Source organism: Amblyomma americanum, chromosome 7 (assembly GCF_052857255.1).
Source record: "Amblyomma americanum isolate KBUSLIRL-KWMA chromosome 7, ASM5285725v1, whole genome shotgun sequence".
NCBI lineage: Eukaryota > Metazoa > Arthropoda > Arachnida > Ixodida > Ixodidae > Amblyomma > Amblyomma americanum.
Genome location: NC_135503.1, coordinates 8,386,164 through 8,508,059, shown reverse-complemented (window position 1 = coordinate 8,508,059; position 121,896 = coordinate 8,386,164). Strand labels below are relative to the sequence as shown.

At 48.1% G+C, this 121,896-nt stretch overlaps 2 protein-coding genes and 1 pseudogene across 5 annotated transcripts; all 3 read right to left on the bottom strand.

Moving 5' to 3' along the window:
• Positions 1–12,070: 12,070 nt before the first annotated feature.
• Positions 12,071–15,994, bottom strand: LOC144096933 (N(6)-adenosine-methyltransferase MT-A70-like protein; annotated as a pseudogene). The gene is made up of 2 exons (XR_013306874.1): positions 15,742–15,994; positions 12,071–12,307 (listed from the first exon to the last, which is right to left on the bottom strand). The product of XR_013306874.1 is annotated as a N(6)-adenosine-methyltransferase MT-A70-like protein (transcript).
• Positions 15,995–20,938: 4,944 nt separating this feature from the next.
• LOC144098375 (N(6)-adenosine-methyltransferase catalytic subunit METTL3-like) lies at positions 20,939–40,362 on the bottom strand. Its single transcript, XM_077630966.1, has 6 exons — positions 39,818–40,362; positions 38,959–39,210; positions 37,446–37,643; positions 35,127–35,309; positions 27,405–27,658; positions 20,939–21,269 (listed from the first exon to the last, which is right to left on the bottom strand). Exons 1-6 carry the CDS (start codon positions 40,082–40,084, stop codon positions 20,954–20,956), a joined length of 1,470 nt encoding a protein of 489 aa, XP_077487092.1. The 5' UTR covers positions 40,085–40,362; the 3' UTR covers positions 20,939–20,953.
• A 6,334-nt stretch (positions 40,363–46,696) lies between these two features.
• how (protein held out wings) lies at positions 46,697–64,378 on the bottom strand. Of its 3 annotated transcripts, none has more exons than XM_077630963.1 (9): positions 64,146–64,377; positions 61,826–61,959; positions 60,259–60,375; positions 57,693–57,836; positions 57,518–57,608; positions 55,104–55,154; positions 54,709–55,023; positions 52,288–52,376; positions 46,697–50,227 (listed from the first exon to the last, which is right to left on the bottom strand). In XM_077630963.1, the coding sequence occupies exons 1-8, from the start codon at positions 64,270–64,272 to the stop codon at positions 52,306–52,308; spliced, it is 1,050 nt and encodes a 349-aa protein (XP_077487089.1). In that variant the 5' UTR covers positions 64,273–64,377; the 3' UTR covers positions 46,697–50,227; positions 52,288–52,305. The 3 variants fall into 3 exon arrangements, with proteins under 3 accessions (XP_077487089.1, XP_077487091.1, XP_077487090.1); XM_077630965.1 differs by lacking the exon at positions 64,146–64,377 and adding an exon at positions 63,653–63,672; XM_077630964.1 differs by lacking the exon at positions 55,104–55,154 and having other exon boundaries at positions 64,146–64,378.
• Between the last annotated feature and the right edge of the window lie 57,518 nt (positions 64,379–121,896).

Below are 121,896 nucleotides of genomic sequence, written 5' to 3'. Positions count from 1 at the left end.
AAGGATTTGCTACTTGGACAACATTTGTACGGCATGTATGTGACGAGCATGGTAGCTCGGAGGGGAACCATATATCTGGTGTGCTGCCCCAGAGGAGTGCGTAGATGCGCATGTGTGCGCGTGTCAGAACAGGCGAGTTACACTAGAAACAGAACTGGTGACGCATGTAGCCAGAAAGGAAAAGAAATCGCTGCCCCACGCAGATTGTCCAAAAAGGGATAAGCCACAGTACACACCGTCAGGGACACGGATGAAGATCAGCAGAGTCAGCCGAGGGAGCTCGCTGATTTTAAAGGCCTGCACGGAACGCGCAACACACATCACGCCAATTAGGAGGCTGTTCTCAGCAGAGCGAAGTCGGTCTTTAGGAGGAGAAGTTAAGAACAAGAGGCCTCGTCCGTGCCACTAGAGTACCATGGGTGAGGAGGAAGCCAATCGTAAAATAAACCCTTGAGCGATGCTCAGTGGAATATTTGAATGCGCTAGTAGCCAAACGTTCGTTGTATCCGAGGTTGACACACTAAAGTCCGTTATAGCCGAGGTGGTTTGTTTCATCCTAGGTCAACACAAGAAAGTCCGTTATATCCTAGGTAGCACACAACGGTTCGGTGTATCCGAGGCTAACACACTAAAGTTCGATATATCCAAGGTGGCATGCCACTAAGGTTTGTTATATTAAGGTAGTATACAAGTTCGCCTGCAGCACGATGGGCCACCTGCCTCTGGCTTCTGACAGACGGCGGTCGCCATTTCTGCTAGCAGAGACCCTTCTAATGCTAATGCATTAATAAATGAATATGGCGTATTGCCGAACAGGAATATATGAAAAAAATAAAAAAGCCTTAAAGAGATAGGGTCAGGAAGAATTGGAGGAAATGGAAGAATAGGATCTATATACCACCAGCGGCAGGCCCCGGTAATGGGGAACGGGCCGGCCGCCAGGGGCTTCTACCGAAATCCTTTTTTTCTTCTCCTTCTTCATTTGAAGACTATGATGCTCGAAAGGAAATAAAAGTCCAGACTCTCGGAGGGTTCGCCACAGGCCAATTCGCCTTAGCTGGCGGCGTAGCCAAACACCTTTTTCGGCGGTGTTTTATGTTGCTGCGGTGCGACTAGACGAGACAGGGAGGCTTGATATACGAGCGTGATGTCAGCGTTGTTCTGACGGTAGACCACGGTTCAGCAAAGTAACGGTAAACATTCTGCTACTGAAGGGACATCCCAAAAAAGGGGGCGGATATTAAAAATTTCAAGTTGTGTGAACCCAAGCCAACTACAAATTCAGATTAATGCTTCTTATTTCCAATTCCTGCTGCGGCATAAAAACTAACGAAAAGTTAACTTGGAGCTGAAACCTCGCTGAACGTGTACATTATCTGCAGCTTCCCCCGCCATACATTTGCGCCCACTAGTTGAGACAAAGGCAGTCATGCTACGCAGCAGGCAGGTTGTTTCAATCACGAAACGAACCGCCCTGGTTAGCGTTAGTTACACCTTTTCCCCACTTTTTCCAAGAAAGCGGAAATAAAACTATGGGGTGGAAAGGTAGGCAGTGTTGAAACATAGTATTAACTAACACGTGATTCCTTTGCAGTAGTACTTGCAGACTCGCTTCTAGTCTGCAGAAGTCTGCACGTATAGACACCCTTCTAGGAGTATACATTGTGGGCGACTCCTTCGTACGAGCATTTAGAGGGTTAGAACCAAATAAGCCAATGATATTCCTACGGCGTCCCCGATCAGTTCAGAACATCCTGGCTAGAGAAGAATACTTTCAAGCATTCTGGTACAAGAAATATATCCACTAATAAATGTCGGCATTGTACTATCGCGATGTAAAGAAACGCGAACATGGCGCCTACGCGACCTGATGTTCGAATTTCATTTGATCGCGCTTTTACCTGGGTGGTAAAAAAAGACGTTAGAGTAATCATATAAAATGCATCACGGACGACTCTACCGTCTTTTTGCTACCACCGAAGTAAAAGCGTGATGGAAAGACAGAGACATGCGAACAGCGGACCACCTAGGCTCCGCTCTGTTCGCGTTGCTTTTCATCACCTCTGTACATATAAAATGCCGAATTTTGTAGCCACATAACCGTGCGCGAAGTTATTTTCAGCAGCCAAGGTCAGTGTGATGCTCTGACGCTCTTTTTTATACGTGCGTCAATGACAGCTAAACTGCATGCCGCGGCAACCTACAGAAAGCACATATACAAGAAGCACTTGCTCTGACCTCTTTATTTTTTTTGTTGCTGGGCCCCGAACCTATGCAATAAACCCATTTTAGGATACCACCCCGATGTTACACGAACACTCACGGGAGTTGCTTTTTAGCACCTAAGTGAAGGATACTCATCGCATGACGTGCGGCAATTTTAGGATTTTCAGCGGATATCCGTTGGATCCAAAAGGAAGGGGCAGCGTACTATCGGGGACGCAACAACAGAAACCTTTCTACAAATAGGCCAGAACTGCCTATCCAGTAAAAAGATATCAAAACGAAATGCTCACAATTGAGAATAGTACAGCTGGGGGCCAAATGGAAACACAGCACGGTTCAAAGTCAATATCCTTCTGGCTTCAGTTGTGTTCCTAAATCTTAAACAGGCTTATTTTTTACCCTATTTTACCCAATAAAATCTCGTTATAACGAAATAATGGACAAAACAAAGAAGTAGCTATTCCCTTTCAAAGCCCCCATGTATCCGACGTCTCAGTTTTATGAAGTAACGTTCTCCAACAAAGGGATATAACGAACCGTAAATAAGCCTTGCCAGCCTTCTCGCTCCAAGTATGTCGATTTGTACACTTCCGTACCCATTCGATGCGGCAAACTGAAATTACCGCGCATAACCTGCTCTGTCGAGCACCGCAAAAAACTCGCCTATTCCCGCCTCAAGCGGTGGCCACATGCATGACAAGTTTCCTGGAAGATTTCATCGGTGCAGGCGCAACGAGGTTCTGACGCCGGCGGTCCGCTGCGCCTCGAGAGTTGGCAAGGTCGTCGGGGTTCCCTCGTTTTACAGCCTCCTTGCTGCCCGCTGTGCCGTGTACAGTTTAGTTTAGGCTTTCGCGTGGTTTCATCGTTTGTAGCGTTATGGGTATCATAATGATGCGTTATGCGGGGAAGCAAACCGAAACGGACAGTCGCGACGGAATTCGCGCAACGCGCCATTTTTCACCGCGGTCCGCATCGGCTTCAGCGCCCAGGAAACGCGGCTAAATACTCTGGATAGGTCTCGCCCTGTCACCTATGACATTTTTCCTACAAGACTCGTTGTCTAGGCGCCGCGAAAAAAGAAACATGCACACGTTTGGTGAGGCTGACACTTGGTTGGCGTACATATATTCAGCCTCATAATAAGCTCTCAGTCACACATCTCCAAACCGCGCTGGAGGAGTCTGGCATGTGTGTGCAAGGCTAACTCAATGCAGATCGGCCGCAGACTAAATGCCAGGCTATGTTATCCTTGTTCTGCTCGGTGACAAGAAGTTTGCTTACATGGTACAGGTGTGGATAAGGTCACCTATGGCTGTAACGAAGCAATGGCTATAACGAAGAAATAGCGAGACCCATTCGACTTTATTATAACGAGGCTCAGGTGTAATACCATTAAAAATGGAGTACACTGTATGTTCTATTTATTTTTTTTCATTTGACCTTTGAGCGATTTTCACCCTGTGTAAGGCGTCGAAACACAGCCAAATTGAGTAAAGTGCGGCACCTGCCCTCAAGTGAACTACAATACACACACCTACATGCACAGCCCTTGTTTGTCCTCATTTTTTACACGCCGAATCTAGTGCACAAGCGTTGCGCAAGGCTGCTACTAGTACACTGCTGACTCTCACGATGCTGCAAACATGTACTGAGAAACTGTGTGTGTTTATGGTGAAGGAGGATGTGTAGCTGGAATGCCACAGGTGTGCTAGTAAATGGGCACATTCTGTTCAACAGCAAAACACTGGGACCTCGTTGCATTGCTGTGCACTGGCTTGCCTTTTCTGCTCCTCTTCGGATGAAAGGGCCCCTGCCAAGGCAGTTGCTTACAGTAAAGAAATGGTGCCAGGCCACCAGCTTATTCGTAATAATAATAATGTCAGGATGATATCGTTCTTGCAAGATTTTGTAGGTTTGTCCCTGCAAGTGAATGTATCATAATTTTCCCTGCCTGTACACCTGCAGTTGAAACTTGCAGCTGTTTGAATGTGCAGTTATAAGGAGACTTGTCTAGGGCACTCAATCGGTGCTATCCTGAGTGAAGGAAGCAAGATTTTAAAGCAAGTATCGGAAGCGGCACAGGCACAAGCATCATGCTCCCTACAGAGCAGCTGTGCTAGGATGTAGACTTATCTGGTGTTGCACAACACAGTTTCAGTGTACTATGCAAGCCTGCTCACAACTGAACAAGGGTCCTCATACACTGCACACACAAAAGTTTTAAAAGCAGATGACATGCTTTAGTTCCTCTCACTAGCGATCATGTGATGCATGGCTCATCAAAGAGGGCGATGGGTCACCCACAATGCTGCAGGTGGCACGGTGCAGTGACCTTCCTTGCACAATATGCTTTGGTGAGGGATGATGCCAACCCAGTGGCGACAAAAGTGGGGTGGGAAGCGAAGGAGGTGGGTTTGGTGAAGGGGAAGGCTCATGGTTATGCAGGCTTACGTGGAAGGCAGTTCTATAGAGTGATATGTGCTTACATCCCTTATTTAACGCAGACTTTCCAGGACCCCAATGCCTTAAAAAGTACAATGGTATGAGTGCTATTTTTTTTAATTCGTTAAAAACCACAATGAAGGCCATGATGGAGAAGCTGAAAACTACTGCTTGCATCTGGATGCTACAAACACAACTCAGGACAATGAACACTGACACTGTCACCAAGAGCCAGGCTATGTCCATCGCAGGACAAAGGCCTCTCACGATGGACTCCAATTGGCTCTCCACCAGCTTCAGCCACCCTTCTTTGTCTCCTCTCTTGACATGCCTCTCTGTTACCCCAAGCTATGTTTTCATTTTCCTGGTCACGCTATGTTATCTTGTTACCTCTGTTATTCCAGCAGACTGCTGATTACCTGTTCTCTACATTGCACGTCCTGCCCAAGTTCATTTTCTCCTCAAGGCCAACTTGAGTTGGCCTTGTGGCCTGAACGGGCGAGCTTTTATTCCTGAACTTGTCACAGTTGGTCTAACGCAATGTAATCCCTTATACACCCATCTCTTTGCACTGCAATGAGTCTGATGACAAACAATGGCAGGTGACTGACCATGATCATGAGACCTTATTGACTTCAAAAAGCTAATTGCATACATGCAATGACCAAAAAATAAAGCTGGACGAGAAAGTGTTGTGAGGAAGAAATATACAATTTCGATCTTAAACCACACCTGTCATGTTTTATGCGCATTTAGATGCTTTATAACAACATACACCTTGGTATTTCCCATGCTATAACATGACTTTGATGGCATTTATGATTTATGAAAATTTTGCATGGTAGCACTGCTACGGAGGCCATTTTCTTAGCTCCGCTTGGTTGCACTAGCTCGCCCAATGGCCTCAGCCCAACATGACCAAATAGTCCATCTCAGTGCTGATAAAGTTTGCCAGAGGATCGCCCTCTTTTCGTGTTTTACACACAATGGGTGAAAAGACAAAGACTGTCTTCTATAGCTTACACCATAATCTCAGAGCAACGCATCTAAACACTTAGCTGCCATGCTGTCATGCCCCTCATTTCTTTGATTTGACCGTTCTGGCTTTGCTGTTACAACTTAGTTTTGACACTCTGGTTTTTAACACTCACACATCTAAATTTGTACATCCCTTGACATTACAGGAATGCCAGGAAGAGTTAGCGGCCTCATGTCAGAAAATGAACTTGCGTCACCATCATTATAATCAGCCTAACTACGGCCTTCCCATGTCTCTCCAATTAACCCTGTCCATTGCCAGCTGCACCCACTGTATGCCAGCAAACTTCTTAATCTCATCCGCCCACCTAACTTTCTGCCGCCCCCTGCTACGCTTGCCTTCTCTTGAAATTTACTCCGTTACCCTTAAAAACTAGCGGTTATCTTGCCTTTGCATTGCATGCCCTGCCCAAACCCATTTCTTGCTCTTGATTTCGATTAGGATGTCATTAACCTGCGTTTGTTCCTTCACCCACTCTGCCCACTTCCGGTCTCTTAATGTTACATCTATCATTTTTCCTTCCATACCTCGCTGCATTGTCCTTAACTTAAGCTGAACCGTTTTCGTTAGCCTCCAGGTTTCTGCCCTGTAGGCGAGTACAGGTAAGAGACAGCTGTTCTATACATTTCTCTTGAGGGATATTGGTAAACTGCTATTCATGACCTGAGAGAACCTGCCATATGCACTCCATCCCATTCTTATTCTTCTAGTTATTTCCCCCTCAAGATCCGAATCAGCGGATCTGGATCCGGATCCGGATTCCTTTACCACTTCCAGCACCTCACTATCAAATGTGAACTGCTGTTCTCTTGCTAGACTACTGAACATTACTTTGGTTTTCTGCATGTTAATTTTTACGCCCACCGTTCTGCTCTGCCTGTAACTCATTGATCATGCTTTGCAGTTCATCTCCTGAGTGACTCAGCAAGGCAATGCCATCAGCGAATCGCAGATTATTTAGGTATTCAACATTAACTCCTATCCCCAACTGTTCCCAATTCAGGCCTCGGAATACCTCCTGTAAACAGGCGGCGAATAGCATTGGCGAGATCGTGCCTCCCTGCCTGACGCCCTTCCTTATTAGAATTTTACTGCTGACCTTATGGAGGACTATGGCAGCTGTGCAGTTGCTATAGATATCTTCCAGTGTTTTCACATAAGGCTCTTCTACACCCTGATTCCACAATGCCTGCATGACTGCTGAGATTTCTACGGAGTCAAATGCTTTCTTGTGATCAATGAACGCTATAATAGGGGTCGGTTATATTCAGCGCATTTCTCTATCACCAGACTGACAGTGTGAATATGATCTATTGTCGAGTATCCTTTACGAAAGCCTGTCTGATCATTTGGTTGATTGAAGTCTAAGGTTGTCTTGATTTTATTTGCAATTACCTTATTTGCAATTACCTTTGCAATTACCTTGTAGGCAACGGACAGTAAGCTGATCGGTCTGTTTTTCTGAATGTAATGTCTCTGCTAACAGTAACCAGGGCAATGGGGTTTGCTTCTTATACCCGTGCCACATAGACAAACTTAATGCCATTAAATGCTTACTGCCTTAAGTTTAAATGCCATTCGTGTGGTGCCACTCTTAAACTTAATGGCATTAGCCTTAATGCCATTCGCAACCTACTGAGTTCGCCAAAACACATTCACCCGAACAATGCTTACTCTTGTTCCCATGCCACGCGCAGAAAGACATGCAATTTTTTTTATTAATAATTTCCTATCCAGTAGCAAATAGTTTATTCATAATTTTCAGTCAGAGAAGGCACCTCTACAGCATTTTCGATGCGAAGGACACCATTTTTTCTCAGCACTTCAGAAGCGATATCACTTCTTACAGGAAAGCTTGCGAGTTTTTCCTACTTCTTCCTCCTAGTTTTTCCTACACCTACTTTTTTGACTTGTTAAGCAAGAACAGAGGTGCTTTCTGCAAAATAAATTTTATATTACATTTGAATAACATTCCCAGGACATTGTGCTCATTACCACTGTTTATATTCAGATGAAATTTTCGATGGCTTTGTAGGCATTACCGTCATCGTGACTTTGGTATAATGACATTAAATGTAGACATGTAGGACAGATTCCGAAAATAATGACATTAGCATACTTAAGGCCTTAAGCATTCACTGTAATTTCTTGTGCATGTGTGGCACAGGAATTAGCTGTGTAATTGAGCACTTATGGCATCTCTTAGGCTATAAATCTGCATAAGATAAGAAACCTTGTCCTTGCCTTTCAAGACCGTTTGGTTGTTAGGGTTGTCCCAAGGGCTGCACTACACAGCTGAGAAGCAAACCACGTTGCCTGGTCACTTTTGGCAAAGACGATTACCTGTTCAGCCTATGCATACTTTTTGGTCAGCCTGTAATTTTTGTGAGAAACTTGGACGAGAGTATGCACAATTAATAACCGAGTTACACACATTCACTTTGGAACCAGATGAATTTGCACATATGGTCCTTGCAACACATGAACAAGGACATCTGATGATCCTCCTTGTTTCTCGAAACCAAAAGCTGGCAGAGGGCAGCACATGTCACTGAAAGTTTGTTCTTTTTTTGACTGTAGGAGCTAGCACAAGTACCATGACCTCACTACCTGTGTGTGTGCATGTTATGTGTTGTACAGGCTTCAAGACTTATAGAGGTGAATGAATATTCGAAATTTCACATACGAGTCGATTTTGTTTGGTATTCAGTCAACATTTCGTTCCAGAAATTGATATTTGAGAATTTCTGAACGTTCGAAAATTTCAAAATATTCTCCAGCGATCAAACACCGTGCCAACTTTAATAAATTCCACCGTGGCAAAATGGCAATATCTGAGCAAATTATCCAAAGATCGAGATAAAATGGCCAGAAAAACAGTACAAAAGCACCGTACCTCTTCGTTTTCTTTGGCCTAGACCTTGATCATGCAAAATTCCGCAAGTGGGCTTTCTCATGTATGACACCTGATGAAAACAAAACTGCCGACCAGCCGCTTCGAACAATCACAACGCAAAAACGATTTTTTAAATCCTTAAGTAATGTGTTACATACCCAAAGCCTAAACCAATGGGACTCGTTCCAATGCCTTCACTCTACCAGCATGATCTCCGCTACCTCGTTTTGGTCAACTATGTTGTCCGGGAGAGCCAACTTGCAAATTTTTGCATGGGACTCCCGAAGGGGCGAGTCGAGGTGCCGCAGCAGGGCAAGTGATCGTGTAAAAATCCCGCCTATTGCATGACGAACTGTAACCTGTGTACCTTAAGTGCGCGTGACAACGATCCGAGGGCCTCTGTTGGTAGGCAAAAAATATTCTGGCCACGTGGTTTCGGTTTCTGAGCTTCGCCGCTAGCTTGTCGCGACGGTAGCTGTAGGCCTGCGCTTTCGCTGGTTGTCTGAACCTTGCTGCGCGCCGCTTTCGGATGCTCGCTGGTGCGTCGCTGGTCATCTATTTTTCCTTTTTAGAAGCAGCCTCGCTGTTCCGCAATGGCAATGTGTGTTCCCCTCGCTTATATTCGCGTTGTTCTTCGAGCATGCCGAAACTGTGTGCTTGTCGCCGATTTTGGTTACGTGAATGAGAATGGTTATGTGAACGAAGACTCGGTGTCCGAAGGTTGTCACACACAGTATGGAGAGGTAAGCAGAAAAAAAACCCATACTTATGGCCTCGAGCGGGACTCTAACCCACCAGCCTCTACCAGCCTCTTGCGCTGTACTCTGGAAGTTGTTGTCTTCATCTGCATTAATCCGTGTGCAATGCAGTCCAAACACAAGAGCACGCAGCCACTTGCACGTGCCAGCCTAAGTTTGAACGCATGAATGGTTTGAAGCCTCGCTTGATGGCACTTGATCAAACATTTGAGCCAATTTGACAACCCATTTGAATGAATTGGGTAATACCTCAAATGATTCAATGAAATGAAAAACATGACAAGCAGCCTTCGTCCCCATGTGTTAAACTGACAGCCTCTCACGGTGTTGCACTAGCTGGCGCAGATGCGCACAGAGGACGCCACAAATCTCTTGTGCACACGCTAGTTTGCGTGACTGTGCAAAAAGGGCGCCCTGAGTCAGTGTGCTCATGAAAACGGATTCCACATATGCAAACGCATTCCCCTCTGCATCATTCGCATTTATCGCCCGTGAATTTTTTTTTTTACACGATAGCGTCAAGTGCCCCTTGTTGCAGAAAAGCCAGCGTCGTTGACCGTGGGCGAAATATTTACTAAAAATCCACAGAGCAGCAACTTACAAGGCGGGTGTGCCACATAGGTCACATGACCTTGGGATATCACAACCTGCCCACTGTATTGTGAGCAAACTGCCCACCATGGCAGGTGGCAGCTAAATTAAAGACTGGTCGTGAGAGGTTGCTCGGGAAGAGTAGCCTGGGTCTCACAAGCACCACCAGTAGTTGTGTTCGAAATACAGTAGAATCTCGGTGACGTGAATTTGGTTGACACGAATTTTGCGGTGATACGAATTAGCAAAATTTCCCGGCCAGAGTGCACTGTGTACAATGCGCGGAATTTCGGATGTTCCAAACTCTTTCCCTCGTCTCTACGGATGATACGAACGCGCAAGCCGTGACCGCACCCTCGAGCGCTAATCGCGCGCTGTGAGCGGCCTGCACATCGCGGACGCCCCGATCGCTAATCGCGCGGTATGCACCGCATGCAGTGAGCTGCAGTGCGCTGCCCGTACATCACCGACGTCGCAATCGCTAATCGAACGCAGTGGGCGGCGGTGCGCGGCCCGCACATTGCTGACGTTGCGACCGCTAATCGCGCAGTACGCACTGCGCGCGGTGAGCTGTGGCCGCACAGCAGTGAATAAATGCCTTTGCAGCTATAAACAAATCTGTGTGAATGCATTTTCATGCTTCTGCATACGAATTTTGTTCTTTCGAATGATACGAAATTTCGGATGATACGAATTTTTTCACGACCCCGAGATTCTACTGTAGCCACCTGCTGGGGCAGTGGCACATCGCTTTACTGCTGCACCAGGAGTGGCACAAGGATTCCCAGCCCTCTCTCAATGTAGAGAATGACCAATACTGCATTTACGGGAATTAACCCATTAACGCTTTCGCATCATAACTTCAAGGCGGAGCTCAATTGTCCCCTCCAGTTTTTTATTTGCCAATTATGAATCAATTAATGGTTTTCATATTGTTACTCATTTTGAATGACCACATAGCAGGTTGCACACTGTTATGCTGTCTATTCAAGTACTACACATTTCTGTGCAGACTGCTTTTAATATGATGCCGAGTCAGTCGGTTTGTTTATTTCAGTTGCAAAGACCATTGTTACGTTTGGAGACGCCAACATGCCAAGAATATTCAAGCCACTGAAAAGCATCAATCGACAAAGGCTTCAACGGGCCGTCGACGTGGCTGCAGCGCCACGAATGCAGGTGATGGCGTCTACAACTTGACAGGAATTAGGTAACGGTGTGCAGGTTCACTATCACACAATTGCATAAGCAAATATTAGAAACTTAGTTTTGCACGGCTGCACCACAGCAACCTGTCAATGAAGGGCAGCAGTCGTTCCTTTTAAAATGAATGTGGACGAGTTGACCATAAGCTGGGTTGACGCATCATGCCTGCGTGAAAGTGTTGCAAAAGGCTGTTTTTTTCTCTTTTACTGCATGGCACTGAGCCGAAAGGCTGCGTATCATCTGAGTGTAGAACTATTAAATTAATGGATGCACTTTCACTCATTGAGCTCAGCAGGTGACACACATCATATTGAGACGGACTGTAAAATGAGACAGACTGTAAAGCCACGGGCTCTTAAAAAGTGATGCATCAATAGAACGCAGTGATTCTTAGCGTACACGGGCCAATTACACAGTGAAATTCAATGCCTATGGCATTTGCACTCAAAACACAAAAACTTTGCCTTCAATGTGAATGCCACATGTAGTGATTGCATACAGCCAAGAAAGGCAAATTTCATGCTTACTTGCATTTCTTATGTTACTGCTGAAGTGATGCCGGAACAACTTTGAATAAACACATTGGCATTGTATCAGATGGCAAAACATGTTAATACGGCAAGCTACGTGCAACTCTTATAAAATTGCTGCTGAGTGACTAAGGAACAAGTGCCAGCAAAACTTCCGCCATCAGTCAGCTAACAGTTCATGATAGCATTAACAGCACACAAAGAGCAAAGATGAAAGTAAAGAATGCAGGAGAGTGCTGTTAATGTACCATGATAACCAACTGTCACCTTGCCCAACCGTTAATTCTGCAGATAACAGTTACCTCTGTGTGACATACCTGCAGCTCCCAATGCAAGGGCAAGAACATAAGGAGCTACTACATCAGCCAAAGAAACTCACTCATTTTGATGGAGGGGCCAGTCCAGCATACCTAATAGAAGCAGCTTTTATTGGCGGGGTATGGGCGTCACTACAGGTGGTGGAGGGTAATGATGGTACGCACTAGTAGGAATTCCTTCGTACATGATGCCGGGCTCGGGCACACCCATGGGTTCCCCATACCCAACCATACTGTCCATCATGGGCCTGTTTAAGTGCGGATCAGTCGCCCACGCATTCACTGCCATGGAAGGTGGGGCTCTGGAAAATACAAGCAGCCAACAACTAGGTCACTACAAAGAGCAAGCCAAATGTACCTATCTGAGCAACCTGACAATGCTGTTCGAGGACAGATGCCTCATGAGAGAGGTAATGATAAAATGCTTCAGGGTTCCTGTGAAACATTTAACCTGTGCACTTTTTTGCTTTAGTGCCCGAATTATGAAGGATAAAAAGAAATCACCATTTCTACATTGTGCAAGCTAATGTACCCACATTCAAAAGGGCTGCTAGCATGTTAGAATTTGGTATGTTCCCATAGAAACAACTAGCATTTGGTCCACTTTGTGCACCTAGTCCGAATTGTGTGAAAGACCGATGCAAAGATGAGTTTTTGTCCAACGAATGTCTTCCTATTTCAAGCACAAAAGTTGCCAGGAAATTACATACAAGGAATTGTTGGACGCTGGCTAGACGGATGGATGGAATAAACTTTAATGTCCAACGAATAAGGTCCCACATTCATGCCCCCTTTTTCTTCACACCGCTTGCTCACGGACACTAAACATTCTGATCGCAAAGTGCTGGCTACTGACATAAAACTTTGTACATCAGCTCCATGTAGTAATGAGTACTTGGTGTGCTAACCTTATGTCACAACTTCGACACTCTGGGAATTAAAGGGTTAAGAGGCAGAAAAATTCATTGCTTTTCTTCAACCTGTCTTTTAATTATTTCAAGCTTTCAGAACGTATAGCTTTGAATAAAAAAGCTGTGAATATAATGTTTAGGAACAGGCACACTTAAGGATAGTCATCAACAAGCGGTGTCACATGTGTACTACCACCAGATATTTTGGCAAAATGCATTACTGTGCAGAGTCTCTTTGAAACTTCAAACTACGTCTACAGCTTAACCACAAGAACCAATTACACACAGCTAAGTCCCCTAACTTTCTGCTGCGGAAATTTTAAATTCTGCAACCTGAGAGCGAAAAATCCGCAAAAATTCTGTGGGAGGCATCAAATAAAACTCCAGAATACACCACAACATTCAGAACTAAGGTATGAATACAGTCTAAACCCCCCGCTCTTCCCCACAGCTTTTTAAGGTAGCTAAAGCAACCTTCACCACTGACTTAACAGCCACTAGGAAAAGCCAGCTTTTTAATGACCTTGGGCAAAATGCGCAGTGAGCAAGTGCACAAGAGAAGGTGAATATGGATACTGAAAGAATGTGCTGTGGGTTGTTGAGAAAGAGAAGGCACTGAAAGAGTTGAATGGAGTGCGGAAAGCAAAGGAAGGCAAACAGGTGTAGGACTGGGCAGATCGAAACACAGAGTAGTGGCGGAACAGCAATGGTGATGACTGCTGCTGCGTGGTAGGCTGTGTGCATTAAACTATCGGAAACTGGCTTTTCTTGATCACACGTGCTGTCTGCATTCTTTTCTTTTTAGGGGAGGGGCTTCGGCTATGGTTGGCCTGAAGAAATTGAGACTATATTACAATTGTAATATTTCTTTTAAAATTCGCCTCAGTTCTCAAATGCCTCCCTCACATTATATATATTCCATCATACTGTCGCTTCAACTAATTTCCATCACAAGAATAGCATCAAAAAAGAGAATATGGCTCCTCGCACACAATTCTGTGAAAACTTATAATAAACTGCACATCTCCAACCAAAAAAAAAACTTTAAATTTAAACCCAATGTTTCGAAGCCGGCTCGGCTCCTTCATCAGGGATGACTGAGGGCAGTAGCTAGCATATTTAAGTATGGTGGGGAGGAGGGGGTCAAAGGAACGAAAGCTCTGATGCGAAAGGCGTGGGGGAGCGGGAGGGAAGGGGGGGGGGGGGGGGTGTTAAGGCTGTGAGTTACGTTGTCACACCACTGTGGGGAGGGCGGTCAATGGCGACCTTTTTTTAGTTGAGTTGCAGAGCGAAGTCCCTGGGCATATACTGGGGGCAGGGCTTCCTTTTGTGTGGTTGATGTTTGTTCGGGGTGGTTTGGATGTGCCAGGATTCAAGAAGGAGCCTTTTGCGGTAATTTGTTTCAGTTTCGAGGATGCTGGTTTCTTTGAAGTTGATTCTGTGGTCCGAGTCCTCAGAATGTTTGGCTACAGGATTGCGCTCTCTTGTGAAGTAAATGAAAAAAAAGTTGCCATTGACCGCCTCCCCACATTGCGACAACGTGACTCACAGTCTTAACCCCCCCCACTTCGTGTCCCCTCCTCCACGCCTTTCGCATTGCAGCTTTCGTTCCTTTGACCCCCCTCCTCCCCTCCATACTTCAAGACGGTAGCTACTGCCCTCAGTCACCCCTGATGAAGAAGCCTGAGCCGGCTTCAAAACGTTGGGTTTAAAATTAAAGTTTTTTTTGGTTGGAGATGTGCAGTTTATTATAAGTCTTCAAACCCAACCAGACAGGCAAATCTGTCGAAATGTTTAGTTTTCAATTCTGTGAAAAATGCTTAAATCCGTGATTTTTTCGCAGAATCGCGGAAATGCACAGCTATGCCACAGGTAAACTCAAACTACGGTGTGAATGCAACAGGCAACAGGCAAATTGCGTGTCTCAGAAAAGCAAGGTGCATTACTTCGTCCTCGTCACGGGGCATTTTGTAAATCGACCTTTGGATAACTTTGGGCATTTCTTCCAGTCCCTTGAACTTCGAATTAATGAGGTTTTACTAGCATGTTATTTTTTGGTTGCCAGTCTTGTCATTTTATGGATTTCATTTTGTGTGACCACATTACAGGTTGGGTACTGGTATGCTGCCTCATCAAGTAGTATACACTTCGGTGCACATCATGTTTTTTTATGCCTAGTTTAGTTTTGTTTATTTCAGTTGCAAAGGACCTTACACTATTTTGAAACAAAATAAATAAATAAATAAGAGATATGTTTGCTTGTTTATCATTTTCTAAATTATTTTTTTTGGTACTGAACAGATATCTCATATTCGATTCAATATTCGAAGGCATTTTTTCTTCGTCCTCATATTCGTTTCGTATTAGGAAATTTCAATATTTGCAACGCCGGTATTAAAAAGCACTCCTGTTGTGAAATGACACTTACTGAAGTAGCAATATCTTAAGAGATTTTTGTATATGTCTGTTAAAGACTTTTGTATCAGCAGTTAAGGCCGAGTCTCGTGAAAACATTCAGTGTTCAAATGATGGAACAGGGGCAGATGTCTACTGCAGTAAGTAGAGATTGCAAAACATTATGCACAGAGTGGACGTGTGAGTGAGCTACATCAAAGGAACCTGTGCACAGACGGAGTTGTTATAAGGGTCTCAGAGTTGTGACTATGCCCAGTTACTTCTTGCAGTGCGGTGCCTGCTCTTCTGGTGTTAGGCAGTTGTTATAGTTCTAGGTAATGCTACGCGCTGCAGATGCAAGGTTCACAATATGCACAGAGATAAGCTGACACTCATGCAACGAAAAATTGAAGCATGAAAGGCAGTCTCACTGAGGCTTCTTCATGCAGTCACCGTCTGGATAAAGTTTGCGGAACTCGTTGATGAGTTCAGGGTCTGTCAGCCGAACACCTTCCACCTGGTTGCCCAGGGTGATCCAGTTGGGTTGGACATTATGTGGTCGTCCAAACAGTTTCAATCTTGCGTGTGCCTGGAGAAAGGCGCTCTATGATGCCGTAGATTTCGTCAGGTTTGTGACTCGTTGCACGCACCTCAGCCACTTATCACGTCGCAGTCCAGGCCCCCGGTTTATTCTCCTGCAATTGCACCAAACAAACAGCTTTCCTGCCTCCAGCAATTCAAGCGGTGTAAAATGGAGTTTCCCAGTTGGGATTATTCAGGTCATGCCTTTTGCACTGTACTCTCCAATTTAAGATGATACTGAAATTCATTATGATAAGCTAAACAAATCTAATACAGTAGACTCCCTACAGGACGAACTTGGAGGGACTTTGAAAATTTGTTTGAATTAATAGAACTGCACCCAAAAAAGACGTTAGCAAGCTAGGTGTGGTCCAAATAAATGTTACATGAAAACAATGAATAAAATGCCCTTACAGTGAGACGATACTTGCGAATAGAACATTTATTGCGTTATTAGGCTGTTAACTTTCCGGTGTTTATTTCTGAGAAAAATCAGAAGATGCTTTTCAAAAAGCGTTTATTTTGTTTTGGGAAATCAGTGTTGGTCAGTTGTACAGCGCAAACTCTAAAAGCAGTGATTACAGGTGAAAAAAAAAAAGCTCAGTTTAGAAAGGGGGAATAGACGCAGAGCTGAATTTTTTTACCACAATCCTACACATGCTGCACAGATGTTGACTGTATTATGAGGCTTGCTGACCTAGTTGACTAGATTGCGGTTAGCATGCTTTTGTTCAGCGCTTGTTCATCATTAGTACTCGGCCCTAGAAAAAACAGGGTAGTCACATGCATAAATTTTCCAAAACAAAAGAGGGACGACCACAGCACTGTCCCCATGCAAGTTTTGGCCTCCGGCTAAAGGTTCTCCAGGCTGGAGTTGTCCCGCACTACAAGTCTGAAGGTTCGACGAAAGTTCGCCTGGTCAGGCATTGTATTAAAGAAAAAGGAATGCGGTCCACTGACCATGTCATGAAATTCAAAGACGTTTCGGAACCTCATACAGGTTCCTTGATCACTGGGCGGGACAAGAAATTGTCGGGACTTATATACGTAACACGTGGCGCAAAGAGCGTGCGTAGATGGGTGGCATGGTTCCTTGCACCCGGTTCATGGTAGCTGGTGTCGATTGGATGATTAGAGATTCCATCAGCTGCCGAGGATGACACGTTCCTTTCCTTCGCGATGACAGTGGGCGTGGTCCCAGTCAATCGCATGAGTATGCTCTTGCACATGCTCGGCAATGGCGTTCGTTGTGTGATTATTATTCTTACGTCACGTTTGTGGTCGTTAAGCCTTCTGAGGAAATTTCCTGTTTCTCCAACGTAAACCTTGGGGCAATCAGCACATGGGATCTGGTAGATGACACCTGGAAATGCTTCAATAGGCAATTTGTCTTTCAAGTTCACGAGCTGGTTACGGAGCTTGTTGGTCGGGAGGTGGGCAATGCACATGTCATATTTTGAAAACCCGTGCGATAGTGCCTCGCTGATTCCCTGCACGTAAGGAATGGCAGCACGTGCCTGGAATGTCTTGTTGCTTTGTGTTTCCGGCTGTAAGATCCGCTTCTGAATATTGTAGACAAAGAGACTAGGGTAACCGTTATTAGTCAGTTCTCGGTGAATCGTCCTCAGCTCGTTTTGCAATGAATTTTCATCTGAGCATATGCGTACGGCACGTGTTATTAAGGACGATACCACCAACGTCTTGTGGCCAGCCAGATGACAAGGCATAAAATTGAGGTAGCAACCTGTATGCGTAGGCTTCCTATAGACCGAGAAGGTGAGGGCGCCCTCATCCCTGCGAACCAGTACATCCAGGAATGGCAAAGAGCCGTCTTTCTCAAGTTCAAGGGTGAACTGCATATGCGCATTCTGGGCATTTAGGCTGTCCAGGAAGCGCGAGACTTGTTTCTTCAAAATGCAGAAGCAATTGCCTACGTAGCGGTAGAAGACTTTGGGTACAGGATTGAAGGTGGCTAGTACTTTTTCTTCCAGGGCTTCCATTACTAAATTGGCCATTGTAACTGATATTGACGGCCCCATTGCCGTGCCTTGTGTCTGCTGATAGCAACTGCCGTCGTAGGAAAAATAAGTGTTGCCAAGGCAAAATCTCAGCAGCTCACAAAGTTCCGGAACGTCGAAGGGTGTGCGGCCAGGGAGACCAGTGTCAGCTTCCAGGGCTTTTTCACATGTAGCTACTGCTAAATCCACTGGTACGCTGGTAAAAAGCGATGTCACGTCAAACGAAACCATAATGTCGTCTTCACTCAGCGAGATGCCATGTAACTTAGATGCAAACGTGGACGAATTTCCGACATGCGTTGATGTCTTACCGGCTAGAGGACTCAAGACCTGGTGAAGATAGCCTGATAGTCCATAAAGTGGCGATCTGGTAAAGTGGACAATAGGCCGAAGTGGTAGCCCAGGCTTGTGGACTTTAGGCAGGCTGTAAATTGCAGGAGCTGACCCGTTTGTGCAGAGCAGCTGGTAATAAAGGCTCTTTTGGTGCGGAGGAACCAATCTGAACAGTCTGGCCAGCAGATGTTGCAGCTTGGTCTGTAGTCTGCTTGTTGGGTCACGGGCTAGAGGAGTGTAAGTCCGATGGTCTCCGAGAAGGGCCAACAATTTCTTGTTGTAGTCGCTCCTGTCAAGCAAGACTGTGGCGTTGCCTTTGTCGGAAGGAGGGATGGCGATGCTACTGTTACTCCGCAGGCTGCGAATGGCTTGGTTTTCTGCTACCCACGACCGCGTTCTTGCACTGTGTTTCCGCAAACCGGAGAGCACACCAATGGCACGGGTGCGTGCCTCTTCTCGAACGGCAGAGGGAAGTTGACTAACCGCTCTTTCGACCGCGCACACAACTTCGCTTGGCCTCGGTGATGTTTGTGTTGAAATTCAAACCACGGGACAGCACCACAGCCTCCTTCTCCGTCGGCGCATAGGAGGAAAGGTTGATGACGTCTTGTGTGCCTTGGGACACTTCTGGATGGAGTGCCTGCAGTTTCCTATCTTGTGACAATCCATAACGACGTTCCCTCATAGTAGCGGTAAAGTTCGCGTGCAACTGCACTTCTGGGAAGTCTTTCGGCATCAGATGCTCCAGCTGCCGATGAGCAAAGAACGTTTGTGTTTCCAAAGTCCGTAGCTTTTGACGGCACTCCAGAACACGCGCCTGCAGTAGCTTCCGCTCGGCCTGTCGAATAATCTGGTGGCCCTAAGACGTGGCGACCGGTCTTCCTAGCCGCAGACTTCCCGAAAAGATAGCTTTAAAATGACGAAGCATACTTTGTCACACTCTTCTTCAAAGCACTCGCCAACTGTTAACGAATGGCAGCCTTCAAAGGGGCTCTGTGAAACGAGAAATATAATTTGGTAAGTTTTGCTGACTATAGGTTGCGCTACCACTTCGTACATCCAGCACCGGATGACTCCCACTCGCACGTTTCACGATGTTTCAAAAATTCATCGCCTTGGAAATGACGCTTCATACTTTCAGAATCTGTTAACGATGAACATGTTTGTTCTTCACGAAGGGGCGACGTCATAGGTGCACTGCGAAATCAGAAAATTGCTTTCAAAACGTTTGCTTCCACGTATTCCTATGGGTGCTAAGCCTACTTTTCACGCCAGGCAAGTCAGGCTGCTCGCGGTGGCAGCATCTAGCGGTGGCTGCGGAATCTACGGAGCGCATGGATTTCAATAACACGTAATTAGGAAAATAAACACGTAATTAGGAAAATGTATGACTCTTCATTAGCTTTTAAAACTGCAGAAATTTTTAGTTTACTGTAACAGTTAGCATCATGATCAAAGTTCTTATTCAAAGTTATCACGCAAATACGAAAATTACAAGGACATCAATAGCCACTTTGACTGATCTTGATTATTGAAAGCCTGGCCTAAGCGGCGTTTCCCAACAACTCGGATATTGGGTAGTTCAACTTGCCACATCATTTGTGGCTTTCGTTTGTCCTTTTCGTTCCTTTTTAGCTACCTGCTTTTACTTCTTTTTTGAACCAAAGCAATACCCTTCTTTAATTTTGGGTGCAGAATAATTGTTGTCGCTATGAAGGCAGCTGAAATACACATTTTTGTATTGATTTCTGCTTTCATCCTCTATTATTCTACCCACATGGTGCTGTCGCGACCGCAGCATGGCCCAAACACATATCATAATTTCTGCGGTCATAGTTTTATTCTTGCCTGGATCGTGTGTATTTCTATGCGTAAAGTTTACTATCTGTGATTTCGCAACATGTTTATTTGGCTTGTTTGATGCATCAAATGCAGCAACTCTTGCTCAGATATGTAGATTTATTAGAGACATATATCACGAGGCTCTGTTATCTTGTTGCGAGGTTTTGTGTATACATGCAGTGAACTTTGTTTCCAGCGGCACTTTTTCCTCTTTATCAAGCTGTATCTTCGCATTTCTAATAGATATTTTGCAGAACTCCTGCTTTTTATATGCGCTCTCTGGTGCAACTATAATTTTGGCGCAGTTACAATACTCCCAGTGACAGCTGCACCTGTGCAATACATTGGAACGAAGGACAGCGTCATTGAGCTTTTTCCCTGGCCATTGCATATGTGTAAAAATGCAAACAAGATTCTTGAATGAGAGATTCGATAAAATATTTGTCCTCAAGTTGTTCATTTCATGGCCTTTGTGTTTTTCATATCAGTGGCATGCACTACTTTACTGGTTTCAAACTGATATAATTCTAAAGTTCATGTGACATTTTCTTTACTTACTAAATAGATAAAACATGGAAGAATTGATATCAGTTAGTTCTGCCACAATTTTTGGGACATACGAATATATTCTTTTATGTAAAAATACATATTTTACTTGTCTTGACTGAGCGTAATGTTCAAGAATTCGTTTGCAGCATTTAATACACAATAGCATCAGCAATGCAGTTATTATTAATTTGACCCATCAACAAATTTTATTAGGAGGAGGCCGCGCTGCAACGTGAGCCTCCCCTCGAACAAAATTTCTCGCTACGCCACTGGTGACAATGGTATGAGGTGATTGCTGGTTGACACTCCACCTATGCGTCTAAATCGCTTTTGGCACGACCTGGGAACTTTTGTCCAAGAGAGTACATGCAGATAAACAAACTGAGATAAACCCTTTGCCTGCAGCGAGGGAGGAACGTACCTTGGGGTTTCCTTTGACTCCAACAAGACAGTGCTCCTTGCCATGGTTGAGCCAGTGCCCTGTGCGACCTGTCCGGATAATACGCTGCAGTTGGTTGGTCTTGACCCAGATGAGTTCATCGCACCGCTCGTATCCCCAAAGCTTCAGGCACTCCCGGCCAAGCTCCATGGCCCTCCCCGTTACCCAAAGGAAGATGAGCCCATCGTCCGTCAGGCTGCACACACACGTTCAAGTCAAGCATTCACTCGCAACCCAACACAAAGCCACGGACCCAAGAACATGATCTGCAGCAACATTAAACGGACAACGAGGACAACTCTATCCAGTTTTTGTTCTGAGTAAATTTGATTGTTTGGCCTTTTCTGGCTCTGTTGATGTTTGTTCAGTGGCAAAAGACATATTTGAGGCCGAGAATTTTCCAGTTGAAACTGTAATACTTATTCCCTACACTCATTGCAAACCTGTGATGCCGCTGATGATGTCGAGAAGGTTATGGACTTCATGATCAATGACTAGAAGTGGGTGGTAGTGTGGTCTATCCTCAGAGACTTGCGTAACGAAAAAGTACTCGACGTCATCGCAGCTCGCTTGTGAGAACGGCCCATAGCGCTGATACTGGCAATTAATTTTTAAAATCTTTTCTAGCCTATAAAAGCCCCATGTTTCGGAACGTGATAATCAACTGATATACGCACAGCTCAAATTTGTCTTCAGTGTGACTTTAATGGGGTGACATGCATACTGCTCATAAGGCTATGCAGCATTTCTCACTTATGGTCCACATAGAGAGCCACCAACAGAGAGAAGGTGGAGGTAGCATTATTTACTCTTAAGAAAGCAAGACCATGCCAAAATAGAGCGCCTGTGTGACCTCAATACCATACTGTGCCCAGTTACACTGTTGAGGCAGTTAACAACAGGAAAAATGGGCAGCTTGACTGACAGTGTTCATTTACCATTGGATAAATTCACTTGTGTGAGTGTGAGCTTGCAAGGATGCATGTGAAGCTTTCGTGACAAACCTGGACGACAAGAAGTTTTAAACTTCTGACTCCAAAATTTTCCACTACAGAATGCATTTTATGTCTGAATGCAGTAAAGGTCTACTTATGCCACTAAAACTCCTAGTCAAACCTCTATAATTTGAACTCGGAAAGAAAAAAATTGGAGCGGACAATTAAGCTCCACCTTGAGAGTACAACACAATAGCTTTAATGGGTTAATGCCCATATATGCAGAATTGGTCACTCTCTATATAATATTCATAGATCCCTGGAAGTCATCATACCGCTCCTAGTGCAGTCGTGCAGCGGTTAAGCAATGCGCTTCTGCCCTGTGATGGCAAGTGCTGCCACCGATGGGGCTCGTGCGACCCAGGTTGCTCTTCCCACGCAGCCTGGGTCGCACGAGCCCCACTGGTGCAACCTCATGAGCAACCTATCACGACCAAACATTAATTTAAATGCCACATGCCATAATGCGCAGTTTGCTCACAATCCGGTGGGCAGGTCGTGATGATGCCACAAGGTTACGTGACTTAAGTGGCCCACCTGCCTCCTAGGTTGCTTCTCAGGAAATTTTTCATGGATTTTTTGCTCACGGTTAGTGATGCCGGATTTTCTGAGACACGAGCTCCTACACTTAATTCTTAATTCGATTAGTTAGAATAATGCAGAATCAAAACTAACGGAAGCCCAATCCGAACATGAGGCCAATGCACTGCATTGCATGGGAAACCACATTATAGATGTGACTGAAGCAACCTCACAAGAGCAAATGCCCAGGACAAGAATGGAGTGGGGGAATAGGGAAAGGAACTGAGCAACCAACATTATGACAGACGCCCCCGACAGGGCACGATGGTAATAAGGCAACATGCGTGATGGATGCCAGAGATGCAAGAACACAGCCGGTGGTGTGCGCTGACGGGAGATGGTCACAAGCGACAATGGTAGGCCACGCGTGCATATGGCCCCAATAGCATTACAACATACACGAACTGAAGGCAGTTATATGATCGGTAGCCAAAATTACTTGCGCGCAGCCGGTTGTTGCTGCGCTGCTGAGCTTCGTTGCCTACATGGTCCGTTCAAATGAACCACTGCAAACACTAATGCATACACTCGTGAATTACTAAGAGTTTTTGTCCCCTGAAATAAATGTGATGGGAATGAAAAGTGTTTAAATAAACTGGAAATTCGAAGTAAGTGAGCTTGACTAATGAGATTTCACCGCACCTGTGGAACAAAAGCTGTCTAAGTATTCGCTCATCTCTAAGGATAAATCTCGAACCTAAGGTTATTATACTCCGACATATCATCCTTTTAGTCTATAAACCCTTCACATGTTCTTTACTTCCTCAGCAGGAAGGTAGATAGCAAACAGTTGTGAGGCTTGGGTGGCAAAGACTTTGGTTAGGAATGAAGAGATTTATTCAACGCAACAAGATTACAATGTGGAACATATCAATGAGATGATCACTATCAAAGTGGGTGAGGGAGAATTGACTGCAGCTGGACAACAACAATGCACACTGGCACACAGTATACAGTAGACTCCCTTTGAGATGAACTTGAAGGGACCAGAAATATCGTGTTAATGGAAGTGCCCCCAAGAAAGATATGTGAGTATGCTATGCATGTACAAATGTGTTACATGAAAACAATGAAAAAAAGATCTTGCAGTGAGAGGATAATTGCATAGGAACATATATGACATCATGCATGAAGTGAGCTGAACAGTGAGGGCATGAAACAAAGCCACATTATTGTACCTGAAAACAGTATTTGTCTATAGTTCTCTTCTCTTCAATGTCTATTTTTCACTATCTCTTTTTGACAGCAACTGCTATTTGTCTTTATTTTGTTTCAGACTTAATTTTTGAGGCTCTGAGCGTTCTGAAGGTGCCCAGCTGTGCCCCTCTCTCGTATCTCGCTCCTTCTGTAGTGTAGCTGATATCAACTCCAGGAGCAGGTGCACTTTGTTCCTTTCCATCCGTCGCAGGCAGTGCCCACGCGGTGCCGATATCTGGCCATCTCTACGCCGTGATAACGTACTGCGACGCCGTGTCCTAAAAATTCAGCTCCTAGCTCTTTGAACCCTAAGCCAACGAGCAAATCTACTTGGCACCTCTTAAATCCGCTGGTGACAATGCATGGAATGTGACGCACGCACGATGCTGAGATCTGGCATCTCCGTGCCGCACACAGACAGGAGTGAAGGTGCACTGCCTTTTCCGCATTGGCAAGAAAGCTACCCCGCAAGGAAGCGTGCCCCCGCAAGACAGATTCTCTGTAAGTTGTGCAGACGCTGTCTTGTGAGGTTGTGTGTTCTTGTGGGGAGGAATTTTATGTACTTTTTCTTTGCTCGACAGTGCCACGCAGACACCCCGTGAGTGCCGTTGTTCAGGGTCGCCGGGGTTTGCGGTTGCCGTGAAAGTTCGTCTAACCGAATCACAGGCGAAATAGTTCATATTAAGCGGATTTATTTTTATACTGACTCCTCCCAATGGGCTTACATTGTTCACCTTATCCAAGAAATCGTCTTAACCAAGCTCGTCTTAAAAGGAGTCTACTGTAGTTGAATATATGCACAGAGTGCGGTAGGTAGCATGGACCCTCATGCAGTTAAACACACTCTTAGATATCTTCCCCTGCAACTAGGTTGCAAGCCCTATTGACTGTCAGCTGATGTTGCCTCAAGGCAGGCACCAGGAGGGCATGGCTGACATGAGGCACAGATGCATACTTCACCTCCAACTCCATGAAACAGCACAGGCAGATGAAAGTAAAATGATTAGAGCTGCTAACTTCACGCTCACATTCTGCATCTTAGTTCCTCTGAAGGAGAGTTCATGGCAACCTCTGTACCTGTGCTGCATGGCCATCCCATAAGCACTTGAACCACCCATATATAAAATTGCCAGATCCCTGATGCTACATGAGCGGGTTCCACGGCCACTGGATGAACTGCCAGTAACTTAACAAAGTACTGTGAAACTCACCCGAGACTACTGCAACGGTCAGGGGAAAATAGCGTCCTCAAATTAACCTCCAGCTTTATACCTCTGCATCCATTTTTGAGCGGATGATTAGATTAAACTGCCATTACATGTGGTGGTTTGACACCCTACTAAATAAGCACCAGCAGCAAAGAACAACGAAAACAATTAGCATGCGCTTTGCTGCAGCTAAGTCGTCATACCAAATCAAATTCATAACTGTTAAATTTGCAGGCATGTTAGAACCTAAGAAAGTATGGTATTGCATGGCATGTGGGGTTTAACATTCCAAAGTGACATGATCTATAAAGGATGCCATAGTGGAGGGCTCTGGAATTGGGATACTTCAATGTGCACTGGCATCGCATAGTGCACAGGCACATTGCATTTTGCCTCCACTGAAGTGCGGCCACCGTGGCACCCGCATCCTTGGGCCGATAGCATTTATTACCTAATTCTAATTTTTTTTACCAATATGATACTTTCAAATAAAATTAGAAGAAAATATGTGCACCACACAATTGCTGCAACTTTCGATGCCAAAAGAGACACATTTTGACTGTGCACCTTAATTCTGTGAGTAAGCTATTCCTGAACTTAAGGTAGTGGCAGCAGCACTAAAGCACATTTGGCGCATCAAAAGGGCAGCATGGCATCGTCTCAGCATGATTGAGACTGGGACATTTAGTAGTTGCAGAGCAAAGTTTACTCTCTCGCTACTGCCTGTTAGTGTGTCTGACGGTGGCCAAACACGTACCCAAGTTTGGCAGGGTTCAAGAACGGCATTTTGAACTGCCCGCATTAGCAATACTGTGTAGCTCCGACTGAAGTCCCTTGAAAGATGTGTGTTCAGCCCTTTTGCTTTGATGTGGCACCTTCATCTGTTGACAGATTGCTTGGGGTGCTTTTAGCTTCTGCAGAGCACTCTTTTGCGGAGAGTAACTTTCCTTCCCTGTTTTTCCATGCAGTGAGACAAAACCTTCCTTTCTTCCTGTTAACGGTTTTTAGGTCCCATGTGACAAAAGGTGCTCTTCAAGACTTGAACAGAAGCTGCAGCCAGCTTCCAGAGGCTAACATATAGAGACCCTACCTATTCCCCATAGCATGTGTTACACAGTGGCAGTCAGTGCCGAGCAAATTTCTGTGGTGTCTATGGCAGTTTAATTCACAACCACAGGTGAAAAAAGGCCTCCAACTTTGGGAGCAACCAGGGAGCCAGATTTCAAGGCAGCCTATGGCAAAGGCATAGCTGAGAGCTACAAAGTAGGCTGAAGTCTTTTTCCGTCCTGAAAGAGGCTGTTGTGCTGCACAGAATAATATACGTGTGTGCCTCCACCTTACTACCTCCTCAGAAGTTTGGACACACCTTCCCTGCTTAACTGCCAAAAAAAATCAGCCGATGCTTGCGCTTCTCGGAAATGCGATTTCTGAGCGCAGCTGCTGCAGTACTTGAACAGGAGGCGACCACATAAGGTACATACAGTGCCGAACTAAAGTCCCTAGATGCTAGGGACCATAACCGAATGAAGGTGGCTCTGAGTTTCTGCTTCGGTAGCTTGCACACAATCCGCTGCCACTGAGCCTCGCCTTGGGCAAACAGAAGGCAGCATGCTCTACTTACTTACTATAGGTTGAGATCGACAGAAGATGACTTCGCCTGTACCGCTAATGTATCACGGGTGATGATGTAAATCTAATTAAAAATAAAAGAAAGCGGCATAGTTCCAAAAAAATAAATCAATTTTGACAAAGATGAAAGGGAGAAAAGGTTCAGGAGGTGAAAGCAGGAAAGAAAGTAAAGTTAGGCTCTTTAAAAAACTACATGGGTGTCCAATAAAGTGTGGCGCCATCTCTGACTGAGCGGCAGCCACAACCGGCACTCCTCGCGATGCACTCGTTGCATACATTACCGATGACATCATTGGCAAGCAGACGACAGTGTGCTATTCTTGTGCCGCGGGTCGTTGCCACGCTACCTGCCTTCACGCTACCGTCGTACCCTCCTCCTTCGCTTTCCTCCTCGCATTCTTTTCATTATCACCCTCTTTCACCCTTCCTCGTGCTCCGCGCTTGGTTATGCCCAATGACGGCAAGGCACGCCACTCAAACCGGGAGCGGGCACCTAAGCTGCATTCTAAAAGGATTAATGGTTATGCCATCAGCCTAAAGGCAGTTTGCAAGTACTGTACTTCACGAGTCCTACCTTCCTCTGTGCTCTTCAGAACTTCAATTAATATGCTCAATGGGAAGGACAACACTTCCACTGTACACCAACGGCACAAATGAGGAGGCAGCACCAATGGAGAGAAGAGGCTGGACGTACAACCCGAAAAATGAGGCAGAGCTCACCTGGGCACGTTGAGCTGTCGCATCTCGTCATCGGACATGGTACCGTAGGGGAGCTCCATGTGGATGTCCCAGGGCGGGTCAGCCATCACCACAGAGAACTTTCCCAGGATGCTCATGTCAAAGTACCGCAGGTCACACTGGATCCACTGTGGAGGGTGCAGCACGGTTGGTCCTGTGCCCCTAAGCAGTGCCGGAGGAGAGGAGCCTCCAGCAGGCGTTTGCGGTGGCCGGCTCACTGGCACCGAGCTGTCCACCTGGGAGGCACCACAACAAGCTGAAGCTGGCCTACATCAATTCATTACTGCATTCTAACGACAAAAAGGCAATTTCCACTGAAAACGGAGCTTTTTATAAACACGTTGTCTCATATACCATGAACAATCTAACAAAACATGCTTTCATGCACTATCACCACGGCTGCCACAGTTAGGGATTCATGACTTGTTGTAAAGGACGGAGTTACTAAATGTTTCATTCAGATGCTGTCAATAACGAAGCTTTTTCAACTGACACGATGGCAAGTGTGCATGCCATGATTTCAGATGTGGGCTAATTAAATGCGAAAAAAAAAAGGCAAGGTCAGCACCTAAAGGTGATCACTTTCAACATAAGCTTATTTCTTTGCCATTTTTGCTACACTGCATTTGTGAAGAATATTTTCCGGAAATTTCACTACAGAAGACCTCCATGAGGTGCTCCATCATCGTTTTTGATTATCGAAAATAGCAAAATATTCCAGAATCCACTGGTATTCTATGCAACAGCCAGCCATGCTGGCCACATAGTTCAGGTACCTAATATCTCAGGCCATGGGTTAGCGACCAGAAACTCTGGTCATATTACAGGGAAATTGCACAGCCTCATTGCACTCCATGTTTTTTTTTCCTACTGTCTTGCTGGCTGCAGAAGAACACATAGAAATCTTTTTTTTTTTTTATCTTGTATACAGCAGCCAGTGAAGTGGACATCAGTTACTATTAAAGCTAGGCAAGGAACAAATGCACAGCGTCTTCTGAGAAATTATTATGTTGAGAGCAAGGAAAACACAAAGCAACTCCATTTTGATTGTGGTGAAATGCAGAAAAATTGGAGGACGCTTAAGCTTCGTCTTTAAGAGTGAGACACTGCGTTGCCGGAGTACAGGAACACCATCCTCCATTCCTGCCACTTGGCCCGCTGGACAATTTAAGGAAAGGACGCTTGTCTCACATATCTCTGCAGAGGGGGACACTGGAACCAGGCTCTAAGGGAAGGAAAATGAAATTAACAATTGCTTTTAAGGAAAGGAAATGACGCCTGTCTCACATTTCTGGCTGGACACCTTGCGCCCTAAGGGAAGGAAAAATCGATCAATCGATCGATCAATCAATCCTTAATGCTGTCGCATTAAAATCCCCTTCCCTTACGGCGCGGTTCAGGAGTCCACCCAGATGCGCCATTTTTCGCTCACGGCCAAAGACGCCGACGACACCGGCTTTTCTGCGACACGAGCTCCTTAACGCTGCCACTTAAAATGCGCGTGTTCTGTGCAAGGTCAGCGCACACTGAAGAACACTAGCCTAAGTTAATCTGGAGTCCTCCAGTACGGCATCCCTCATAACCCCCCGTGGCGCTTCGATAAATTGAATCGCAAATTATATTACTATCGTTACAAAATAAAGCCTGCATAAATTGCTGCTGTTCAAGACCAAGTCACACACCAGCACAACTGCCTGGCCCGTTTCATGCACACCACCACAAGGAAAAGACGGCGTTATCAAGAGCCTGGAAGCCAAGTATCTCCCGGACACGCCAACGGAAACCCACCCGCCGGAGAAGGGGGCTGCCCAACGTGTGGCTCGACTGAGGCATTACCATGTCAGAGGTACGGGTAGCGCTGCACGTGCTCAGCACTCGCTGAGCAGCCGGCGCCGATCTCGTTACCAACAAGATGCTATGCAACCTCGACAATGCATCGATCGAGGCCTTAACCTGTTACTTCAACGAATGCTGGACAAGCTCCCCCGCCAGTGGAAAATAGCAAGAACGATCCTGATCCTGAAACAGGGCAAACCACCGGACATCGGCAACCTGCGTCCCATCTCGTTCACATCCTGCGTGGGCAAGATGCTGGAAGCACATGGCGGCCAACCGGTGGCAGGATTACCTGGAGAAGGACGGCCTCTATCCAGACACTATGATCGGTTTCCAGTACAGACTCAGCACACAAGGTGCCACGGTGCAACTCAAACAAGAAATCATCGACAACAAGACACAAGAAAGCAAAGTAATTCTGGGGCTCAATTTACAAAGCGCATTCAACAAAGTCAAACACTCAGCCATATTAGTGCAAGTATCAAGACCCAACATTGGGGTAACGAGCTACAATTAGTACATCCAAGACTTCTTGACCAATCGCACGAAGGAACTGCACGCCGGAGACCTCAAGCTCCCCGAATGCAAGCTCGGCAGCACAGGTACCCCGCAGGGTTCGGTCATCTCGCCGTTGCTCTTCAACCTCGTCATGACCGGGATAGCGGGGGCAGTAGTGGGGACCGGCGTCCAGCATATGATCTACGCCGACGGCATTACCGTGTGCGTGGGCGGCGGCACTGACACCAGCATCAAGCAACAGCTGCAAGCAGTGGTTACCCCATCGAAGCGCATTGACGGCACTGGCCTAGTGTGCTCGCCCTCCAAATTCAACTGTTCGTCCTCACACCGTTACGACCGGGATGGAAACGCGCTCGCCTTCGGGAGTGCGATCACATCAAAATCGTGACTGCATCGGGGCAATGCATCCCTGAAGTTCCCACGATCAGGGTCCTGGGCCTGCTGCTAAACAACAGTGGCCGCAACGACGAGACCATCAACAAGCTTACCACCAAGGCAATGGATGCCATTTGGATCGTACACCGAGTCTCGACACGACGGGCGGGCATGTGTGAAGACAGCCTCATGCGCCTCGTCCAGTCGTTCGTGATCAGTCACATCGCCTACGTTGTGGCCTACCTCAACTGGCAGGTCACTGACAGGAACAAGATCAACACGCTGATCAGACAAGACAGCGCTGGGCTTAATAGAGACCATGAGTACGGATCGGCTCCTGTAGCTCGGCATTCATAACACCCTACAAGAAATAGCCGAGACGCAGCTCACCGTGCAAATGAAGCGCCTCTCTACCACCAAGACGGGCCGCAGGACTATACTGACGTCCCTGGGTTACAACCCCTGAGCTCCCAGTCGGCAACCGTGCGAGATCAGCGAGGAGGTGTGGGCCCACATCCACGTGGACCTCAGCCCGAAGAACGTGCACCCCGAGTACAACCAAGAACGGCGGCGGGCACGGGCCAAGGCCCTCACCGAGCAACGCGCCCTAGACCCGCACGCCCGATATGTGGACGCAGTGGAATACAAATGAGAAGGCTTCGCAGCAGTGGTCGTTACGGCGGCTACCGGCACCAAGACAACGGCAGTGAGCATGCGATGCACAGGCACCACAGACGCCGAGGAGGTTGCCATCGCTCTTGCGATCTCTGAGGCCGAGCGTCGCACCGTGCTCAGCGACTCGAGGAACGCCATGCGCAACTTTGCCAAGGGACGAGTGTTTGCGCCAGTGGCCGCGATCATCGGCAAGCTCCAGCTCCAAGACCGTGGCAGCCCCATCTGTATCAAGTGGTTCCCGGAACACGCGGGAGAGTGTGCATTTTCACCGAACCACAACGAGACGATGCATTTGGCGGCGCGAGTGCTTACCGTCCGCACCCCCGAGAGTGACGGTTCCGTGTGGTGGTTCGAAACCAAGAACAGAGTGACCAGTTATGGCGAGGGTACCAAGTGTTACCGCCTAGCCCGACGGACAATGCTGCCTCCCCACCCGGGACTCAGTCGGGAGGAGGCCGCCATCCTAAGGCAGATACAGAGTGGGTCACTCGTCGCCCCGGCAGTGCTGCACGTGCTTCACCCAAAACTCTATCTGAGTGGTGTGTGCAGTGTTTGTGCAGTGGGTCCGGTGGACCAATGGCACAATTTGTGGGACTGTGCCAGGTTCCCGACCAAAGCTACCTACAGGACAATACCCACCCGAACTTCAAAGTGCAGTGCAGTCTACATACAAGCACACTCAACTATGGGCCGTCCAGCAGGCTCAGGGTGTGCTCAAAAAGCACAAGCCTCAAGACCCACCACAAACGGGCCGAAATGGGGTAGTGCAGAGCAGGGCATAACCTCGGGTGAACGCTTGGCCAATGTCACGACGCGTTAATTAGGTGGTTGCCGGCATTTTAATAAAGTTATTCCTATCCTATCCTTTTTTTTTTTTCAGCATCCAGACATTCTTTGCTGCACGCGAAGGAAATAAGGAAGGAAAGACGGGCTTGTGGCAGCGGTGCTGAATGCACTCGCTGGCACATGCGATAATGGTTAAGTACAGAAAGATGCTCTTGCAATATGTAACCGTGATGAAATGATTATGTGTTATGCGGATGCGCGCTGATATGGTTCTGCCCATAGAAGAAGAAGAGATGCCATTCACTTGCAGGTGACTTCATCACTCTGTTCTCGAACTGCTCAATATTGCATTCTCTGTCAGGTGGATCAATGCGTCTCGCTTTCGCACTTCGGGTTCTTAGTGTCTGAGACAAGCGGCTTGTGCTTATTGGTGTTCTTTTCCAGAAAGCTAAGGCGACGGTACATGTGGAGCATTCACAGCCTGCCTCGGCTGCACTGAATCAAGTGTTTTTAACACCAATTCTCGGCAAACAATAGAAAAATCGTTTCTAAACTGCAATGAATTTGAAGCAGAACATGATGATATAAAAAAATTTAACATGAAGCAGAATTTATTCAAAACATTCAAAAAATTTCTTCAGAACACTCGGGGGAAAAAAACAAAATGTGTGTGATGGGACATAGTAGTATTGGTTGTATAGTACTTACATTTCGGTTTTGCACATATCGCCTCCAATTTTGTCTTTGAATTGAATTTTGCTGTAGCTTCTGCGTAGGAAGAAGCGTTTGGAGCATGGAAGCCTTCTTGAGGATGTAGGTGGGTGAAAGAGCGTAGGGAGATGTATTTTTATCAGTGGGTGCCCGAAGGTACATCCACTGGGGGGGCGTCTCCATGGGTGGTGGTGGGTAGTGGGTGTAGGCCTTCTGGGGGATGGTGTGTGGCAGGGTGGTTTCTGGAGGCCTTCTGGAGAGAGAAGGCCTCCAAAAACCTATGGTGGAGGTGAGAGGGTGATGGGTGAAGGCTCACAGTTGGGCAATGCGTTTTTAACAGTAGATGCCTGGAAGGGGCCAAATTGGGGCTGCTTCCAAAGGTTGGAGGGTGATGGTGTGTGGTTGGTGGTGGGCGAAGCTTCTGGAAGGTTGAGGTGGGTGGGGGTGAATGTAAGATGATGGTGATTGAACGCTTGTTGGGATACGCATTTTTATCAGTGAGTGCCTGGATATGCGCTCAGTGGAGTGTGCTTCAAGGGTGGAGGCTTCACACACAAATGCATGCATGTGCACACACACACACACGCATGTACCACGGATTATTTTAGGAAAGGAGGCTTTACTGCTAACGCAGTAAAAAACACCTACATATGCTAACCCTGAGAGGGCAGAGAACCTTCTATTGCTGACGCCTTAGGCTACTTGGCCATCTTTTTTTGCTTCATTTTTAGCTTCATTCCATCGTTGTTGCATGGAATAACAGCAGGCTACTTCAACCTTCTCATGCCTTACTTGACGGCACACGGCCTCACGTCACCATCAGTCTGTTACTATGCCCGCACATCAACATTCGGGAGCCGCACATGTCAAGAAAGGGAAACCAGACATGCGATTGAACTTGTGAAATGCGTTTATCCATCATGCGATTTTTTTTACACGCTAAACAGTCGTATGAACACAAAAAGTTCATACGGAATCCCGAAGTCTTTCGTTACATGCAGAAATCTTATTGTGTAGGGCGTGATCTCAATGTTCTGAAGTATGTGCCAAAAGAACACAGCATCATGACACAACACAAAGCATTATTCAATAATTTCTTGTTGCTTGCATCAAGAAAGGCAAGTTATGGTGGCTGCAGGTTTATGGGCAAAGGAAGTAATGGCCAATCAGAACCTATGTCATCTGCCTTCTGGAGAGGCTGTATAGGTAGTCTAAGGAAAGGACAAGGGTAAGAAAACCGAATGCATCAGCATAAAACGTTCTCACGCCCATGTCCAGAAAAGACAGATGAGCATTTAGTCGCCTATAAAGCACAGCTGCCAGGAAGGGCTAGTTTGTAGTTTTAAAAAATGAAAACCCTGAAACAAGTTCGTGGCAAGAAGTGCACGACAGCTTCACCTGACCTAATCAAGGGAGCAAGAAATTTTGTAGACGCATAGGCTTCCTTTGAGAGAGAAGTCATAAAAATTTATGCAGCGCATGCACCTTTTTTCCAAGCAGAATGCGGCACTTGCAACAGTGTTGCAACGAAGATGTTGGAAATTTGTGCCCGTGCAGATAGGAAGTGCTTCCAACCCATCCAAGCCTGCTTTTTTTTATCATATGCATTTTTTTCAGAGCAAAAGACGGCGACGTCATCAGCATAGGCCAAAAATTTAATTTCACAATGCACTAGCGAGAAGCCATGATTTGGTGTGTTTCTGAATATAAAAAGCTATGTGGGGCTGATGGTAGAGAGGGGGTAGGTAGCTGGTTTCTTGACACTCACAAAGTGAACAAGGGTGAGGAAAGCCGCAGTGTGCTTGCAAATGTTTCAACAAGAGGGCTTGTCTTCTTCATATGGTCTGGGTATACAAAGCGAATTACAAAGGTGATGTTGAACAGGTGATTTAAGGAAACTATGTCTGGTAAGCTCTTGCTTGTTGGGGAGAACTAGTGTTCCTACGAGGCTCTAGTTGGTGGGGGGAGAGGGGAATGGGTGGGTGAAGGGTGTGCTTGCACATTCTTTCTTACACACATGGTAGAGGGTTGGGGCGGAGGGGACGAGGGGTGTGGGAGGTCTGTGCAAAAGATAACATTTTGGAGGTGTGCCAGTGGGGACTGCAAGTCGGTTTTGAGGTGGCAGAAAGGAGCCTTTCTGTAACTGCCACAATACAGGAACGTTTACCCTCTCAGTAGACTGCGGTAAGGTCAAGGACGCATGTGGTGGTCCTGACAAAGCCCACGGGTCTACTCCGCGCAGAAGAAATTCCCAACTGACACAAGCCACATGGTGAACTATTACTCGCGTGATGGTGTCTGCGAAACTGCTGAAGTTGGAGGGTTTTGGAGATGCAAAATCCCCCAGCATTTCGTTTTATGTCCCTCGCCAGATGGATTATAGCGTATACATAGCCGATTTACATTAATTTTGAGTTCGTTCGACTTTGCATCATAAAACTTTTTTGTGTTTTTTTTTATTTTCTGTACCAATTCCACACAAAAAGCGAACTGCATAACAAGGCTGGATAAAACCACATCTATGTTCAGAATTTTTTTTTGTTCCTGAACCCGTTTGAACCAGTTCGAACCGGAACGGAATGCTGCTCCAGAGCCGAGCCCGGAACTGGACCCGAACTGCATGAACCAGAAGCAGAACCGACCCCGAAAAAATTACGGTTCGACACCCTGTTCACAGGGAAGTAGGCGAATTCAATGTGGCAGTTTATGCCTACTAATGTCTTGCCATCATTACAAGGAAAAAACACACAACCAAAATTTGATGACTGTGCCCTTATAAGTGAGCGCTGCCGGAACACCTACCTCATAGTGCACATATTTACAGCTGTCCATATGGAAGCAAGTGTTCAGGAAGGAACAATCGCCCAAGGACTCGTCCGTGTGCTTTTGGATGATCTTGTTGAAATGCAGCTTGCCGCAGGCCACACCTGTGCTGGAGCTGCGGCTGCACTCCTGTTTGGTCCCATGCGGGCAGAACTCCTGAACCTGTTGCAAAAAGGCAAAGAGCACACTATCATGTTCAGCATATTTTGTAAAACTGTTACCAGAACTGCTGAGAGAACCACAATGAAAGGTAACATGAACAAATTCTGGCCAGCCCTAGCTCCTAGCTTTCTTGAAAGCTCAGATGATTAAGATAACCACCCATATTCACTGTTCTCTTATTCCTACTGATGCCTGGAAAAAATAAAAATCAAAGAGAATGTGGCTGCTAACAGACCATTGTGCGAAATAAGCTCAAATCCGCGATATTTTACGGAATCACAGAACAGCGGATAGCTAGGAGCTCATGCCATAAGCTAGATGGCCGAAAAGCAAATTATGTGGCCTGGAGACTTTTGACAAAGGGTGTACATACAACTGAGTGCTGCTGGTTTATGTACTGGTGAAAAGATTCTACTAAAACTGGGCATATAGCACATTTCGTAGCAAATTATAGCAACACACTGATACGCACATGCCCGCACGCACGCACACACGTGCTACGCAATTAAACGCACCTTAGATTGCACCTCACAGCTAAAGCGGTGAATTGTTCGAGCTCATATTTCGCACAGAAATGGAATTTGGTGAGCAGAATTGTTTTACACCACATTTGTTTGGAGTACTTGCCTGAATCAATCAGAAGTCGGATATTAGCATCGTCTGCGGTGACGACGAAATGAAACACGCCGCTCTGTCAGCAATTGCACCAGTGGCGCCATCTTGTTGGTCGACCGTGGAGATAAGAAAAAGGAGGGGTCATTTGCGGGAGGTCTGAAGACTTTCAGCAACTGCTTTATCGGTGATCACAAAAAGCTTAGGTTGGCCAAAACTGCACAAAGTTTGAAGAGTTTCGTGGCACAGCATCCTCAAACCTCCTGCAAAACACTCCCACCTCCTTTGCCTAATCTCCATGGTCGACCAACGAAAATGGCGCCACCGGTGCAATTGCTGAGAGAGCGGCCTGTTTCGTTTCGTTTCATCGTCGCTGCAGACGATGCTAATATCCGAGTTCTTCTTATTGATCCGGGTAAGTACGCCAAACAAGTTTTGTATAAACAATTCTGCTGACCAAATGCCATTTCTGTGCGAAATCTGAGCTCGAACAATTCACTGCTTTAGCTGTAAGGAGCATTCTATGGCGCGCATTTAATTGCGGAACAGTCTGTATATCATGAAATACTGCTGTGTTATAATCAATTACAAAGTCTTTCATTATGGTCGCGCTAATATCTTGACACTAGCTTTGAAATATGAAACATTCACAAATCTGCTTCTGTAGCTTTGAAAAAGCAAGAAAATGCTACATCAGTTTATCAGAAAATAATTAGAGCGAGAGAGATATGGCCATGAAAAGAACCAGTTATGCTTTATGCATGACTGATCTCACGAAACAGCTCACAACCTGTCATACATTTCCACTAAACAAGTTAACCTGAAGGGTGGTGCAGATCACCAGAGGAGAAAAGAAATGAATCACAGACACTCAACTTAGCATCCACCACAGGCATATTTTCATTCATGAAGGTTGTTGTCAGCCCGATTTTCCAGTGACGTGTTTTCAATCAGTTTTTTCAATGCAACCCCGCACTTCATGTCACACACAATTTTGAGAAATAAAGCTAATCAATGTATGTGCAAATACTGCAGGGAATCTTCCTTAGGACGCAGCCATTTCCAGCTAAGAAAAAAATGGCATTGAATTCATAAATCCCAAGGCTTGCATGTTTAATGCGAAACAGTTATTCCAGAAAAGGAAGAGTCTATAACTAGGTACTATGGACATCATAATACTTACTTGCAAAGAATTGTGAAGAAAATTACAAACTCTGCTTTGTTCCTTTTGGACTGCCTTCGGAGTCAGTTATGCCTACATAGTTGCTTAGCAGCTCTGTCACTTTAAACACAAGACATGGCATGTATTTCATTCACCAGAGCTATGCTATTTCTTTGCTAACATGCAATTAATATTATTGTTTTCAGCACGTCTGCATTTTCTCCATTTGTGCAAGAAGTTTTCCAGACTTTGCTATAACACTACACTGGCCATGTCTAAGTTTACATCACTGTTTGTCAAGGTGCAAATAAACCTTTATTTAGAGAAAAATTTACTACAATGGGAAAATCTCTAAAGCTGACCTGTGCACCCCCTTGGGAACGAAAGCGCTCTACAAGTGAGCGCTCCTTGGCTGTGGGTTTGCTCAGCAACTCAAGAATCTCTTCACCCAGCTGCTTGGTTTCTTTCTCCCTTGCTGATGGAAGTGACAGTAGTGACTCAATTGGGTCTGGTGCAGTACGCTTCTGCCCCCGCTTCTCACGCATTTCGCTGCCTTCACCCTGCCAGAATCAAGACAAGAAGAAGTAAGAGTAATTCAATTGGTACAGCCAAACAATAGAACTGGGCTTCTCCCTCCGAGACAGACCCTTCCACATGAGGAAGTGCCTAATCTGAACCCACGGAGCCAACCGCCTTTGGCGAAGGAGCCAAATTCAGTTATGACACGCCAGGAAAGTCCTTGCCACAGCTGACTGAAGTTTTGCTGTTTCCTGCTAGGGCTCTTTCCCAGCTAGGCAGATTTTTGTCATAGTTGTTAGCACTCAAAGAATGAGACAAGCATGAAGAGTAACTCCAAATGCATTATGACTTCATTCTAGGCCACACTTCCATACAATGCCAGTGAGAACCCCTTTGAGCATTAGGTCATTGATATTCCCATATAAAGCTTAATTTAATCTTTAATAATGAATGCCCAGGTATGTGCTATCGGGGACAGAAGTCTCCAGGATGCACGAGCCACAACCGAAAACTATAACTTTCTGATTCATTGGCTGCGCTAGACCACACTTGCAGCGGTGAAAGTAGGGCTTCCGAGCATTCAGGTGTGGCAGTGAAACCTGACACCTATGCTTCAAAAACTTTTTTCTCGAGCCCTGGATCCGTCATGAGCAATGTGCAAAATGCAATGCATCAACTAGGCTTTATTTGTTGTTCAAGGCAACTTTGGCCAAAGATTCCCCTGCATATGGTTAGCTATCCACTGCCAGGGAAAATAAGTACTGAAATCAGAAAGCAAATATGCAAACCAAGAGTGTTGCCTGGGCAGGCAAGGTCATGCACTATGCACTTGAACCGAACAAGCTGTCATGGCTCTAAAGCAATGGCTCACTTTCACCACTGCTGTGTTCAGTTCAGAACTATCCAAACCAAAGCATGCACAAAGGACCACGGAACAGAAGCATTTATATAATAAACTCCCGTGTCTGAATGCAATGTCATTTGGATAATATGGAACAGCAGAAATGATCTGCAGCTATGGTTAGATGATGAAGCCTTAATAAAATATGGTGTTAAATGCAAATTCCAACAGAAATTCACTGGTGGAAGTACCAGTGAATAAATACAGGAGGTATTCTTGAATTGATTACTACCCAATTGCCATAATGTCAACTCACCTACACATTTGCCTCATGACATGCAAAGCGATGCAGCCATCTCATTCATGCGATAAACAATGCAGAATGTAAGAACAGTTGTTCATGGACCAGCAGAATCACGACGCCTAATAACACAGTGGCCATGGCATAGGCAAAAAGGTCTTGTGCTTGCTCCAAGTTCCAAAGCGCGACACTAACACAGTGGAAGACCGCTCACCTGTGCATCCACAAAGGCTTGCAGACGGGTGTGCTCGGCTGAAGTCACCTGAAGACAGGGGGTCCCCTCAGCAGTAATGTCTTCGCGCAGTGCGATGAGTTCCTGTGCTGCCAGCTTGTGCAACAAGTCCTCGAGGGAATTATGGTCAACATCCCGACCTAACGAACGACTCACAATTGTTTGCAATCGACGAGAGTCTGCCGGCAAATCTAATGCAACATCGAGCAGGCAGCGCAGTAGACGACGCTCGACCTATGTTGACGCAGCAGATGGGAAGAGAAAAGAAAGAGAAAAAACGCTCAGGCAAATCAATAATATTGTGGGGCCTCACTGCTGACGACTTGGGAAGAGTCAATTGAGAAGATTTAATTATATCCACAAAATGTTTACATACCTAAAATACCACATCATCTTTTATGAAACCATTATTACATGTTACATCCTGTTCCAAAAGGGCGGATATTGGCTTATGTTGATGACACTCAAGGGATGTTAATGAGGACACATCCAGGCTAGTTAATGATTGAATTATACTACTGTTGACTATAGCGCGCACAGCAGATATAGCGGTTCAATTCACGGGCTGTTAAGCAAAGAATTTGCACACTCTGAACCAACTGCTCGTTCTCCGAACTTGTCAGGAATTCATGATCCATAGTTACCAACACATGTGACATTTGCACGCGATCGAGTTATTGTGAAACTACAGACACTGAGAGCCCTTCATGCTCAGCAGGGCACTTTAGTTAGTTTATTTGGCTACAGGTGCTACAACAGCGCGAACATGTGATGCAGATTTGGCTGATGAAAACTGCATAAGCATTACCGGATCGCTGAAAGGCAGAACTAGTTTGCCTACCTCGTCAACGTCAGTGGGTGCAGCTGCGGCGGTATCGGTGCTGGCGCCTTGTGTACCGCTTGACTGATGGCCTGCTTGCGGAGACCCCACAGGTTGGTTTATCATAGAGCTTACCGGTCCGCTACTGTCTTCGCCGGCGCTCGTCACAGGTTCTATTGAGATGCCTTGAACGATCTCTTGGCGTTCTTTCTTACGACGCTGAAGACGTTCACGCAGGCTTGACTGCCGCGACTTGAACTCTTGCATGTCTTTCCATGCGTCCGACATGGTGCTATTTGTAAAGCCCAAACTAGACAAACTTTATTACGGTTTACAACTCACGCGCCAAAGAAACAACGAAATCACGAGCGCTCGCTCAAAACTTTGCTAGGTATAAGGTAGCTTTCATCAAATACTTGGTGCAGTTGCAGTTACCCAACTACAATGTTTTGATGGAAGGCTTATTTCTTTTCTATAAACAGCCGCCGAAATCAAGAACCAACCCATTTGACAACATAAACCCCGGCATCAACAAATAATCGATGGACACCGCCATGTTGATTACCACTTTTGCTTTATGATGATGATAAAACTTGAAACAACTTTCAAAATCGTATCTTTGGCAATATAAAAAGTGAGCGCATCAAAGATTGTAAAATCAAGAATTCTTACTGTGTCAAATTTTTGAAATATTTTAATGAAGACAATAGCAACATTGACCTCCACTAGGGGTCTGAATGGCGCATCGGGCGCCGAAAGTTAGGATGCCTCGAACATAGCCTCCTATATGAGGCTATGGCCGTATCCATCCACCCATCCATCCATCTATGTTTGTCATGATCATCATCATCGTCTGCTTTTATCAAATAATTTTTTTCCTCTCAATGCCTCCCTGTGACTTTGTCCTGTCTTATTATTTTGAAACCTAGTAATGAACGATGCAAATATGACATGTCTTTTAATCCTAGCGGTTAATATTCTGTTTGCGCGCATGCATGCGTGAGACTTTCTGGCAACTTTACTAAGGCAATGGACGAATGATGAGTACTCTAACGTAGACAAATGACAAAACAACTACATCCTTGAAGTAATATAACCGTCGCCACCTTGCTCAACAGGTTACTTGTAGCGCTACGCTGCCCGTAGATGCCCTTCCTTAGCGGCATAAGGCATGAACTAGAAGGTGCGCGCTGGAGCAGTGCGAAGTGTGCAGGTCTGTAGTTCCGTAGGTCTTGACCGGAAGTATGCGGCCGTCTCAACCCGGAACTCGGCCTTTGACAGTTTCAGTTTTCGTTTTACCCTTGGCATTACGTCTTTTTGCTGTTCTCGTCTTCTTCCCCGACAATACTTACCTGCTGCGCCGTCAACTGCATGAGAAGACCAGCAAAGTCTTCGGGAAATATGTTTAAAAAAAAAAGGGGGGGGGGGGGGGGGCACTGCAATGAGACGACACTAGCAGACAGGACGTCGCTACACAGTACGTACGGAACCTCGTCTGCACAGCTCTTACGTTGTCCCATTGCGCTAGCGTAGCTAACTCTGCTATTTATTGTTATACACGTTCCCGCACTCTAAGCCCAAGTTAAATCATCAGTTGTGAATTAAGAAAGACTAGGGAAACCTTCACCAGGCAGCCGATCACTTTGCAGTGAACACTTTACCGATTGTTTCGACCGAACTGGAGCGAGGGTGCGGCTTCTATCTGGTGAGTTGCCTACGGTGTTCTGGTTCACATCAACGCCTCCGAAAGGCATGGTACTGCTTTTCGAACGGAGTGTATCAAGTACTGCTCCGTACTGTACCAAATTGTGCCTGAATAGGCTTTTATTCGTGAAATACCGCTTGTCCTCCGTTGCTCTTTCTCGTCCACGGTTTTCTGTTGCGCTGCGCATGTCGAAAAAGGCACGCAATGCAGTATTCGTCTTTCCCATTCGTTTCTCTCGCGATGTGCAGCTGTCAAACGTGGCTGTGCTATGGAGTTAGGCTAAAAGCACGTCTGGAAAGTTAATGACGCCCTGAAGCGATAGACATCACCCGCCATCGACCGCCTGCAACTCGAAAGTGAAACTGCAGCAGCTATACAGTGTTGTGCGTTTTTATCGTGAAGACTAAAAAGTTTCCCCGCCTCAACCGCTGGCTTATATGCTTTTTCGCTGAAGGGCGGCAGTGGCGCCATCTGTTTTGGGCAGTGGAAACCGTCACGACAAGGCCGCCGAGGCGAGCCAATACTAGTCTAGGTGGTATTGGGCGAGCATTGCAAACAATATTCTTTTAAAGGTAAAGCCCCGTTAAATCATTTGTTTTGATATTTTTCCGCTTAATTAGTCGAAAATGTTGTAAGCGCTTCAGTAGAAGCAGACGAAATGACAGGAACGGCATATTCAAACGGCCCGCGCTCCTTGCAACGCTCTTCTCGACGGCCTTGTCGTGACGCTTTGCGCTACCGCAAACAGATGGCGCCACTGCCGCCCTTCGGGTCTACGTACACAGGGGGCTTCGGCAGGGATGTCCATTGTCTCCCCTCCTCTACCTCCTGTATGTGGCCGGACTGGAAAAGGCACTCCTGCAGGCAAACCTGGGATTCGGCCTTAAGTACAGCACCACAGGAATTGACAACTCCAGCCGACTGCCGGGTCTTGCCTTTGCTGATGATTTGGTAATCATGGGAGAAAACACAGAGGATGTGCAAAAAATGCTAGACATTTGTGCCGCGGAGCTGCGAAGCCTTGGCCTCAAGTTCAACCAGCGAAAATGCAGGGTTGTTCAGCTGGCAGGCGAGGCGAATGATCAGCTATCGCTGACGTTGAATGAAGAGACCCTGACAGTCGACAGATCGTATAAATACCTGGGCATAAATTTGTGTGCTGAGACTGACATGTTCAGACTGCACGAGGCTAAGGTCCGTCAATCTGCACTTCGAGCGCAATGCATCCTCCGACGTCGGTGCCTGTGGGGGTGCCACCAGTACACCATGGTCCGCGACCTCTGGAAGCTCGCGCACGTGCCAGGACTCACATTCGCCAACGCGGTGGTCTGCCTCCCATCAGCCACCAGAAATTGGTTAGAGCGCAGACAAACAGAGGTCGGCCGCACTGCAGTCGGATGTCATGGACGGGTGGCCAATGCAGCCATTCAAGGCGACCTGGGATGGTCTAGTTTTGAGGCAAGGGAGGCATGCAGCAAGCTGGAGTACCGCGGTCGACTGCAGTTCATGAGCCACAACCGATGGGCAAGGCGGGTCTTTGAATACCTCGCTGCGACATGCCTACGCACTACATGGGTGAAGCGCCTCCACAAGATAGAAGGCAAGTATGGACTTTTCCAGACACCCATAAGTGCCGAATCGGCAACGGCATGGAAACAGGAGGAAAGGAGACGGGTCCAGGAAAAAGAGAATCGCCAATGGCTGCAGGCGCTCGCGGAAAAACCGACACTGGCAGTGTACCGCGAGTGCAAAAACAGCATCGGACCTGAAAAGATGTTTGACAACGGCCTGGGTAGCGCATTGCTGTTTGAGGCCCGTGCCGGAGCGCTGCGAACACTGGTGTACCGCCGTCACTTCGACGCAACACCAGAAGCACAGGCAGCAATATGCCGAGCGTGTGGCGACGCGGAGGAAACCATCGAGCACCTGGTGATGTCGTGCCAGAGACTCCATCCAATGCCGACAGAGGGCACCACATTCCCACAGGCGCTCGGGTTTCACGGTCCTGCAGTGGACGACGAAGGAGACAGCTCCAAGGTCAAAAGCGAGGGGGTGCTGCGAACCAAGCGTCGACTAACTCTTTGGTGGAGCACTGTGTTTAAAAGCGCGAAGCCGCAGAGTCGGAAGTGAACGAGGTCGACGAGCGAACCCCCCCCATCCACCTCCTGACTTTAGCCTTTGCGTGTTTTTTTTTCTTCTTTTTCCTTTTTTTGTGCGTTTTATTTTTATTTCTCTCCTGGTGTGCTTCCATCTTCTTGTTTTTTTGTTTTTTTTTGGGCCGGGTGCCCAACCTAGTGGTGCCCACCCGTTACAAAGGGCAAGGCCTCAGGTATCTATCTATCTATCTAGCGAAGAAGCGTCGTCTGCGGGTTTTGGTTGCCGATCTCTACGTAGACGATTATGTTTTCGCATCATGCACGGCTCAACTAAGTAAGTACCGTTGTCAAACTTCCTACGATACAAAAGTTACCATAATACGCAAGCTCTGTGTGCAGTTTCATCGCAAATGAGCCAGCGGTTGAGGCGGGGAAACTTTTGAAAGTCTTCACGATAAAAACGCACAATACTGTATAATGAGCGGCCCTTCGATGGACGAGTAGATTTCTGCCATCGTTCGCCTTCTCTTCGCTATGTACACGAAAATTCAGTTTTAAGATGCCCCTATAGACTCATCATTCCACTTGTGCTCCATATTTGGAAGACAAGAAACAGATAAGAACGCAGTTTTATATGGGCGTACCCCTTTGCCGCGGCAGGGCGAGACCTAGCTGTGCATGCCCTAACTAGAACCCAGAACAAACAATTTTCACAGCTCAAAGTGATGGTAGCGAGAACTATACGGTGCTGCAGTCGAGTCACAGTGGGAGAGAGGTGATCCGACGGCGGCGCGCATTTTCTTAACTCACTGCAGCCTCTTACTGTGCTGTAGTTCCACGCGCCTCCGCTTCATGGGAAAACCTGGCGCTGCTGTTCTCCGCCTGGCGCTCGGGTGCGGATCGTCCGCTACTCGATCGGCGCGGTTGAATTTGGCTTTTCGATCACCTCAATTTTGGCTCACAACGTAACTTTTTGTGTTATCACTAGGCACTGCCGCTGAAGCAGATATTCACAATTTGGCAATGAAACGCTAAAGGTAAGAGACAGCAGCTACTTTTGGTTTTGTTTCAATCAGTTCTAGCGCAGTGCAGTTCGCAACAGACCTTTTCATTTTTTACAAAGCACCTGTATAGTCAAGTGGTCACTGAAAAATGTTGCCTTCAAGGGTGGTTCAGATTTTACGTCAGTCGAGATCGCTTTATCAGATTTTCCAATGAGAACTGTGATTATATGCTCCGAAAAGCAGTGCGCAAAAACGATAAGAAATACAGCGGTGGCCAAGAGGTTGAGCACCCGCCCCGCATGCGGGAGGTGCGGGGTTCGATCCACAGTGCCGCCGGACACCCACAGGTGATACAATGGGTACAAGCTTTCCCCTGCCATGACCTCAGGCTGGTGCTCCGTTTTGAGGGGTGAAATCAGGCTTGGGAAATGGGTCTTTGACCCCACCTTGAGTAATAGAAAAATACCTTGTGCCATGGTGCTCTTCAGCCATAAATGCTCTTGCGCCATAAAAATCCATAATCACCATCAAACCACTATAGTGTTGTCACTTGTTTTGTCGTCCCAGGTTTATACCACTGCTTTGAGTAACTGACCTTCCCACACAGATATATAATTAAATTATACACGTTATATTTCCTTATATGTAAATGGCATATTGGTGAATTTCATATAACTCAGTGACTATACACTGTGTAATGGTTAGTTTATATTTTTGAAGATACACGTCCAAAGCCAGCTAAAAAACTTCCTGTATTCCAGGTCTGCAAAGTTTTAGAAAAGATTGAAATGAAGGATTGGACACACTGTACAACAATTAACAAAACCTTCCCCAAAATGTCCTTGAAGATATTTATAGTTGTGAGTGAAACTGCCAAAAACAGCAATGTGTCTGATGAGGGGTCCCTTTAGATAAACAGCGTTTACTACACCAGCAGCAGTGTGCAACATGCTTTCAAGGCTTCTAAATATTCATACAGTGTACAATAGTTGGACAGATTTTATATCAGTGAAATTCGTATTAGTTAGTAGACAAGTTTGTGCAGAATGCAGCATTTGAACCTCCAAAGTTTACAAAAATATTTCTGCATAGGCGTTTGTGAAAATAACATAGCACGCTCTGTGGCAGTCAGACTTGAGGAATTTATTTCCAAGCCTCACCTTGCAGCATATTTCATCGTTCACAACCCAGGTTGACAGAAGCAGCAATGCCGACATGGGAGACCACCCCTTTGCAACAAAATTTTTGTAGTTTTAAATATTTTTAGATAAAAATTTTTGGAAACCCTTTCTTTTCAATAGTCAGGCAACAAAAAAAAAAACATCATGTAAATCAAAGATATAGGCCAGATGTCCAATGCATTATCTGAAATCACCTGTGTTGTAGGCTTTGGTCAAGACTGGGGTCCAACAGCTAGTCCTTGAAAGAATTAGAAAGTAGTGCTTCAAATTTTTCGAGTTCTGTCTCACAAGAGCCACTCCACTGCGGTTGTACCTCGACTATAGCCGGATACAGCTCCGTCCACATTCGGGACCACCACACTGAATTCCTCCGTGACAAAAAAAAGTCTCTTACCTAAACAAGCTAACCACCAGACTAAAGTATACAAGAATTTTGATGCCTCAGGCTAGTTTAACAGAAACATCAAAAAGCAGATTCCGTTCACAGTTGCGAATGGTAAGTGGAGTAACACAGGACGCTGCAGACCCCAGCCCATTGTTAGCAACTGCCATTTTTTTTTAAATTGTATCGTACTATACTACAGCTTCTCTGTCCAATGGCATGAGGCAATGTTCCAAGTCAGGTACCCAACCATTCAACAGATAAGGTGGTCACAAGTCGCCCATCCATTTACAGATTCTAGTCCAAAGGAATTTACCATGCTTACTGAAGGACAGCCTATCCTGAACTACAGCAGATTTTGACTTACCATGCTGCTCTCTCTAAGCCTTCCCTTCCAACAAAACTATCCAATTTTGCCAAGCCCACAATCAACTCCACAGTACAGAAACTGTTGAGGCAGGCAGCGTAATATACAACCTTCCAGACACAGGTGTCTTGGAGCCAAAGTTTGCCAATTACAAGACGCAAGAAAGAGGGGGAAAATGAGAATTCTTGCTTTATTGCTATGAGACAATGTAATTAAGTACACAGTAATGAAAAATACAAAAACATTTGGGTAGGCGTTCATTCTCAAAACTGTTGTGCTCAAAGCCACTAGAAAGTGGAGCTGCAAATTGTGGAGTGTGCAAATTCAAGCACAAAGGCTGCAGTAGCGTCTGGGCTGAAGGCACTCTTGAAGTGTCATGTATACGTTTTTATTAAGTACTCAGTAATGACAAAAAGGAAAAAAATGCTTAGTACTCATTCAGGCCGCATAACTGCCATTTTGTGAATGCAGGGCGAATCGAATGTCTGGTGGCACCACCGAACATATACAAATGTGGAACAAATAGTACGATGGCTGCTTTGGCACTTGCAGAAATTTTGCACACGCAGACTAAGTGCATTGTCAGGTGGTCCACTTCCGAAACTTGGCACACTTTACGCTTGTGCACATGTAAAGAAAATAAGCTGCCCACGCTAGTCTGAAAACGAGATTCATTCCTCGTAGCAGTACTAAGCCATAAGGAAGCCATTGCACAGCACATGTTCAGGAGAGAAAGAAGTCTACACAGACAAAAACGCAACAAGAACGAAAAATACTACAATCTCAAAAATGTCTGGACAATGCCCATGCCACCAAGAAAATCAAATAAACATGGACAATTAAGTAGTCTTGCTAGTTATGAACAAAAGAGCCATGAATGCGCATTGCAAAAAGGCATCAATGTAAGGAAGCAGTGCTTGCCAAAAGGGGAGGGGCTTTCCTAACCTGCACACAAATATGCAGAGATCTGTGCCATGCATGAATGATAAGAGAATGGCAGGCGGCTACAAGAGCCCCTTTCACTGGAGTCGCAAGTGTACTCGATGCCCCTGCTAAGTGAAACTGCAGAAGGAACGACGGGAACCCTAAAGCTGCACCAAAGGCCACTCCTTATGTAGTATGAACATGAGGGAACATGTAAAAGTATTCCCAAAGCTGGTTGGAGAGGTAGAATTTTTTTTCTTACAAGCAGCTCAATGAACATGACAGCTGTGCAAATTTTTTGCTTCAACAAGAGCTGCTGGTAGAAACCTGAAGAGCCATAGCTGCAAGGGACACAAGTGGAACGAAAGCTCAGCTGCCACGCCATGGGGAGGCACTTTCCTTGGAAAGCAAACAACTCTCAGCACTCCACATCCTGGTCACAACCTCAGAGTCATAGCTTCAGATGAACTCGCCTTTTTGCACTTTGCGCCACTGTCTCAGATACGAGAACAGCTGCCAAAAAAAAGTACAAGGAAGGAGAATTGAACAACAACGAAAATCAAAATTAAAATGGGCACATTATTTACAGAAATAACTTAAGTAGCATGGTGAAAATGCACGGGCACGCATGGTAGGCCACTGTGTGCCGAGAGAAGAATATTGAGGGGCTGGACCTCACCCGCAGAGTAAAATTAAAAAGAAAGCAACAAAACCGTTGAGTAGACTGTGCCCCCTGACAAATATCAAGAGTGACATGATATGCAATGAAGCTCAAACGCACACACACATACATGGAACTACAGGAAATATAACAGACATGATAGCCTTGCCACAAACTCGCTCCCAGCTTGTGAGCCAGCAGTAACACTAAACAGTCAGAACCTTACTACAGAGGCGATCTTCTGACCAACCTAAAGAAAAATTTGCTGCAACACAGGAGCACCAAACATAAAATAAGTCAATCATTAAGGCACTGAGATTCTTCACTAACAATAAAACAAGCTATTGCACAAACGTCTGAAAGATTCTCCTAAAAGTAGAGGCTGTCGGCTCGTCTGCATGTGATCACGCTCCAGTTGCAGATTAACGTACAATAAAAGCAAAAACAAAGAAGGCACTACAGCTATGTCATTCTTGCAATCAATTCAGTCTCAACAGCGCTCCAACTGCAGTCTTCGCTCTACAAGGTATTGTACCGACAAACAAAATGCCTCTGCACTCCTTTTTCCAGTCCATCTTGAATAGTGCCCTTACCCTTATGCAACACCCCTTCCAAAAGAGAGCCCTTCAGGGCAACTCTGGCATTTTTTTTTAGCTTCACACTTTCACCTGAATGTTCATTTGAGGTTATCCAGAGTCTTCCAATCCCTTGTGCCAAATTTTTCAGTGAGGTGGCGTTTTGTTTGTGGGAATTCATTTAAAATTTTCTCACTTCAATTGGGGAGGTTTCTACGGGAAACCATGCGTGTGCCGTCACGAGCTGCATGCCTGCCAATCAAGTTGAGCTAATCAACGTGCACATGAATAATTTATCATGACATCATCCTTTGCTCTTCCTGTTTTTCCTATATTATAAAATTTTCCTCATTTTGAAAAACCATTCATTGAAACTTGGGCCAGGAGGTCCATGAAAATGCAAGAGTCGAAGCGTTCAAAAATCCTCCTGAGTTGTCCTTCAGGGAAATAAAACTCAACTGCAGTCCAAACCTAATGAGCGATGCTGCTCAACATAACCAAGCCTAAACTGCAAATGTTGAACAACCGAGAAAGGCACAGTGCGTGAAAGTTTGAATTCACGAAAATTTGTTTGCAGGACCCGGTCTGTTACCGGAAAACAATGTAGCCTCAGCCACTTTTCATCACATAAACAGACCAAAGAGTATTGTGGGGTGTAGGCCAGCTACCCGGACCAAAAGTGACAGTTTGTGACTGTGTCTTGATTTGAGTGTGCTTCGAGAAAAAGAAATGAAAATGCCTAACGTTCAGAGGCAAGACCTTGGTGAACATAAACCTGACCACAGCCCGCCCCCACCACTAAACCACTGGATCTGCAAGTGGCAGCAGTCAAAATATCAGTTTTGTGCCCTCTTTAGGAGCACAGGGGGAAGACATGAATGGCTATTGTGCACAGAGTAGCAAGAAGCTCGTGCATGTCCTGGCTGTTAACTTACTACCAGTAAGCAGCTACAGCTTGCCTGAAAAAAGCAGCGTGCACAGTGTGTTCTACTCAACGTAATTGAAAAAATTGCCGCTTCAAAAAAATTTCGGCACTATTGTAGCTGTACAGCATGTTGCACAGTTGTAGCTATGCCAACATTGCTTCACACTGATTACAACTACACAGTATGCAGAACTGTGTGTTGCAATTTGTAGCAAAATCTTGCTGGCCTAGCAGAAGTGAAAAGCGTTAAGTCACCCGTGAGGAGCTGCCGACGCATTTGTGCGTGCTCATTCAAACATGTGCAGCAATAAGGGGTCACAAGACAAGCCAGCACTCTGTACTTGAGTGCAAGCCTTGTGCAGCACAGTCACACCTAAAGGACCAGTTCCATCACATGTCACAAACTGGCAAGAACAGAGCTAACAATCTGGTAGAAGGGACAAAAAAAAAAAAACGTGCCAAGAAGCGGTCATCAACAGAAGGTAGTCGGACGTCTGTTTACCACCGCAGCCGCCGTTAGTCCGAGCACAGCCGAGCTTTTCCAAGGGGTGTCAGTGGGTGGGGGGTTAGTGGTCTTCGTTTGGCGGACGGAAGATTGTGGTGGATGGAGTCTGGGTTAACAGAAAAAAAAAAAAGCAGAGAAAGAGAGAAAGGAAAAAAAAAAGGAAAGAAAAGACTGTTAGTAGTAGTTCTTGTACAGCACATATTAAATAATGTTGAAGAAACAAACCACACACACACACAGGTTCATCGGTTCTAGAGTTGGCAGACAGGAACTCGAATGCTACAAAGCTTCCTCTCCTGGCAAATTCAAGGAACCCTAGCGCTCAGATGTCTAGGGTCTCTTTATGTTGCTTTATCAGGAACCCTTGCCCTCAAGTGATGTGATACATTGCAAACTCCACCCTTACCATAGATTTTAATGCTCGAATGCCTAACTGGTATGCAGAAGAAATATGATCAGTAGCATTAAAATTGCTGAGTAGGTCAGAAGCATTTCTATTACGAACTATTAAGCAAAATGGTGAAATGCTATCCTTTCCAAACATCAATAAATTCCTTTTTGCCCATTTCCCAGCAGCAGTTTGCTAACCTGTCAATCTCAAGCGTAAATATTTGGCTCGGATCCAAAATAATACAAATGCCCAAGATGCATAAGGTTTGGAGCCGAACAGATGTCATTCTTTAAACAGGACCAGCAGTCCCATTCCAACCATAGTACAAGTAGACAATCTGCAAGTCATTAGCGGCTCATTTACGGGTAACCAATGCAAATATTTTCCCTACTACCACCAGGCTTTTGGCAGCAACATTGGAAGTATTATTCACAGAAAGGAGTCTGATGCGAATGTCTACTGCTAAATACTAATGGAAAAAATCTTCAGTCACTAAGGGATGCGCTATACTGTAATTAAGTACACTCGCGAAATAGTGGGGCATGCTACTGTCTGCAATGGCGGTAGCTCTTCCAGCAGGAGACCCCACAGTTTTGGCACAAATAAGCAAGAGCGGGTGAAGTATTAAAAACAATAAAGTACTACAAGTGAGGCAGAAAGGGCTTCCATTGAGAGAACAGGATTATAACGCAAAAGAGTGGTTCTAGTGCTAGTGCATTAGTGCTTATTGCAACAAGCCAGACTGAGAGTTGAGAGAATATGATGCGACAGTATAAGTTAGTGACCAATCTAATTGTACAGCAGAAGCACAGCTGCACAAAAAGAAATGCCTTAGGTGCATAGAAGTGAAATGCATTCACCAGCCCCTTGGCAGGTGGAGGCCGGTAGAGTCAGTAAAAAGCAGTGCACACAAACTACATATGCAATGTGAAAAGTTATTAAGTGTTTGATGGAAACTGCAATTTCATGGGTGGGACACAGGAAAAAAAAAGTCACAGAAGCTTACTTTGCAGCTTTTGAAGTCTATTTTATTCATTTTTCAAATATATAATATATATAATATAATATAAATAATATCTTAACGAACCATATGTACAAATCTTCAATCGAAACGAAAAAAATAAAGACACACTGCTCAATGCTAGTTTGGAAAAAAGTTCACAGGGCGCCTTGAGCAAGTACATGTCAAGAGCAGCAGCAAGTTGAGCAATGTGCACTACTAGCGTGTCCGTTTCAAACCAAAAGGAAAGGGCCGAGGACAGGACTACATATACATATGTATAAAAAACAAAAACGGACGTACAAAAGTCAAATTCACCATTGCCATCCAACATCCTAAAATGGCACTTCAACTTTGAGGCCCACTTCTTTAAGACAGCCGTAATCACTACGCACAACATTACAAGAGTACGAAGATCAAAAAGCATAGAAAGTTGGCAGCCGAAATAAGTCAGGCCACGAAGAAATAGTCAACAATGGCCTGACAAGAACTTTGAGATGCGCTGCAGATGAAGTCTGTGCTCAAGTGGTTCGTCCATACAAAGCTAGAGAGCAGTTAAGTTGCAAGTGAGAGGCCAGGTAAAGCACCAGTCTAGCCTTGTGCTGTCGACCAAGTTGTCCAAATGCTGGCCTAGACGGCAGCACATCAAGGTTCGCATAAATGCCACAAAAATTGTGGCATTAGTTTGGTTTTAAGGAAAAAAAAGAGAAATGGTGGGGCGGGGCACAAACACAGGGCACGTGAGTACAACGATAGCAATAGCAATGTCACCAACCTTGGGGTTAGGCCCTCATTATAGGGACCCAATCCGCTGGTAGGGGTGTTCGCGAATCGCCAAATGACGGCGCTGTTTCGCTGCGGCACCTAAGGAGTGGCAGTCAGGAAATCAGGCAGGGTTAAAAACAGACATGCTGACGTGGCACCAAGCAAATCGCAGGGCACATCTGGTGGAGCGCCACCTCAGGAGCAGTTTTAAGGGTGTAAAATTATGTGTGTATATATATATATATATAAAGAGAAAAGCACAACTAGATAGCCCCAGGCACCCACATCCTTCATTCAACGCTCAACTCTACCGTAACATTCACCAATAATGAAGTTGACATCAAATCTCACCACATATACAAGGCTCAAACCTGCATGCGAAGTCTATCCTTATGCTGAAAAAACAACCCACAAGCACTACAAGAAAATGAGCAGTTGCTTGCAGCAGAGCTCAGCTTAGACAGCTCGCGCATGCCTCTTGCTCGGCACTGCCTACAGTGCAATAAAGCTGTCCCCACAGCACTTTGAAAAAGAAGCCTGGCAGTCCCCTGGGTATGCTCACACGGGTTTTCTAACTTGACTAGAACAACTGCTTACGCCAGAACGATGCTAAGGTTGAGGCCGAACAACCCTGCTGACGCAGCTGAGACCCTCCCCTCCAGACTGGCTGATTTACAAAAGCTCCTGAGGGACACGCCACTTGCACTGTGCGCACAGGGGATCCAACTCCACAAGTTGCCCAAAGCTGGCAGGCCTCTGTCCAGTGCCTGTACTTTACACCGTAGCTTTGCAACAGGCCTGAGGTATATTGGAACGACATGGATTGAACCTTGCTAAGAAACCATGGCATGTGAAGACTTGGACAGACATTGGGGAAAAAAACTCAACGGCAAATACGACGCTCACAGGTATCTAGACAGAGGCACTGCACTGTAAATCAATGAGAAGCAAAGCTAAAAAAAAAATGCTTTGAATAAATTAAGAGAACGACAGCAACAACAAAAATATGACAGAAACCCCCTGAGCACATGCACGTGTATGTACATCAATGCTTGTCTATTGCAACAAAAAACAGGATTCTCATTGTATGTACACTGACAACACACGCACATATGTATAGTATCTACAAGTCCGCGTGTGCGCAGGAAAATTGTGTGCCCCGCTAGGCAGGGGTGGCGAGTGTTGCTCTCAGCAAAAGAAATATCCTAGCAGAACACAGGGCAGCTTGTATACAAAGCAAATAAAGGACGAAAGGCAATGCATACATCTGCGGTGGAAAAGAAAGCAAAGACAAACCACTTTTCCTGGTCCCTGCACCACAAGAACTCCAATATATGTACATGCTTCCCAGAGACACACTGACAAAGTAGCCTGAACAACTGACGCTGGTGTGAAGCTGGATGCAAGGGACTGGTTGATACAAGCATAATTGAGAAATGCCCCTGCGTGCGTACCGTAACTGACCAAAAAAAAGAAAGGAAAAGGGTACGGTGGAATGTCCATCCCTGATATTTCTATGCAGCAAGCAAAAGCTAAACTTCCTATGCTCTTGAACACCTGACAAGCCTTCGCTAGGCGAAGAAAATGGAATGATTTTCCCTGGAAGTCTCATCGCTCTGCCGATTTCCATGTTGAATTTTAGAATGGCTGATGCTACATTTGACTTGAGGCTCAAGAGGGCAGAAAACTGACTGCAAGGCCCCCAGTTAAAAAATGCATGTCTGCAGCCCTACCAGTCCTACAGTGGGTGTCAACAGCAATAAAGCTGGGTATGGCTGAAGAAGCCATGTGCTGCAGGCTTGCCGGATGTGCACCAAAATGGCTACATATGAAGGGTGCCAGTCAGTGGCGGCGTTCAGGAAAAAATTGACCAGCCAATATAACAAAGTGTGCCAAAGGTAACCTGGGAGGCATGCTCCAGCCAGCAAGCAGTGTAGTACTACAATTTAACTTGTGACAAAGCTGCATCCCCTAAGAGGAGTTTCACAGAACCGTAGACAAAGAAGGATTTTGACAGTCCACAGTGTGCCGATCTAAAAGCGCTTTTAAATTCAACATGCTTTCGACCTTCCACTTCGGGAAATTCAAATATGCTCAAGTAGAAAAATAAGGCAAAAGGCGAAGCAAGGAACAAGAAAAGGACGAATCTAATGAAGCTAGCAAAGCTAACCCCATGGACAGCCCTTGGCACATACACCATCAATGCACACACCGGTAGCCCAAACAGCATCGCCACCAGGAATGAGGGTGTGCCGCCATTGAAGAAGAGCAAAGCTGGACCCCAGCACAAACAAGGAAGCAAGCTGGGACCAGGCAGACAGGGTGGTCCTGATCAGCTCAACCCGCAAGACGGACCAAAAAAGAGCAAGGCACTACAGGCTAGAGGGGAAGGAGGAAATTCTGGCGCACACTCATCGTCCAAACAACCCACCGGCTGGGGAGTGGTCGGGGGCATACTCGGCGAGCAGAGGGGACGTGAGAGCAGCGTATTGGTGATAGTCAGGGTACGCTGCATAGAGCAGGCCCGCCTCTGTTGGGGCAATGAGGGGTGGTGGAGGACCCGAGCCGTTCAGCAGGGCACTGGGGGGTCCCACAGGGAGGCCGCGCGGAGACAATATCAGCGGTGCTCCGAGTGGTGTTGAAGGGGCTCGCAGTGGAGAGGCCAGAGCCACAGGTGGTGGAGGGGCAGCTGCCATCAACCGCTGAGCGTCGGCAGCCGAAAGTGCAAGTCCCATGGCTGTGGGTGCTGCGTGCATGATGGGAAAAGAAAGACGGCCCACTGTCAAGTACAAAATGCATGAGCTGCAAGGGTTGGTGGGCGTTTACCTGCAAGACTGAATGCGGCCTTAGCAAAGGGGCTGTTCTCAAAAGCGAGACCTGGGTGAGAGAGGCACCACACGCCCTTCCTTGGTACATAGGCACTGGCATAGGGTCTATTATAGCACAAGAACAACAGGCGCATGCAACAGGTGCGACCACTGAGAGGAAATGCCAGCTGTCAAACACAGAGAAGGCAATGAGAGAAAATAAAGGGCACACTACACTTCAGCAATGCACTTCAAGCAAGGCACATACCACACACATCCACACTCAAGCATAAGTACTATTTGAATTTTACATGCAAACTTCCCTATCCTCCACCCACCTCCCAGACTTGTCTAAACTCCCCAACCTTTAATGTAATAGCATTAAGGGTCCCGTGTTGGCATCATTGGCCGTAAGCAAAAAATCTCCAGAGAAGCAACCAAGCCGCACATAGGCCACCTAGGTAACATGACCTTGTAACATCACAACCCAACAATCAGATTGTGAGCTAATTAAATTACCCTCTGTAGCAGGCAGCAGTTAAATGATTGGTTTTTTTTTCTGGCGGCGGGGAGGGGGGCAATGGAGCCAATACTACAGAGGTGAAACACTCCCTTTCGTACTACACACGAATGAATATAGTCCCAGGTACCATTTAACAGTTTACACTGAAAACAGTGCACTAGTACATATTTTTTCTGCACAACAGCATACAGCCAAAGAAAATAAGGAAGAGGACGAACACAGCGCTACTGACAACTGTTTATTCAGAGACGCACACACAGCTTAAATACTCTCAGACCAGCGCAGGCGCACACCGTGCAAGGGAAAAAAAATATCACATCTTTATCCAAAAACTTTGAAAGGAACGCCTTTTGTGCATTATACAAAATGACTGAAGTATCGCTGACACATTCTGACCCAGCTCTTTAAATATAGCATGCCTCTATCGTTTCACGGGTTGTTTTCAACTTGCTTCTGCTCGGAATCCTCACTCGCGAAAACACCGGTGTGCAATCCTTGCAAGTTGCGCAGTGCTCGACAAGGTTAGCACCTTCCCTATTCCTTAGGTCTCTTGCGTGCTCCCTTTCCCTTGCACGGTGTGCGCCTGCGCTGGTCTGAGAGTATATAAGCTGTGTGTGCGTCTCTGAATAAACAGTTGTCAGTAGCACTGTGTTCGTCCTTCTCTTCCTTCTTTTCTTTGGCCGTGTGCCGTTGCGCAGAAAAAATATGAGCTTCAATCAAGAATACCAACTAGCCCAAGAACTAACTTTACTGAAGTGCACTAGTAAGCTTCTATAGATGGCGCCAGTTACATCAACTGAGTAAAGCAACCAAGCAGTGAGCAACACGCCTGGCATGTCCTGTGGCTGGGCTATTGGCAAAATGCCAGCCACAGATGCTTCCCTCCAGTATTTTTCTCTTCATTCGCAAAAAAGCTGTTGAAGAGTAAAAGCAAATGCAGACTTTGCCTTGTCTTCATTTTGTGTTGATTTTTCTTACTGAAAAAACTTGCATGACACGGGACTGATATGTTTTGTGTGCTACTGCTATTACACTTTACCACTCACAATACCTTAAAGTGCCCTTGAGAAAGAAGAACCTACCAACAGCAAAAAGAAAAAACTGGCACAAAAACAGCATCATTACCAAGAATCGGACTTGCAGTGAGCACCCCACAGAGGCTACTAGGTCAAGTAAAGGGACACTAAAGCCTATGCCTTAAAAATAATACAGAATATGGCAGCCACTCACAACGCCCCAAGATATGTCTAGAAACAACTGGTATTTTGAACTGGCCATTCACATGCCCAGAAACTGACTGCAGCTGTGCCGCCTTGATGCTAATGCATGCTACCATTTGCCTAGGGGGGCCGTGCTGGGGTGTTTACATGTTACATGGATTGTGTGCTGTCTCCTCGTGCCTGCGCTCCTGTCAAAAGCATGACCAATCATGATCTTGTTTCGAGATGCACAGCATTACAGTCTACACATGACTTGTGCCTGCCTGGAGTGTAAACAGGTGCAGCACAACAAACACCAAACAGGCAGAACAAGAATTAACACCTGAAAAGCAGAATAAAAAAACTACGCATGCATTCAAATTAGCCTAATGCCACCATAATGCCAGCATTTGCAAGAAGGCGAGGCAAGCGATTAAACAGTGCGAACAAGGATTACACTACACTGCGACGCAATCTAAAACAGCAACTGCAGTACTCTACATGCCTCCCAAAGAAGCCATTCTAATTCTAGCAAGCCAGCAAAAGGATAAGGCACAACTTAAAGCTATTAGTCCCAAAGTAGCATTTCCAGTTAGGAATGCACTATGCAGCCAGCAATATCGGTAAGCATTCAAGCCTGCAGATGTGCAGCCAAGTTCTTGTCCTTTTTTTTTTCACTTTTAGTTGACGCTGCGTGAAGGCTCCACTCACCCGCTCCCTTGGTGCTGCTGTCCCTGTAGGTGCCATTTATGATGGCAAGTTCCATGAGCTGCCTCTTCTTCAACTCGTCCTCACCCTCGGTCTGCCAAAAGGGCCAACGCCAAACACTCAACATCTGCCTCGACAAGGATGCTTGCTCCCACCAAAATAAACACCAAAAACTCACAACTGGCACAAGAAGCTTGCGGACTTCATCCACTGCCTTCTGCAACTTGACTTCTGCTCTGTTGCTGGAGTCCTCAACTGTGATAAGCACGTGAAGGTCATCGTTCAGGTGCTCCCAGTTCGGCTTTCCTCTGTTCATGTCCTCCTACATGTGCAACAAAAGGTGTCAACAAATCACCCCTGATCACTCCTCGCTCATGCTTAACCCCACTTGTGGACTTGGACAAGCTAGGCTCGTCATAACAAGACTCATTCCTGGCTCATGAGGAGTCCAGCTTGTGCGTTGTCTGGTACACTGTCTGGATTAAGGAGAGTTCGTCCAAATAATTTTTCTTGTTTGCTGACAGGCGGCAGCACAGGTACTACATGACCATTTTGGTACAATTTTAGAAAAAGGAATTGTCCATATGAGGGTTAACTGTCCACCTTCGCACAGCTTTGGGTAATTGCTCCACAATGTGACAGGCCACTGGAAGCTCTATTGGAAAATGAGCAATTGAAAGACTAGTATTTGCAAGCTGCTATGTCAGGGAAAGCAATTTCAAACTGGCTACCGCCCTGCCCCAACTCCACACACACCAATGAGTACTCAATCCTGCACGCTTTAGTACACACCTTACAACGAAGAGTTAACGCTTATGAAGCTGTGTAAACAGGGCACTTTCAATGCAACTGAATGTAAGTATTTTCATCCAAGAAGTAGCTAGCTACACAGTTTGACTCGATTTTAATCAAGAATTATCCAAAGCAGCGGTGGAAGACGCAGGCAGAAGGATGAGTCATGTTGCGCAGCATGTCATCCTTCTGTCTGTATCTTCCGCCACAGTTTTGGATAATGCAGAACCGACTAGTCCAAAAAGTCACTTTGTTCATAAAGAAGTTCTCTGTTAATGAAGTGGTTCATCAGGTTGCCCACGATTGCCACAACACAGCACTGGCAATCCCCTGGGTCAGCTCACTGCTGAGTGACGAGGTGAATTATACAAGCATGACTTGAAGCACCACGACAGGCAGTTCAGGATGGTCTCTCCCGTCTTCCGGAGCTGAATCCCTCCCTCTGTTACCAAATCCCACATCTTATGGAAAGTGGAAGCAGATGTCCTCACTGCCTCCGGCACATCTCTACCACTTTCATCTAGATCCATTTTGTCCCAGCTGACCTTCCCTTTATGCTAACCTGGAATGCTACCTTTTCCTTTGTCCTGTTGCCATTCAGCCAACCCATCACCTGACTGGAGTCCCTCACACCGGAGGATCAACTGGCACTGGTCAGACAAGGTGCTGACCTCCTTGGCACTTAATTTTGCACCAAAATGAGGTTTATTACTACTACTAGTGAAGCTTGTGCTTTTTCAAAAACAAACAGCAAAGAATTGCATGTGATATATAATCAAAATGTCAGCCAAGCTGAGCTGTAATGGGTAGACATGCAGCAATACTGTGCTGCGAGCCGATTTCGACCTACATTTAATGGAGCTTTAACCATGAAATTTATAAGCTCTAATACTTTATTCTCTTTTCAATGTGTGCTTTACCACGAAGTTAGACAGTGGGGAGGAAGGTTTCCGATCCTCTAATGTGCAAATTGCAATTCACCAGACATCAGTCATGTGAGCAGCATTAGTTCCGACTGCATTTGGACATCGTGACGCAGAGCCGGTTCCATGACCACTGGCATTGAAAGTTCAAGCATGAACCAGCATGAACAAGCATGGTAAGAAGCATGTGACTGATGTACACACGTGAAGTTGTTCACAATTATCACCAATGTGCAACAGAATTCTGCAAGGCCACTGACGGATGCACAGAACAGTAAACAGAAAAAAGGCACTGCACACACAAGTGATTTAATAACACATGCAGCAAAGCTGGGATGCCTCAAGACACATGCATAGTTAAAAAATTCCTCTGTTGGTAGTGGTACCAGTGCTAACCATGGGTGCAACACGACTTATTGCCTTTTTATACAAGAAAATACATTGTTACCCAGCCCTCTGGGTTTTGAAGGGTGTGCCATGCAAAGTAGTATGCAACCGCAGGCAGTTCCGTTAGTAAGTGATGAAGTGTGAAAGGTTCCTAGAGTAGGACGAATACCGAATACTCACTTCAACCCTGTACGTGAAAGCATGAAAGAAGACCACACAAGGAGTTAGCTTGCAGGGGCAATGACTACTTAGATAGTACTATGTTCAATAGCAAAGTGGCACATTCCAGCATCATGAGCAATAAGCAGACACTGCAAAGTTAAGATAAGGCTCGAGCAAGAAGTATTTAGTCAAGTGCAAGGCATAGAAAGCTATTGAGTTTGGCTACAGCCCTCTTGGTGACAAAAGACATGTTCACAAGGCTCCTCATACACGGACATCACTAAGATATGGTTCGCGATTCAGATGTTACCATGTAATTTAATGCAAGAGCATTAAAAAGATTAATGAGCTGTTATGGAGCATGGTTTTACCTGGTGGGCTCTATGCACAATTTTTTATGCGAAGAGGCTGAACTTGAATGTTTACAAAAAATCGCTGCACATGCAAAACCAACTGTGTGTAAACATAAAATGACACTACCTTTTTCTTGTCTCTCATGGAGCCCTTGCCCCGAACCATAATCTTGCAGCCAGTCTCTTGCTCAAGCTGCTTTGCTGTCATACCCCGAGGACCTAAGATTCTCCCAACAAAGTTGTACTGTAAAACAAGCAAGAATTAAGGTATAAGGGCATATGTTGATAATTAATGAAAAAAAAGATATCAAACCAGGAAGGCACACCTTCTAAAGGCAAGGCCACTCAAGTGAAAAGTGCTACCTACTACACTCAGTGCACAAACACATTTACGCTGCCCTCTCTTCAAATAGACAGCGCTTAGCAAGCTGCCTATCTGGTGAATTAGGGCCCAAACATTGAATGCATGCTTTGTGCCTGTGTACTATCGCGATGGAAAGAAACGCGAACAGAGCGGAGACTAGGTGCCCCGCTGTTCGAATTTGCTTTTGATCGTGCTTTTACCTCGGTGGCAAGAAAAAGATGTTAGAGTCATCCCAGAATGCATGACGTATGACTCTAGTGTCTTTTTGCTGGCCCCGAAGTAAAAGCGCGATGAAAAAAAAATGCGAACAACGGAGCGCATAGGCTCTGCTCTGTTTGCATTTCTTTCCATCGCCCCTGCACTTTGTATTTATGCTTGTATACTTTCAACTGTTTGTATTTTATACTGCTTAATCTAGCACTTGCTTGAATTTGCATGTTTAGTTAGCACTTTCCAATTTTCCTCTCCACATGTATATTCCCCTGCGCCTCCAAAATCCCCAAAACAGGACAGCAGTACCAAATACAACTGAATACACTGATGGTCACTGCCTGCAGTGACAGGCGGTAGCCTGTGAAAGTAAGACAGTGAAGCCCTCCATAAATAAAAATGGGAAACCAGCAGGTGATAAATGTGCCAGCACTGCCTTGACAGTGACCTCACAATCCCAAGTAGCTTCCACTTGTGTTCTAGTATGTCCACTTCACAAGGCACTCAACGGTATCTTATCGCTAACAATGTGCCACGCACTTCCGCCAGCACCCAACTCCTCGGCACAGGTTTGCACACTTGTAAAGAAAATAAACAGACTGTACTTCTCTTCCAACGAATCTGGCACAAACTGACAACATTTTTTGCGACAGTCTTTGCATTTCCCTCTGTACAACACCAGCAGAAATCCCCATGAGAGATTATCCATAAACTACGCACACTACCTTGTAGAGCCACAGTCAAAAGTCCACGGGATGCAATATCAGCCCCCCCTCCCCTCAGGAAGAAAATGTTAACTGCATCAGCCCTTGCAAACATTCTGGAATATGCAGCCGAATCTCTGAGTGTGTAAATTACACAGTCCATTATATTTTAAGCCTGTATGCAACAAAATTAAATTTCTTTCTGCAAATTCAAATTCCACAGACTTATGACACAATCTATGTACAATTACGACAAGTTATAGGAATGGGGCTGACAGCAAATGTGAAAAAAAAAAAAAACTCAGCCACTTTTCTTGCACATCGTTACCAACACAGGTAAACACACAAACATGGGAACACCAGTAGAACTCTCAGGAAAAAATGATCTGAAATGACAGGTACAACTGGTGACTCACATCTGGGTGCTCCTTGACGGGTACATAGACTTTTTCAGACCGGCTTACAGGCGGTCCTATGCCATCAGGAAGAACCAAGGGCTCTTTTTTCATGCCATTGATTTGGAACAAAGATGACCGGACCTTGCTGATCTCTGCATTGAACACAAAATAAACCCTCGTCAACAAAAGAGTCAACTTGTGGGCAAAACGCAACCAGAACAATCTACCAAGGGCACAGGGAACAAGATGCTGCAAGTTTCACATGAGGAAAAAACTACCGAATAAAGCATGGCAGAGGTTTACATGCAATGACACACTTCCTTGGTGCCAGTATGCTGCATTTTACAAAAGAACTGTTCCTCTCATATGAACAATTGATTTTTATATCCGGCACTGCAAAAAACTACTGCATTAAAGCACAGTACACCTCAGTCAATGATGACTAAACTTGATAAAAATTCTACGCACAGTAGCCGCGGACTACATGGCGTGAGCGTTCGCAAGACTGCTGCTGCCAGCGTGAATGATTTGCAAGGTGCGATCAGTGTGTGGCAAGACCCGTCCAATTCTGCAGCGTCTGCGCTGTTACCGTAACAACTAGTTGGACTTTGTTGAAGCCACTTCTGGCCGAGTGGGCGTGCAACAGGCCACACAGAATCCCATGGCTGAACGCAACAGAAATTAACGCGTTTAAGGAAACGTGGTGCCCACAAACTCGGCGAAGGAGGAAAGGCGCGCAAGAACGACCTGAGCGTTCACCATCTACAAACAAGAACACATCCCTCCTCGTCAATGAAAGAACAGGAGTGACTTCACGCGACAGAGTCAAACGGAAGCTGCCAAGAATGTGCTTCCGCTATTCTTCCCTGAGGCTATCAACAGCAACGGAAGCGGGATGTGCAACAACAAACGGAAGAGGAGCAATTGATAGCCAAGGTAGTTCCGAGAACGCCATTACGTCAGGCCAAACAAAAGCGAGAGCGTAATATTTCGCAAGTGTACGGAGGATATGGAAGGACTGGAAACAACCCACTGCGTCGTCCCCGGCCGGGACCGTAGTCTGAGAACAAATTGGGCCAATCGCCGACGACGAATCAATTTCAGTCGCATCGGACATGCTCCTGTAACAAGCTATGCGCTCCAACGACAAGACCAGACGGTGTACCAGTCGGGAGGCAACGAATCTGGTTCGCAAGCTACGTGCGTAAGCGAAAACCGCTTCCATTGTTGGAAGTACAGCATTCCGCGGCGCGGGACTCGGGAGCATGCATCCGTGGCTGCACCTGCAGTGTAACCTGCGGAACAGCTGCTGGTCATGCCTGAAAAGGCAGGCGTGCGCATCTGTCAGCACTACACCAGAGTGCGTGTGGACCGACCTTGGAGTGCACATTGCCCCGAAACTTGGGCAATGCAAAATTACTGTTGACTCTGGGAATACCTGGATTTAAGTGCTGATGCGTGGACCACACAACCGCGTTTGATATCGAAAGGTCGCGGAGAAAATCCACGGCAGCCTCAAGGAAAAGCGACGTTCACATTTTGACAACCAAGCAAGCAACGCACGATTTCGGTGCGACAACCTCAATCACCTGCGACAAGGTATCGCAGGCGCACAAAGATATGCTACCCATTGCCAGTTTCACAGTGCATGAGGTTCGATGGTAAGGGCAAAAGTGGCATTCCTCCAAAGCGAAATGAGCAGGTGCGTCTTGGATGACAATCAAAATCGTAACCATTCACCTGGCGTGCATAACGCAATACGCTTCTGGTACCAATGAACGAAGGCGCATCAGAAAAGCCACGACCAAGTTGAAGCAAGGCGGTGCACTCGAAGTTCTCTCTTACCTCCCAGGAAAGGCAGAAATCCACAAAGGCATCCTAAAAATTCCGGGATGCGCCCGGCGGGCACACTGCGATGCGGGAGCAAAATCCAACATGGCGTCACTTGTCAGTAGGCTTACAGACGTCGGAATGCGTTTCATTTCGCTGCAGACGCTGCGTTCACCGGCATCGCTCAACCAGAACTAACCACACATGGCCGCGACTACGAGTCGCTTCCACGAAGACCACGAAGCAGCACGGCGGCAACGTTGACTAAAACCACTGCTTCGAAGCTGACAAGGGGCGGAACGGATTTCACCACACACATAAGCTGAGACGTCTTCACACGACATCCGAGAATCTTCACTTGTCGGGCGGCTTCTTCGGGCCCCTGCAGTGGCCGCAAAGGAGGGGTAGGTGGGAACTCCGATGTTTGGGTCGAGCTCGTCGCTTAGGCCTAAGACGGGACCGCACACCTCAAGACCACGGACGCCCGGTGCCAGCGTCCCAAACTCACCTTCGTCCAAGAGTCTCTCCAAGTGGATGAAAACGTTGGGAAAAGCTGCCAGTTGCTTCTTGTCCTTCAGCAGCTGCGCGAGGTAGTCGGCGATGCTCTGCGTGTTGTTGTTGGAGTTTTCACCCATCGCGCTCTGTGGCCGCTCGAAGACTGCGAAAGAAGCGGGATCCAGCGCCGACGTGCCTCCAGCCCTTCTGCCCTGTGCTTAATCTACTAGCCAAACTCGTCGATTGACCTTCCAAGGAACTCAGCGCGCAGGCGCGCTTGGGACGGTCCATTTTCGCGCACGAGGGGAGGCACCCCTGGAGAGGAGGAAGGCACGGCCCCACCCCCTCTTTCCCACTCCCTCTTTTCGGCCCTGGCGGTGGCGGCACGGCACGCATGACTCGCCGTCGTCGGCTCTTTCTTTCCTCGGTGTGGTGGTGCGTGCAATGTGCGGCACATGCGTCGAGAAGTAACGCTTGCCGACGGCTGCGTCATGCGACAAGACCCAGCGCGGCCGGATCTTCTATTAGCGAGTGATGAACGACGCCCTGTTGACGAAAGACTCGCAGGGCCGTGGTCTAGTGTTCCTGTTTAAGCTGATATACAGGAACACTAGGCCAGCCACGGCACTGTTCAGGTGCACCCAAGCGGCAGGTTGCTTCTAGAGTCCCACTTCAGTTGCAGACGCGCCGTTCGTAGTCGTGGTGACGAGTTTCAATCGCGGGGGCGAGGCTGCGGAGGAGGAGGCACCGCGCCCATTCCGACGCTTTAGCTTCGGTTCAGCGCTAAACCCGATAAGCAACAAACAAGCTCGTCTACAACATTCGTCCAAGTGCGTACCGCCGCTGTCACAGCGGAGAAAGCGGCTTTGGTCGAAACGCGAGAGATAGCGCTTTTCGCGTGTAACAACACTGCTGAGCTGCGTCAGCGGCACGGGTTCCTTACTGCAGGACGCTCGGCAACTCGAGTCGCCCAGTGTTTGCAGGGATTCTTTCATTCTTTTTTTTTATATTTGCGCGGATCAGTGCGTACTACGTGAGCAAGAGAGGTAGTACCTGGTCCAGGCTGCGGGCGTTGCAACATCGGGCCGCAGTCGAGGTCGCCTTTCCACGTCCGGGACGTTCGCCTCGGATCGCTGACGGGCGATAGGGCTCAGCCACATAAAACACGCATAATCACTCTCGCGGGGAACTTTCGCAGGGGAAAAAAATAAAATGGCGTTTTAGTCGGAAACATATGCTGATGATAAATACGATGTCCCGCACGGAAACACGCCATTTAGAGTGTGATGGTGGTGGAGAAAAGCCTTTATTTAATGAAAGAGGTGAGGCTCTTTAAAGAGCCCCGCAATGGGTGGAGTCGTTATTCCGGGACCCCATTGGTCGAAGCCGCCAGCTTAGCCCTCTTGACCAAAGCCTTTTGGGACTGAAGGTCCGAACAGCCAAGCAGGGCCGCCTCCCATTCCTCTCTGGTAGGGCTGGGGGGGGGGGGGGGGGGGGGGGGGGGGGGGGAGCTGATTTGCGCTGGCAAGCCCAAACCATGTGGTAGGTGTCAGCCACCTCCCCACAGTGTTTGCACCTGCCAGTGAACGCGGGATCGAAGTGTTTTAGTACTGGCGGGCACAGCATTGTGTTCGTGAATAATCGGAGTAGAACGCGTTCGTTTGCTTTCCCCAGTCCCTTTGCAGGGGCCGGGTAGAGGCAATGCCTATCCTTATAATAGGATGTGATAGCTTTGAAGGAGAATAAGTAGCTACCTTCAGGTGCTCAGGAGCCAATGGGAACGCCCGGTGAATGAGTGCTCGGACCGCCGCGTCTGCAGCTTCGTTTCCTGCTAGGCCCTGATGGCCCGGAGTCCAAACCAGGCAGCGGGGTGTAGGATCGGTATCCCGGCTGCAGTTCCTTAGTATTCGTTCAGCTAGTGGAGTTATCCAGCCAGCCTCATAACTGCGACATGCCGAACGCGAGTCGGTTATTATGTGTTTGGATTTTGAATCAGAAGCAGCTAGGGCGATGGCAACCTCTTCAGCTTGTGCTGTGCCTGGGGCTCGAAAGGAAAGCCCATCCACCTGTATTTCTTGACGCATGACCGCGGCCGTGTACCACCCCCCGTGGGTAGGCCCAGCTACATCTACGTAAAAGACACCATGTTTGTTGCCGGAGTTCACGCATCGCAGAAAGGGTCCGTCTAAATATTACTCTCGCGGCGCAAAAGGATTTGATCTTGGTGTCAATGTTTCATTGCAGAGCTCCCTTCGTTAGTGGCGTCCGTTGCCTTATTGCGCAGTGCTGACCGGGGAACAAAAGTTTCTGGACTTCGGGTGTTGCTAAGCTGGATCTCCCCGAGGCCTGGCCTTTGAAGCCTGTCGGGTTCACGTATGCTTAATGCATGCGTGAACACGACGGGAGCAAGTCGTGCCGGGCGTCTCTTCAAGCAAGGTCACCCCGACTTGACAGATGCGGGCTTGACTCGGTACGAGGGAGCTACGATTGCAGCGACTCCTAGCGTCGAACAGGGCTGTCTTGGAGACACGACAGCGCGCAGACAGAACCGTTTCTTGCTTCTGTTCTCACCTTCTGCTTTCGAACTCGACGTTACGACGCGATGCACTTTGCCAAGTCGGCCGGGATGAGCCAGCAGGCGCCGTGCAGACGGGTTGATTCAAATCGATCCGACGCTCTCTCATCCCTATCTGTTTGCGTATGGAATGAGCCTAACCAGCCAATTTCAGCACTGTAGACCGATGTCATCCGCTTTCGACGGGTTCGTGTGAACGCCCTGGTACTACCCTAGTTCAGCAGCTTGGTTTTGCGCAGCGCCAGCCGGATTCAGGCGGTCCGAGTCTAAGACGAAACCATGCATGATCTGTTTCCTTGTTCCTTTTTTACGCAATATGTGATCCAGAAGTTTGGCCAGTTGGTGACGTCATAAGCTCACCCAAAAAGTACACAAGCTAGTGCTGGGGCTAGTTGGTAGTTGTCGAACATCATGGAATCGCAGCGCTGGCAGACAAGGACACAGAGAACACACATAGTCTTGGCAAAAAACAAAGATCATTTGACTCGGGAAATAATTGACGCAGCCATAATTGACAACCTGAAAGCAGGCTGCGTTAGCGTGCCTTCAGTAGCCCTCCTAGAAAAAGAGATGACATGCCTGTCCGGGTCAATATGATTGTACCGCATTCGAATCCATCTTAAACCCTTTCTTCACCGATCTTAGCGCTCATCATATATCTTTTTTGGCCTGTTAATTGTTGGCTCACTTACGTCATTATTTTTACCTGCTTTTACCGTCTCATTGAATTTCTTGGCTGTTATCACTGCCTCTTTTTAGTTTTTTTTTACCTGTGATTTGTTAGCCACATTTAAGTTTTGGCTGTGTTCATTTTTTTTTGGCCTGCATTCTTTTTATACGTTTTTAACTTTTCATGAATTTTTTCCGTGTTAATTGTTGGCCCATCTATGCCATTTTTTCACTTGTTTTCGTACCAATTATTTCGCTCGTTTTTATGCCTCCTCACCTATGCTTATGTCTCGTTTCTCTCTTGTTACCGTATTAGCTGCGTTGGCGTTTGGCTTTCTTGACCCAGCCTTGACCAATTCGCGATTTTCGTTTTTGTTTTTAGGCTTGTCGGGATCGAGCACTCCCTGAATGCATTATCAAAATATTCTTCCCTCATATCTGTGTAGTAGATGCGCTTGCGTGTTAATGCCCTTCTGTTAAATGTAAGGCACGGATCGGACATGTTCAGAAATAAAGTTGACAGTTGAGCGCAATTGTGTGAGTGTTGTCTGCCAGCGCTGCGATTCCATGATGTGACACAAGTTAAGCTAGCATTACTTGCCGCCATAAATGGAACGACCCGCCCGAACGTCCCCCCGCACAGCGGCATGAAGATAAGGATTCGGCGCCTGGCCGGTGCAACTGTCCTCTCTTTTTTTGCGACGCCCGCAGATGACTCGTTAAATGACGGAGGAGAGAACAGAAATGCCCTCCCCCACGAGCAGATAAGCGACGACTGTCGTTCACTTTGTCGCTGCTCCGTTACGAAATGGAAGAGGAACCGGCCCGCGGAGTGGACGTCGCTGCCTTGATGAAGTCATTAGGACTCGCGTCCTTCCTGGTCGCCTGGAATGCATTGCGCCACGCTGGGGCGAGAATTTTCGGAGCGGCCGAACGGACGCTGTCCGCCTCTCCGTGTGCTGCAGGTCAGTGACAGCGATCCGCAACACTGAGCGTCAATTTATTTATCCCGAGAAGACGCGGAACCCTGAATACTTTTCTGTGCCTTAGCAGTTAAAGGGCAACTGCGTAGATTTTAGAAAGCGACGAGCTTAAAGGGGTCGAATATGTGAAACCTGCAGGTAAAGCATGCGAAGTCCTTTTGGGCAAGCATTTGAAATGGTGACGTACTCGCCGATTAAAATCGCGATAGCCTTCAAGCTTCTCCGCAGCGCCCACCTGCAAGTGGGGGAGGGGGCGCAAAATGACGTTATCGAACGTACCAGTACATTTCCAACGCATAAGCGCTTGCTTTGTGGGGGGGACAGCTCAACCGAAGTCGAAGTCTGCCGAGGGGTGTTTGGCGCAGCATCAAACGAGGCACGGCAGGGTGCGGTTGACGGCAGCGGCAATTTTATATCTTACCTATCGTGACAACCACATCGAATTTCCTCGCACCCCTTTGGTGCATTGAGAAAAAGCCTGAAATTAAGTCGTCGATTACGTCACTATTTTAAGTGCTAGCCCAAAAAACACTTGACATGCTTTACCCACAGCCTATGTAGATTGGAAGACTTGAATATGACGTAATTGTCCAAAAGTGGGGCAGTTGCCCTTTAATGGAACAGCAAGGTGCATCTGGAATCACTGCAGATGCGCACCCCTCGAACCTGGTGCCCCCCCCCCCCCCCCCCCCCCCCCCATCGAAGCACGGCAGCAGTTAAGTGCAATGGCAATTAAGCATGAAGGTGGGGGGGGGGGGGGGGAGTATATCGGCGACAAGGGGGCAACTACGCGTTTATTGTGAAGGCACTGATCGCGACGCTAGTTCCTAAATTTCTTTCATGTAGTAATTTCAATGCGTTAGCACTAGATGTTCCATTCCGCCCCTAATCGCTTATTGCGAAATAAGCGACAAGTGACGCAAACTGATATAAACGTGGACTCCGTGATTGCTGACAGCGAGCGGTGTAGCCTATATATAGCAGCAGCCGAAATGAAAACTACCGCCGGCCGGACTTTGGATGGAAGGTATACGAGCGTCACCTTTGAAACGGGGTGATGGCAGTTGCCATCATCCTCAGCATTTTTTGAACCGAAAAGCTTCACTACGCTAGTCAGCACCCCCGCTTCGCGCGAGCCGGCGTATGTCGGAGCACGAGTGACGTCAGGTGGCCGAGTGACAAGTGGCGCAGGTGGCCGCCGCCGACTCCGTCGCCTGACCTTTCGCAGCTGCCGCGCGTGACGTCACGCGCGGCGCAGGTGGCCACTGCCGCGCGCTATGCGTCGTCGTTTGACGTTCGCCGCAAGCGCGTGTTTATCGCGGAGGCCGACTATATAACCGCTTGCCAGAGAATAGGCGTGCGCATTCAACGTGGAAGGAGAAGAGAGTGATACTATACCGATACAGAAGTGCTACCACGGGAGTTAATTGGCTGAAAAGGAGCGAAGAAATGAGAGGCTGAAAGCTCAACGAGCGTCCGAGACACCCGAACCACGGGAAGAAAGTCTCGCTAAACGACGCAGCAAAGCCGAGTCTGAAACGCCAGAAGTACGACAGGCACGTCTCGCTAAACGGCGTGAAAACGAAGCTGAACAGCGACGTTCGGCCATGTCAGCTGAGAGTAGCCAAGATGGTGAAAGTTCGGGAATTGCTGAGCAGTTGCGAAGGAAGAAGAAAAGGCCGCAAGCATAATCATAGGCTAAATCATAAAGTATAACCATAAGCATCACCGAACCTTTTCGCTTCGAGATATCCATGCTTAACCTTAGCTAAGCCCCAGCCAATTTTTTTCTTTGTCTTTGTCTAACTGCGTTGTAATTTGTTATTAAAATTCTTCATTTTCTTTAAATACGTCTTCCTACACTTGTAGCCTTCAGTGACCTCTCTGTTTTTGAGCCACCAATCTTCCGCTAATTTCTACCGCGGATTTATTTATATGACCATTGTTATCTCTAAACCCTAGGGCCCCAGGAAGAGTAACTATGCCTGCATCGACATCGGGATGGATACCATCCCATTTTAGTATGAGATGTTCTAATGTTTCTACCGATTTACCACACACAGCACATGTGTAATCTTTTTCGTTAAATTTCTTTTTGTAGCTGCGCGTTCTAAGACACCCTGACCTAGCTTCAAAGGGTAGGGCACTGCCTCTTGAGTTATCATAAAATGCTACCTTCCTGGTCTGCCTTTTCCAGTATCGATATAGTTCTACACTATGCTTCTTTTCCATTGAATTTATCCAATTTTTACCTTCGGCGTTTTTAACCTGTCGTTTAATGCTCTTTCTTTCTCTGCCCTCGTGTCTGGCGTACTTACTGGTTACCTTTCTAGTTCTTTTTTGCCAGTGTGAGTCAACGCTCTTTCTGTATAGGTAATTAAATACCTTAGCTGCCCACCTGTTATCGTCCAATTTCCTCAGGCGTTCTTCGTATCGTATTTTACTCTGAACTTCCCGGGCTTCGAACGATGCCCAGCCCATATCCCCCTGTACTCGTTTGTGGTTTTCCCGCGGGCACCTAGTGCTAACCTTCCAACACTGATTTATTTCTAATCTCGACTGTTCTGCCCTTATGCACAAAATCGCATTGCTGAAGTAAGCTCTGGTGCCATTATTCCTTTCCAAATATATCTCAGCACTCACTTGTACCCCCACAATATCCTATGTTTCATGATAATAATAATTGGTTTTTGGGGAAAGGAAATGGCTCAGTATCTGTCTCATATGTCGTTGGACACCTGAACCGCGCCGTAAGGGAAGGGTTAAAGGAGGGAGTGAAAGAAGAAAGGAAGAAGAGGTGCCGTAGTGGAGGGCTCCGGAATAATTTCGACCACCTGGGGATCTTTAACGTGCACTGACATCGCACAGCACACGGGCGCCTTAGCGTTTTTCCTCCATAAAAACGCAGCCGCCGCGGTTGGGTTCGAACCCGGGAACTCCGGATCAGTATCCTATGTTTTCGAACCCGACCGCGGCGGCTGCGTTTTTATGGAGGAAAAACGCTAAGGCGCCCGTGTGCTGTGCGATGTCAGTGCACGTTAAAGATCCCCAGGTGGTCGAAATGATTCCGGAGCCCTCCACTACGGCACCTATTTCTTCCTTTCTTCTTTCACTCCCTCCCTTATCCCTTCCCATACGGCGTGGTTCAGGTGTCCAACGATATATGAGACAGATACTGCGCCATTTCCTTTCCCCAAAAACCAATTATTATTATTATCCTATGTTTCATTATCACGGCATCTCTTCGCTCTTTTGCCCTAACAAGCTGTCCGCGCTTCTCCTTGTAGATCTGCCCTTCGTTTACCCATACCCCGATGTATTAGCATTCAGCCACTTGGAGTATTTCACGGCCTTGTGTTGTAGGCACCTGATCAGCTGAATCGTTGAAAATCATCGGACCTGACTTAACTGCGCTAAAACTGAAGCCTTTGTCTCCAGAACAATTAACCAGAGTTTGAAAATCTTCCTGGCTATCTGCTAGCAGTACAATATCGTGCGCATACATTAAACCCGGTAGTCGTTGTTCATTGACTTTTCCGCCTAATCTGCACGACAGATTATAATCTAGATTTCTTACTTGTAGCCTTAATTCCATATTTATCGCATGAAACATGAACAGAAGCGGTGATAGAGGACAACCTTGCCGTAATCATTTGTGTACCTCGACAGTTGTACTTTTAATCTCTTCGCATGTTATTTCAACTTTATTTACTACTAAAAACTACTAAAAAGAATGTTAGTACACTTCTGCATCTAGAAAAAAAAAACTTTACGTTGTATAAGCAATGTACCATATTTACATCTTTCAGCCGAGCTATTTCGCCAGCATCATATAATTAACACCCAGTCTCTTTATAGTTACCGCCTCCTTTACCACATTCATTTTGCTAATGAAAAGTACAAAGAATTTCTAATGACGCTCTCAGGTGCAACGTTACGCTGCAATACTTCTAAAACACGTGCCCTTGATAAATGGGTGATTCCACACCAACTATCCAAATACCTTCTGCAGTCATTAAGCTACACAGTGGCAATATTACTACATAAGTTCAATGTATTCAGTCTTAGTAATGCTTTAATAACGGCCAAGCTTTGCGTTCAATGTTTATAGACTGAAATGTGTCTGCTGCTTCTAGCTTAAAAAGGTACCGCGTGTAATGAACATAGCAATGTTAAATTTGTGTCTGTCATGTGTTCGATTATCGGTTTTCTTGTATCGTGTGCATGTAAACGCTTGTCTTTGTATAATGCCTTTCATATATTTTTTTACTTTTTCTTCACCTCTTATTTTTCTAAAATTATGATACAATGTGACTGCATTTTTTTCCCCCGAAAAGTAGATATCTTGCAGATTTTTCATGTACTGCTGTCACTGTTGCCTGCCGCCAGCTCCCAGGCCTCGTCAAGCTGTCCCTACAGCTTTCTGCCTGGGAGACCGTCAACATTGTAAAGTGCTGAAAATAAAGGTGAATTGAATTGTTCTCGATATATTCCCTGTAGAAAATCGATTTCCTCATGACCGATACCTTCATCTTTTAATATGTTCCACAGGAGTTCCCTGTTCACGTTGTCGTGTGTGCCGCTTATGTCCAAGGAGGCTAAGTACAGAGGTCTGTTTTCCGCCTTAGCTATTTCTATGCATTGGGTAAGCACGAACATGCTATCATCTAAGCGCCTACCACTTCTGAACCCGTTGAAGGCCTCTATCAGACGTCGCTACCGTCTCTTCGTTTACGTTTTCACCAGTGTTTACGTTTGCACCTTAATATCCAAACGCGTAACCTTCATGCACATATGTCAGCCTCAGATATTCGTGCTGTTTGTCGGCCATTTCGTCATGGCGCTTGTACCTGCGAGATTGGCCTGTGGTGGCGATAATAATAATAATAATAATTGGTTTTTGGGGAAAGGAAATGGCGCAGTATCTGTCTCATATATCGTTGGACACCTGAACCGCGCCGTAAGGGAAGGAATAAAGGAGGGAGTGAAAGAAGAAAGGAAGAATGAGGTTCCGCAGTGGAGGGCTCCGGAATAATTTCGACCACCTGGGGATCTTTAACGTGCACTGACATCGCACAGCACACGGGCGCCTTAGCGTTTTTCCTCCATAAAAACGCAGCCGCCGCGGTCGAGTTCGAACCCGGGAACTCCGGATCAGTAGTCGAGCGCCCTAACCACTGAGCCACCGCGGCGGGGCTGGTGGCGATCCCTGTATTTTAGTTCTCGCTGTTTTCTACCTTAGAACAAACTTGTTTTCAGTAAGGGTGGTCATTTCGTGGTTCGGAGCTCTTTCTGTACATGACAACTTCAATGTTTGCTCAGTGTCCCTTTAAGGAGGATATTAAGTACGATTTTGCCGATCTTTGTCTGAAGCCTGCTCGACCTGGAAAACCGAGTCTCGAACCGACGTGCTAGCGCACGTAATTCGCAATTAGCCTAAAAACGCTAAATTGTCCGCTATTTTTTTTTTCCTCGGGCTTCAGGCGGAAGAGCACATTATACTATTTTGGTTCTTGAGTTGACCTTCAGTAAAGTGCTCTCTCTCAAACTTTCTCCGCCCAACACCCTCGTGGATAAACGCTTCTTCCTTTCATGTTGCTAAAGAAAGATTGCCTTGAGACTGTAGCAAGATATCACACGTTATGAGGCTTTTGTCGCGCACGATCTCAAGCAGCCCTTCGTATAGCCAGAAATTTCTGAGGAAAGGGCGGGGGCTTTTCCTACGATGTAGCCCCCACCACCAGCGGAGAGAGTGAAGTGACGACGAAGTAAGGGGGGGGGGGGGGGGCTGTTTATAGTGCATTAGCCGCATATCATACAGTCGAGCCCACTTATAACGAGCCTGACGGTCATGCGGGGTGCGTTCGTTGTATCCGAAGTTCGTAGTAATGAATTAGCCATATTACAGCAAAAAGAAAAAAAGCATCCACACTTCAGTGGCGTTTATATCTTTAAAAATCTGTTGTGCGCACAGCAGACCCTATCAAGTCGCTTTCTAAGCTCTCCAACCCAGTCATGTGTTCTTGGCAGAGACCTTCGCTACGAACAGGCCTTTTTAGGATCGCGATAATACCGATAGTGTTTGAGACCCGCTGCGGTGGCTCAGTGGTTAAGGCGCTCGTCTACTGAGCCGTAATACCCGGGTTCGAACCCGACCGCGGCGGCCGCGTTTCGATGGAGGCGAAACGCAAAAGGCGCTCGTGTGCTGTGCGATGTCAGTGCACATTAAAGATCCCCAGGTGGTCGAAATTATTCCGGAGCCCTCCACTACGGCACCTCTTTCTCTCTTTCTTCTTTCATCCCCATCTTCCTCCCTTTCCTTACGGCGCTGTTCAGGTGTCCACCGAGATGTGAGGCAATTACAGCGCCATTTCATTTCCTCAAAAAACAATTTTGAAATAAAAAAACTGAAAATGGTTTTGAGGCAAGGAAATCGCGCAGTATCTGTCTCACATATCGGCGACACCTGAATCGCGCGGTAAGGGAAGAAATAAAGGAGGGACTGAGAGAAGAAAGAGAGAAAGTGGTGCCGTAGTGGAGAGGTCCGGAGTAATTTCGACCAGCTGGGAATCTTTAACGTGCACTGACATCGCACGGCACACGGGCGCCTTAGCGTCGTTTCACATGCTGCGAATTTCACCGCGCGGCACTGCGAATTCGGTCCCGCCGTTGACGCCGCAATGCGATTGCCGCTCAGTCGTTTCACATGCAACGCAGGACCTGCGAATTCGTTCCGTGTGACAGCAGGGTTGCTAGATGACTGCTCATGGAACTCGTGATTAACGTGGCATTAATGCAATAAGGAATGTGGTCGTGTTGTAGTCATGCGTGTTTTTAGACACAAAAAAATATTTTGAATGTTTTTATTAAAGTGAACAGTTCTGAATTATTCAAAAAGTACGTTGGTGCGCTGAATGAAATCATTGTACGTGAAAACCAAAAGACACTGTGTTTGCCGCGGCGCCGCTTCAGCTGTGGCACGTGACCGCAAGTGACGTCAGACCCATGAGGCGTGAGTGCAAGGACAGCCATAGCTGGCCAAGCCAAACCTGGCGGGGAGCCAAGCAAAGGATGCTCCCTATTGGTCAGTCGCAGAGCGAACACACCGACGCTGCGAACGAATTCCAGCCGGACGGAAATCGTTCGCAAGCCGTCTGCGGCAAGAGCGGCGGCCCTCTCCGCCCCAGAGCGAACGAATTCGCAGTGCCGCGCGGTGAAATTCGCAGCATGTGAAACGGCCCTTAGGCGTTTCGCCTCCATAAAAAAGCAGCCGCCGCGGTCGGATTCGAAACATTCAACTCCGGCTCAATAGCCGAGCACCCTAATGATTGAGCCACCGCGGGGGGGTTAAAAAACCAATTTTCGCGGAGTCCTCGTACCTTACTGACGCAGTGGTTAGGAGGTGCGCCATGGGCAGCGCCATGCATGGTGTGCAGGTGGCAACTACACTGACTTAGTCAACGGTGGGCAGTTTGCTCACAATCATGTAGGCAGGTCGCGCGACCTTTCTCGACCAATTTCTTGGCAGAGAAACCAGTATTTTCTTGCCAGACGACAGCCTAAATGCATTAAGACTCCTGCATTAATGCATTAAACGCATAAGACACCTGCGCTTCTCACACATAATTCTGGAATAATCAAAAACTGAGTGCCCATACTTTTGTTCCTTCTCATATTGCAGGTACGCCCCACTTTACCTCAAGATTCGAGGATCGCGTTCCTTTCCTTTCCATTTATAGTGACGCAACCATTTCTCCACGAATTCATGCACTTGCGGAGATGAAGGGTGCCGCAGCCACTCGCCGAACGTTGCCGACCGTTTTCCCTGAGCGCCTCCGGGATGAAGCGAGCAGAGCATTCGCCCGCCGCGCGGCCACCGAGACCGGGTCCCGCGGCGGGGTCAGCCCCCGGGGCCCCTTGGACCGCACGGAGCCCCGAGGAAGGAATGCGTCGTCGCGGAAGGAATGCGTTCCGCGGCCCAGGAAAAGGGACCCCCGCGAGAGAAGAAGAATGTTAGGCTATCAAACATGACCCTTGGGAGGGGAACCGGTCGCCGCCACACTCTCCGCGGCGGCGGCGGCGGAAGCAGAATCACGGCCAAGGGCTTGCCGCCGCCACGGTGCCCTGAGGGGGCTGTGCGGCGCACCTTCCTCTCATCGCTCCGCTATAGCTAGACTCTGGGCCGCCGTTCTTCCACTGCTTTACACCACTTCGGCAATACCACCTGAAGCCACCGAAGCGCTCGCTAGGCCTGGTGCAATGGGTATTCCTCTGTGCGGGCTGCTGGCAGTCCTTGGAGGTCCTGCCCTCGACATTAGAGCCACGGAAGAGCCGTATACCTGCCTCCATTAAAAGGCTGCTGAAACATCATCTCATCGATAGCTGCTTCAGGCGGATGGCGGACATAACTGATGACTCACTGACGTTACATCTTTGGAACCACGTTATCGTGCTGCGACTCAGCAGAATGGAGCATGCAGCTGTATAGAATGGAGCAGGATGTTACAGCGCCGTATGATTTGGGCCCTCCGAGAGCGGAAGGAGCGGGAACGTTATTGGCACTGCCGCCACTTACATACCCCGAGAAGGGCCGAGAAGTCCGAGTTTTTCGCAGGCTTCGTGTATAAACCTGTCACAAAGGATAGCAGTTAATTCCATTCACTAGAATTATACACCCTTTATGCCATTCTTCTTGCGTTATGTTGCACCAGGACAGTGTGCTGCGTTGCTGAAATCGCCGCCACTTGATGATTTCCTTGAAGACTAAGTATAGCGCTCTTGTGGTCATAGCGTCCACAGCGGGACAGTTGCGCCGCGTCCTCGCCCCCATTACGCCGTCAGAGTGTCACTGGAATCAAGAAGTCTATAGGCAGCCAAACCCTGGGCAGTTCTCGAGGAACAAGCGTGTGCTTGCGGACAAGCCAGGTAGTAGCGAGTTCGAATTCAGCATCGAACGTGTGGTCACGAACGAAGCCATTTTTTCGGACCCTCTGCTGAGCCCACGCAGAAGCTGTCTCTGTAGTTCACGCAGCTCATGGTAGTATTTCAGTCAGTGGATATGAATGCTAGCGAACTAGACAACAGCCGTATCGAGGTGCCCTATGCGAATTATCAACGGCACAAAGTATACCCGCCGCGGTGGCTCAGTGGTTAGAGCGCTCGGCTACTGATCCGGAGTTCCCGGGTTCGAACCCGACCGCGGCGGCTGTGTTTTTATGGAGGAAAAACGCTAAGGCGCCCGTGTGCTGTGCGATGTCAGTGCACGTTAAAGATCCCCAGGTGGTCGAAATTATTCCGGAGTCCTCCACTACGGACCTATTACTTCCTTTCTTCTTTCACTCCCTCCTTTATTCCTTCCCTTACGGCGCGGTTCAGGTGTCCAAAGATATATGAGACAGATACTGCGCCATTTCCTTTCCCCCAAAACCAATTATTATTATTACTAACGGCACAAAGTAGACTAAACTAAGTAAAGTCTGCCACCTCAAACGGGAGAGAAGGGGGGTGGGGAGGGTGTCCGGTCTACGTTTATATCGGTTCGAGCTGTGGTGCGCGCTGTGGGTTCCAATGAACTAAAATGATGCAGTAGTCAGCACCTGGATTAAACCAAACACTGTATAATGACGTCGCTGACCACGTGTAACGGTGCTGCCGGAGGCCCAAGAGCTCTTAGTAATAGGAGCTGCGGGTCTTGGCCTTGGCGCGCACAGTGGGGCGCTGCAGCGTTGATGATGATGCTGCTGCTGCGGGCAGATCTTCCCACCACCGATCCGCGCGCGAAACGCCCGCGCGAGCACGAAGGAGTCGCGAATCGCGCCCCATGCAGAGCCCGGCGGCACGTCCTCTTCGGCGGCCGTGACATCGCAGCGGGGCGGACGGGGAGGGTGGCGCGTTGTGAAGTATTTTTAAATGTAAGCTTCGCGGGAGAGACGTGCCTCTCGAGAGTGTATTACGGCTCATGCAGGTGTCTGTGTGTGCGTGTATGGACGTGGTGCTCTCCGCCGCCGCGTCTGCTTGCTGCACGTGTGTGGTATGCGGCTGCATATTCATGACGGCGTCCTCTCGGCGGCTGCCTTGTCCCTGACGTCAGGACCCGGAATTCCGCGCGGCGTGTGAGCCGCCTCTGGCACTCCTCTACCCTCCCCTCCCCGCTTCGCCTCTCCGCCGCTACGCACTTTGTTTGGCGCGCCACTCACTACGCGGGAGCAGTTGGCGGAGGTCGAGAGGAAAACCGCATGGACCTCTTTCGATCCACACCTCTCACAGCCAGATGGAGGCGGCCATTCCGTCCAGAGGCACGCAGAAAAATGACAACACCCGCCCCCAAACCCTTGTCTACTTATTTTAGTTTTCCCGTCAGATGGGTAGCTCTGAGTGCAAGCGTGACTATTAGGCCAACAGCATCCCCGAATTCGTCTTCAGATGTTCTTGCTTCCGGTGCCCACGTAGTGCACTGGAATTTGTTGTTGTTGTTATCCTCATACTATGGCACATGCCCACATAGGGAGATTGGCCAAGAATTTGGGTGCACAGAGAGTTTTTCAGGTAAATATTTCCTCGACGAAAATAAAATGAATGGTAAGGAAGGAAGAAGTAAGCAAACAGGAACAGCGAAATGAAACGGGAAATGCATAACGCACGCAGGAGATCGAGACTGATGTTTATTGCCGAGTAGTTAAATGATAATGATAATTGTAAGAATAAAAATATTATTGAAAAAAATTAAAAAATGAACAGTGGAATATGTGTGATGGGCGCACTCAGAAAATAAGAAGAAGAACGAGAAGGAATGAACAAACGAAGGAACGAATTAAAGGAAGATAGGAAGGGAAAAAAAGTATGAAAGTTACGAAGGAAGGACAAGGTGTAGTGCTGCTCGTTCGTGGAAATGGAAGTGTTGCAAGCACAGCTTGCACAAAATGCAGTGTCGATGGCATCTGCGTGCACCGCACTAGACAAGCCGTTCTCCTGGAAAACGGTGCTACGGTGCGCAGACTACACAGTGTGCCACGCAACCTTTCTTCGCAGCGTGCAGACCCAAAGCATGCCTCACTTGGCCGTCATCCGTCATCACGTCAATCCCTCAGCCTACACTCACTCTATCCTGGCAGATTATCGCAAGCTGTTCCACAGATCATCTCCTCTACAGGAGCCACGTCAGCGCCATCTCCATGTATCATCGCATGTCAGACGATGTAGACGACCAGGATGGCGACATCGCGCTCAAGGCTGCGGCTTTGCATGGCAGAATTATATAGGTAGAACAGTGCCGTCGTTCGCATATCGCGCCTATACATCGTGTAGGCACACGCACAGCCAGCACACTGCCGCCAACATCGTCGTACTCAAACATTTTATTTTACAGCGATAGCTCCTCCTTGCCAGTTCCTTGGGCTGATCGTCATTGTATTCAGTAGCAGTGGTCGGTCTAATCGGATGATAGGAGGGATGGCTACCGGAGCCATCCGCAGGATGGACGCTGGATAAGGAGGGTAGCACTGACGTCACTGGAACACGCCATGGCAACGTACCACGCTGAGCGGTTCGAACCCTGTGACGTCACGTGTGAAAGCGTAGTTCTTACCATCGCAACTCCTCCCTCTGCTGTGACGACCCCACGAAACACATGCACAGACTTCGTCGTTCAGGATCGGGCATTGCTCCAACACATCGAACACATCTCCTGCCACTTTTCAGAACTCAAGGCTTCCTTCATGACTATCAAGGCCTGGAGGCGAGTGCTAGTCGAAGATCGAGTATGTGGGGAAAATTAAAAACAGTGGTCTACAAATATACAATTATGCATGTTGCTGCTCTCAAATTGGTTATAATAATAATAATAATAATAATAATAATAATAATAATAATAATAATAATAATAATAATAATAATAATAATAATAATAATAATAATAATAATATAATAATAGGTTTGGGGGGAAAGGAAATGGCGCAGTATCTGTCTCATATATCGGCGGACACCTGAACTGCGCCCTAAGGGAAGGGATAAAGGAGAAAGTGAAAGAAGAAAGGAAGGAGGTGCCGTAGTGGAGGGCTCCGGAATAACTTCGACCACCTTGGGATCTTTAAAGTGCACTGACATCGCACAGCACACGGGCGCCTTAGCGTTTTGCCTCCATAAAAACGCAGCCGCAGCGGTCGGGTTCGAACCCGGGAACTCCGGATCAGTAGCCGAACGCTCCAACCACTGAGCCACCGCGGCGGGTCAGATTGTTTACCTCAATATGCAGCTTTTGTCCTTGCCTCTTCTTTGTGAGGTGTCTCCAGTTAGCGCTCACCTTTCACCTTACTAATGCCATGCACCAACAAGCCCCACCCGAAGTTTCATTGAACAAACACAAGGAGGTCAAATAGAACCAATCTTTTTCTCACGAAATCGATGCGTCGGCGATCGGCCACAAACGACTCGAACCTAACGGGCGATCCTGTGAAGCATCCAGGCCAAGTCGTGGTTGCTGCCCTAGCTCCTGAAGTGGTTGAACCTAGAGGTATCCAAACAAAACAAGAAAAAAAGCTCAAAATCTTATGCTCAAAGGATATAGTAGTGGCGGGATTAAATGTGACGACATTTCACTTTTACAATAAAGGGCGAGCCAAAAGTGCCCCAACATGGAGATCTAAAATCGTAATCATGTCGTACAGGGTTCTAATGTGGATACGTTATTTCCTGCGGCCAAATGTTGGTTACTACGTCACAGTTTATATGTTCGCGCTTTTTCGGAATTTGAATTTCGCTGCTCACACAGCTTGATCCTGATAAGACCAATAGTATACCTAATGGATAAATAAATGACGCGAAGGATGACGTCATCAGAGCCTAATGAAGGTGGCCGTCTCCTTGATTCGTTTTATTTTAGTTGGCGAGTGTGAAATATATTCATCGATGGACGAATTGGAACAGCACGGGGACGCTTGGTTTTCCAACGCTTCAGCAGGTTTACTATCTGCACGGCACGTTCAAAAGTGGCACTGCAGCACTGGCTGACGAAGGTCAGCACGGACGAAGAGGGGAAAGCAGCGGTGCACAGGTGGCTGAAGGAGGAACGCAAATATTTTTTAAGATACATTTTGTCATCGTGGTTCGTGTGATGAAAACTGAAAAAAAATAAATATTAAGGTCGATTTTTGACAGCCCCTTTTACGTTTAGTGCAGTGCAGGCAAACATATGCAAAAGAAATGACCAACGAGGGAGGGGGGGGGGGGGGGGCAAGTGTATAGTTAACGTTCACCAGGGATTCGAAAATGTTTCGCTCTTGAGGAATTTCGCTACAGCGGGACCGACTGCATCCAACGCTTCTTACCACCGATACAGCGCGTGCCGAAACCATGCAGCCGGAGAGCGGCAGGAAGATCCGGCTTTAGCACTTGTTTGCACTGTTGAGTAACCTGAGAAGGAAGAGAAAAGCCAGAAATGGCGAAGCACGGCTACTGCTTCTCGTAACCTGTGCCCGACCAGTTCCCGCAATCTCGGGCGAAACATTTTTGGCCAAACTCACAAATCCTCCGTTTTCTGCCGCGTAGGCCTGCAGCAGTGTCAGGAGGCCATCCGCCTTGCTGGCGACACGCTTTTTCCTGCCCCACCTCTACCTCCCCCGCAGCAGATGGAAAGGCTCGAGTGCTCGTCTTTTATTCTATTATTATTTTTTGTTTCTTTGGCGCAAATATTAATGTGCTAGGGGTGTCTGCGGGCTTCAGGGAAGTGGTCTTGAGTGCGTCGCATTGGCAGAACTGGGTAGTTCAGCCACGAGCTCCTGCCTGCCCGAAGCCGCAACGCCCGCCGAGCTTCGGGCGCCCCCTTACCGCTCCACTGAGCCCACAGAGAGGCGGATCTGACCGCGAAAAAAACTTCACATCTTTCCACATTGGAGCCCTTAGAGAAATGACAATAATTTTCTGATACGCATGCGTAACGCTGCAGGTCCAACTGGTCCAGACATGCATTATACCGATCGCCCACAGAGGCCTGTATTACGTCGAAGCTACCTTCTTCTTCCTCCTATACTTTTGAAGCGAAAAGCTTCACTACGCTAGTAAATACCGCGGCCGGCGTATGTCGGAGCACGAGTGACGTCACGCACGGCGCAGTTTTTCTCTCTCTTTCTCTCTCGCTCCCTAGTCACTAGTGCGCATGCGCCACTAGTAGCACCGAGCCACAGGTGTGCCGCCGCTGCGCAGCGCCGCGCCTTTCCTCAAAATCCAACTTTAGATTTTCAGTTTTCTCTTTCCTCTTTCTCTTCCTCCTTTATCCCTTCCTTTACGGCGCGGTTTGGGTGTCCACCGAGTTATGTGAGACGGTTAATGTGTCATTTCCTTTCCTCAAAAGCCAAACTAAGCAAGTGAGCCAACGGCGTTCATAGAGTTCATTGGCGTTGACAACTTTGCGAAGACCGTTCATTTTCAGGAAAGGAAAGGCGCACAACCGGCTCCGTGGGCCACTGGAGACCTCAATCTCACTTTCGCTTGGTATATCCTGGATTAGTTGGGCTAATCCACGTTAATTTCTTCTTTTTTATTCTGCCCTTCGAATGCACTTGGTTAGCATTGATAACTTACCCTCCTTATTAGGCAGTTATGTATGTCGTGTACACTATTCGTGGCCATGTATGGAGGGCACACTATAAAAGACGCAGATGGTTCTTATTGTTATGCAAGTGCACTGCGGAGGTGAAGGGCTAAGAGGCGCTGAAGTGCAGGTGCGCACGGGTGTAGAGGCGTAAAGTGCAGAGGGAGTTCTGACGTGCATAGGCGCAGATGATTTTCGACCGCTAAGTGCGGATGAGGATGAAAAATCTGGTTTTGCAAGTCCTGGAATGCATTTCTACATTAAAATTCCCACGTACACTTTTCGTCCTTGCCGTTAAGAGGAGGGTGGAGAGACAAGGATGTGTTAGGTAGAGCAAACCTTACCCCTTGTCCCCTACGAATGCACTTGCCTTGCGTATCCAAAATACGATCTCCAAAGCCAACAGGGTATAAATTAGATTCAGCACTTCATCATCATTATCATCAGCCTGACTACACCCAGTGCGGGGCAAAGACCTCTCCTATGTCTCTCCAATTAACCCTGCCCTTTGCCAGCTGCGGCCACCAACTGCGGTCACCACCCTATCCCCGCACTTCCTAATCTCTCCGCCGACCTAACCTTCTGCCGGCCCCTTGCACGCTTGCCTTCTCTCGGAATCATCTCCGTGACCAATAAGAACCAGCGGTTATCTTGCCTTCGCATTACATTCCTTTCCCAAGCCCATTTCTTCCTCTTGATTTCGACTAGGATGTCATTAACCCCCGTTTGTTCCCTCGCCCACTCTGCCCGTTTCCGGTCTCTTAACGTTACACCTACCATTTTTCTCTCCATGGATCGCTGCGTTGTCCTTAACTTAAGCTGAACTCTTTTCGTTAGCCTCCACGTTTCTGCCCCATGGGTGAGTGCTGGTAAGATGCAGCTGTTTACACTCCTCTGCTGAAGGATATTGGTAAACAGTGCTGAAAGAACCTGCCAAATTCGCTTCATTCTATTCTTACTCTTGGACCCGACCACAGCGGCTGCGTTTTTATGGAGGCAAAACGCTAAGGCGCCCGTGTGCTGTGCGATGTCAGTGCACGTTAAAGATCCTCACGTGGTCGAAATTATTCCGGAGCCCTCCATTACGGCACCTCTTTCTTCCTTTCTTCTTTCACTCCCTCCTTTATCCCTTGCCTTATGGCGCGGTTCAGGTGTCCACCGATATATGAGACAGATACTGCGCCGTTTTCTTTCCCCAAAACCAATTATTATTATTATTATTATTAGTATTATTATTACTCTTCTAGTTACCTCTCGTGATCCGGATTTGCGGTGACTACCTGTCCTAAAGAGACGTATTCCCTTACCCCTTCCAGAACCTCGCTGTTCCCTTCCAAGACTGTGAACATTACTTTGGTTTTCTACATATTAATTTTTGTACCCACAGTACTGCTTTGCCGGTTTAAGTCATTTGACGTGATTTGCAACTCACCCCCTGAGTGACTTAGCTAGGCAATGTCATCAGCGAATCACAGATTACTGGGGTTTTCTCCGTTAACTTTTATCCCCAACTGCTCCCAATCCAGATCTCGGGACACCTTTTGTAAACAGGTGGTGAACAGCATTGGTGAGATCGTGTCTCCCTGCCTGACAGCTTAGTCCTCTTTCTGTGTTCCTTTCTGCGTCCCGTTCTTTTGATCCTGCTGTATCCAAACCTTAACCCTTTCTTATTGGAATTTACTGTGTACTGTCACTTATTGTCTAACAATGCTTGTTTTTTTTGGGGTGCATGGGTTAGCGGCAGTATTCTTCATACGAGCAGACGTGTTCGAATATAGAAACGCCTACGTTCCACATTTCACGTTTTCCTCAAGAACTGTACTCTGCAAACATATCACTGTGCACCTGTAACTGCTGCCAAGGAGTGGCCGATAGTTTAAAGGACGTGTCGAAACCCCAAACTGTTTCCCTGTTCACAACAAGAATGCCATGACCTGCGTTGCTCCGGCCCAGTCTCGCCGCCGCGGTCGTGGTTATGGTGCTCGGCTGCTGACCCAAAATACGACGGGAGTTCGATCCCGGCCGCGGCGGTCGCATTGCTATGGAGGCGATATGCTGGAGGCATGTGTACTGTGCGATGTCTGCGCACGTTAGAGAACTGCAGGTGGTCGTAATTATCCGGAGCCCTTCACTACGGCTTCCCTCATATATCCTGAGTCGCTTCGGGACGTTAAACATCATAAACCGAGGCCGATCGCCTCCTCCCTCACATGGGTCGGGGACATCGTGCCGGCATCCACAGTGGCCGTCGAACTCGGACACAGAACTAACGACGTTAGAAAAAGTAATGAAGCACCACGCTCTCTCACGGCCACGACATGGGTTCTCCCCTCGCCCTTTACTGTTTGTTTACTTCTCAAACGAGCGGGTCCGAAAACAGCAACAAGGCGGGCCATGGTTCTTCGTCTCTCTCTTGAGGACGACCATGCATGCGGAGAGAAGGGGCGCAGGAGAAGGGGAGTGCCCGGAAGACGTCATTACACCGCGCTGCGCTGCTCGGACCTCAGCTGCTGCGTGCTGAAAGACAAGCGGAGGATGGAAGAGGATGTCGTGAGCTTCAGTGCCATTCCTTGGCGCTCGTCGTCGTTTTGCTTGCTTCGCAAGCCGTCCGTTCGACCGTCCGGGAAACGTCGCAGATAGGCGAGATTACGAAAGGAAAGAAAGAAACGACCCAGACTGCTTGCTTTTTTCTTACCCGCTACTCGCACCCTTTGAGGTAACGGACGGACCGTATAGCGCACACGGTATACACACAGCACGCCCTCTAGCGATGTTCAGGCCGACTCCTCACGCGCATCGCTTTACACAGCCGCTTTATGGTGCAGACACCGCTATGCGTGCGTATGCGTCGGTGTGTGCCGTACCTCGCTCCATCTCTCGCGCGAAGATCAGGGTCGGGGCAGGTAAGCGGGGCAGGATAAAAAAAAGAGGTAGAAAGAACTGGCGTGTTTACCTGCATTGACGAGCACCGCCGCCGCATTCTTACCGCACCGTCGTGTGCACGAAAGGCGTGACTGAAGATCGAGATACTGAATGCGTGTGCCGTACGCCACCGTCTGCGGTGTATATGATGGCTGCCTGGCTGCCTTCCATTTTTTTTTGGACGTTTTCTTCCATAGGCGGGGGGATCTGCAGCCGCAGCTTTTTCTTCTCCTCGTCCGTATATCATCCCGCACCTCCCTTCGCGCTGCTTCTCCCTTGTTGTTTGCTTAGCAGCCGCCGTCCAAAGCGCGGATGTGTGCGCGCGCATTCTTCCGGTCTGCAATGCGTGACTAAAAATGCGTGCAGCGTTCGGATAGGCCACAGGTGACGCCGTCACTTAGGAGACCATCGATCGATTCCTCGGAGCTTCTTATCTCAAGGGTTAGACCACGTCGAGATAAGCAGTCCACCCGTGTGTAGTAGCCCTGTCAAGATAACCGGCGCTGTGGGAAGTTTTAGGCTGGGAGGGTGATAGGACCCCCACAGTGTCCGCTCTACAGCTTCGCCAAGGCTGCACGGTTTTTGCTATCACACTGCAGCGAACGGGGTGCGATTCGGGAATCGCCTCGCGAGGCGATTGCCCCCTCGCTCTGCCGACCGCGCTCGCAAACAGACCGTGGAATTCTATGCGCCGCTCAGAACAGCTCTCCGTTAACTTCAACATACGTACGGAGCTCCGTAAAAGGAGATCAAAAATAAAACAACACGAGCCAGGTGGCTCATGTGAGCCAAAGTGCGCAGCGTCTCTGTGTGTGTGTACGGGGCAAGAAATGTGGCTTGATGGAAGGTTAAGGATCTCGCCGGAGCCTGGAAAGAAGAGAAAGAAGCGGGCCTTACGCGAACGAGCTTTTTTTTTTCCCCGCGCCATACCCTGTGCCGTAGGCTTGAGAGGCGCCCCCGCGCTTATGCCGCCGACCTGATGCCGCGCGACCTCAAATAATTCTTATTTTTCGTTCTCTCCTGCCTATTTTTTACCTTTTTGTTTCTTCCAAGCAATGGGGACATATCGTATACGGCTTCTCTGTTGAAGATGTGAATGCGAGCATCTCTCAAAGCGGACATTTGGTGCCGCCGGCTCCTTCCCAGTTCCTTGTGTCTGTATTTCATGTTTACACACAAAATAACGATATTAGTAATCATATCAGTCGCCCGCCTTGTGCTCGAGGGTGAAAAGAGGTACTCATGGTGGAACGAGCGCTCGCTTAGAGAGGCGGCAGAGCATAAATTCTGGCATCTTCGGGGAAGCCCTCGTTGCCGCCATGTATTTATAGAGCTGGCCCTGTGTAAACGGAGGAGACAGTGTAATCCTGGGCACGCGTCCACATGTTCCGGGCCGAGGCTAACCAACGCGCACTCCGGAGGAGGATGGTCCAACGGCTGCGCAGAGGCGCCGTGGCATTGTAGCCTACAGCGAAAGTCTTTCGAGGCTGCTACGAGTCGCGTGTTTCACGGAGCTGGCAGGGTCTCCTGAAAGATGGAAAGCAGTGGCATGGCACGGCATGGTACGGTACGGTACGGTGCGGTACGGTGCGGTAAGATGTGGTACGGTAAGGTTAGGTACGGCACGGTATGGTATCGTATGGTGTGTGATGGTGTATGTATGGTGCTAAACGTCCCGAGGCTGCACAAGGGCTATGTATGAGGGGCGACATAGCAGAGGGCTCCAGAATTAATTTAGACAACTTAGAGTTGTGCACTGTGCACAAGGGCGCGTCTTTCTGCATCTTTCCTCCATCGAAATGCGGCCGCCGCTGCCGATATTTGATCCCGTGACCTTGGAATCAGCAGCCGAATGCCATATAGGCACTGTCTCGTGAAAAGCCCCTGATATGCTGTGAAATTAGCTTTTTTTTATCGACAAAAGCTCTCTCTGACATCCACCACAGACTGTGAGTTAATATTGACAATTTCACTAAGAAACCGAACCTCGCAACATTAGTCCTCAGTGGAAAGTGAAAACTGGCAAAAGGTAACGTTGAGGTCCTGCGAGTGGTTCAGAAATACTGTCTCCTGCGGTGAGGTAACCATATTTTGTAAAGTAGCGTAAAACGGTACAGCCGTACGCGAGTAGGTTGCGCCGTGTAAAGAAAAGTTCCAGTTCGGCCACCAGGGAGAGGTAGGATGGACACAGGCAATGCGAATGGGCTCCATCTGTTCGGTTTTCTTTCACCTGTCCCCGAGTTGGCGTGCCGAAACCTTCGATACGGTTCTGTATGTAGCAGCATGCGAGTAATCCAGCGCGCCTTTGGCAAACGTATACGCAGTTTTTCTGCAAAACCAAGACCGGACAAGACTCGCAGGCCAAGCACCCAAATCTTTGATTGCATCCCGTGAACAAAAGCGCCTTCCCGCACGTACCCAACAATTCTGGATAGAATAATTTTTGAGCGAAAAATCGTTTATGAAAGCTATTTTTTCGTTTAGTGCAATATTTCACAATAACAACCAATCCGCCGATCACCCGACAGCAATCTTGCCTTTTTTTTATTAATCTTTTTGCTATCGTCAAAATCGTTCCCCATTGATTTTCTATGACAGTCTTAACTGTAGGATGCGACCGACGGAAAAACTGTAAAAGAATGATTTTGCTACATATCACAAGAATGGTCCATCACCTTCAATATTTACGTAACAGTATCTTACAATTTTCAAAATAAATTAGTCCGGCAATATTATAACCAGCATTTCCGAACCGCACTAGCTAACACTGTATAACAGAAGGATTAAAATATTGTTTTGTAACATTCACTGCATTTTTTATGTATTTCGTATTGTTGTATCACCACTCGCATCATTCAGGTTAAAGAAGCCCAGGTGGTCGAAATTTCCGGAGCGCTTCACTACGGCGTCTCTCATAGCCTGGGTCGCTTTGGGACGTTAAACCCCATAAACCTAAACCTAAACCTCAGCTCACAGGGTTCAATAAATAAATAAATAAATAAATAAATAAATAAATAAATAAATAAATAAATAAATAAATAAATAAATAAATAAATAAATAAATAGTGGTGCGTTACTATACAGACGGCCAAAAGCACTCCACTCGGACAAAGCATTGGTCACATAATGGCAATTTACCGAATAAAATCCCTTACGATTACTACTGGCCGGTTTGTGCACGTATAGCTTAGTGCAGCCCAACACAGTTCTTCCGAAATGACCGAGACGCGTGAGTGAGCGAACAAATGTTTATTGATTAAAAAATAAAGAAAACCTGCCTAGTTTGCGCCTTTGCTCCCGGACCCCAACGGTCACTAGGCGGTCACTTCCCCCAAGGGACATGAGCTGGGCAAAGAAAGTGAAGGGTCCGGAGAAGGCAGGGATTCAAACGCGTGTTGTGTGCAGCTTGATCCCAGCCGCGGGCGCGGTGATCCGGCCACCACTGCTGCCTGGTTTTTTGCAAACCTGCCACGTAACGTTTCTGCCGTGGACAACAATAGCTCGATGGAGACCAGTACTGGCTACCTGCAAAAGTGGCCGACAGAGGATGCAGTTAAGCTCGCGGGCTCTTCCCAGAAGCATAGAAGCGTGGAGACAGTGACCGGCAGCCGCAATCCCCCCTTTCTTTTTTGCTGTAGCTGCCTTGGTGGCCATGACTCATCGGGAGAGTGGGTTGCAAGGTCGTGAGGGAACAGGAGGAAAGCCGCCTAGGTCGTTGAGCTCCCCCCGCGCCCCGCATTTTGCCTGTTCGTCGGGAGCTGTGACGTTAGGAAGCCCGTGGACGTCATTGTTCAATAGCTCACGCCAGCAGACCAGAGTTGGGGTTCCCTTCCGCTCCTAACTTTGAAAAGGATTGCGAGGCCCATCTTCCGCGAACCAAGGGCAACGATCAGGAGATGGTGTGGGTCGGAGGAATGCGGGCGTTGTGTGCGCAACCCCCACCCGTCCCCTCGGATTTTTGCATGTTTTTGCATTTACGGAGTGCCTGCCGTTGATTGGTCAACCGACTCGTCGACAAGAGCTTGAAAGAGTGATTTAAGCAAGTGGATTGGGAAAAAAAAAAGGGGGAAGTAGGAGGGAGGCAAGGCTGACGGAGGACTCCAGGGACTTCGGCTTAGTGTGTAGCAGGAGGCATGTATACGGCCTGATCGTGCTAGCCTCTGACCTCCTACTGTCCACCCAGTTTTGATACGGGGAGGGACACTTTATTCTCAACTCTTTCTTGAATCCTATAATAATTTTTGTCCACCCAATTCGGCAGTGTATTTTGCAAATGTCGCATCTAACGACACTGCTGTGAATAGCTGCGTAAATAAACGTGTACAGTTCGAAAAGGGAAGATCTCGTCTCCGCCCCGCAACGTGTCACTGAGTCAAGAACTTGGCGGTACACACTCACCAACACCACCACAGCAGGAGGAGGAGGCAGAGAAGACAGCGAACGGATGCAGTGCACGGGGACGAGGTGGCCAGGAAGATTGGGAGGAAAGGAAAAATTCAGAGGGACACCCGATTACCTTGTGCGTTGGCAGTGCGATGGCATTAAAAGGAGTTGATGTCTTTACCGGAAGTGACGTCACATGTGGTCTGATGATGTCGCTTCTCTCCAGCCAATGGCCGAATTTTATGATTGAAGCGCCCCCCCCCCCCTTTTTTTTTTTGCCGAGGAGGCTTTTAATGCTGTCGCATTAAAAAGTGTGGCAATATTATATCATTCTGAGTAGACACCTCAGGCGCTCCGTGAGGGGAACGGTGAAAGGGGGGAGGGAGAGAAAAGAAAAATAAGACGTGTAGACTCCTTCATCCACTTCGACGAGCTGCCGGCGCCATGCTGTCTTTTTTCTGCTGACAACGGCTCAGCACAGCGCACGTTAACCCGGCATCTGTATGGTGTTATATTCTGTCAGCAAAAAACTTCCGTCAAGTGTATACGTGCGGTCCAGAAAAGCTTGTTTGGAGCTAGCTAGTCGTTTTAGCTCAACGTATACCGTGTACTGACGTAGTGGTCCGTACTGCGATCACCAAACCAAAGCGTAGTTGCGTGCGCATTATGACGAAGACTGAACATCCACAAGATGCACGCAGAGCGGAAGGACTTGTCTGTGTCGGGACAGTGTTCCCTTTTCCCCTTTGCCACTGTAGCTCACTGCTGCGTACGCTGTCCGCGTGATAACGGATCAGCTGTAATATTATGTCGCTTGATTTCCTTTTACAAAAGCGGACGCGAGCGCTGGCGAAGCAACTTCTTCAATAGTGTCACCCTTTTTACGGTCTGTCCATTTTCATACCTCGTGCAATTTTCGGTCAAAGCAGGCCTGAAAAACGCCGACTAGCTCCATCAACGCAAAGTGCCCTCCTCTTCATTCAATCAACGTTGCCTCTGAGCCATCCAGTCATATATAACTCGAACCGTTCAGTTGCGCGGGCGTCATATACACATTAGCACCGCGGCGCGCAGTAGATGAGCAGAACTATATTGCACACCCGCGTTGCTAGGCAACGGTCCAGGGCGGAGCTGACGCGTCCATCAAGAGGTCGTTGCACGTCGTTCATTGCCATACCCGGATCCTTGTGTGGGTGCTGTACAACATGCACACGGAGCTGTTTACGCTTTTCAGTCATGCCTACAATCTCGCCAATGACGCCCAGTCGGGGGCGCCAACAGTCAGTTGTGTCCTTGGAGAAAAAAAAAAGCAGCAAAAGGTCTCCCGTCAAACGATTCCGGCGCGGGGCACCTCATGGAGTTCCTTTTCAGCATAATTGCCTCGAAAGTCCAGGACCAACGCCGGGCTAAACCCAGTTATACACTCAGTATGCGGCCGTTGACCATGCACCACTTGTTTCTCTCGCCTCCCGCGGACTCGGACGCCATGAGCGTTTGTCTTCGCCGCGTGTTCAGGATATCGCCTGATGCGCGCCATGCGTATACCGTGCGCGAAGCCACGTCGGATCTTGGCAAGTAACAGCGAGCATAGAGAAGGAGGGGGAGAAACAACTGCTGCGCTGCATCCGGGGAGATGCGCGAAGTGGCCTCCGTTGGCCGCCGAAAAGCAGCAAGAATGCCGACGCTACTATCGGCGCCCTGTGCTTCGGAGCGAGTGCAAATGCGATCGGACCACACGTGCTCCCTAATCGCACGCCATCGCCGATGCCTGATTGCCGAATGCGGCGGCCGTCAGCGCCAATTCGGCTTAACCGCCGCTCGTTCGCCCGCCGAAGGGAACGACAGCTCTGCCGACGGAACGTTGTTCGCGTTAAGAGAAAAATTGATACGAGGCTGCGTCTAATGGAGTTGAGTGCAGCGGGTGAGAAGAAGTATGTTGCAGCATCGGAGGAGGTCCTTGTTCGGTGTGTCTTCTCGAGGGCACGGCGTGTACACTAGCATATCCTTATCTCTAGGTCGGTTAATACGAACTGCATTCCGGTTTATTCGAACGTTCGCCTTGCTCCCATCTACACCAGTTGCGTTGAAAAAAGCTACTCGCGATTCATAATCTGTGTAATTAGAATGAACTTTTGATCCTCTTCGAGTTCGTATCATCAAAGGTCTGCTATAGCTACTACATTCGGAAACAACTGAACCGGAGGGTCTCCTTTGAGGTGCAGTAACCGCTTCATTATAGTGTTATATCCGACTGTAGCGCAGGACACGTGCATGGGGAACAAGACCTACACGAGCACTGTTAGCAACCCCCATGTGCGCGGCGTTAGTTCCTATCTTTCGGGGCGTTTCGGATGTCCAATTCTACTTACTGCGCCTTTCCTTGCCTCACAAATACAAAATCACAGCGCGTGTCATAAAGAAGCTCTCAAGGGACTTTACGCAGACTGGAGAGGGGGCTAAATGTGCGGCACTGAATCGCAATGCAGGGAAAATGCTGGCATCTGGCGTCAACGCCCACGTCCTGCGCCTTGGTGTTTCGAACCCACTGCGACAGTGCAGAACCATGGGCACGTGAGGGCTAGAGGAGCCTGGACGATTATTCCAAGCTAGTAAGGAGAACGTGCGCAGCGTCCTGTGTGCGTGCTTGACACGAATGCGCTTCCAGGACCTTCCTTCTCCCGCAGTCGGAGCTCGCGGAGTCTGCACGAGTCCAGGTTCTTTCCAGAACGAATTTTCTAAATGAACCAGCCGAACAAGTCGTGACGTGCAGGTGTTTCAAACAAGAGCCCACGAATCAATTTTCGTAATGTCGTTTGAGTTCGACACAGCTCTGGCCCGTAGTCTGGAGAGAGCCTATAAGGCGGCCCGAACAGTGCCACGCTGAGCAACTGCCGCCTGTGGAATCAGCTTAGAGAGAGACAGTACTAGCGAAATTCTATTCATTGCAACGGTAAGCTCTTCTGGCAGCTTAATTTTAATATCAGTGGAAGATATACTTTACTCGTGATCCTTATATAAACTACGATTGTAAAGATCGAACGTTTGGTTGCACTGCATGCGAAGGAGAGGAAATCTTCACATAGAACCATAAAAAGCGGCCATTCGTGCAGCGTTGATCAAGCTTACGAAATAACTCTTAACTGAAATAAAAAAAAAATGACAGTGATTTTTTACAGGTGAGTGATTTGATTTCATAAAGGGAAACAAGATTCATATAGCTGGCAAGGCAAAGATGTTTTAAATGTATGAAACATCGAGGGAAGCTTCTATTCGCTGACCAACATTCCACATCGGGAAAACTACAGGCCTCTGGTCGAAGCGTCACTCAGCGGACTGAGTCTTCCTTCCCTCCCTTTTCTCAAGTACTGCGCCGCCGCAGTAGTTATGGTGGTCGGCTGCTGACCCGAAAGATGCGATTTCGATCACGGCCGCGGCGATCGCATTTCGATCTAGACGAAATGATAGTAACCCGTGTGTGCTGTGCGCGCGTTAAAGAACGCCAGGTGGTCGAAATCATCTGCAGTCCTACATTATGACGTCCCTCCCAGCCTGAGTCACCTTGGGGCGTTAAACCACCAAAACATAAACAGAGCCTCTCTCAAGCTTGTGCTTCGAAGAACCATGCTCCCACACTCCTTTCTACCATGTGTGTATGCAAATTTATGCTCTTTGACATTTAGCGTTGCTGTAATCAGGGCATTGCACCTAACGAGGCATCACGTTGAATATGACTATTTTTGTATACACGCCGCTGACGTGAGAAGCCACTCAGCTGGTCAGTCGAGCTGAAGATGCCGATCTTCTCGACCTGCCTATTCATCCGAGTGCGTTCTTTCGCTAAATCCTTCGTAGAGCTTTTCACCCGCGCAAATCCGTTTCTCGCGTTCCTGACTGTGTGGTTCTGTACGTGTCATCACTTGCGATCACCGCGTGCCCCTTGTTACAGGATTCATGTCGACGGGCCAGGCGGACGAGCTGCGTGAACGACCCCTGGTGGACGAGCTGGAACGGGCGGGATGGTACGGACGGGCTTCTTGTTACGTAAAAGTGGTGCCCGAGCGCCATGTCCTACCGGGGATCGACGCCGTCTCGTGGTCCCTCTCTCCTTTTGCAAGGAGCTAGCACGAGCTCTTTTACACGCGCACGCAGGGCACGTCTGTCGGCGCCGCACTTCTCGCGTGCGTAATGACACGGCGGCGCTGGCCGCGATAAGCCATCGATAAGCGCGCCTCTATCATTACGCTGGCCGCCTCCGCGAGCGCGTCCCTTGCTCGAGTGAGGGCCAGGCCAAGCATGTCGGCTCGCAACTCGCACCGGTCCGATCACGAGTTACGGTCGGTCGAGACGAGGGCTTTCCACGTTCTCGGATTCCAGCGAATTTGGACAGCGGAGCCTGAAAGGAGGGAGAAAAGAAAAAAAAACAGCTGTTCTTTCTGTCGGGTCGATACTGTGTGGTTACAGGCGGCGCACTCTCAAGATTGGCTCAGCGCTATCCACATGACGTATGCCGCAATAAAGCGTGCCACTAGAAGGCACAAAAAACGGCACAGAAATGCTACACTTGTGGTGCTGGAAAAAAAGAACTGCAGATAAAATGCCCAGGCCCATGTCCCGAGGTGTAACGGACTTAAACCAATAGGAGGGGAAAATATTGGGGGATTACTCCAAATTAAAATTTTGGAAGAGAAGGAAGAAAGAAAAAATCACAAGGAGAACGCGAGAGCCGCTCAGCGGATTATCGGGTTATCGGGTATGGATGCAAGTAGTGCGTTGCATGAAGTAGTTTGGCTTTGGAGAATCTGCTGGTCCGTCCAGTGTCTCGTGGGTCTTGTCCATGGAGTGGTCCGTTGGGAGGTTGATCAGGCTGGTATATTGAGAGGGAGGGTTGCCTCAGCCGGGCTTGCTGTCTGGTTTATCTGAAAAATCTAGAATAGTTTGATTGCTCTTAGACCGTGAATAGTCTGGTCATAGACCGTGTAGCAGTACGAGGGTGTTTAAAGCGAAACTTGTCGCGCTTAGCGGACCGAGAGTACACTGCACTGGCAGGGTCCGTAACATAACATTTGTATCGCTGCAAATGCGTGCACATCTCTTCGGATTTATTTTTTTCGCGCCGAAAGCGGCCAGCTCTAGCGCAGGCGCCACTGAGAAATAAATCTCAACTCACGCTGGCATGCAGCCCACGATTGAAAGACGCTTAGTGCAGCATACAAATGGAGAGCGCATGGTTCAAATGAAGTTCAGATCCGATACATTGTGGAGAAGCACAGCAGGGTAAGAAGCACGGCAACAGTTCAGAAGTTCAAAGGCAGATGAGCTGGGCGCCTGCTTTATTACTGCATTCGTGTGCACGCTGGGTAGGTGTCAGTGTTCTTTCTCTGCACTGAAATCGTATTTCATAACGCCCTTCGGCCACCTGGATAATAATCCGAGATAATTATCCCGGATATAATCCGGGATAAGGCTAGAGCGATGTCGTGTCGGTGCATAGCCGGCTCCATGCTCGCTCGCACCTGTGCCGCGGCGTCAATCGCCTTTCCGGGCAAATCTGTCCCGCCCCCTTCCCGCTCGAGTGGGCCGTGTCATCCTGGCACGCTGCGCCATAGACCAACTCTGCCAAAGCTAATCCGGGTCGCGCGCACAATTATTCCGACCAAAGTGATTCCGCCTCCGTCACCAAAGCAAGCCCGCGGCGCAGACTCACGTTCCAGTAACATATTCACCTCTGCAAATGAGCGTCACCAACGCGCGGCGAGCAGGCCGCACTGTGAGGAACCAACCTTTTCTCCTCTTCGATTGAGAGTGAGGCGCGCATCCGGCGCATCCCCCGACGCCTTCTCAGCGCGATGTGCGTACGCGCACCACGCAAACCCCACGCTACTCCTCGGGGTTCTGTACGCAGGCACGCCAGGCACCCACGTTTAAACTTTAGAGACGCGCCAGAGGCCGCGCGGTGCCGGCTGAAGAAGAACGAAACGGCGAGGCGCCTTTCTTCCCCCCCCTCGCTCGTGCAACGGAGCCTCTGTGTACGCCGGTGCGGAGTCGAAACAGCCCACGTCCGCGAGGGACGCGCGCGTGCCGCCACGGGGGCGACCGAGAGCAGCGCGGCATCGTCGTCGTCCTTGGCGCCGCCTCCGTACTCCTTCCCCCACGTTGGGCACCAAACTCGTGCTTCGTACCCCACGTTGGGCACCAAAAAGTGGGCGCTCGCGGCAGCAGCAGGTGGGACGCGAGCTGTTCGTGTCGCGTGCGGCGCGGTTACCTCCGGCAGCCGCTGCCGCCCTGTGTCATCTGCAGCCGCCGTTTCGACGGCGGAAGTCGTTATACGTGCTGGGTTTAAGGGAGAAAGTGATTTACGACAGCGGTTGCGTGAAACCTTAAAGAACCGAGCAAAGGGGTCCTTCCACCACGGTTGAAAAGAAAGCGCCGTCTCATTTGCTAAGCTGCATGCAGCAGCAGCTGCAACAGAGAGTCTGGCTCCGCAAATTTTGCCCAAGGCACACCTTTAAATTTTACAGGCGACGGTTTGTATATGAGCTTTTGGCGAAGAGCTCGCATTGGCCTTTGTGTGACATTGACATTGCCTAAGTTGCCCTCTGCGGCAGCACGTGCCGGAGTCATATGCTCGTGATATTTCGCTCACAACGCCGACAACGCCGACACCGGGTTTTCCGGGTTAACAAGGCCTTCAGCGCTACCGCTTTAAAAAAATCTGAATTGCGAAACCAGTAACTACTTTCGAGCAAGTTCCGATAGCATGCTTAACCTGGAACCTTTAGTGGATCTTCAGACGGCGGAAATTATCGATCCGAAGGGGCAACGGCTAATATCTGTGCCTATGACGTGGATGTTAAGCAGCAGCACGCCTTCGGTATTGGCGAACGTGAGAGGGTTTCCATTATGTTTGGGTAGGGTCGCAGAGTTTAAAGAATCGATACCTTACTCTGCTTTTTTTCCTTTGCGTTTCCTTGCGACTTTGAGGTGTCTAAAAGCCGTGTCAACAACAGCTGCTCTACTTCACAAGGATTTGAAGTCTAAGCGAAAGCGGTGAACAGGGTCAGCGATAACCGAAACATCGCGCAAGTGGTGATAGAGTAAACACGTTTCGCGGACCGGGGCAGTTCATGTTCTGTGCGACACCTACTTTGAAAGGGAGAGGCGAAGAAGAAGAAAGGAACAACACACCAGACGTTATTTCTTAAGGAGTGGCTGCTTGTGCCGACACCTCTGACGCGCCGCTAATGGGCCAGCGAGGCTTGGTTGCTGGCTTAAATCCCGACAGGTGTGCCCACAGCTGTCAGGAGCAGTCACCGCCATCCGAAGGCGCGGTCTTAGAGATTCAGTGGCTGCAAGCCATGAACAAAACCGAACCAAACAAAGGTATCTGCGATCTGAGAAGCATCAAAGATTGCACTTTATTGTGATTTCAACTCGGAACTCTGTGTCACTTTTTGTGTATACCTCGAAGAGCAGTCGGCCTGACGAGAACTCAAGCCTCAGGTTATCGCACTCCCTTCATCCCGCTATAAATTCAACCACTCACTCTTTGGTAACAACTGGAGTTGTCTCCCTTCCCTCTCTCTCTGGCAGAGGCGATGTTTATTGTCTCGCTTGCCCAACGCGATTACGCGACTAAAACACAATGGCTCTATTTGAGCGGCCCGCACTTCTTCCAGGCTCTGGGGGCAGGGAAGGAAGGGGAAGCCATCCATTCTTTCCCGATTTGCGCCGGTTCCAACGGGCGTGACGCGTCGAGAACAAAGGCCTCCCACTTGGCGCTGCAAACAAACAGCGCGAGGAGAACGAGGCCTGCAGGCTGTACCGCGCCGCCCACGAGAGAAGAGGCGCCAGGCTTTTTCTTAAGATATAACTGCGGCGGAAACACCGACCGGGCCAAACCGAGTTGGGGCGTGTTGCTCGAAGAAGGGCCTGGTGGCTAGCTCCACCGTGGTCTGCTCTTTCAGCCCCAGTGCATGAGTGTGCAGAGCGGCCCCCGAGCGGAGAGCGCCGCGCTGCTGCTCGCCGGGTCCAATTAAGATCGGCCAAAACCACTGGCGGCCTCCCGTTCCGCGCTGCCCCTGGAAAGGTGCCTCCGAAGAGAGAGACGGCGCCGCCGCATTCCATAGCTGACAGCGCAGCCTCGCCCACCATCCTGCTCTCTCCCGCGTCTCTTCCCGCGAAGAGGGCACCGTGCCACACGCAAGCTCTGGCGGCTGCGTTTATGCGGCGACGGCGGAGACACAGGGGCGCGGCTTTGTCTCTCGCCCGCGTTGTGTCCGCGGAGAAGACGTGTGCGCGCGCGCGCTCCGACGGGCTGCACGCCCTTGTTCTCTTCCTGTCGCTGGCAGCAGTGGTGGGTTTCAGAAATACGCGTAACTGTATCGCCGCCTCCCCCCACCTACCGCTAAGCTTTCTTTCTCGCCTCCCGTTCTGAACGGCGTCCAAGAACGCCGGGCTCGGGACCACAGGGCCGCGCTCGTCGGCGAGACACTATTCTTGATGGGGGAAGGGGGCCTCCCCACCTTCGCGTGTGCCCGCAGGCAGTAGTCCCGTGCCGGTGGTTCACCTTCCCCCACCTTGTAGCTGTTCTCTGCCATCGCAGCTGTCGGGCTCTGCTTTCACGCCGGGAGCAGCTGCTTCGCCGTCGTGGCCGCCCGCGACCCCATCTCCGACGTGTCACCCCACCGCAAGACAGGTCCGCATCGAGGGCATACATACTCCACCTCGATGCCGTCTCTTTCTCTATGCAGCGGGAGAAGGAGGGCACCTCCTTCCTCTGCCTCCACCTTAGGGTCGTGGCATCAGGGGCGCAGCTAGCAGCGGGAGTACCTAAACGGGGCTGAAGGCACCACGCCTCGAAACTTGGCCAGCACTATGCAACCAGCCCCGTTCACTGCTGCACAAAACATTTCTCTCGAGTGCCAGGCACCTGCGATGCCCTGCCGAAAGCAGCTTTCGGCTAGTGCGCTGAGTGGGCCGTGCGTGTAAGTGGTGCTGCCGCCCACAAACGTGAATATACGGACGGAAGTGCTGTGTTATAGGCACAAGGGGCTAGGGGTTGGGCTTTTTCGCTTTTTTTATTTTTTTTTGCAATTTTGACGGACTTTTTTTAGTGTTTATTTCAGAACGCAGTTTTCTTTTTTCGACGAATATTGTTTTCTACGGATAAAGTACGTTTTTTTTTTTTTTCGGGGATATAATGTGGTATGTATGGGTATCAGAAGTCATAGTGCATCTACAGTTTATTTTTCATTTTTTTATAGTCCCACAATAATTTTTGTCCCCTTTTTCAGCAGAAGTCGATTCACTAAGGATTGACTCGCGAGTGGTCGTCCAGTAAAGGACAACAGTATGCGGGATGCGGATTCGCAGAAAAAAAGAAATTTCTGCATTGTCTCGTAGTCAGCTGATATTCCTTCCCGAGGATGGAGCACGCATTTTCCCTCATATTTGTATGGTTTGCATTGACCTCCTATGCCTAAGAACGAAAAAAAAATTAATTTTATTTTCTTGAACCCGCATTCCCTAATTTTTCTTTCCATGACTGTCATACAGCTGTGTTTTAGAAGGAAACGTCAGAAAAAAAGAAAGCAGTGGAACTTCTATAATGGTAACCGTCAGATTAAACGCAAGTGCAACTTTACTTCTTAAAACTGTGTTGTCATGTTATCGCTTGTTAGTTGCGCTAGGTCGACCGAGAGGGTGATGCATCTAAGGGTTCACTGCAACGTTACGGTAGCCAGAACATGCATGGCGCTATTTCGTGGCGCTTGTGCATGGTTTCGCGGCAGTGTTGTTACATGCAGTGGAGAAACCTTGTAAACCGAGTAACTGCCCTAAGCGAACGGAGGTGAATAGACAGCGCCATGTTGGCGGAGACGACGTTTGGAGAGGAGGTGGACCCTCTGCACACGCGAGCAAGGTAGCGGGGCAAGGCCTCAAAAGGTGCAACTGCGCTACTTAATCCGACGATATATCACCTTCTCGCCCCGCCCCTGGCATCAGTACATTGCTAATTTCCTCCTTTGGCTGAGTGTAACTCTTGCTCGCTAGCCAGGTATACTTGTGCCACGAATGTCAAGGACACTGACCTTTCTTTGCTTAAAGCCTAATTTCGAAAATTGAATTCGGGGTGCTTTCATCGTATTTTTTTCTTTCACGAAAGCATGCAGTTCGCCCTTCCAGCGGGATAAAGATGCGAGAGAGTGATCAACCAGATTCTGAAAAAAAAAAATGAAGGTTGACTCGAGCAACTATATAAAACGCCACACTTCAGAAGAGGACGTCATCAGGTGACGCTTGAAGTTAAATATTGAGGGGCCTGGTAACTGCAGGGCACCAGGCGCATACGGCTCTAACAAGGTAATCGTTAGAACGACGAAGTCCCCAGCCTTCCCCGTTGAATAAAGAAACTGTGCCCCAGTGAAAACTATGCACCTCGTCCGTGCCCGGCCGCCGCCCACGCTCGGGATGGAAAGAGGAGCCGGCGTCTAAGCTGCGTCCCCGTTACACAACGACACACGTGCGGGAGCGTGTCCGACTCCGCGGGAGAATCGTCACTCGGCACCTCGTTATTTTTGAAGAGGCTGGCTGCTGCCCGGCGACACCCCCCCGTCCTTACCCTTCGACTCCCCTGGCGCGCGTCTGCCGTGCGCATGCCCCGGTGGTGCCGAATCCGGAGCCATCGACGGGGATCGCTCTTCGTCAGCGCTGTCGCACCTCTCGTGGCAGGCGCACACCTTGCGGCTGGAGAAGAATGCAACGGGCTCCTTGTGCTCGCCGCTCCCTGCGTTGCCATGCCGCGCGCCATATTAGGCCGCAGAGGGAACTGCTATCGCATGCATTGGAAAGGGGCGCCATCGCGCAGCGTCAACTGGCAGCTGCACACGGCGCGACAACCGCGCACGGGTGCGTCCCAGAGCTTACAAACACACAGGCACAAAAACAAAAAAGGAGAAAAGACAAACGGCCGAAGAACAAACATTGCGTCGGTGCGGTAAATTATTAGTCCATTCTTGTCTTCTCAAATGACGTCTCATCCACCCGGACCATTCATTTCCTTTTGTTCTGTCTTGGAGGCACTAAGATATAGTATTCGATCACTTACTTTCCTCACTCGATTAAATTTGCAACCAACTGTTCTAATATCCTCAATTTTACGTTTTATGCCCACAATGTCTGCTCTTTGGACGTTTTGTCGTCGACGCCAGATTCATGATCAATCCCCCGCAGTAGCTATGGGCCATTTTGCTGTCCTGGAACAACAACAACGATAGCAAAGCACGTCAGTTGCCCACCGGCCACTTCTGTCAGCTTCCGCGAGCTTTTTGGAACGCAAAAGCTAGAGTCATGTGTCGACGGCGCAGGTGCACCTGAGGGCCATCGCCTCTGTGCAATGCGGCAGATGAGGCACTGAATTTAAATACTGGACGCTGGGTTAGTGGAAACAAACCGGACACTCTTATTTTAGTTCAGTCGCAATGACAGTCAACTTCCAGCCTAGTCTGGCCGTATCCAAGGGCAACACCTAAAAGAGGGTGCAGGCCACGGTCGTATCTAGTTCCACCTTACTCCAGGCTTACGTCGAGAGTTTCCATTCCTGAAACTCGCTATCCCCCCAAGAACGAAGCGTTCGAGTCAGAATAATAATAATAATTGGTTTTTGGTGGAAAGGAAATGGCGCAGTATCTGTCTCATATATCGTTGGACACCTGAACCGCGCCGTAAGGGAAGGGATAAAGGAGGGAGTGAAAGAAGAGAGGAACAAATAGGTCCGTAGTGGAGGGCTCCGGAATAATTTCGACCACCTGGGGATCTTTACCGTGCACTCACATCGCACAGCACACGGGCGCCTTAGCGTTTTTCCTCCATAAAAACGCAGCCGCCGCCAGACAGAGTACAACGTTTCTTTCTTTCTTTCTTTCTTTCTTTCTTTCTTTCTTTCTTTCTTTCTTTCTTTCTTTCTTTCTTTCTTTCTTTCTTTGTTTCTTTCTCTCTCTCTCTTTCTTTCTTTCTTTCTTTCTTTCTTTCTTTCTTTCTTTCTTTCTTTCTTTCTTCACCGAAGCGGACTACGTGCTTTATTAATCTAACGTAGCAGTCAGCAAGGCTAGACTAACAAAATCCGACTTACTTCTGAGCTAAAAATAGAAGACAAAAGCGACTGCTTCCTTGTGAAAAATGATTTGGAACATGAAACAGCATCAGACACGGATGTGGTTCAGCGAGCGTCCTCAGGCACGCGATTCTCTCCTCCCTGCGGGGAGTGTTATACACTGTAACCAAATCTCCGCAGATGCCGCACCCGCTCGCCTTTTGAGACGTCCTCCCCGTTTAACCAGTTTTCTTGCTTCCGAGTTAGAGCAAGGAAAGAAGAAAAAAAAAACATGCCTTTATCTGCGCTGAAATCTCAGGCTGCTCATCAAAACATCCCCCCCCCCCCCTTTTTTTTTTGCCTGCTTGTCCTTCTCCTCGTGTCTAAAGGAGAGAAAGGCGCAGCAGCAAGAGCAGTTCCCTGAAATGGGCCAACTCCTCGAATAATTCACGGAGTCTCCATGGGGTCTCGAGAAACACGGTTATTCTCTGCTGTGTTGTGACCGACACGCCCACGGGCGAGCTCTCTCGGGTCGTCGTCATTCTGCTCCGGCCCTGTGACCGCTGCACTGCATGGACTAAGCGTCCCGCATCCTCACTTCGCGTGTATTTCGGCCTTCACTCAATGCTAGCAGCCTGGGTGCCAACTGCGGCCGTGGTCTCCTCCTGACGCACAGGCGGCAGCAAAACAGTTGAGGGACCCCCCCTCTGGGCTTTATATAGCGTTCGGATCTTCGCTGGGCCGGAAAAGACGGGCCGCGGTGGTAGGGAGGGCGTAAATTTCAAAAGACAAGCACAGGCGGTCTCGCCGCCCGACAGTCAGCCGCGGCACGCGCCGCGCGCACTGCTTTCTCGCGGGCTCCCCCGCGCATTTGCATATTTACGCGACCGCCAACAGTTGGGTTGGTGCCCCTGCTTCCCTCCACCCTCCTCTTCCTCTGCTGCTCCCTGGTTTCGTGCTTATTGCTTTCCATTCCTTTTTTTTTGTTTGTTTCAGCTCCTCTACCTTTCCCCGTGCGGTGGTCCCAGCTGAGCCTTGGCGCCTTAACCAGGCTTATCTCCCGACCGGCGGCTTCTTGGCACTCTCGGCGCGAGCGTGAATCAGTTAGCTTCGGTTAAAAATACTTTGTGAGGTTCTCTGTCACTGCTTTTGGGGTGCTGGAAGCGTGCTCCTCAGACCACGCGAAAGAAAGGGGTTATTGTGCGAGACAGAGAGAGAGAGGCAACACCCTCCCAACAGATCTGCAGAGAAGGCTCGGGTATAGGTTGGAAAACAACAGGGCTACGTTCGTACGTGGACAGCGCTGACTGTGCTAACCGAACGCGAATGTGGAGACAGCAGCAGACAGGCGCACGAGTGCAGCCGCATTGAGGTGAAGGCAAAGCCGGTTACGACTGTATTCATCACAGTGCTTTAGAGCGGGCATGGTCCGCGCTACACAAAGAGAGGCTACGCCCGAGCATACATCACTACGGCGATTCGCGCTCGGCTTCTTCTTCTCTTTTTTTTTTTTGAAGTCAGGTATTTGTGCTGTCATCCCGAGCTACCGGAGCTCTAGAACATGCGGCGCGCTCTGTAGCCTGCAGTACAGCAGCTTTGACGCTTAAAAATGCATTTGTTAAATTCAATAAAAAACGCTACGAAGCCGAGGCAGTTGAAACCTATATAAAAGCATTTCACGTCCTCTGCCCTTCTAGCAGCCAGCGTCACGCAGGCAAGGTGTTTATCAGCGCCTGGGTATATAGTGCCCCCACCGCTTTTAATTGTCGGGTTAGCTCAGCATCAGCACGCGTGCCAAGCCTCCGGTCGCGCTTACCGCGAGATACGCAGTGAGGGAAAGCATCTCGATCGGAACACTCGAGATACGCGAGACACATTTGGAACGTGGTTTAGTGTGCCGTCTTTGCGCATTGGCCTTTCCATGTTTCTGAGCAGCATTCGAGTGAAACGCCTACGCATAGCCCGAATCATCACGGTTTCTTAAAGCCCCGACTGCTGAGATAGTCATCTCGTCGTCGCCTGTGTCCGCAGCTTGTGGCACCGGTAAAAAGAAACACAGACAAAAAGCGCAGAGAGAGAGAGAGAGAGAGAGGTGAATTTATTGAAGAAAAGGTTGGCTGGAGGCCTAATGGGGGTAAGGAAGGTAGGGCGGGGCTATATAGGTGTGACTCACCACGGAAAGGCGCCTCACAAGCGAAGCTCCACAGTGAGCTAAGTGTCTCCTTCAGCACATATAGCGGACGAATCCAGCTCTCATAAGACGTCTCTGCTGTGGGGCGTTGCTTGTCCTGCACTTTCTGAAGCCCCTCGCACTCCCACACGAGGTGCCGCAGATTTGGGTTTGCTTCATAGCAGCACGCATTTCACTGTTGGCGGTGAAAAGCACGCACAGGTGGGGCGCGCAAGCATTCGAGTTTGCCTACACAATGTCCAAATGGGTGTGTTTAAAGTAGTGGCTGCTACATGCAATACCATTGCCATAAAAATAAAAAAATACAGCGTGAAATTAAGCCACCTGGCCGTAAAACCAAACAATAAACACAAGTTTGCTTCTAACAGCTGGCTTGTACAACCCCCCTCCGGCTGATACACCTCCCCTCCACCCCCCCCCCCCCCAAAAAAAAAAAACGAATGAAAGAAACAGGGGGAGCAACATACATAGGTATACAACTGTCTCTCTACGTGCAACCAAGCACTTCCTTCCAGACGACTTTATGTCGGAATAACTACATCTGGTTGCGATAAATGCACGTGTATTTGCTGCTTACGACCTACTGCTCACTCCTTCAGCCGTGGAGCCGTCGGTAGCTGAGTGGTTACAGTGCTCGGCTGTTGATCCAAACAAGGCCCTTCTACTGTGCGACTCCAGCGCACGTGAAAGATCCCCAGGTGGTCGAAATTATCCAGAGCCCTCCACTGCTGCATCCTTTAAAGCCTGGGCCACCTCGGAATGTTAAACCTCATAAACCATACAGCATCCTTCAGCGGTGGAACGAACTGTGAATGCAGCAAGCTCTTCATAAGAATAAAGTTTCGATCTGGAAAGACAAAGTGACCCCTGCCGAGATCCAAAAGGAGCCAGTAGGCCTCCGGTCACGTAGCCCGCACGATTAAGGCAGCGATGTGTCACGGAAGTGCCGCTCAAACGTCGCCGAAGCCAGAATCTGTCACTTTTTCGTCAAGTTTGTGCATAGCTTTGAGTTGACAGTGGCTTGTTACGGTTACAAGCTTTCTCAGTGTCCTTACATGCCATGCAAAAGCTTCATAAGCCAAGTAAAGATCCCGATAATGTGGTGACAGTCTGCAAGCAGAAGGCGCTACGCTACAGTTGACGAAGCTGTACAAGCGAGTAGACAGGTAGCGGAGCAATGCCTCAACACGCACGTCTGCACTGCTTAATGCAACGGCCCCGTTTTCTCACCCCGTTCCAGCGCTTTCTCAATCCTCTCTGGTGACCGACTCTCACTCGTGCTCAACAGCCAGCAGGCCACGGCGTACGTTGGGGTCATACCCACAGTTGTTGGCTGCAACCGAATTTCAAAAAAAAAAATTAATTCTGCGTGCGTTTATCGTTTTTTTTTTTCGTTACGTATACGTGCTTTATAGGCGGGCAGACCTGCCGGTGGTAAGCTTATGGATGTAAGTCTGCTGAAAGTGTAAGGTCATAAGCCGGTGGCCTTGAGAGAATCTACAGAGAGTCTATCAGCAGTCTACCTGCAGGCATTTTCCTACGGATAAAGCAAATTGCATTAGTGTATGGAATGTCTACAGATGGTCTGCAGTATTTGTATGCAGAGTATAGACAAGAGACTGCTAAATCTGTCAACACAAGGAGGACATAAAGCTGACTACAGTTGGTGTGTGGATACATATGATTTCCTTAGTGCGGCAAGGCATGCTGCTGATAGTCCCCACCACGGCTCTGCTGGCTCAATGAACAAGAGGCTGTGAGGTAGCAGCCACCGAGGGGTACGCAGGTCCTTGATTCGCATAAAAACTATAACTGCAAGACCTCAAAGGTAACCCCTTCACCCCCTCTCTGATGGAGTTTTACGATGGAGGGCAATTACAGCACTGCGGAATGGCCCTTGGGCAACTACACGACGCGCTGCTTTCGGCGTCCAACGTATCTCACCCAGGAGATCTCCAGGGACAGAGTTGCCCACGGGCTTTTCTTCTTTTTTTTCGGGCGCAGGAAGTCGGGTGCTATGTTGAGGGTGCCAGCGACGTGCCGTTCTGCACGGCCCCTTATCCGCATTGCAATGCTCAGGTTTCTTCGATTACACCTTCGGAGGAGGAGAAGGAGTTGCCCGACTCGGCCGGCTGTTAGTGAGATGGGCATCAGATTTTTGAAGTCGATTCATTCGCAGAAATCCACTTGGGAAGATGCAGTATATTCATTTTGATTACGGCGATTGCGTTAATTCACTTTCATAGTGCGATTTAGTCGTGTACGTGCAGCTTTAGTATAGTGTCGTTTCGAAGGTGGACATTTCTTGGGCAGGGGCGATTTTTTTTTTGTAACCACTACAACGATCATGCTAGCAAAGCTTTCTTTGCTTTTTGAGTTGTGGGATGCCATTCTGTCGAAGGAGGAATCCCAACATGAAACGTAGCAACTGTTTATCAGCGACGGCAGCGAACGAGCATACCCACGCTACGCTCGTCTGGGTAGCGGAAGGAAAACAGCCGCTCTTCCCAGCCGGGCAGCCTGTTTTCGTAGCCGCCGTTGCTGACGCGTGCCTCGGGCGACGCGGCGGTGGCGCTGTGCTTTATCGGTAACATAGTATAGCGCGTGGCCGTGCTACGGTGGGCCGGATGATAACAAGGTGGAGGCTGCGCGGAAACGCGCGCAGGGTGTGTCGCCACAGAGTTTTTGCTGTCGTTCGTTTCCGTGGCTGACCCCTTATAGCTGACTTCCGTGGGACCTTTTTAGTCAGCCATAGAAGCTTGAGTTAGCCTCCGGGGCTGAATTGAGCTTCTTTTCAAGTGCGTTAACGGCTTCACTCGTGTTAAGTGTAACGCAAGGCCCAGGAAAGCCGGAGCAGAGTGAAATATGCAATCGACGATCCTGTTGATTGGCAGGTTTCCGGGGAAGCAGTGATTGTTGTTTTGTTTTCGTGATAAATTTTTGCGTGTTGTGTTTGTTCATGCCTTGTACGCCTTTCTTGATTTTCGAACACGTGTTTATCTTCTTTATGTACATATACTATATCCATCCCTTCACAGTGAAGTCTTAGTTGCGAAACAGCGCTTGTATATAGTCTCTGCTCTTCCTCTGTCCTTCGTCCGTGTGTTTTCTGAACTTTGCTTTCAATATGAAACTTTTCCGCTGACCTGCTGCCGAAATTGCTTCACAAATGGCGCGCTGCCCACACAGAACGAGCCTCCCCGCGATTGGCCCATTCATTCTACGCCTGGCTCGCACTACTCGCGCCTCTCTGTAGCCGTCCCTCTGGCGTGGTTCCCCCGCGAAACCGAAGGGCGCCCCCCCACACTGCGCGGGCACGCGATAGGCTCGCGGAGTTGGCGCGACCATCATCAATCGTCCCGGCGCACGGGTCCGATTCGATCTAATTGCAATGCCGCGCGGCCGCCTCTAATCGCGACCGCGTTGATAAGGGGAATGCATCTAATTGCGGCTCGGAAGTTTGCCACCGTCCGATCAAATGCGGCCGTCGACGCGATTGCGAAGCGTCCCACGTTCTCAGAGCGGGGAGGAGAATGCAGTGCCCCCCTCGCATCGTCCACCGAGCATCGCGGTTCTCTTCTATAGAACCTGCAGCAAGCACTGCGGGCTTGATAGCCGTATCTGGCGGAGAACCTACTTCGAGAAATCAAGAAAAGATAACGTAACCTTTACGTTTGACAGAGCGCCTTGCGTTGTTTCAAAAGAAGATAGCCTTTTGGATTGAGCTGTTCTGCAAAGCAAACATTGTGAGACGCCCGTATGATACCGCGCAATGCGTGTGACAATGACAGCGACCAACTGCGGCCATCGACGCGAAGTTTTCCCTCCAGAATAATCATGAAGTAAGCGCGGGCCAAAGGGGTGTCGCGAATGCTATATCGCCTGTCGACCCGCTGAGCAGCTTACAAACAGAGGCGGCCCATGCAGCAGACAGTCTATCCACAGCCAATGCTGAAACGACGCTGGTGTGCATCTCTGCGCATGTTGAACAAACAGCGCGAACAAAGACGAGCACAAAAGACAAGAAGGCGAACGACACGGCGCTGACTAACAACTGAGGGTTTATTGCTGATCACACAAGTATAAATACATGGATGTCGGCAATGAGGGAAGGGTTTACAAAGTGCAAAAACCAAAAACAAAACGTAAATGTGACAACAGCAACAAAGCACGCTAGAAATCAGCAGAGATTATCAACCCCCAGGAGTGACAGCTCTTTTTGCAGAAGTGTTAGCGAAGGGGTACTTATACATGCATTTCCCTGCTTGAATATGTTGTAAGCCTCGATAATTTCCCTCGCAGTTTTTTCCCGATTTTTGGCAATGACCTTGGTTTCGTGATATAGCGGTACGCACTGTTTTTTCTCTTTCTTTGCCCATTCACAATCCCGGCAATGAATGCCGAGATGACCTGAAACTACTTTTGACACTTTATAGCTGTGTTCGCTCAGCCTTTTATTTATGCAACGTCCCGTCTGTCCAACGTACTGCCCTCCACAAGGCAGAGGGATGTTATAAACAACCCCCTTATCACAAGAAACGAAGCGTGATTGGTGCTTAGTTGTGCACTTCGCCACTTTTCCTTTTAACTCATTAACAGATCGGCACAAACCGGCCAGACGATCAGGCGCGGAAAACACAACATCAACACCTGCTTTTTTCCCCACTTTTTTCAGGGAGTGTGAAATTCCATGTAGATATGGAATCACAGCGACACGTTTGCGGTTGTTGTCCGATCCCTGGCCGTCTCGTGTAGCTGGTTCTGACTTGCTCTTCTTTAGGGCCGACTCAGCTACTGACGTGATAAGTTCTAGTGGGTACCCTGCCGAAAGCAATCTTTTTACCTGGTGTGATACGCTGGAATGCATTCTGTGGTGGCAGGATTTTGTTAATGAGCTGTTCAAACAGGATCCTATGATACCCCTCTTAATGAGCTTGGAATGGCAAGAACCATAGGGAAGAAGGGGCTTGTTACCTCGGGGTTAATGAGTTAAAAGGAAAAGTGGCGAAGTGCACAACTAAGCACCAATCACGCTTCGTTTCTTGTGATAAGGGGGTTGTTTATAACATCCCTCTGCCTTGTGGAGGGCAGTACGTTGGACAGACGGGACGTTGCATAAATAAAAGGCTGAGCGAACACAGCTATAAAGTGTCAAAAGTAGTTTCAGGTCATCTCGGCATTCATTGCCGGGATTGTGAATGGGCAAAGAAAGAGAAAAAACAGTGCGTACCGCTATATCACGAAACCAAGGTCATTGCCAAAAATCGGGAAAAAACTGCGAGGGAAATTATCGAGGCTTACAACATATTCAAGCAGGGAAATGCATGTATAAGTACCCCTTCGCTAACACTTCTGCAAAAAGAGCTGTCACTCCTGGGGGTTGATAATCTCTGCTGATTTCTAGCGTGCTTTGTTGCTGTTGTCACATTTACGTTTTGTTTTTGGTTTTTGCACTTTGTAAACCCTTCCCTCATTGCCGACATCCATGTATTTATACTTGTGTGATCAGCAATAAACCCTCAGTTGTTAGTCAGCGCCGTGTCGTTCGCCTTCTTGTCTTTTGTGCTCGTCTTTGTTCGCGCTGTTTGTTCAAGATGCTTAACCAACTAGCCCGCCAAAACGTGTTAACTCTGCGCATGCTCGTCGCCCCTTGCTCTCACGGCAGCGGCCGATGCGGCGGTGAGGCTCAGTGCGATGGCCATGTGCGGCGCGACGGCGTTTGAGCTGTTTGGTCGCTTCTTACGCGTGATTCTGTGCAGCTCTCAAAACCGTTTGCGCTTACGTGACGTCGACAGCGGAGAAGACACACACGAGAGGCCCCGTATGCAACAATTCTGGACAAAATCATTTTTGATCAGGAATTAGTTTACGAACGCAATTTTTTCATATATTGTAAGATTTCACTATAACAAACATATCCGCAGATCTCCCGTCGACAGGCTTGCATTTTTTTTTGGTATTAACGTTTCGTGATCGTCAAAAGCATTCCCCATTAATTTTTTCTATATGAGGCAGTCTTAACTGCGGGATGCGCGCAACGGAAACACTTTAAAAGAAAGTTTTTGCTACATATAGGAGGAATGGACCATTGCCTTCAATATTCCCATAACAGTGCCTTACAACTTTCGAAAATTCATTTTTTTTGTCCAAGAATGTTGGACATGGGGCGCCCCTGTCCTGTCGTTTGTTCATAACAATAATAATAATTGGTTTTTTGGGAAAGGAAATGGCGCAGTATCTGTCTCATATATCGTTGGACGCCTGAACCACGCCGTATGGGAAGGGATAAGGGAGGGAGTGAAAGAAGAAAGAAAGAAAGGAATAGGTGCCCGTAGTGGAGGGCTCCGGAATAATTTCGACCACCTGGGGATCTTTAACGTGCACTGACATCGCACAGCACACGGGCGCCTTAGCGTTTTTCGTTTGTTCGCCTTTTCTATTTTTCGGGACTTACCTTTCTTCTAGTGGCTTTTCAAGTTCGATGCAGATATCAAAATACGTTTTGTTCTTCAGTGCGATTCAAGTGTCCCATTTACGCTGCTCATACCGATGCGACTGCCGTGCAGGCCCACCGTGCCTGCACGGAGAGGAGAGACGCCCACCAATCAGCATGAGGGACGGGATTCGTCCCCCATTGTTCCCTGCTGCCCGGATGGTTCGTAGAGGCGCTACCATGTAAGCCAGGATCCCTCCCCTCCCTCATGCAGAGACCTGCGCAAGACTGTATATGGTGCTGGCGCTACCTCCCGCTGATGAAGGCCCGATTTCGTCACAAAAGTCACAGTGCATGCAGGACTCTATAGAGGAAATATACGGCAGCATTACCGCATGCTTACTCCACATCGTCGCAGAACAAGCCACAATTAAGTTTCTTCGACGCCGTCGAAGCATTGTAGGCCGTACATCAGTATAGCGTGTGCGAATGTAGCTATAGCCAGCTCCGCGCTCAGCAAGCCTGGCGCTCGCGTCCGACTCTGCGACCTCGCACGCGGTTCGCTGACATGTTGTCGTAACCACCTGGCGCATATATTGTGAGCACCTGTAAAAGCAATGTGAGACAGCCTTGCCGTCGGGCATTTCTTTAAGCTTGTTACATTTCTGTTAACGACCTCCGGTCCATGGAGGCCCATGTATGCTTCGAGGCTGCAGTCTACGCTTGTAAGCACATGAGAGGCATTCCGTTATCCAGGAGAGTTTAGACCTGTACTGGTGAGTTAGGCTCCCACTGAAGCCAATACTTTACAGTGCTAGCAGAATTGCTTTCCAATAAGCGCTTCATGGGAGTCGCCATATTTCACGCTGCGCTGTTGTGTGCATCTGGCGCTGGCACGTTGGAATTAACCGCGCGAGCTCGCTGCACCTGCCCGAAGCAGTCGGGAATAAGAGCACAGGGAGAGAGAAAGAAAGGGGGAGCGATAGTAAGAATGGTTAGGGGTATAGGGGTAATAATATACACTATGTACAAATACAGAATGTGCAAATACATGTGGGATGCTGCGCCGCGCATGATAGGAGTACTAAGAGAGAAGGCGAGCCTTCTCGCGTTTGCGGCGAGTTGGGGTCAGCCCTTTGCGGCTGTAACCCGGCTCCGCTCTGCATTGCTGCCGCAGTACTGGAGAGGGTGCAGTGCGCCTTTCGAGTGGCACCTCTCTCTGCTGCTCCGGGACCGGACGGCGTCTCCTTCGGTCTTTGCGCAGCGGCGCGCGTATAGAGACGGCGAAAGTGTGACGAGGCCCAGATCGCCCGTCGAGCCGTGCATCTCGGCGACAGGTCAAGGGCGCTGCTCCTCGCGGTCGACGCGGTGGAATGCGCCCGATGGTTGCCTGACTCTTGTCTATATATGCTGGCCGTGGAGCGAGCTTAGCCGTCTAGGGCATGCACAGACCGCTGCGAATGCCAATCATGGGGCCGAAGATTATTGGACGTTAACGAAGGGGTTCAAGATAGTGACAAGGACAACACGGTGTGGTATGGAAAGGAGAAATACAGTAGAGGTATAAAATAAACAAGACTAGCGGGCAAGTGTATTATTCGACACGACCAGCGCGGAAACAGACGAAGACAAGAGAAGAAAAAACACTGATGACAGGACGGGCACTGAACTAACAGCTGTTTATTTTCAAGGAAAACCCAGCACAATGTATACCAGAAAAAAAAAAAAACACCTGACAGTCAGGGGGCCAAAGATTACAACAAAAAGCACAGTCATCAAAGGGCGGCCGACACATGCATGAACCGGAAGGAAAAAAAAAACTAAATATGAAAAAGGGCGCGGGAAACTTTATGAAATGATAACATAAAAAAGCACTATAACCAGCAAAAAAAAAATAAGGAAGAAAAGCACTTGCGAACAACATCGTGGCTTGGCCAAAGGGCGGCGTCAAGAACGTTTAAACAGCAACAACGAACGATCCTAAAAGGGCCCAAGCAAGCGAAGCATAAGCAGTCAGAAATCTAAAATCAGATAAAACGTCATATATACAATCCTACGGATGCTACAAAAAATGGCTAAAAACAAACGAATAAAACCTAAAATGAAGCAAACAGTTGTCAATGTCAGTCAGTGTCAGTGTTTTTTCTTCTGTTGTCTCCGTCTGTTTCCGCGCTGGTCATTTCGAATCATGTCCCACTAACTCGCCCAATCTGCAATTTTTATTGGAAGTGTATAGTTGCAGTAGTGGCAGAAATTTCATTTTATAAGGAAAACAAGAGGAAAAATAAAGACTGCCGGCCGCGTAAACTGTCATATAATACTCATACACCTTATTTGCAGCCGACAGAAATAAAGCGGATCGGGGCAGATAGAGGAGATGAAACAAAGAGTAGTAGTGAGAACGGGTAGCGGAAACGGTTGCAGCGCTTCCCAATTGACATCTCTTTCCCTTTCTCATTTTCCAATTTCTTATTTTAACACCATACGGTGTTTTGTTGAAAAATAGTGTTGTATACCGCTTACTTTACCTTTCGTTTCATTTGCATTTTTTATCGTTTTTCTTTTCTGTGGTGTTTGGGATCTTTTGTTTTGTGACACTCATTGTTATCTTACAGTGATAGCAGTGAGGCGCCCGTCCCTGGCTTTCTCGTCGTCGTCGGCGTAACAGGTGGGTGCGTTAATGTCACGGTCACGTGACATTCGTGTCACGTGACCTTATCTCACGGTAAACCCGGGTCGCACAAGCCTACGTGTGGCTCTAAGTTGGAATAGCCGCCTGCCAGTGCAGGGGTGCATCACGTGACCACTGTACCAGTGCGCCAGCAATATATATCCCCAAAACTAAACGCCTAGACAGCTATCGCTAAACCTCGCGTTACGCAGTCGTAACCGTCCTGGGAGTTCTTTTTTTTCTCTCAGTGCTTTTTCTGTTTGGACGAGCTTATTTGCTATTGACACTTATGTCGTTCCCACTCATTTGCGATCACCACATTGGGGGCGTGAGGCTTTGTCGAGCTGCCATCAGGCAGCTTCTAGTCCAGGCCCACGTCGCCATGTAAATTTGATGGCGAATAAGGTTATTATTATTATTACTATTGACTATGCAATATAATCGCATGCACAACCCATTCACACAAGAGAAAGGGAAAACTGTTCGTGAGCAAGAAAACAAACCAGAGCGAATCATATCCTGGCTGATATAAAGCGGACCAAATGGACGCTGGCGGAGCAAGCAATATATAGTGGGAAGGAAAACTGCGTGTTAAGGCAACAGAGTGAACACCAGAGGAAGGGAAACGCACAGCCAGCCAGGTGGGAAGGTGAGATTAGGAAAGCTTTTGGGATAGGGTGACAGCAGTTGACGCAGGACAGGGCTCATGACAGGGAACGGCCTTGTCCTGCAGTGGACATAATATTGATGATGATGGTGACGACGACGATGATGATGCTGATGATTGCATACCGTCCAATTTTCCCCAGACACCGCGAGCGTTACTTAGCAGCGTCGCACCTTTTGCTTTGGGATGACTCAGACGTTGCGCTTAACAATTAACGTAGACGTCTCTCTCTTTCTCAGAAATAGTAGAAAGGAGGACAGCTGTCGCAAAGGAACCTCATTAGGTTAACGCACCGCGCGTGACATGCGAGGTCATGGGCCTGATCCTCAGTGGTAGCTTAGAAGCGTTTTTTCTCCTTTCTTACAATTGACACAGTCTGAAAGGAATCAAAACAGCGGTAACACTTTATGAAAATAATAAGTTAGGCTTGCCTTTCAAAGAGTGCTGCATGGTCTCTCTGTAAATCCACTTAACGAGCCTCCGCTATTCTTGTCAGCCCATTAGCAACGCGTATTATTTACTTCTGAGAAGTCGATCAGTCATCTTTGACACGCAGACAACATGCTTTGATGGCCGCCGCTCAGCTATATCGGACCTCTCGGGTATTCTCACCCTCGCTCGAGAAGGGGGCTCCGAAGCGCGACGAGGCGCTGCACTGCACCGCGGTCTTGTTGGGAGGCTAATTGTCTAAATTGCGGAACAGCTTTCAAGCCCAGGAAGTGAACGCACCCGCCCCGGGGCCCGCTATCGGTCACCTCGAAGCTGCTCCCTTTGTTCCTTTATCGGTCACTGCAGCCGTCGCGGGGCGGCGCTCCTGGAGAGGGAGAGAGGGAGAAGGAGGGGGGGCGTGCACTTTTCTTAGTGCTGCTGTCTGCGCCACTCAATCGCGGACGACGCTCACCTCGCCTTATAGTAAAAGAAACATGATTTCGCTGCGCTCGGTTAATGGATTCGCCGTATATTTTTTGTAGTAGGTGCGCGTCGCATAGATATCCTTAAATTGTGTTTCTTTTTTGTTCTCTTTTGACGTGGATGCAGGAAATGTCCGTCTCTCGTAATGGAGTGAGGATCCTACTGTCAGAAAACAGACGAGGTAAATAAAAAGCACATCTAAACGCACTGCACGGGACGGTGTTAGGACACGGCAGTAAACCCCACAGCTGGTGAATTGATATAGCTAGTGATAAAGCCTTCTCGTACACTCATCGCACACAGAACAGAACGCACGTAAGAAAACATTGCACAAATAATGCGCTGAGTGCATAAACGAAATTTTCGAGCATGGCTAAGTGGATCTTGAACTTTGCAGAAGCACAGATAGGTGCGGTTTGCTTCTCGACGGAATTGTGAATGACCAGCGCCGCTTGTTCTACAAATTTTACAACCGCGCCCCGCGGTTGGCTGAGTGGCTGTTGTACATGGTTGCTGTCTCCGAGGTCGGAAGTTCGATTCCAGAAGTGGAGCTGGCATTTCGATGGAGGCCAAGGGCGAAAACGCCCCGGTTCTGTACAATCTCAGCGCACATTAAAGAACCCAAGGTGGTAGAAATTCGTCACTACGGCGCACATCATAGCCCATTATATTGCCTTTGGTGCGTAAATAAACAAACAATTTAATTAGTTAGTTGATTAATTAATCAATCAATAAACAGTTTGGAACCGGAATTCCAAAGAGTTCGCTATTTGATGGATCGCTAGGACGAGCATAGGCGTTTCAGGACCTACAGCTGAATGTCAAAGAGCCCTAGAAGCTCACATTGCCTCTTCATTCTCTGCATACGCGTTCCACGCATGGAGTGGCTACTTTGTTATCGTTTTCAATCGAATAATCCTAGTCCGCAGTAGGCTGTTAGTCGAGGAGAAGCAAGCGAAATCCATTACGGGACACGTCACAAGAGCATCTCCACCTCAGAAAGTGCTTGAAGACGTTTGACAGCTATCATAATGTCAAAAAAATATGATCACTCCACAGTGAAAAAAAAATGCAAATGAACAATACCCCAACAGCAGCACATACACAGAGTAGCAGAACTTTTGTTTTTGTATTCGAGGGGACCTGAGTGCGGACTTTTCAAACGTCATCCGACAGGAGCCTTAATGGCACAAAGTGATGGTGGCGTAGGCGATGCGTATCGCAGGAGCCATCGCACTCCTCTGATTGCACACAGACCATTTCGTGGCGCACTATACAGGGATACGCACGCTCTGTGGAGCTGTACCTGGGAGAACTGCCTGGACTTGGCTTTCAAAAACCTTTCTCTCGTGATGAGCATGGTACACCCCACCCGGGAAATGCATCGCACAGAGCCGTTATAAAAATGGTCTATAGACAGTCTATAGAGTTCTTATAGACTGTATTGCCCTCCTATAGATATTTCTTTTTTTCTATTCAGTCTGTAGACTCTCTATAGACAAAAGTCTACTAAAAGTGTGTGGCCATAAACCTATAGGTTGTATATAGACTGTCTATAGCATTTGCATTGCCAATTGACTGTTCTCTAGGATTTGTCTATAGAGAGTCTATAGACTTTATAGACAGAAGTCTACCGACAGTCTAAAAATTTTTGTAAGGGAGCAGCATGCTATAGGTATACCATATAGGACAGTTGCTGGCTGCGGCGCTTGATCTCCGAGCTCCTCACATAATCGTTTCACTAAGTTTGGTTTGCTTTGAAAACGCCTTCACGCTTGCTACATTTTCGCTGCGGATATTTCTGTCTTGGCTGGTGGGCCTTGGGAACAGAATGCAGCAATGTCAGCTGGCGAAGATGAAGAAGTAGTGCGCTGCTGCTGCCTTGGCGGCGTGATCAGGATCCTGGAATCGCGCCTTCTCGAATAGAAGTGAGGCGATGAGCCATTTCTGTAACAATAACTGTCCGCGGTGTTTCCCACGGTTCGTACAGAATGATCCTTTATTCTCCAAGTACGGGGCACCGACTGCTGCCATGGAGGCAATGAACATCACAGCTGCGGGCCTTTGCTTGAGTCCCGCACTCGCCGTAGGACTGAAAAGCGACTTGAACTGCGGTGCCCATGATGAGCCTTTCGGTGTCTCGATGTTGCGCCTCGCGGTCGCCATGTAGATAAAAAAAAAACGTGGACCGTTCCCTGGAAAATGGCGACCTCGTGTCCCGAGGTCGCCATTGCGTGAGTGTCGTAAACAGTGCCACAAGTGCGTACCTCGGTCTTACCTCTCGAACTGTCCGCGTTGGTATACAGACCTTAACACAGAGCAACTTAACTCACCAACTGCACTTGAGCCTGAACTCAACAAGTGACCTCAACGACTAACAACTCAGCTCACAACTGAACTCAACGGCTGAAAACTGGCAGGTGCAACAGGCCGATCGTTCAAACGTAGCGCAGTGCCTTCGTCGTCTTGCACGATGACGAGAATGAAGCCGGGTTTTTCAGAGCTATCTTTCAAATGCGGCTGGCTGCAAAACGAAAAAAATTAAGAAGAAACGGTTGAGCTCGGGTGAAAAGCGGCACACCGCAAATCACATCGGGAACTGTGCCACGAGATATATCACTGACGCATCTATTCCTCGTGTATGCTGTTTGTTGCAGGCACCGTTGTAAGCCGCGGTGAGGTGGGAGGCGTGGAGTGCCGTTTCCTCCCGCAACAGGAAGAGCATGTTTCAAGTTTCATGAAATTCGCGCGTGCACTCAGCGCAGGCTTGTAACAGAATGCAGAATATATATATATATATATATATATATATATATATATATATATATATATATATATATATATATATATATATATATATATATATATATATATATATATATATATATGCTTACCTGCGGTACGTACACAGTGTTCAGTTGCGCGTTTCGAATTTTTTAGTTAACAAAGGTAGATCAGTTCATGAAAGCCGTTTCTGGACGTAGCTCATGCGACCAGGTGGACCCAAAGTGAGCGATTAAGTGTCGTTGTAGATATTCTTATTAGCTACAGCCAAAAAAAATTTAGTCACAGCACTTTAGCGAGCGTATGAGCGTAAAAAAATAGGAAGCGCTGCTATCCACTAGACTATTAGGTTTAGTGGAAGTCTATTAGCAAGTCAGTGTCATGAGATGGTCAACTCAAAATTTTCAATTCTGTTCGCATAACTAAGCCTGCAAGGCGGCGAACTTCGGCGCACAACTCCTCGTGTGATGCAGCAGTTGCGTATGGAGTTTCGTTCGCTAACGGCGTAGAGCGACTGGTGAGCTGATATCGTTTGCCCTTTCATTTTCAGCTAACGAAATAAAAAAAAAACATATAACTGCTGCGTCTCACAAGGTAGAAGTTTCGCGCTATCGCCTCGGTCTCGAATATGTTATTGTGCGGATTGAATTGTAAATTTTGTGGTGAATACCTCGTAACACTGTCATGCTGGTAGAATTCTTGCAGATGGAATAATGTAGGAATACCATCACCTCTAATTTCTTAATGCAAACATTCTCGCGAAATGCAATAATTGAAAAGTTTGTCAATTAATTCTAGGCGATTGGGAAACTGAGAAAAAAATTATCCTGGCACTGTGCATGGTTGTTTGCGCAAGATAGCTGCAAAAACAGCTTTTGTGTTCTGCCCATCGTTTGTTCTTAAAAAAAATCCTGAGAGAGTAACTTTGAAAACCATGTAGGCAACTCTCTCTAAGGCTTAAAGAAAAGCCAATAGAGTGCAGTGACAACCAATGTCAAAAAGTACTGTAGCTGCGCTAGGTGCATTGACTTCGCTAATCATGAGAAACAGGTCAAGGGCGTGCGACTACCATTATCGACGACGTCCATGGGAGCCGCCGTGTGCTCCGCCCTCTGTTTTTGCGGTCACCGTAGCATTTACGGGTCATGAACTACTCCACAGGCTTGCAGCGCCTCTGTGCGCCTTTGTCACATTCGTCTGAGTAGCGGCTTTGTAAGTAGTTTTATCACATAGCCTTCAAGGCGTTGTTCTGTGCTAGCGCCCGTTACGCTCTCTTGCGCATTTTCAAAGCGTATTCCAACGTCCCATAGAGACTTAAGGAAAGGGCCTTTTTCTCAGTCGGCGTCGCTGCACTCCCACAGCGACGCCATCGTGAACTACGTACCCATCTTGTCCGGGGCTGCCCGCATAAGGAGTTGCACGTTTCTGTTCTCGCATTCGAATCGGGGAGTGTCGCTCGACAATTAGGGTCGCAGAACAGGCACGCATTGTGGGCGACTGTTGCCTACCCTTCTTCATGGTGCGTGTGGGCCCGCCGATGTCGAAAGGCGCAGGAACGAAGCGGAAGCACAGGCACGAGCCAAGCGCATGCTCACTTTCTCCCCTCGTGCCCGTGTCGTCGTCGTGCGTCGGCATACCACGGCGACGGCGGCAAACAGCTGCTCATTAAGAAGTGGGCAGCCACAATTACGACATCGCCTGCGCGAGCAGCGTCGAGAAGGGTTATGCCTTTTACGCCGAGAGGGCGGACCCTCCTCCCCCTCCTCATCGTGTGTACGCAATAATAATGGCGCGCACCGAGGCAACGTGCCAGCGGCGATCGTGGGTGGCGCCTCACCTTGGCGCGGGCCGCTTCCTACGGACCCCGCGCCGCGGAACTGCGTGCTGCGCCTTCGCGCGTGGGGTGGAGGGAGGACACAACCTCTGTACACCGCGGAGAATTCCGCCAGCCGGGGCATGACGACTTAGAGCCCGGGGTAAAAGGCTGGCAAATTAAAGTTACGCAGTCCCAACTCTGGGCACGAGATTATGCTGCCCTCTGAAATAAAGGCTAACATCCTCAATATCGGGCGAGGGAGATGACGAAACGCCTCCTCTCCGGACTGTCGCAAACCTCTACCGCTGCTGCTTCCACCGCTACCGCCAGGTACACACAACTGTCCAGCGAGCGATATGGCGGTGCCTAGCAAGCCCTAATTGGATGCGTTTATGTAAGGTACCGATCTGAGACTCGCTCAGGCATTTTCGTAATTCTCCCCGCTTTCCTTGACCGCGCACGTTGGACAATAGCACTGCAGACTCATCTGCTGCGCTGGACGAAATCTGCTGCAGCTGTGCCTTTAAGGTTTGGTGGGTGCGTGATGACTTCTTCGGCGTACCCTCCCCCTCCCTCCCCTGCTCATTCAGTGCACCCTGAATGCTGCCTATACCAGGAATCGGTGCACACCAGTGCACAGATTCCAGATATAATGCGTCGATGCCTACATGCAGCTATCTGTCTCATTACAGATACCGAAATCCACCGCTGCTTTGTCCGAAGCTTTTGCGTTAGACTGCCCATGTGATTCCAGCGAGCTCCGAAGCTATCCACGTCTTGTGGGTGGCCCCGCCGATGTAGCACCTTCCTGCATCAATCTGCACTCGTCTCCGATGGTTTAATGTGCTCCATTCTCGAGCAGTTCCTTACATAACCTATGTCTTCTACTACGGTCATAGGGGCACTAGTACAAACCCGGAAGTTTGCCAACTTGGACATCACTGACTCGTCCCATCAGTCCATTTCCTTCTGCTGCTTCGGATAGGGATGTTTGCACCACCTGCACCAAGGCGGGCATGTGCGCGCACGTGGTGTGAGGATATGGCGACGAATGTGCTTTGGCAAACACAGTGCACGTAATATGCGACGTAATGTTTAGTAACGTTGTAGTAATGCATCGGGGTGGCATTTTCATCGCACTCCATGCTCCGAGAAAACACACTGCTCACCTTCTGCCTGCAGCTTTTAGATGTTGTCAGGAGGATGTTAGCTGTTACTCTCCCTTCGTTGGAAGCACAAAGCGGCCACATCTCTTCGTTAACGAGAAATTGTACTTTCTGCACACACCTTGGCCGTTTACTGCAAGCAGAGTCCAATTACGCACCGTCTCCATGAATGTGTAGGCGACTGAGTGAGGCGGACTCAAGACAGGAGTCACCTTTACCTGCATCAACGTGACAAAGCTACGTGCTGTCCCACGCGCGCTTCGGGGCCTCATCTGTCGGACCACATCTGAACAGTAAGATTGAAATGGCTTTTTCAAGCTGCTGATCTAATTTGATTTCTTCCTTTACCTGCTTTTATATATCGTTGTCCTCGCCTTGAACATGTACCTCCGCCTAAATGGGTTGCCCCGCAATATTTCAGCCACTTAGCCGAGCTCTGCAACAACAACGCAGCATTCTGGACTTCAAGACTGTTCATTCTTAATCGTAGCATTCAAGTCGTTCATCAGCTCGACCCTGTCCCTGATATGTCTCGATGGCAAGGCTTAATAAGCACAAAGTTTTAGCTTTCCATCGCGCTCCCTTGGTTGTGAATGCATTCCAGTAGAGGCAAAAATTCAATAAAATTAACATTTCGTCTGTTCGAATTAATGCTGTATTTAACATTCAACCTCTCCGTCGAAGTTATCGTACTTTGTCTGATGCAATTACGAAGGCCTCTGCCTGCCACTGCGGATCCAACGTTCTGGTGTTGTTCCCATCATGTCCACTGCGGACCATGCAGAGAGAAAGTCCGCGACGTGTGTTGTACTCCTCATCCAATCTGGTTCTGGTCCCGATTAGTTCTTTGACGAGATGAATCCTTTATACGTAATCTGTTGCAGTGCACCACCTTATCTCTCTGCTGTTTTTTTTTC

Excerpts from the sequence above, each read along its gene's own strand:
- how (XM_077630963.1), bottom strand. The coding sequence starts at position 64,272 with ATGGGTGAAAACTCCAACAACAACACGCAGAGCATCGCCGACTACCTC. Across the intron at positions 61,960-64,145 it reads GGAGAGACTCTTGGACGAAG|AGATCAGCAAGGTCCGGTCA; the intron begins GTGAGTTTGGGA and ends TGTTCAATGCAG. Across the intron at positions 55,155-57,517 it reads CAGCAGCACCAAGGGAGCGG|GTCTCGCTTTTGAGAACAGC; the intron begins GTGAGTGGAGCC and ends TCTCTCACCCAG.
- LOC144098375 (XM_077630966.1), bottom strand. The coding sequence starts at position 40,084 with ATGTCGGACGCATGGAAAGACATGCAAGAGTTCAAGTCGCGGCAGTCA. Across the intron at positions 39,211-39,817 it reads CACCCACTGACGTTGACGAG|GTCGAGCGTCGTCTACTGCG; the intron begins GTAGGCAAACTA and ends GCGTCAACATAG. Across the intron at positions 21,270-27,404 it reads CGACAGCTCAACGTGCCCAG|CCTGACGGACGATGGGCTCA; the intron begins GTGAGCTCTGCC and ends GTGTGTGTGCAG.